We start from the raw sequence: 121,042 nt of genomic DNA, 5'->3' as shown, positions 1-121,042 counted from the left end.
GTGTAGAGAATCATCTTAAAGTTCCTCCCAAATTCGTTCTATCCATTTTAAGATAAATCCTTCAGACTCGTTTTTTCATGTAGGTGTATTTTAAGAGTTTCTCTGTTATATCTTACCTCAACATCAACTTTTAATTATTTTATGCAACTAGCATATTGAAAGGTTTCACAGAGCTAACTATCTTATTTTTTTATTCCATGTCTGTTATATATTACATCAAAATTAACTTTATGCAAAATAAGTAAAATAATAATAATAATTTGCCATCGATTTTTAATGCAAATAAGCATAGATCCAAATCACTATAGGCAAATCCAAAGGCTTTACAGAAATAACTAACTAAACAGTAATAAAATAAAATAACAAATGAGTAACAGTTAGTAATAGTAATAAATACATTAACAAATATAAATAGTAATATAAATAACAGATAGTGCTGGCTATTTTGGCAATTTATGTTTTTATTATTAATATTTTTTCCAATTCATATCATACTGAACTGTCCTTTCTTTTTGCATTGGATATTCACAAATAAAATTTGCTCCATGGGTGGATTGGAAAGTGAGAGCTGGTGTACTGAATTATCTAAAAAGGTATGTGTGCCATTGATAAGACTATAGCAGATTAGACTGTATCTAATAATCTACATGAGCCCAGAGAGTGTTTCAGCTTGGCAGTGAGCAGAATGACCATCATCAGATCCACATTCCTTTAGATAATGCTATTACGATTTAATCAAATAGTGAGCAAAGAACAAAACTTTGGTGTTTATAAAGACAATCAATCAGTGGAAGTTAATTGGTTTAATTTCTCTATAGGATAGAATGAACTCAGTTGGAAAGAAATGTGTTTAGATTTCCCTTCTAAAATGCTAAAAAGCAAAAATATGCTTATTTTTGAGCTTAGAATCTTGACGTCTAGCAGTACTATAAAACCTTTGACCTTGGGGAAGTCGTGGCCTAATGGTTAGAGAGTCGGACTCCCAATCGAAGGGTTGTGAGTTCGAGTCTCGGGCCCGCAGGAATTGTGGGTGGGGGGAGTGCATGTACAGTTCTCTCTCCACCTTCAATACCATGACTTAGGTGCCCTTGAGCAAGGCATCGAACCGCAGCATAAAATGGCTGCCCACTGCTCCGGGTGTGTGTTCACAGTGTGTGTGTGTGTTCACTGCTCTGTGTGTGTGCACTTTGGATGGGTTAAATGCAGAGCACGAATTCTGAGTATGGGTCACCATACTTGGCTGAATGTCACGTCACTTTCACTTGCAATCAGCAGTCAGCTCTGTACTAAACTTCTATCAATCAGTCGCCAAGTCTTACTACATCCAGGACAGAGGAAATGAGGCCTAGATTTATTCGAAATGAGTGTTAACACTTTGTCAAATACTCATTCCTACCCCCCATACTGCTGCATCAAGCTCAGGCATGTCCTGGATGTGCATTGTCTCACTGCTACCTTCAAACACATTCATCAGCAATTGTTCTCTTAGGAGACTTAGTCTATCCAGGATATAAGAAGCATGCACTCTCTCATCTTATCCCGAGGCTATGACTACATTCTCCTCAGACATATTCCAAGGATCCTCTGGAATTTTGCTGTGGTGCAAAATTGGCTTTTTTCCAGATATGAGTAATTTGTAAAAAAATTTTTTTAAAGTAACAAGAACGAGTTATAAGTGTGTAAGTATAAGTAGGCTATATAAGTGTGTGTGTGTACAGAATGTGTGGTTGTATTTACAATATTGAAACAATTATATGTGCAGTTTAGGTTAGTCAATTAGGGTTTAATTAAAAATAAACAAATTAACAAGTAAATACTTGGTAATATCATTGATGGTAACATCCACAGGCTCTCCAGTCATATAAATGTACTCTACTTCGGATTTAAAGCGCCCTCTATCGGTAATCATTAGCAAACGCCTCTGCCGTAAGCCAAAGAAACCCCATAAACATTAGATATGTGGCAGTCATTTAAATAATTTATAGGATTATTTTATTTAAATAATATATATTTAATATATCATAAATTAAATATTTTGCCAGCATTTTAATTTTACACACCACGCACTACAATTACATAAAACTAAATGTAAATCTAAAGGCTTAAACTTTGCTAATATTTTATTATGCATATTAATTTGTGGTTTCATTTGAAAAGGTTTAGTTGAGCCATGGATTTTTTGATTAATCCAAGATATTTGTTAGCCAAAATAATAATTTACGGTTGCTTAAATATCACTATATCAATGTATTGCTAATGTTCCAAAAATGAATGTACATGGATTAAAAAAAAAAAGAAAGAAGTCTTCCACAGTGTTCCAAAACTCTTGTGCATACACAGTTTTATAGACATACTTTTCCAGCTGCAAAAATGTCACTTTGTATTTTGTGGTCTCTGGAAAGACACTGGATTCTGAAAAACTGAAATAATGTAAATATTAAAGTACAATATTCATGCATTTATCAGTCAGCAATCCAATATTATTAAATACAAACATGTTATTGTTATATTTCACACATTTCTTTCTTAAAATGCATACTTCTAAACTGAGATGTTTGTTTTAGAGAACAAAATGTTGCTCAATCCGAATAGAACAAACTTGGCTGGATTTACACATTGCTGCACAATCACACATCTGGATTCCCACCAGTAACTTTGTGGTTTGATTGTCAGTGAACTCAATTCTTAGACGGCATGAGAGAGATCAAGATATCCCATATTTTAAATATTATAAAGAAATGATTCAAAATGATACAAAAGAAATTATTTTATTATAACACATCACTTAACATGTATTTGCCATCTATTAAAAACGATTAAACATCATTGGTCACAAATAGTTATTTTAAGATGACAGTATGGCAGCCATGGTTTCAACTTTTTCATTCTTTAAAAAAAAACAACAACAAAAAAAAAAACAACAACAACAAAAGACTGATTATTAACAAAAAGCAACAACAAAACTCAAAATATAATTTTATACCTTCCCAAAGATATCCTTGTTATCCTAGATATTTAGCTTTAATAACCACCCCTGTTTCCCCCCCAGCCACCTCTGAATCCCCTCCCTCCATATCCTCCTCCTCCACCTCCTCTGTATCCTCCACCCCCATTAGATCCCCTGTATCCACCCCCACCTCCACGATACCCTCCAGACCCTCTGAAGCCGCCTCCACCACCCTGGTATCCTCCACCAGACCAGGATCCACCACCACCTCTGTATCCACCTCCTCCACGGCCCCTGAACTCTCCACCCCCACCAAAGTCAGTACGTGCCATCTTGGGTGGACGAGGACCATCTCCAAAGCTGTTTAAAAAAAAAAAAAAAAAAAAAGATAAGAGGTTTTAAAACAATACAATTAACATCTCAATTCCAAAAGAGTTCATTAAGAAAGCTTTATTCTAAATAAACCAATTAACTGTATGGGTTCAGTGATCTCACCGTGGGTTGGAGGTCATAAGGTTGATGCCCGCTGATGAGGGTCTAGACACAAGCCGAATGACGTTCAGCAAACGCTCATTGGTGGGATCCAAATTTCTGATGTATTCTGGGTCTTTGGTCACCTCCACCACCAGGGCTTCCATCACTGCTCTCAGGGCCGCCACACCACCGGCTACATCATGGGGAATCTTTAACTTGATCCTGCGGAAGGAAGGAATATTCTTGAAAACTGCTCTTGTTGACTTCGTTGGCTTGCTCCCAGAATTCTTGAGTCAGGAATGCAAGAGTCCTGGAGCACTTATTTTTGTTGTTTGTGGTTCAACTTAATGAAACACATACCAGTCATCAAGCTCAACAACTTCTCCATTGGAGGTGATCTTCTTTGAGCCGAACAGAATAAGCTGAAGAGGACTGACAAGAGTCATTCCTTTGGCAGAAATGGCCCGAGTTCGGATCTATAATCACAAAAGACAAAATCACACTTGCATCTTTTTCTTTTTTTTTTTTTTTTTTTTTAAAGAAATTAATACTTTTATTCACCAAGGACGCATTCAAACTTATCAAAAGTCACATGAATAAATTACAAATAGAAATCAATGTTTTGTATTTTAATATTTTTAATATTTATATTTATATAACAATATAAAAGTCTTTACTGCCACTTTTGATAAATTGAATGGGTCAATGCTGAATGAAATGAATAAAAATCTCATAAACCCCAAACTTTGGAAGGGTAGTGTACGCATTTAAAATGTACAGTTTCTCTCTGTCTTGCACTATACAGCCCATTCAGATATTTTAATTGGACTATATACATTTGATTGGACTAGATTCTAATATATAAGATTGGATTCTAATATTAGAATAAGAACGTTCCGCCCCCTAATATATTAGCTGCAACTGATTAGCCAGTTGAAAATCATGGCTCATGGCTTGGGTGTAAATAAAGTCTGCATTAAGTATAAATGAAGCAGAAATGGAAAATAAATATATAAATAAAAAATAGTAGTTTAAAGCTAGACTTTTAAACCAACCTTTTCCCCAAAGACAAAAAAAGGAGATGGATACACCATATCGTGGTTGCTGAAAGGACAGTTGACTGAGGATTTGTGAATGAGAGCATTTCGCCCCTCTGTGGTCAGGACCTTCCTTTTCTCTTTGTGGTAACACACATTGGGATAAGAGCCAAACGTCAGCAGAGAGATCACCACATCCAAGTTATTGTCTGGTCCCACAGTGTTAAACACCTGATTCAGGAGGCACTCTACAAGAAAGGGAAAAGACAAAAATCCACTCTGAATCTCTCTAAATAACATCTGAGGCCTGAAATAAACCGTAGCACTACATGGAAGTGCATTAAGAAGCACGGCTTAACCTTCAGGGAAGCCGGCATTGACAAGAATATCTTTCAGCTGGACCTTGGCCTCCCAAGTCATCCTCAAAGTGGGCATGTTCAGCCTCTTGTGCTCACAAAACCGGATCTCTGCATCCTCACCTCCCATCCTGGCAAATGAGAAATGTATTTATATTGTGAATCCCTCAGTAAATCAGAATGTTAAAACAACAACAAAAAACATTAAAAAGTCTCTAAATTTAGCACAATGGCATCTGGACCCACCGGACTTCATCCCAGGCCTGGAAGACAGAGAGTAAGGCAACGTGATCTGAGAAACGTGAGCCCGCAAAGTTCCTATGAACAAAGCCGAGGCGTTTGCCCTCGTTGATGAAGGGCTCAGGGAAACAGGCTGCTGCTGAGATAGTGCACAAGGCATCTCCAACACTAAACAACAAACACAAATAAGGAAATACAACAGGTAATTTAGGGGGAAAACAGCTAATAAAAAACGTATAAAAAGGTAAGATTATGTAATACACATGTAAATACACACACACGCAAAAATATAAATATAAAAAAAATAAAAATATTCAGCAAGGACACATTAAATTGTTCAAGAATGACAGCAAAAACATCAATAATATTTAACATTATTAGTTTTAATAATTTAATAAACACAGTCTTGGTGATCATATAGACTACTGCCAAGTAAATAACAGTGTCAAGGTCCAGAAAAGTATGAAAAGCATTGTCAGAATAGTCCATCTGCCATCAGTGATTCAACCGTAACGTTATGAAGCGACGACTATATTTTTTTATGCGAATAAAACAAAAATAATGACTTTATTCAGTAATTTGTCTCCACTGTGTCACTCCACATCAGCGTAGCTCCAATTTGGCGAATCTGACAAATTGTTGAATAAAGTTGTTATTTTTGTTTTTTCCCCGTGTACAAAAAGTATTGTCGTCGCTTCATAACATTACAGTTGAATTGCTGATGGCAGATGGACTATTCTGACGATGCTTTTCATACTTTTCTGGACCTTGACACTGTTATTTACTTGGCAGTCTATGGCAGCGGTTCTCAATTCCAGTCCTCGCGACCCCCCTGCTCTGCACATTTTGTGTGTTTCTCTTATCGCTTCAGAAGTTTGTTCTATTCGAACGTAAGTGGCCTGCGAAGTGGACATCACAGGATATTCTGCCATGATTCCAGTTCAAAGCAAGCGTATATGTTCCATTTAAAGGTCATTAAAGTGTATGAGACGTGAATTTAAATTGTATTTATTTACAGATGCATAGGGAGCAATGAACACTGTGTAGGGATCATGTCGATGGGAACACAGTTCAGGTCTATGGGACAGTCACAAGCCTCCCGGTTTTCTTCCAAAATATCTCAAATTGTGTTCTGAAGACGAACAAAGCTTTTACGGGTTTGAAACAACATGGGGGTAAGTGATTGACAGAATTTTCATTTTGGGGTGGAGAACCTTTTAATCTTACCGACCCCAAACTTCTGAAACAGTAGTGTATAAGCATTCATAATTAATCTTTCCCATCAAAATTTTTTTGTTTTAAACTTAACACTAGTTTTTGGGGTTAAGTATGACCTGTATGTTCTTGACAGGTTTGTGAGATTCACCCATTTCATAAACAGCCAAGGTTAAGATAAATGAACTTACTTAAAGATGCATCCTATGATCATCATCTTTCCCAGACGTGGTTCGATGGGCAGTTTGGCCAGAATGCGTCCCAGTGGAGTCAGCTCATCATTACAGTCTAGAGCATCCAGCTCTGGGGAACAACAGAGGCTTGTTTGATTCGGTTCACTTCAACATTATAGTATTAAGATGTATAACACAGAAGTTGTACCTCTCAGTGTATGTTCAGCTTCAATAACGGCATCCAATGGAGGCGGCTCAATGGCTTTGGACAAGAAATTCCCGATGGCACCCAGTCTCAGCAGCTTAATGCTGAGGGCCACTTCATGCAGTGGCGTGCGGAAGATTTCAGGAGTCATATGGGTCTCCAGCCTGTGTAACAATCATTGCAATCATCAACATTTCAGAAAATGTGTGATTTTGAGAATTCGACTGAAGAATGGCATTTCATACTTTTCAAAGCGAGCTCTGCTACACAGGTAAAAGCAGAAGCCTGGTCTGACTCTGCCAGCTCGTCCCTTCCTCTGCTCAAGGTTGGTCTTGGAGGCCCACACTGTGGCATAGTTTGTCATGTTGTTGTGAGAAGTGAACAACTTCACTTTCTGCCTGCATGACAGATATTTGGTATTTTAAACCATTTGTGGACCAAATGGGGCATATAGAGAAGAGAGAAGATACTTTGTATGTTCTGCATTACATAAAAGATAATGTTGGTAGCCAAACAGCTTTGGTTACCATTGACTTCCACGGTATTTACAAAAAAACAGGAACATTTAATGATATTTTGTGTTCCACAAACAAAGTCATACAGGTTTGGAATGAAATGAGGGTGAATAAATGACAGAATTGTAATTTTTGGGTGAATCATGTCTTTAATTAAAGGAGGTGCTTACTTGCAGGAGTCGAGGACAAAGACCACATCGTTGATAGTAATGCTGGTCTCAGCGATATTGGTGGACAAAATGACCTGTGGTGTGTTCGCAAAATTTGTTTAAAACAAATGCTTTATTATATAAATTCCTAAACTGCAAAGTGAAACATCGCCATACCTTAGTCACACCCTCAGGAGTTGGCTCAAACACTCGTCTCTGTTCTTCCCTGGGGATCTGAGAGTGAAGGGGCAGGATTCGGTATTGATGACCACCTTTGAGGGACACAATATTGGAGGAATCACTATGAGATATATTAAGAGATCAGGGGATACAAGCCATCTGGAAAAAAGATTTTGCTTGTGTGTGAGCAGAATATCATTACAGACCGAAGTGTGGGTTCATCTCCAGGTATTTCTGCATGGAATAGATGAGGTTCCAGCCTGGCAGGAAGACTAGCACAGCCCCTGGTACTTCCAGCGTTTCAATGTACTTCAGCAAAGCCTCAATCAGCTCGAAAGGAGTTTCCTTCTCATTCAACTGAGACATGGCACGCTTGGTTTCAGCAGTATACTCAGATCCACAGATGACATTACAGTTCACCTGCAGAACACAGAAATACAAAAGTCAAGCATTTCCAGTGCTGTGCAGTAAAGTTTAGTTGTTCATCAACTATGTTTTCAAGGTATGAAAGGGTGTTTTATTTCTAGTTGATATAACGTTAAAAATTTGAATTTTTTGAAAGAAGTCTCTTAAGCTCACCAAGGCTAGTTTTATTTGATAAGAAAAGTAAAATTGTAATACTGAATTGTAATATGAATAGTAATTCTGAAATACTACTATAATTTGAAAGTTTTCTATTTTAATATTTATCCCTGTAGAGAGCTGAATTATCAGCAGCCATTACTTCAGTCTTCAGTGTGTCACATGATCCTTCAGAAATCATTCTGTTTTGGTGCTTAAGAAAGATTTCTTATTAACAGCTGTGCTGCTTAATATTTTTATGGAAACATGACGACAAACAAAAAACATACATCTTCCTCTCCACCATCTTCATCTTTATCCTTTTTCTTCCGGTCCATTGGTGGTGGTACGAACTGAGTCATCTGTATGCAGTCTTCTAGGAAATACTCTGGAGATATCAAAACATACAAACAATAAACTTTCAGGTTGTTGAAAACAATGCAACAGTGTTTTACAGTGTTTTTCATCCAGTATGTGAGATTATGTTAAGATTAATGAATTAAAACAATATTATAATACATTGCATTGGGAAAACATGCTTCTCACCTTGCACAGAATGTGCACGTCCATGCACCTCAATGACAGGACAGTTAAAAAAGTATTCCCTAAACATGCTGGTGTCAATGGTGGCAGACATGAGGATGATGCGCACATCAGGGTAAGCCTGGACCACATCTCTCAACACTACCAACAGGAAATCAGTCTGGACAGAAAAACATATTGTGGTGAGACAGTATAGTCTATACCTCTCTAACCAGTTTAAAGCTTATATGGTATGGTAACACTGGACTCACATTTAAGTCCCTCTCATGGATTTCATCCACAATCACATGACTTATGCCACGGATACCAGATTCCAGCTTCCTCAGCAACACCCCTGTGAAGAAGACGTTTTTAGTTCTATCATCCGACCCTGTGCAGTGTGCCACAGTCAAAGATGATAAAGTGAAACGCACCAACTGTGCAGAAGAGGATGCTGGCGTGAGGTCTGGGCAGGACAGACTCAAAGCGCACACTGTAGCCACAGCTTTTCCCCACCTCCTCTCCTCTCTCGAATGATACACGCTCAGATACTGACACAGCACTGATCCGTCTTGGCTAAGAGGATGAGCGGCAGCAAAAGCAAGTCACATTACTGGCTTTCTTATGGTGACCGAGCACACAAAATCAATACGCATTTCAACAGACTCACCTGCGTAACAACGATATTGCACTCAGATGCCCTGCCTGCCTGTACGAACTCATCCAAGATGTACTGAGGAACCTGAGTGGTCTTTCCACAGCCAGTGGCTCCACGAATAATGACCACTGGGTTTTTGTGAATGGTGGACATGATTTGCTCCTTGAAGTTCTTGACTGGTAGCTGACTTCGCTCCATGAGAATCTGTTAAAACACCATGCGCTTAGTTGATTTGACAAAACCAAATGCATTTAGTCCGTCAACAATTCTCACTCATGCAAAATGCTCACACTAAATGCTAAAAAACCGGCTTGCTGAATATTCAATAAAACGTAAAAAGTTTGAAGCATGCAAAGTTTTTGGTACTGACATACTAGGATTAGGATACATATTGCAAGGCTTGTCCTTGATTTGTATTTTTTTTTTTGAACACTTGACATGCCATTGTGTACAATAGCTGTCATTAATATTGTTGGTCCATTTTCCCAAAAGTGACGTGACGTGTGGTCAAGTATGGTGACCCATACTCTGAATTTGTGCTCTGCATTTAACCCATCCAAGTGCACACACACAGTAGAGAACACACACATCCGGAGCAGAAGAGAAAAACTGTAAAATAGTATTATTGTCTTTTTCTATGCTTTGTAATCTGAAATGCCCTCAGATATAATACAACTTCAATTTTTCAGGGCAGTTTTTATCTCACCGTCTGCAGATTTTTGTCCTGTTCAAGCTGATAGTTGAGCTCATGCTGCAGGTCTGTGCTGATCTGTTCTGGGGTACACTGCAAACCAAAGTACAATAGGTTTTCAGTGGTATGAAGTACATCACACCAGTTTTACTTGCTATCACTCAGTTAGAAGAGTTCATCGCAGAACAGCGGACTCACAAATGCCAGCGGTCCTTCGTCAATGTTGGAGCTGGTCCAGGGGTTCCAGTTGACCTGTGGTGGAGACCACGGCACCACTCCTGCTATGCTCTGCCTCTGTGAGGGCTCAAACTGAGCCATCTTTCCTTGCACCAGAGATACCGGACTGTTGGAGTCCTGAGGCTAAAACAGGATACACAACAAAGTTTTGGCACTTATTCTTACTTGGTAATGCAAAGTCAAGCAGTTTTTCTGTCCATCACTTACAGGAGAAGGGATCTGGATGCCAAGTTCCTGCACAATACTGCGTATTTGCTGCTGTACATCATCACTGAGATTCACTTCATATACATCCACCTGTCACAGTAACCAAATCAGGAAGTTAGAAAAAGTCGATAAGCACACAGGTCTCAGAAGATGGGGTGTAAAACTCACAATCTCTCCTTCTTTCTTCTTGGTCTGTCCTGTGTAGGCTTCTATGACCCCCAAATGGTAAAGCTGACGGACAATAGACAGCGCACAAGACTGGGCGGCCAGCTTCTTCGTAGAGCCATGCTCACGAGCAATAACCTCTGGAAAAGTAGGGAAGCTTTAGCATGGACACGACTTCTGATGTCAAACTATTTGCCCTTGACCTTACAGTTTATTATGTAGAAGGTTTTCTGATACTTACTCCTACCCAGCTGTCTTACTAAGATTGTCATCTCAGCAATAAAACTCCTACAACAGACCAAGATTTAAAATCAAGACGCCCCAACATGGCATTTAGCCCACAGGCGCCTTTACAAGATTTAAGCACAAATAAACTCCACAAACTGACCTCTTAACCGGACAGCACATGTGATCAACAGAGTGACATTTCAGCGCAGAGTCCGTACAGGACAACCCATCCCGAGCAGGTTTGTTTTTCTGCCAGACTTCTATACAGACTGGAGTTATTCCTTTCTAGGTACTGGAGGCCTTGACCCCTGATGGACGAGTGACACCAGAAATCACAGCCAGATATTATTTTACCTCTAAACCCAACCAATCACATACTTCACCATGTGACCTCTTAGTGTAGCCTAAGTCATGTCACATGTTTTCCCTCATTTAAGGTTGCGATTTCTGGCATCTCTGTTTTCCTCCTTCAAGATTACATACTACATGGATCAATCTCACAAAAAAAACATGTCCAGGTCACATTTCACCCCCAAATCATGTTAATAAATATTCATTAAAAAGATCTATCTATCTATCTATCTATCTATCTATCTATCTATCTATCTATCTATCTCTCTCTCTCTCTAAGTACATTGTTGTTATACTATTCAGTTTTCATTACTGTAATTCATTCTTTTAAATCTGGAGTGAAATATGACCTGGACATGTTCTTGACAATTTTCGTGAGATTCACCCATATGATATTGTTGATCTAGTAACATCCGATAGTCTTTTAGTTGTCTGAGATCTCTTTGAGGTTATATACACATCAAGGAGTTCTCTGTCATCATCTCAGTCCAGATGAAAAACAAACCCTTTGATACATTACATTTAGATGCAAAGCCTGCTTTTTGATGAGGCTTATAATTAAATTATAATCTACTATATTATATGAAGTTTATGAAGTAAATGTGAATGTTCTGACCTGTTGTGGTCAGGCCCCACCTGGCTGTACTTGTAGTCGGTTTGGTTCTTCTCCTTCTGAAAGAACTGGTTCAAACGAGCTTTTGCATTGTCCAGAGTCCAGTTCCCATGCAAGCCAGCATTTAGATCAACTTCCTCAGATTCTAAGGTCTTGGGAATGAGAAAAAATACCTTCAATTCTCATAAACTTTCTCTATAATGGTGGTCAAAAACAGGCAAAAAAAAAAAAAAAAAACTACCGCTTTTGCATCCTGTTCATCTCTCTTGGAATAATACTCCTGGATGTTGGCTCCTCGCTCCCATTGGGCGTTACCAAAACCAGAATAGCCCAAACCTGTGACTCCAGGGACAGGTGCAGAACTCTCAGAAGCTTCTGAGACACAGGAAGAATACAGCATTTAAATGTTTGTTTTAGTCAATGTTATAAATGGTTTAAATAAAACCACTGCATCAATACAAGTGGTTGGTTAGCTAACCAGACCCTGCTCTGCTAGATGTAATAACTACACCAATCAGATGCCAAAAGGTATCTTTCTCCACTGATTCTCAACATCTAAAACACTTGATATTACAATATAGCAGATGTTTTGTTAGCAACAGCAACCAATTACTAGATGAATCTATGTATAATATAAGATACCGCTATCTGATTCCTTCTTCACAGTCAGATGTGGAGGTAGTGGACAGTTGGATGGGAGATTTCCAAACCCACCACCTTCTTCATTCCCTCCATCAGGTACGCTGACCTGAAAAAAACAAAACAATAAATGTAAACTCAGACACTAGTCATAACACAGATGAGCAGTGGGAGTACTGGAAAACATAGATGTGATACTGACCCCTAGAGCAGGAACTTCGCCAGGACTCATTTCTTTCATCCGAACAAGATAATTCACAAAATCTCGGGCTGCATTGGACTGAGCATCCTTCTTGTTGGCAGAATTACCCATGCCAATGTAACTGTAACTTTCAACACGCACCTTAAAGAAACATGGTTCAAAACTACATGGTTTCCAACTACAACAATAAAACGCCAACAATGTACACAAACACACACATAAAAAAAAATATTTTTTAAGTATTTTTATATAAAATTTGAAAATGACTTTGAGAGGCCTCAGCCTTATTCTTACCTCACACAAGAATTTCTGTCTGTTTTTATTTCCAGCTGCTCGGATGTCATAGCTCGGCGTTAGCTTCTTTTTTCCACACCAAGCGTACAGGATGCTCTTAATGTCCGTCATTGTTGACGGCCTGCATGTAAACATGTGGATTCAATTTATAAAACGATTACCAATCGCCCACAGGAAAAATAATATGGTGAAATCTGCAATCTACCCATTTCTCACAAATAAACGTAACCATGCACTGACTGCAGAATTACGGAGAGAGAAAAAATTTAACTGTGACGTTACTACAAGAATAACTCGATAATGTGGTATTTAGAATTTTAAACTCTCAGCAGAAGAACAATCATACATTTAAAACACATAAATGAACATCTACAGAGTTTTTTTTTTGGCTAACGTTATATATTTGCAGGTAAGTCTGCTGCAGTGAATGGGCTAACATTAGCTAGCCGGTTTCTGCAGCCATATCCAGGCCGTATAATAACATTATTGGTGAACAAAACGATTAAATAAAACTTAAGATGATAGACTCTACGTTTGTATCATACCCGACAAAGGCCCTTTCGCAAAAATCCAAACAAGACGCTCACGATGTTCAGAAAAGCCCGTGCGTCACAGTAAAGCTTGCAGAGCAGTAAACACAGGAAGTGACGCAGCCGTGAAACCGTGCAAAATCGATAATTGCGATGCAGATTCACTAAATATTTAAACTAAATATAAATATTGATAACATATATAGATTTTGGGGTCAAAATTAGGATTAGCATTGATTGAATGTTAGTTCCTATTTATCTGGCCCAATGTTAATTTTCGGATATCAGTAGTATGGATATCTTATCCTTTAGTGTCTTGGAGATCTGACATCCGGACAGTGGCAATGACAAACTTTCATAGCCTTTTAATTAATACACATTTTAAAGTAAACAGTAAAATATTATTTTCGAGTCCATGCCCTTGAGTTCAGTTCATTTTAGTGCTAAATGGCATTCTACCCACTTTGGGGTACAATTATGAAAACTATCATTTCAAAAATTTATATATACAGTTCAAAAGTTTGGGGTTAGTAAGATTGCTTTTTGTAAGAAGTCTCTTATGCTCACCAAGGTTATGTATTTGATCAAAAATACAGTAATACAATACATTATTTCTATTTTAATGTATTTGAAAATGTAATTTATTCCGGAGATGGCAAAGCTACGTTTTCATATAATGCATCAGAAATTATTCTGTTATTGATTTGGTGCCTAAGAAACATTTAATATTTTCAGTATTGAAACAGTTGCTTAATATTTTTGTGGATTGTTCAGCATTCTTTTATAAACAGAAAATTCAAAAGAACAGCATTTATTTGTAATAAGTATTTTGAACCATTATAAATGTCTTTACTGTCACTTCTGACCAAAATGCATCTCTGCTGTATAAAACTATTAAAATAATGTAATATAAAACAATATAATAATGAATACAATATAATCTTTAATATAATTCTTTTGGTAATGTGCAATAACAGCAAAATAAATGGAATCAGAAATTATGAATCAGTTTCAGGTCACACACAGACAACCGGATCAATGAGGCCACAATCCAACTTTATTCAGTGCTCAGCTTTCAACTTTGAGACTGACCAGCAAATATATCGCTACGAGAACAGCAAACATTGAGTAGTTCTGTGCCACAAAAGGTTAAAGGCATTGATGCTCATATGGACAAAGTGAGAAGAAAGTGGAAAAACAATGACTTTCAATAAAAGCAGCTGACAAACAATAACAGGATCAGAAAGAGGGCAGTGAGACTGTAGATTGTTGGATTCACAATACTCTGGTCACATACATAAAACAGATAAAGGGCAAAAAAAAAGAAAAAAAGAAAAAGAAATAATGTTAAGTTAGGTGAGGTCGAGTGGCATTAAAATAACCTACATATCTGACAAAAAAATCAGATAAATTAATTCAGTTTGTTAATTCACTTCAGTATTTTAAATTATTAAACGCACTGCTTCAGTCATATTTTTTTATTAGTATTAATGAACATGCATTTCAATTTATTGAATATCATGTTCTAGATTTGTTGCAATTGAACTGTGGCTGGCTTAACTGTGTCCTTTTAGTCACCTAAAATCAGTCATGACCTTTTGCAAGATGATAACAAAATTATAATAATAATAATAAAAAAAAATATATAGAAAATTTGTGTTAGAAAACTGAGTGCATAAAATTGCCTTTCATCTATTTCTGCCTGTCAGATTCTGCAACTTAAGGACATTTACAACTACGGCCGATACCTATGTGCTTTTCTTCATATTTTCTTTTAAAACAATTTTATTTTAAGATATGTACATCTCCTTCATATATCTTAGGCAATAATTAAAAATCTTTTTGCAATCTTAAATCTGCATTTATGCGTAAATCAGTATTTTAAAAAAACACAAACTCGTTGACTCAGAACCGATGCTACGCATTACTCTCCCACGCAATTTCAAAACACTCCTCTGCAGTAACATTTCTGTACAGAACCAATATTAGGTAACATTTATACACATTAATAACCAGACATTCCTTGCAATCGCATGTATACAGTAGTCAGTACGTTTAGGTATGTAGTCTAGGTACTCTGTCCGTGTTGAACTCGACCAATCAGTGCTGGTGATCAGTCTTGGAGCACCAATCGGCACGGCTCATCAAGTCCATGAGCACCAATCAGCAGCTGCTGTTCTTGAACTCTCCGTTCTCAGTGATGGAGAGCTTGGTGGGGTTGGTGGGCGACAGGCCGTTGCGGAGGTTGTGCATGCTGTATCGCTCTTTCACCTGAGTGAGGGCACTCATCAGCCGAGAGTTAGCTGCATCTAGGGAGCTGATCCTCTTCTCCTGCAAGAGAGAGCAAGAAGCACATTAAAATCTAATTTAAGATATCTTAATTTTTTAACATAAATTAAAGGAATATTCAAGGTTAAATATTGCATATATACATATAATATTACTGCTCATCAATTTAGCAGCAGAAACAGAATGTGTGTGAATTACGTGATATTTGTGTGTGTGTGTGTATATATACACAAATATCATATAATAAAAAAGAAATGTTATGTGTAATACATGTGTGTATACAAAACGTGTGTATACAAAAATATATTATACGATTATATATATATATATATATATATATATATATATATATATATATATATATATATATATATATATATATATGAATGTTAATTTATTATTGTATTGTATACATATTAGTATTATTTCTTCGTATTATACATTTTTTATTATTAAAGCTAGGATTGCTTTTTCAGGTGAATTGACTTATTATGCATTATATTCTACCAAACTTTTATATATTCTATTTCTAGTATATATTCTATATATAAATTACTTGAAATTACATGAAACCATGAATATTCATTTAAAAAGATTCATTACAAATAAAATAATATAGTAAACAAATGATATTGCCCAAAACTAAATATTAGCCAAAAAAGGGGGAAAAAGGTAAATAATTAATTAAATAATAATAATAAGTATTTTTTTTATCATGTATATTTTTCAACAAAGTATAACCAAATGAACTATCTTCATTTCAAAATAAAGACAATTTTAAATATATAAAATAATAGTTAATGTGAATAGGGCCTATTAATAATTTGAGAGGTCAAGCAAGTGAACAATCACATGTGCTACAAGAATCTGTCTTCAAAAGCAGACACAAGCAAAAGAGCAAGTTTGTAAGGACAGCAAAAAATAGGACAACTCAAATTCTGTATAAGCAACAGATGCAGACAAAAACCACATAAGTAAAAGATAAACCATTGTTATACTATTAAATAATTATCTGCAGAGGGCAGGAGTAATTTGTGGAGTGCACACACCGACTACAGTGCTGGGAGTGTGGCAGCATGGGCAATCAAGAAGTGACTAGGCAAAAAAAAGGAGGGAAAATAAACAAAATTGCAGCCAAATCTAAAGCTCACAGATAGCAGGTACTAAATCTGCTACGAGAGATCCCTATTAACACACATTCCTTAATAGCATCACACTAAACATCAGGGAGATGCTTTGACAACTTTGAAATGTGGGTAAAAGCATGAGCGTTCAACAACCCCGAGGAGAATAAAAAAAAAAGGGGAAATGAGAAATGAAGGTAAAGGCTGGGAATGTTAAGTTTGAGTATGTATTCATATTCAAGTATCTAGTTTAAAGGTAAAGTGTGCAATTTCTACACCACTAATGTTGTTGTCATGAAGAGTTTCAAGTACTTTTCAGTTCCTGATTAAGAATTGAATGTAATATAAATTAAAACATTATTAATTAAAGGGAAAGTCTACCCAACAATGAAAATTCTGTCATCATTTACTCACCCTCGTGTCGTTTCAAAATTCAAAATTGTATGAGTTTCTTATTCTGTGGAACTTAAAAAAAGGTATTTTGAAGAATGCTGGTAACCACACAAGACAAAAACAATGGAAGTCAATGGGAATTGAAACATTTGGTTAACAATATTCTTCAAAATATCTTCTTTTGTTTTCCTCAGATAAAAGAAATGCATAAAAGGTTTGGAACAACATAAGAGTAAATAATTATGACAGTTTTAATTTTTGGGTGGACAGTCCTTTTAAATATCTAATAATTAATTAAACATGAATTACATAAATGACATTCAAATTTAATACAAAATGTCAATAATCAATAATATAATCAAAGCTATAATTTGTTCAAATTAAATATTTCTATTTCTATGCTTTTTTTTGTGGTTAGCTTACATTTTGCATCCTATATCACATTTGTTTTTTGTACTTATTACACATTTTTCTTTGTGTTACATTTTCGTTATCATCGTCTTTATGCATTAAATTTGGACAGAGCGTCTTTTAACATTGAAAAATTAAACACTTCACCTTTAACCCTTGTTTTATTATATCGTCTGCAGTGGAGAGAAACAAAATGGCTTAGAGGACTGAGTGTTGCAAAGGTTCAGGCCAGGCATGGGTGTTGGATCGGGGTGCGCTTACATAAGCCTAGCTGCTCTGCTTGTACTTGCCTGCTGGTATTACCTCAGTTCCATTAGCGACCTGGAATTCAGTAGGACACAGTAACAATGAGCCAGTCAGCAGCCTGTTTGCTTTAATACCATTTGAGGTTTAGCAGGGAGTTCAGAGCATACCACTGTGCAGCACAGACAGGCCAGCACCTCACAACCAGACAGTAGACTAAGATGATCTCCAAACTATCACTAAAGTTCTCTTGCATTTATCATGCGGATTAATATGGTAATCTGCAGTACCTGTGCGTCGATTATCTTCTGTTTGGCATCTATGACCGCCTGCATCTCTGCATGGTCTCTCTTCAGTTCTTCCTCCACGGCCATCAGCCTATGAGCCACAAATGACATAAAAACCTATTTTACAATTACAAATCATTTTGGCATTGCCGGTTTTTAATTTGGATACTTTTGTTTATATGTTGTATATAAGAACCAGACAAATTAAAGGTACAGATTTTAACACATCAGTACTTTAAGAAAAATTTGGTCATAGTCTGCCGGTTCATACACTCACCTGCAGATAATACTCTTCATCTGGCTGTCTTTCTCCTCCTGTTGTCTGCGCAGACGGTCTTCGCTGTCCTCCAATCGAGCCTTGTATTCCAAGAGCAGTTTCTGCATCTGCTGTTCCTGTGCCAGCAGCCGCCTCTCATATTCCTCCAGTCGCCGACTAGATGCCCGCAGACGCTCCTTCAGCTTCGCGATTTCCTGTTCGTACTTCCGAGAAGAAGAGCAGAGTCTCTTAAAACCTAACTCTAATGCATATTTGTAGCAATTTCTCCTTATTGCTTTTTGTACCTTCTCTACATGTTTGGCATCATCTTTGCTCAGTCCTTCCTCTTCCTCATCTTCATACTGGCCGTTATTCAGGACCCATGCTGCCGTCCGCTCCACTGGGGACATGGTGACTGACTCTACAGGGGACTGTACTTACAGACACATGCAAAGAAAGCATTATTTGTGTTCAAACATTTCTGGATAAAGCAAACTCTCTTTTCTCATCTCAGTCTTTACCTGTTTGGTGCCTCGTCCTCCTGGAACCGAACCGTCTCTGGAACACGCGGACTGCTGTCTGGATCTCTCGCCACTCTGCTGCATGGGTTCAGTGTTGACGCTGCTGCTGCTACGCAGGGAAGTGCTGTGAGGAAGCGACCTTGGGGTTCGGGACCCTGCGTTTCCTGCCACCAGCCCCACTCCTCGACACTGTTGCTCCACCTTCACGATATGCGCCGTACCTGCGGTGCTCTGCCTCGGTACCGCCACAACCTGGACTCCCGAGTGCTGGTCTGCAAGGGGAGGGTGCCAGCGTGCCGAGGGAGGAGGCGTCTCCTGGCCCTGGATGCTTTTGCGGGTGAGTTCTTCCTCCACGCTGCTGGTGGAGGGCATCCGTGCTCTGGGAGTAGCTCCCCGGCCAACCGACGCACTTGGACTGGCGCTCCGAGAGCTGCCTGTGCTTAGGTTCTCTGAGCTGGAGTCTGGCTGCAGGGACTGGGCAGAGTGCGTGGATTGGGTTGAGTGTGTGGATTGTGCGTGCAGGTTGCTGAGGTGGTAAACGGGATTTTGGAAAGACAGCGGTTGCAGGCTACGCTGCTGGCTGAGGGAGGGGTGTATAGGGCGCCGTACCTGTGGGGCACTCTGGGGCAAATTGTCCCTTAGCTGGGGAACTTTCAGATGGACGGGGGGCTGGTGGATGTGTGGAGGGGGGACAGGGCCGATGGAGGCCTGAGAGCCCACTCGGCCTAATCTAGGTGGGGCTTCATTGAGAGAGTTAGGACCTGGATGCCCCTGTGCCAAGTAAGAGTCCTGGAGGTCCATTAGAGATATACTGCGTCCATTCGGGAGTGGACTGTCTCGCTCCTCTTTTTCAGAGAAGCTCATGCTGTGAGTGGAGGACTGCTGACCCAATAAAGGATGCTTCCCTCGGACTAAGGCCTCCATGTGCTCCTGGACAGGAGATTTGATGCTCCTCATTTCACTGAAGAACAAAATACACAAGAATGAATATATGAGGATCATGCATTCATAATATTGCACATTTTATTTTAATGGTCCGATTTAATGGTCCAAGTCTCTGCGGTTTTGTAAAGTTACTTGTGCTAATGTAATGTTCATTCATACTTTGGTTTTACAATGCATTGTGGTCTTTCCTTGTCCGATACAAATTGGCCTTCTTAGAGAAATCTAAGTAGGCTTGCCAGCCATCTGTTCTAAAGCCTTTTAAAATTTGTGATGAAACGGAAGTGAGGACAGATCTTTTCCTCTGAACTGTAATATACATCCGAGTGAATGGCTTTAGATGATTTAGAATATAGCACAAGAGTCATAGACAGAGTAGAGAAATTTATGAAATCCAACAATGTCCTACCTGTCTGCTGGGTCTTCGAATATTCTCTGCAGTCCTGAGGACACACTTCCACTGATGTCATGAGCGGAGCTATGGTCCTGGAAGCGCCTGAGCTGCTGCTGGATGGGGGTGGGGCTGGACAGCGAGCGGGTGATATCGCCAAGTATACGTGGCAGGGGCCCCAGTTTGGCCACCGTCGCCTGCAGGAAGGAATTGTCACCCTGGGTTGGTGCGTTACCATGGTAACCACATTATGGACCACAGAGGGCAACCACATGGAGCCCGAGAGTATGAGGGTGCAGATGGCAGATTGGTGGGTTGGCAGGAGTTTTTTTTTTGTTGGTCGAGATAGTAGGCACCATAATGCATTGGTGGTAGAACAGCGTAACCATGGAGACACAGTGTGTCGGACAGGAAAGGGTGGAATGGATAGTGGCATGGGTAAACAGAGGACAAAACAAAAGGAAAAAAAGTCAAATTAGGGATAAATTAAAGAAAAAACAAACAAACACATGCTTCTACAAAAATGACAAAAGCCATTTCAAAAACAACAAACGGAAACAAACGAGGTAAAAATGGTCAAATGCAGGCCATGCATCAAACAACAACAGAAGGTTATGTCTGAGATAAGATAAAAGAAAGGTTGCGATGAATTAACTCATGGCAAGAAACAAAAATATTGTGCAGGGAGGTTTTAATTGCAGTCAAAACAAAACCATGCTCCAGACGCAACAGGTCAGCAAGAGTTAGGGGAAGGACGCGTGGGGATGCGTGTATGCACTGTGTCCAATGCCATTAAACACATTGTTCCAGTTTAAACAGGGGCATTAACCTTGAGGCTAACTTAACCTAGACAATGAGTTATGACATTAACACTGCAAACAAGTGCAAAGCTTTTTTTTTGGTCATACACAGCCTTTCAATATACTGCGATATCAGGTTGGTGATAACATTTAAAATCAGCTAGAACCTTATAACGTTTAGTAGGGATAAAGCATTACTGACACGAAGCACACAGCTCAACATAAGACATTTGCTGCAATACCTCTGAGGTATGAAACGTGCTTCCTGATTTTGAGACGTGGGCACTCTTAGTTTATAATTAAATAAGCACTTTGCACATTTTTTGTTGAGTACCATTCATGTTGCATTTGTTTATGTTGTGTAAGTCCTATTTATTTCTATGTCTAAAACTTTTTAATGAAAAAAATTACTGAGTGCAAGAGGTTTACATAACATCTCTGGTAGGCAGGTGCGTTTTTACCCCCCCACTGTCACGCCTCTTGAACAAACTTATGTTCAGCTGTTGTAAATCTCTGTAAAACCAGACTTAAGCCTACGGCAGATTTCATTGTAAGAGGTATTGTTGCAGTCTAATGGTTTGGAGGGATTTCAGTACCTTGTCCAGCTGAGACACCACCTCCCACAGTAGTGAGTGTAGCACCGACAGCTCACGGCCCAGGTCGATGTAGCCCTCAAAGCCCGGGGTGTTGGAGATGGTCTCAAGATTCGAGATCTCAATCAGAAATCGAGTCATACCAGCCCACTCGTGCTCCAGGAAGTCATTCATGAAGGCCATGTACTCCTCTTTGTTTCCGAATCTGATGTAACAGAGAACAAGAAATGCATAAGAAATTCAAAAGTACTGAAAGCATTTCACAATGACTGCATTTACACACACAAGAATATTATAATATTAACATATAACATTAAATGAGAATTATGTTAGTGTCATGTAAACAGTTAACCTGATTTCCATCATTTTGTCTCTAATTCCCTTATTCACAAAATCCTGAAACTATTTAATAATTAGAATTTCATGAAGTAAACATTGAGTACTGTATGAAGAGTGTTCCTGACATACTTGGCAAAGTTAGCGAGATTCTGGATGACTTTGGCAATGAGGGTAAGTGTTCGAGAGGTACGGTCGTCTGGGTATTCCTGCATGAGATTGAAGAGCGAAGGGGACATGATGGCTGGACACAAGAAACGCAGGAAGAGCGATGCGCTAATCAGACGCTGACTGATGTCCTGCTTCCCTCGAGCATGACACTGCTGCTTCCATGATGCAAACACCTCCTTCAGTTCCCGTGGAAACACACTGACAAGAGCACAGCAGCGGGTTAGGATGGAACTAATGTGATTGCAAACATAAGCATACGAACAAACTACAAATAAGAGCAATGTAGCTGTATTTGTAGTTACCAGTAGAAACATTGTGAACTGCATAAACGAACATATTCATTGTTGTTATTCAAGTTTCTTCTTAGCTACTATTGAATTTAATGCTTTACATAAATGATGTCAAGTTTTAGGAATTGAAAAAGTTACCAATAAGAGTTGATGATCTTGCAGAGGGCCAGCTCACAGCACATTTTCAGGTTACTCTGGTGCTCTGGAAGCTCAGTGTTGGAGCACTTCGATGGGTCTACTTCACAATTTTCATCCGACTCATAAAGGGCTTTAATAAACTCTCCTACAAAGCAAACACAAACATATAGGAAAGGGTCTTCTTGTTTCACAAGCTTTGATGAGCAAACTTTTCTCCTCCCTCTCTTAATACACCAAAACAAATGTTTCATTTACCTAGTGCATCATGTAGGTACTTCTGTCCCACTAATTTGAGGTATTCTTCAATGGCTTTGGTGGCTAGCGTGTTCTCCCTAAAGATCAGCACGTCATGATCAGCGCAGCGATCCACCTCAGACATCACCAGATCTGTTAGGAAGTCCTAAAAAAGGCAGGTTTTAGTCATAAACAAGTGATTTATGGTGTATTTAAGTAAATGAGAACTTAAGTGGCATCGTACCTTCGCTCGTCCCGTGCTCTGCAGTATGTGCACAAGAGCGCTGGCCATCTCCTCTTTGTTCTTCACGCTGATGACGGGCTCCAACACAGAGCACAACATGGTATAGTTATTGGTCACAAATTCGGCAAACTCCTTATACTGCTCCATGGGCAGGATGGAGACAGTCTGGAAGCGAGATTTGATGCGGATGGAGGGGCCTCCACCTTTGGATTTGCTGGGGGTGGGAGTGCTGACCGGATACCATTTCTCCACAAACTGCCTTCCCATCACTCCTTGCACTGGTATGTTCACCAGACCCACATAGTTGTTTTTGTCCTTCTTTTTTTTCTTGTCAGCATCACGGTAGATGTGTACGGTGATGCTCTTAATGGCCGGCACACCGGAGAACTCAAAGTGTTCCCCCCAGAACAGGCAGTCAGAGCGGGTTTTGCTGGTGGTGCGGGCGTACAGTACGTCATCCAGACACAGCTCACAGAAATACTTCTTTTTCGGTGGCAGATCTTTGGCTTCGATGATCCACAGACGGAGGATGTTTTCCGCCCGTCTGCAGTTGTCCTGGTGATTGAACCCACAGTAAGTATAAAACAAGCATGCATGCTTTTGTATTGATTAAACGAAACAACAACAAAAAAAGCATCTGGTGGTCACCTTATTAGGCTGCACAGTTCTCTTGAGGTTCTCCATCCATTTGTCCCGTTCAGCAGCAGAGGAGCAGCTGAAGCACTTACTTCCACCCAAGTATGCCACCTACATGAGGAGAGGGACTTCATTCATAAAGTAAATCATTCATTTAACCCATATGTTATGAAGAAGCGAACCCTTCCAAAATATTCTGTGGTTGTGCCGTGGTTTACTGATGGTGTCTTGTTATCCTTTGGTTTAGTTTGATTGCATTTACATTTATTCATTAATCAGATACTTTTAGCCAAAGTGACAAAGTAATAATGATTTGTACCTCAAAGCAGAAGTCTTGTCCTAGAATGCTGCTGTGTAAAGGTTTGATGTAGACGTCTTCCTCCATACTCAGATCAAGAGCTTCAACAGCACTGCCTGGACTCAGCAAAGACTCATGGGAACAGGACTCCTTCAATTTGGTCAGGCCTCGTGACCTACAACAGCACAGAGAAATAACAGAAACTTTCACTCAATTACTCAAGATTCAGCCAGATCATTTAATAATAATGAATCCGATTCAGATATTTCAGAACACTGTGTCCTTATCCACAGCAGATTTGATATGCAGATAAGATCCGTGACAAATAGTTTTAGCTCAGAGAGATTGATTATAATCTCCCATGAACTTTGAGAGGTCCTTTTAGTAAAATAAAAAGAAATTCCAGAGTACAGCCACAGGGAGGCAGTCAAACGTAAGAGAGTGAGTGTTTCAGACAAAAACAATCATTTCATTTTATATAAACACACCCAATAATCAATTTCTACTTCTTTACCGTAGTCAAAGCAATATTTATTATAAAATCTGACAAGAAACAAATTCCACAATCTCATTGCTTCCAGAAAGAGAGTTTATACCTACGAAAAACATCTAAAGATCCACTTGAAGGAGTCTCCCAAGAGCATAGCAGGATATTAACGCATTGCTGTAATGGAACGAAGACTCCTATCCAATAGTTTTCACTTCATTTTTTTTTTTTTTTTTTTTGCTGCAGGTGTAGAGGTACTTCACCGTAGCTCAGGTGAGGTTAAAAAGGATGCAGAAAGCTGATGTGACAAACAAGAGAGAGGGCTGGCCAATGCAAAGTCCCCATGAGAACGTTACCATGGGGACCGCTCTATGAGGAGCTGAGGAGCGAGGGATGAGTTGACTACACAAACATCTTTAACACTTCCACACACACACACACACACACACACACACACACACACACACACACACACACCTACAATGAGAATTCAGCCTTAAGATGAGACCAGAAGAGAAAATCCAGTCATATCATACACATACACTACCGGTCAAAAGCTTGGGATCAGAACCATTTTTAATGTTTTTTACAGGAGTTTCTTATGCTTATCAAGGCTGCATTTATTTGATCAAAAATAAAGGGAAAAAAATTAATATTGTGAAATATTATTATGATGTAAAATAACCTTTTTCTATTTTAATATACATTAAAATTTAATTTATTTCTGTGATGTAAAGCATAATTTTTCTGTATTTTTGATCAAATAAATGCAGCCTTGATAAGCATAAGAGACTTCTTTAAAAAACATTACAAGTCTTACTGATCCCAAATTTTTGACCGGTAGTGTACATACTACCGTTCTACCATGTTTTTTAAGGAAGTCTTTTATGCTCGACAAGGCTGCATTTATTTGATCAAAAATACTGCAAAAACTATGGATGCACAATATTAGATTTTTGACAATATCCTATATGCTGATATTTTTCAAATCATTTTGGCTAAACCGTTATACATTTTCTTTTGTTTTGAAACAACACAGAGTAACTCCTGTGCAGAAATTATTTTTTTACTTTTTAACTTTTTGTAATTTTTCACATTTTTAACAGATGGGAGTTTAAACCTTAACATTTTCTTTGTGGATTTAACATTAATAGATGGTCTAAAGCAAAAGAGCTGCAAAAATTCTAAAAATCTTTTAGAGCTCTAAAAGTTTTTATAATCCATTTGAAAAAAAAAGTTACATATTAATGAATAAATCTGTATATATTAAATAATTTAATTTACAAGTGTCATGTTTGTGATTTTTATTAATGTAAGCTATAGCTTCTGACTTTTAAATCAAAACAGACTCATGATTTTGACCATTACTGCTTTATTTATTTAGAAACACAAGTATCTTAATGTTATTTGTGTATTTTACTTTTCATTTTATTACAAGTAGGCCTACAGCACCCCTTAGATAAATAAAAATGCCTTACTGAACGGGCATTACCCGGGGCAGGATGTTGTTGCTGCTGCACACACTGGTGACTGTTGCTTCTATCACACATCAGACGCATCATTCTGTACATACATTCTCAAATTAAATGCAGCGATCCAATATAAGGTTGAACCAAATGACATTGCACATACAATCAGAGAGTTGGTCAAGTAACATGGACTATCCTTGCATAAGTGCCTAATAGAAAATATGCTGGCATCAGTTACTCTCATTATGAGAAAAACTTAGATAAAAAAACAGATTACCACAATGATCAGCCACTCATCTGGCTCACATCCCAACAGAACCCAAACACAGGACCCATCATTTATCACAAAACATACATTATCTGTCCACATTACCCTATATTTTACCTGAGATGTGATCTTCCAGTCAGAATTGAATATAATTCATTTATACAGCCCAGATATCGTGAAATGATACAAAAGACAACGTCTTCTCTGGTCGTATGAAAAAACAAACACAGCACAACCAATGAAGTGTGATTCATGAACACACAAATCCTATGAGTTAGCTCTTTTAATAAAACTGCTCAAACACAAAAGTTATTGAATCACAATTAATCTTTCACCAGATGAACTCGCTAAACCTGTCAGCAAATTTACTGAACCTTCTGAATCTTGCCTGTGGTTTGTGAGACCCTATGCAATTGCATATGACAATGTAAAGTTCAAGATACATCAATCCATCTCCTCTATCCTAAAGGTATCTCTTTCCGGCTCCATTTACAGGGGCGTGGTAGTTTTAATTTGAATGGTGATGCTGATGAAGGAAGGGTGGGTTGTGTTTTGGTGGTGGGTTCAATTTCTGGTTTTGTTTTGTTTGAGCTGAGTTGGACAGCTAAGCAGATCAGTGCACAGTCAGCCGGTATCCGGACACAGCTCTCCCCCATTATCCAAGAAATCTGATCAGTCCGCTGGGACTGCTGTGCCACATTCAAGCTCTTTACGGTCAAAGCTTCCAAGTCCACTATGAATACAGGACTAGTATTTTCATTCAGACCACATAGTGAGAGGTGATTCTGCTACAGCAAAGGTCGATTACTTCAAAGCCTCTAATGTGCTATTTACAGTTTCTTTTCAGCTATGAGTTCAAATGTTTTCCCATAGCCAGCTATTCAGCAAAGCCAAGAAAGCAGAAAACTGTAGCCTTATCTGAAGAGGGGTATAGTTAGCTTAAGCTAGCTCTTGGCATGATGATAATAAATGTGGGAACCTATTGAGTTTTTGTAGTTTGAAATGCAAATGAAATGTAAAACTCAGATCTGACATGAAAAACAAATTAGAATTTTCTGCAAAGTTCTATAGGCTATTTTTGTGGTACATACACAAGCAGATAATGCCAATATTGGATCAGTAACATCAATATTTTTTTTTAATACATTTATTAAATAAACAAGGATGCATTATATTTAGTAGTGACTGTAAATATATTTATAATGTTCCAAAAGATTTCCATTTCAATCTTTCTATTCATCAAAGAATCCTTAAAAAATGTATCAAAGATTACACAAAAATATTAATCAACGCTGACTGTTTTTACCATTGATATTAAGAACAGAAGTTTCTTGAGCTAATTAGCTTTAATAAATTATGCTAATTAAATAACTCTATAGTCTTTCTATCTTTTTTACAGTTCAAGAGCAGTGAGGGATTGGTTTTTTCTTTGTATAAAATATACTAAAACAGAAAACAGTTACTTTAAATAGTAATAATATTTTACAAAATAAATGTTTTTTTTAACAAAAAAATTTTTGCCTTGTTTTTATTTTTTTTAAAAATAAATGAAGAACTGGTGTGAATAGAGACAAATTGATTGGTATTGGATGGTATTGCATATACATTTTCAAATTATAATAACTTTATTTTTAGGGGAACTATCCCTTTAAACGCACCCAAAAACGTGCATGTAAGCGCATGCGTGAACGTAGTGACAGATGTCTGCTGAGAGTTCAGCTGTAATTCATCTCAATCAAACTGTCACATGCAGTTCCTCTGTCCTGGCCACACTGAAACAGACACACTATCACATGCCCCACAACACTCACACACTCCTTCCCAGAATTACTTTATGAGCAAGAGCTCCTCACAAACAGATGCACTCAATCCACAAGGAGCAGCATGAGAAATCAGTGTGATTAGAATCGCATCTCCTCCTCATCTGTAGTCTAACCGCAGCAGCTGTGGCCATTAGAGTATACAGAGAGAGCAGATACACCAGACACATCACAGCCAGAGCCCAAAGTCTCCATCATGTTCCAACTAACACAAACAAAAAGGGTGGAAATGCAACTTCTGGTTTGTCACCATAGGAAACCAGCCCTAATTCAGCCCTCGGGCCTGTGACACACTGACTGTATGGTAATAAAGCAAAAGTGACTTTCCCTAATGCTATTTACAGCCCTGCATATCCATTAATCCTCCTTACACACCCAACTGCAGCACTGCGAAGAAGTAAATCTAAGTAAATCTGGAAAATCAAATGACAGAAAACAAAGAGCCACTGTCCATGTGATACAAAATCATCTGGATGGACAGTGTTGGACCAAGGAGGTCAATAACACCTGAAGAAAACCATTTATCCAAAAGACAGATAAAAAAAAAAAAAAAAAAAAAAAAATTGTTGTTGTTTTTGTTTAGAACAAATAGGAACTGTTAACTGGTGATTAATGAACAAAACAGTTTTTGGGTCTAACAAACATTTTTTGGGGGGGAACAAACTAAAGAAAGGCAAAGCAAAGCATACCAAAAACAACTGAACTTCACTGGAACATGATCAATGGAGAATTTTTTTTTGGGGGGGGGGTCCATTTAAGAAAATATATATTCCATTTCATCAGAAAACATGGGAACTTTCTGATGGCAATTAAAGTAGAAAGATTTTCATCGGCACGTAGGAACGGTCCAACAACAGCTCACAAAATAAAATAAAATAAAATAAAATAAAATAAGACTTTTTTATGTTAGAAAATATGGTAAATTTTGATTGTGGGTTTTTTGTGTTGGATTTTTTGGGTCTAAATGGGTGTAGTTGGATTTTGCTAGGCAGCCAAAACATTTGTCACACAGCCAGTGCAGTCCACTAGATGGCAGTAAAAAAAAAAGTGCAGACAAAAGTTTTTTAAGATCATGCCAAACATAAATGAAGTCAAATGAATCCAAACTTTTGACTGGTAGCGTAAGTGCAGTTTAAATTGCAGCTTTAATGCAGTAGCTTCATTAGGGACGGTTCTGCCAGAGAGCTGTCAGACTGCCTGAAAGGTTTAAAATTTCTTTTAAAACAGATCTCATGTTATGCCAGGTCCCAGCACAGCATATTTTCCAACCAGCTGCTCTCTATAAGACAAGCGAGAATTTAAGCAAAATTTTTGGCCTTGTTATACTAGCACCCAAAAACTTTTTGTGAATAGCTGCTTATAATAAAAAGAAAAGTGAAAAAAAAAAAAGTATAACTATTACTTTACCTATAAAAGGTCAATCCATTCAAACATATCTATTCGATCACTGTAAAATTAAATAAAAATGGCTTTGAACTTATCATCTGAAAGATAAACGCATATCTATCTCTTAAATTGTGGGCAGAGACAAAAAAATGCTGAAGGAAATTCAGTGAGGTTCAGTCAAAGTTCATGAATGAATACATTCATGAGAAACAATCAAGCGTAAGTTGTACCTGTCGTTTTCTGTTGGTCGTAGCGACGGGAGTCTAAAACTTGTGTTGCGGTCCAGCTTTGTTTGACTCTTCGTCCTTTTGATGGATCCTTTCAGTCGCTTACTTAAAAAACCCTGTGAAGCAGAAGCACAGAAAAAGTCAGATGTGTCCCTTTAAGGAGCTCATGTTTTTCAGTCGGTGAATGACGGCTAAGTGTGTGGCTGTGCCTGGCATGACTCAACCTTGCTCATGAGTAAGTGTCTGTGCATACAGTTTTAAAGTCATGATCAAATATACATGGACCACTCGCTGAAAGACCCTGAGAACATGACAGAGAAAACGGCACCTACATGACAAAGCCGATGGCAACTTCGCAAAGACTTCATTGACCTTTCAAAAGCAGGTTTGAACATTAGACGACAGGCGGCTGAAGTAAAATCCAACAGACCGTTTCAGCAGACATATCAGTCTATCTTGGCAGTGAAAATGCACTCGCACAGAGTAATAAGGGGCGGCCAAGGCCAGCTGAATAGTTTAACGTCTGCTTGTAGCACAGTCAGTGCTTGCTCAGTGTCTTGAAGGAAAACAAAATATTAATAAGTAACCAAGTCAGAGAGTTCAAACAGCCACCTGTGGATATATATGCGAGTTATATTTGGTTCTGGGTCAGAATGAGCTGTTCTTATGAGGTGTGTTGGTTTCAGCAAAAAAGGAAGGAAGAAAAAAAAAATTCTCTGCATAAGCATATCCATTCATGTCCAGTGTGAGTGTGTTATTAACTCATTTCAGTTAGTAGGAGGAGCACAATAACTAACTAAATAAATGCATTTGTTAAGCCTCTGAAATCTGATTGATTGAAACTGTAGGAGAAACAGCCTAAATAAAGAAATAAAATGGTAACACTTTACAATAAAGTTCATTAGTTAACATTAGTTAAATATAAACTATATTGGTTATCATGCAATATTAGAGATTTTGGACATGAAAATAATTTCCAGTTTATCACATTTACCAGAATCTGTGACCAGCCTCACTGCTGTCTAACCTGCTTTATAGTGAATTTATTATTCTGAAGAAAAGAGGATGGAGGAAGAGAAAACCAGGAAGAAAAAAATATCTGTAGTAAACCACAGAGGGTTAGCTGAGTGGCTATACATTAAATTCCTATAGGCTATACTACAGACTGACAGGGTTCAATGCCATCTTCACATAATTCATATATCAATTATATGCTTCCTCAACAGAGCCCGTTAATCTGAATGCACCTGTCAGTCAATGCTTCCATATTCTTAATAGAAAATGACATCCAGCATCCAAGTCTTTTATCCGAGTGCACCAAATCAGTTCATTTGTCTAGGAATTTTGTGACAGAGAGACAAATATGCACGATTAATCACTTATAAAATGACACACAGAAATGCTGGAGATATAAATATCTGCCTCGTCCCACTTCCTGCCTGGTTAAAAATATCATCAAACTATTTCTAATGCATAGACCTTTCCAGGATGTGCCTTTGTTACTATAATGCTATCGGAGGGAGCGTTTGCTCATTGTTCATGCAATGCAGCTTGAAAACATTGCACAAAAAAAAACCTTAAAAATGAATGTGCAGACTTGCAAAGTATGAGTACACTGTATATATACATATATTATTGTGCTGAACCTCTGTCCTCACACATAGGAACTGGCCTTGAATAAGGAAGACCATTAGTGGCTGAAATTAAACGGAGGAGGATGACGCTTCACTAATCAGGGGCTCAACAGGGTGATTAAAGTGGGGCATGTATCCCAAGCAGGAATTCTGCTCTATTTCTACATCAGTGCAGTGTGACATGTAATAGACGATGATTGATAGTGGGGACTGACTAATGGCAGTGACACTAATATGAAAAAATACAAAAATTAGAGAAATTTACCGTTTCAAACCTATACGACTTCTGTGAAACATTTAAGAAAATGTCTCAGTGTTGTTTGTCTATAAAATATAAGAGGTATTTTGTACCTCACTGACTTTCACTGAATGGACAGAAACAGCTGTAACGTTCTTCAAAATATATTTTGTCTTCTGTAGAATGGCATATGGCATACGAGTAAAAACAAAATGACACTTTTAGTTTTTGGGTGGAATGTCCCTTTAAAGCGATTCTTTTCAATGAATGCTAATGTTGAAAACAGGTTGAAGCAAGATTTTAGGTTATATTTGTTTGTCCAAACTGCTGTCATTCATCATTCAAAAACTTTGCAAGCCATATGGGTTTGGAACAACATTAGGGTGAGTAAATGATGGCAATTTTCATTTTTGGGTGAACCATCCTTTTACATTTCTGACAGCAGTTCAGCTGTTTCCAAAACAGTGTTTTTCCAGGCACTTTTTTTTTCAGAATTTAGCAATGCAGTATAACAAAACTTTACACCGTTTTTAATAAAAGACTGAATTGTGAATGAAACTTTACAGCCGAGCAAGTTGAGACAAAAATCAAATGCTCTTCTAAACAGTCATGTACTGTAGCATTGGTGAGTCTGATTCATTCCTGTGATTCAGCTCATTCAGACAGTTTAATTAAATGAACTGAGAAATAATAACAATAACACATTTAAAAAAAAAAAAATTATGACTGGAAAATTTACACTGGTCGGAGGTAAAACAGCGAAGTACACTCAAATAGCCCACAAAAAGACATTTTGGGACCTAAACATGAAATAATGGCTGTAGGGCAAAAAGTGCTGCCATTGCAGACTGTGATAAGATGAGGCCAGTGAGATGTGATGATGAGTTGGTATAATGCTGATATGAGTGCTTTGCTAAATGAACTCACAGGCACTTTGAAGGGTGAGGAATTGGGGCCATCCATGGGAATGTTCTTCTCTGAGCTGCCCAGCCCCGATATGCTCCTCCGCCTGGGAGAGCGCTCCGCAGACGCTTCCGCTGTGAGAGAAGAGAGGAGAGCAGGGATTAGATCAGAGGAAGCATTCAGAGAGACTGGGGGGGAATGTCTTTAAATGTTTTAAATGCACACTAATGATCAGAGAACTACAGATATTTAAAACATTGAGTTGGAAAGCTGTAACCACTGTGGAAAACTTCCAGGAAGGAGTTTGATGTCATTGATGAATTACTGATACTGCAGACACAGGAGTCTTTCTAACTGGAATAAGATATGTGCCAAACATTATTAGTACTACTGTGGTTGTACTAATTTAGAAATGATGGCTGACACATTATCAATTATATAAGTCAGAATGCAACAGTGCAGTGGTGTATCTTCCACTGCATGGCTATTATGTGGTTCTATGCCTACATTAGTTGCAAATGATATTCTGTATGAATTGTTATAACGTTTCCATTTATATATTAAAGGAACACTCCACTATTTTTGAAAATAGGCTCATTTTCCAACTCCCCTAGAGTTAAACAGTTGAGTTTTACAATTTTTGAATCAATTCAGCCGATCTCTGGGTCTGGTGGTAGCACTTTAGCTTAGCTTAGCATAGATCATTGAATCAGATTAGACTGTTAGCATCTCGCTCAAAAATGACCAAAGAGTTTCGATATTTTCCCTATTTAAAATTTGACTCTTCTGTAGTTTAGTTACATTGTGTACTAAAACCGACAGAAAACGAAAAGTTGCGATTTTTTCTTGGCCGATATGGCTAGGAACTATACTCTCATTCTGGCGTAATAATCAAGGAACTTTGCTTCCGTACATGGGTGCAGCAGGCGCAATGATATTATGAGCATCCCTAATTAAGTCTTAAGTCTAATGTCTTCCTTTGCCTCCCACATTTTTTAAAAACTGTGCCCACACCCATGATTGATCCTCCTGACCAATCTTAAATGTAGTCTGGAGTCTAATAAAGTCACCTGCCCTCTGTAAATCTATCTCTCCCATAATGATGCCCAGCAGGTCACTAACAGAGAGCTCACGTCTGGCTAAAGTGACAGTCAGACAGGTTTAAAAGAGCGAATTAACCCAAAGCTTTCAGTAAGTCCTCTTAATAAAGCGCTCATCCATCCACTCGTGAACGCTCACTCTACCTGCCACCACCAGACTTTCAGATGGAAGCCCTGTGGCTCTCATATACAGCCGCTCTCAGAAGCTAAGTGGAATATTACTCATTTTCCTTTCATAGCCAAATTTATTTTTAATTTCCTCAGACCGATTTATTCTGCATTTGCAGGGAGCCCCGCAGCCAATGTATGTCAAGGATGGAGCAGGACGTAACCTACATCCGCACAGCCTCCCAGAGATCCACCCCTCGGGCCGTCCTCCTCACTGAAGTGTAGATCACCCCATAATGAGTTAATTCACCCTGAGAAATAAAAACCCAGTCCATCACTGAGCACGAACTGCCACAGAACTCCCGCCTCTCAGCATCTGCACTGAATCAAGAAACACTGTTGAAATTAACCCAGAGGTCTTTGCCCAAGACGCTGCTTCTGGTTTCAGCTTGCAGGCCTCAGTGGATCCATACAAAAGAGATTGTGCCTGGTCTGTTGGAGAGCTGCCCACCGCTGCTCAAGATCAAACCCTTCACTCACAATCAAAAGCTTAAGACATAGTTCACCCAAAAATTCCAAACCTGCATGACAGACTTGCTTCTGTACAATACAAAAGACGATATTTTAAAGAACTGTTTTTTTGTCAATGAGAAACATTGGGGTCCAAAACAACACCAAACACTTTTTAACTTTCATTCTATAGGGAATCTTTTTTTTCAATATATCTGTTTCACAAATAAGAGAAAGTTGTTCCAAGTTTGGAACACCATGAGGGTGAGTAAATGCTGCAAGAATTTTTATTTTTAGGTAAACTATTGATTTAGTATCTCATACACCCAGACCAGATCAGAACTCTGCTTTACAACAACAGCAACTTCACATTTTCTTGTTGTATCATCGAGCTCCTTGGATCAAACTCTTACATACATCACTCACACTCTCCGTGAAGTTGCTGCCGGCGCGAGGGCTCTGCAGTGCTGAACTTGACGAATCGCAGTAATCCCTATGACTAAGCACAGTGGTACTTATATTACAATCTTGATGCTAGCAACATGAGATCATGGGTTCAATTTCCAGGGAATGCATGTTGTGATAAAACATCCAGCTTGAATGCACTTTACATCACTTCGGATGAAAGCTAAATGCATAAATGTGAGTAAACCTAAACCAAGAGCAGCAAAACACCACCTCGTTTCGCCTCTGAACATGCACGGACAACTTATCAAACAGGAAATGGCCTGTAAAAGCATATTCAACTCAACTTCAATCATTATAGATTTTTTAATGACCATCCAAGTCTGAGAGCAAGATGATAACTTAATCTATTAAGTTAATCTAATAAAATGTAGCTGAGAAAAAGAAAGAGAGAGAGTGAAAGATACCTCTATCACAGCTGTTGCCCATCACCTGCTGAATAAATGGAGCTAGTCACCATTGGATTGGCTGAAGAGTGACCATTGCCCTCGTCCAATGAGCTTGAGCACTTTCCCGTTAATTGTCCATCACTCTGAGAGAGATTCCGCCGCACTGATAAACTGCAGCCTCTTCACTGTCCTGCCATGGCTCGCTGCCACAACGTACCGTCTTCCTCTCTCTCTGTACCAGCACTCCAGAGCTCTTCCTTAAAAAACTGAAACGTCCTCTGCTAAATCTCTCTCTCCCGTCTCAGTCCATCCTCTTCTCTCTATCCCTATCTCTGGGTAACAATCCTAATCCTCACTTTATCAGCCTCTTCCTTTTCTATTTTTTGGCAGGCCAGCGGAAGAGATTTTACCGCATTTACTCAATCAATCGCTGTAACCTCACTCCTCTGTTCCTCTCAGCAGAACTGCAAGCACTTCCCATCCCTCTCTCTCTCTCTTTCTCTCTTCGTTCGCTCGTTCCCCCCCTCCTCCTCAGCGCATCTGGCTCCGTCTGCCTGCTGCAGCCTTGCACATTAGAGAAAACGAAGAGGCGCTCTTTGCCTCGAGACTTTTGTTTTCGTACTTCATGTGGGACATGGCTCTGGAGGCTTGTGCTGTACGTGTGAATGCGTGTCATTTGTGAGAGGTGTGTTTTGGAGGTCGTTAAAGAATGGAGAAGTAAAAGAATAGAGAGGAAACACAAGTGTGTATCAGATTACACTGTAAGGTCAAAGCGTGTTAGAGCTGTTAGCTGGACGTGACCTACTGAAATAAGACAGAATTGCATGTGGACTGAACTGAAGGAGTAAGGTGCACGACTTTATGTGCTATATATAGCATGTCCTTCAAAATCCTTATTGAATCTAATAAAGCATTATTGGATGCTATCAGGAGACTGGGATCAGAAAATGACGCAAGCCAGACTCAAACTTAGACTGCCCACATTAGTCAACTCAAGGTGCTGGAGTATGTGTAATTGTTGCTAGGCAGAATCTAAATTAGACTGCCCACATTAGTCAACTCAAGGTGTTAAGTTAATTTTGCATAACTTGCAAAAAAAAAATAATAATAATAAAAAATAAAAAATAATAATAATAATAATAATAATAATAATAATAATAATAATTATATATATATATATATATATATATATATATATATATATATATATATATATATATATATATATATATATATAATTATTAATATTAATTTATAATAATAATAATAATAATAAAAATAAATAAAAAAGAAATATAAACAAATAGAAATAGGAAGCAAGCACTGATATATTGTAAAAAGTAAAAAATTATTGTTTTAAATGTGTCATACTGCAATAAATATCCTGGTGAAAAAATGACCTTGTAATGTTCTCTTCACTGTTTATTAAATAATAAACAGTAAAATTTGTAATGCTTTTGATCACCAAGGCCACATTTATTTGTACAAAAATACAATGTATTGCATCCTTGCTGAAAAAAGCTTCTTTAAAAAATTTTTTACTGACCTGACCTCACATTTTTGAGCACAAGTGTAAACAATTTTTTTTTACTGACCTTACATTTTTGAGCACAAGAGTAAACAAATCAATCAATCAGTTAAAAATAGTCTTTAACATGTAATAAAAAATATTCTGTTAACACAGTCAGTTTGACCAACCTATAAATACATTTTGTTTTAATATTTTTTTTTTTACTTGTGCCTGTAAGCAACCACCCATAACACCCTACTAAAATTTTGTTTTCAAAAAAAAAAAAAAAAAAAAAAAGTAAACAAATGTGAGAAATAATAATAATAATAGTAATAATAATAATAATAATAATAATAAAAACAAATTTAAAAACTCCCCTATTAATAAATGTTAGAACAAAAAACTGCACTGTTTACCAATGCAAATACAGACTACCTCAGAACACAAGATGTGTGAATCTTTGTACACCAAGTTAGCTCAAAAAAACAAACAAACTCATGAGACACGGGCAGTGTGGACAAACCAGCTATTCTCAGTGACTACACTTTGATTTAGTTCCCTTAAATCACAGCAATTACATCACACCTAGAATTATTCCTGTCTCTCCCTCTGAAGCTCTCAGCCCATCCATCTCTTCACTATATGCAGCCCAAGGTCAGACTGTCCCTGACTGTTGTCTGTCCCCTGGCGTCAGAGTCATCAGGTCTCCCTGTCAGCCCCTCTGTGAGGCCAGCACAGCTCTCACAGTCTCTCCTTCTCTCCTACCCTCCAGGGTGTGACTGCTCTGGAAAATCCACTTACTGCACTGATTTGGCCCAGCCCTTCCTCCGATCAATACGCACTGGAGAAAACAGAGGGGTTAAAATCAACACAGCAAGACCTGAAACAGGAACCCAGGCTGTAATTAAAAGTGATGTGGGTGTTCTGGTGTTGGTGGATAGGAGGGTGGGGGATGGGAGAGAAAGGGTGGTCCCTAGTTATCGCAACACCACTGCTTTTATTGCCTTCTGTTCTGAGATGAGCAATCAATCTGTGGTAAAATGCCATTCGGAAGGTGTAAATGAATCAATATTGTTTTGCCTAAAAAAAGTGAAAAATATTTTGACACAAAGTTTTATCTAGAGCCTGCAACATTAAGCCTAACTGCACTTACATTACCCATCATTCTCTGCACGGATGAGAAGACTGTTATTAAATATATTGATATGGATGCATTGTATGGGAGACGCAAATTACTGGGAAACACGGTTGTTCTAATTGACTGTAAGTGCCCTGCGAAGTGGACTTCACAGGATATTCCAACATGATTCCGAAAGGAGCATAGATATGTATTGCAATCTTTAACGGTCAATTTGACATCATTCACCATAATAATTAATGAATATTCAAAGATGCCACAATCCTGCACAGCCAATGCTTGTAAAAACCGTCGGGATTTAAAATCCTGAAGAAACATTTGTGTTTATAAATGTATTCACTCAATATTACAAGTTTTGAAACTTTGTTAATGTTTAATGCTATGTTAGCTTACACACTCCTCTTGTTGTATGATGTTAGTTAGGTGAGGTCTACACAACATCACGTTGAGCTATCTCAGCCACTGTACTCAAGGGTTTGCAGATCATCCGCTGTTATGGTGAATGACGTCAATATAGTGGACGGCTTACATATAGCGGCCCATGGAAACAGTCGCTAATGAGGCATCTACGTATACATATCTATGTAAGGGAGCATATGTGTTCCATTCAAAAGGCATTAAAGTGTGCGAGACGTGAATTTAAATTGTATTTATTTACAGAGGTAGCCTATATTATGTTATATTTCCCACTTCTCTAGTAAGTTTCGTCTGTGTGTGAAGACACTGCAGGCAGGGGCGCAGCACAAATCCATGAATGAATGTTCCGAAGTGAAGTAGTAGTACTTAAATGGATTTCCTGTGCTCAGGGAGTAGAGAGCAATGAACACTGTATAGGGACCCTGTCAAACGGAACACAGTTCATTCATGGAGCTCTCTACTAACGAGCTGGTGATTTAAATCTGGTGTGTTAAAGAGAGACATGCAAAATATGCAGAGCGGGGGTTGCCACTGTTTTATATTAAATATATCAATTCGAAGATAATTTGCAATAATACCTAGAAATTATACAGGAAACTTCAAGAGAGTGATACATTTAGAACCAATTCTTACTATTGTTACCAAGACTATAACAAGTCTTTCTTGCAATTACAACAAAACCTTATTTATCCAATGTAAAGTTGAAAAAGTGACAACCGACTGATAGAGAAAACCAAATGTTTAGGCTTAAGACATAAAAATGCATTTAAAGGATCAAAATACACAGGATATAATAGGGTGATTAATCGAAATAAAACTTAAATTGTGAAATGATGTCAAGATGTTATGTATGAGCCTACCAAGCTTTACTCGTCATTGTCCCAGCATGACCACTAGAATAAGACCTTACAGAAACCGACAACTTTATCAATATTACATGCCTGAAGAATATGGAATACATGAAAGCCTACTTGTCAGGCCTTTCCACACCATCACAGTTAAGATGATGATACCTGATATGAAATGTGCAGGCCGGGTATTAATTATTCATATTTAGTGGAATAGCAGGGGAAATAGTGAAGCTCTGCAAAGCTCCACGCTTCCGTCACATGCAATTGCAGCATTTCTCTGCATCATAACACTCAGAGACGGTAAGCTATGGGAAAATCCTGCATGAAAGCCAATGCAAAACACAGTGGGGTTTTAGTTTTTTGTTGGTAATTGAAAATGTTGTGGGAGAGGATTTACTCAGAAACACTTATCCATGGGCCTGTTATCCCAAAGATTTTTTCTTTTCAGTCAGATAACCAAGAGCATTTTATGAGGGGATATATTTATTTTTGTTGCTGGGTTTACCATACCTCTAACTTCTATTTGTGGTGCTAAACCACAATAACAGATTGATGGCGCTGAAGAGCACTTCCAGAAGCGTTCGACAGCTTCTGACTAAGACAGCAATTGCCCTATCTTGCCATTTTAGTTCAGGTTGGTGCACCTTCTTAACTACCACTGCTCTTGAGAATGTGTTATCTAATGAAACAAGTGCAAACAGAAGCACAATAGTGTATCTATTCTCTTCTCTCCCTGATGACAAGACTTCTGTCACTATTTACTTTTCCATCTACCTGTTTTTGTGTGATTCCAAATGTCTGGAATGTAGTGATGTCACAACACCAAGCTGTGAAACTGGAGACTCGCAAGATGCCTTTTCCTCTCTTACACTGAGCAGACAGGTGTGGCGCACTACATTAAGATCCTTGCAACTCACAGACCTTGCACTGTTTTAGTTTTATGATGTCTCAGAATCTAAAGGTCAAACTGGTTTGGTCAAAAACGCCGGAAACCCACAGACAGGTATTTCAAGTTTAACATTAGGTATCAAAAGCGTGCTGAGGTTCATAAGAGGGGGTCATACGGTGTACTTACACTACACACTTCCTTTCCACTTACACCTACATACACAACAGAGCAATTGTGATGACTGTCATGTTCAGATGATGCTATTCAAGGTGTCCAGAGTCACATAGCAAATTTCAGGCCTCAGTGACAGACTAAAAATCCTGTCAAATGGGGCAGGGCAATGAGCAACAAAGACTGAATGACTCCAAGCAGGAGTTTACATCCAAATAATCTTTAGCATGAAAAATCATTTCAATATGCTTTAGGACTCTGAAATCCCAAGGGAGTTTGAGTGATATTTATAATTGAAAACTCATGGCAATGGCACTCATGTTTTTTCTTTTTGTAATGCAAAACTATTGGAAGGTCTCTTCAAAAATTGAGAAACTGCAGGCATTTCTCAGAAAGCAAATTCTGTATGATCACAGCTTATTCTAAATCTTATTCATGTTCTCTGTACTCTAGCCATTCCAAACATATAAATAATAAAATATAATAAATACATTGTTTTAATTGCAGGATAGTTGCTTTTACACACACACACACACACACACACACACACACTAAAAATTTTTGCTATACAAGTCTAAAATGGTCTATCGTATTTTCTTTGTAAAGATGAAAAAAAAGGAACATTAGATTCCTTTGAGATCTGGTTCATGTTGTTGTGCTATGATTAATGCAATGGAAGCATCCCTCTTTCTTTTAATACATGAGCATAATAGGATAGATGACATTAAAAGGGCAAATTTAGATGAAATTAATCTAAATAAGTGGACGGCAGTGGGGGTGAGGGTTGGTGAAGGTTGGTGGGGGATGGGGGGCAGGCAAGCGGAAGAATCGATGCTTTCTTCTACTTAATGTTAAAGGCACGATGACAACGAGCCATTGTTAATCTAAATTAGGCTTTAATTAAACTTAACAAGGAAAATGTCCGATTTTAAAACCAAAGAGGAAAAAAGAGGAATGGGTAATCCTTCCGAATCCGGTTCCACGAAAGATTCTTTTAAAACTTAAAACTTTATTCATTTATCTTTATAAAACACTTGAAGTACATCATAAACAGTAACAATTCTTGGTTTAAAATACAACGCTATAAATAATTACACGCGTTTCAGTATGTCAGTAAAATTCATTTAACCTCTCCGAATGATTCAATTAGTGATTCATATTTTGGTTCACTAGAATGAACCGACTCTAACGAGTCATTTGCTCGGGAATCGGACTACTACGGGCTGTGCTTTAGGAGTCGGTTCTTTATAAGAGTGTGAATCACAGAGTCATTGTGGGGGGAATCGGACTACACTAGTCAGTCAAACTGTATGTTTCAAACACTGGATTCAGATTATTTTAATCCGGCGTTTAGTCTGAAACGGCGGGAAACACAAGTTTAGAAAACGTTCAGGTCATGAAATTAAAAATAACCGTTTATCGATTCAGAATCGTAAACAGACCAAAAAGCAGTTTAAACTTCATACAACTGTTGAATGCACACAACATCGTCATATGTCTGCATTAGTATTTGAAATAACAACACTATAACAGTAACGTTACTACTTAGTAGTAGACCAAGTCTCAATTACGTAACGTAATACAAACTCCCACAACTTACTGCCGTGTGGCTCCACAACCGTTAAAAAATAAATCGATTCGAAAAACATACCTATAAATTCCATTGTTGATACCGACCCCGCAATCAGTCACATCCCTCGCGACAACAAACCGAAACAATTTCAGAGAGCAGATGATTTGAGCCGAGCCGGTGTTTAGAGAGTGAAGTCTTTCACACCCCCTTCACGCAGTCGATACAGGAATGCAGTAAAGCCTGAGCCCGATCCAGTCAGTCTCAGTCAAACCCATTCCGCTGTTCTCTCTGTTAGTCTCCTACTGAAGAGAGCACAGTGACTGTCCTCTCCGAGGATCCTTTAATCTACAGACGACTGCAAACTGTCTATCCTCAAACATTACCAGGAAGCGCTTTGACAAGCTAAATCCCTGGTTTTCACACAAAATTAAAGTTTAGTCATTTACTGGCAATTATATTGTTCCACCGAAGAAAAAGCCAAATTACATTTGTTTTTTATTTTGGTGTGAAAAGAAAATAATAATAATAATAATAGTAAAATAAAAATATGAATTTTTTGTTTAGTTGAAAGTTGGTAAATATAGCACTGATCCTTATAATATACAGAACAGAAATATAAAAAAAATATGGCTGCAGTATTATATTTCACTCATTGTGTAACACTAAGAAAGACATTTCACCTGTTACATGCGTGAGAAAGAACAGGAAACCCTCACTGCTGAAGAACAATATAGTGGAATGAATAGGGGAAGTGAGGCAACTGGATGTACAACTCAGCTTATTTTTCTGAGCAAAAGCATTGTGTTGAATGCCATTTCTTACTGTAGTTTTATTTAAAATAACTTAATCAAAAGAATAGAATGTCATGAGAAAGCAGTGAAATACTGTAACATCTTCTGAATGATGCAATGCAGCAAAAGAATTTTAAACAAACTTAGGATTTAAGCTTTCAGTGTAAATGAAATTTGGATGCAGTGTGAAAATGCTATCGATTAGCATTTAACTATCTTCTGGTTTAAATCAATGAAATAATGCTTATTTTTCTACTTAATATGGGTTGAAGCTACATATAACTGCAGCTCACATTGTGAAATGTATCATAGCAACAAGTCTAGCAAGGAAATATTTGCAATTTCAATCTCCCAGCATGCCAAAGTCACACAATGTGGTCACTGCCAACTGCCAACACTTCTGACTGTTTTAGATCAAATGTTGCAATCTTCAGGTATTTGATCTGTGGTTCCTCCCCCCAATTCTTAAGATATTTAGTGATAGGAATATTGCAACATTGCATAAAATGTGTAAAATACGAGGCAATCTGCAGAATCAAATTGTGCAAAAATGCATACTTAACAGTCAACAATTTTTAATGTTATGCACACAACTTAGCCGATTCAGTAAATCATAGCCAGATTAAAGTTTATAGAGTGCAAGATGGTTGCTCTGAGATGAATGGACTAAAGTTTCTGTCTTCTAGCTCACTGAAAAAGCTTTTATAGAGGTCAAAGCAACTGCACGTCAGGCGTATAACTACATATTTGGAGTTACTTTACAGGGGAGTCTGTGAGGTGCGGGAATGTTACAGGATCCTGATACTTTAGAGAATGACAGAGGAAAGCTCCGAGATGAACATATCAGAATTTCATCCTTCTAACTTGCTAGGAAAGCTTCAAGACAGTTAAATCATACTGTATATTCCTGTATAGACGTGAAATTTTGTAACCCTAAAAGCGCAGCACTGAAATTTTGCAAGTTTTCACTTCTCTAAAATTCAACCCAAAACAACAAATGCATAAATGTCATGATTAAGTGGCTTTCTAAAAACATATTTAAGGAGAAAAATCCAAAATGCAACATCAGATGATGGTCTCAAGATGACAATCACAATTCAGTATACAATTAAGACCAATTGCAGTGCATCATGCAAATATTGCAATGATTTTAATCTAAAATTCTGAAACTTAAAATATTTGTTTACACTGCACCATTCAAATGGCCAAAGCAAACAAGTAGAATTTTGTGCATTTATAATGCACTGAGAAAATTGTAGGAAAGAGCTGATAATAATACTCCTATAATTGCCATCCAGATAGATCTGATACATATAGCCTCAAACTTTGTTCCTTCTTCCAATGAGCAAAAAAACAATATTCTGCTATCGACACACTAGTAGCAGTTTTTCTTGCCCTAAATACGCCAAGAATTTCTTTTGATCTGGCTTGCCCACTACGTAAAATAAGAATTTCTCAGCACAGCATGCCCCATGACACTGCTCACTGAACTATTCTCATCCTTTTTATTTGTTCCAATAAAACTAAACTATGTTGCAAAAAGACTTCAGGGGAAAAACACAGACTTGGGGACCAATATTAGTAGATTCTGTAAAGCTGAGTCATCTTCCTCGCCTCAACATGTATAAATAGCAAAATCAATTGGACATATTTTTAAGTGCAACAAAAGAATGAGATGCATTTCCTCTACCAAATAGATCTCCATTATTCTATTTTAGTCAGAATTAAATGCTTCATTACTACTAACAAAGAGTTTAAAGTGAACGTTTGGATGCTATTTTCAAATATTGCATTGTATAGGGATAGCTACCCTAAAAATGAAAATTGCTATCATTTACTCAAACTCATTAAGTTTCAAATGTGTATGACTTACGTTTTCTGTGAAACACAAAGGACTGAAACAGCTGAAACAGTCATAAAAAATATCTTCTTTTGTGTTTAGCAGAAGAAAGTAGGGGTTTGGAATGACATGTGGGTAAGTAAATATGACAGTTTTTTTATTGTTGAACTCACTTTCCTTTTAAACCAGATTTTCTCCTTGTTACAATACTACAAATGTGGAAGCAACATCCACAATTCAAACTTAGTTAATAGTACATAAATAGCTCTGTTTGCTATGTGAGAGAAGTCAGAACCTCACTGTCTTGACAACCGTAAGAAAAACAGAGCTGGAGCTTCAATAAAATATATCTCTCCTCATGGCAACAAAAGAAAAAATATATATGATTCACTGATAAAAACCATACAAACTGAAAACCACATTATGATCTCACTATATTTTCGTAGCTGTGAATCTAACAGCCTCTAGAGACTCAACCTGTTCTGAATGGCCATAGAAATCCAGGACTCTCCCTCACCACCCTCATTGTCAAACAGAGCGAACATTAACATATAAATAACCCTCTTCTCTCGCTCTCTGAATCCATGGCAGTGCAGCTTAGGAGGGTCTGGAGAATGAATGACTCTCTTAGTCACAGAGATTTGTGCATTTCTCTGACCGCTGCCTTTAGCAACCGGCCCACTGGGTCAGTGTCCGCACCCCCGCACATACTGGTACTGAATGCGAGACCAGTCAGAGGGCAGCTTCAGTTATTGCCCCCCTAGGCCTGGAAGGGAAGGAAACACTGTCCAAAGAGAGAGAGAGAGAGAAAACTAACACAGTAACACCAGTGAGTTTTGTTCTACAAAATGACATTCCTTTCATACTCCTTCTGGCACAAGCTTGCCCGGCCCACAGAGGTTGCGTGATCAAATGTACCCAAGTTACTCAAACATAATGAATCATTATGAGAAAAAGGTGCAGATATGGAGAGGTGAATCAGAATATTAACCTGCTTTCAGAACAACTTGAACTTTGAAAATTTTGGATAGGGAGCATCCATCCGAGTCAGTCTGGATTTAAGGAATAATTTACCCAAAAATGAACATTTTGTCATCGTCTACTTATCTTCTTGACAACTTGTTTGACTTTTTTTCTGTTGAACACAAATAAGACATTTTGAAAAAAGTCTTGTTTTTTTTGTTATTTTTTGTTTATATAATCAAAAGTCAGTAGGGTCCAGTAGGGTCCAATGCTGTTTTGGACCCCACTGACTTTCATTATATGAACAAAAGCAGATGAAACATTCTTCTTTTATCTTATTTTGCATTTCACCGAATTCAGTCAGTCATACAAGTTTGTAACAACACACTTATTGACTAATGCAATGGTATCGCATATCTCATATTGAAATAATGAGGGCAGTGTGTATATATGCGCGTAATAAGTATGCATTTGATACTGTTGTACAACTGATCTTTGTTTTGTGAAATATTCTGCAGTTTTTAGCATGCATATTTTCGCCCCCAATCTGGTGTTTCTCTTAGCCCAGTCTGCAGTGTTGTGGTTAAATCCACTGCTTTGTTATCCTGGTCCTCCGTGCTTGTGGCAGTGGATTCAGAAGTTATGGCTCTGATGTTACAAAAGCACCTACTGACATGATTTTGTTCATGATTCACCTCATGCTCTTCCTGTTAGCATACAAATCCGTATGCTATAACCTGCAGTGTGAGCGTGCCTGCTTAACAACATCTTAAAGCTACAGTAAATGCAAAAAGAGTGCCATTTGATCCCACTCGTATAAGCATCATCTTTGAAACCATATAGACAGAGCAAAAAAAGCTTCTGCTAAAAGGTCCTGCTACTCTCTGAATCAGCATTTCCACACCTTTTGAACAATGACATTTCAGACTGTTTGTGATTACTGGATAAAGAGGATCAAAATCATTTTAAAGAGACTGCAAAAGAGAAGTTTCTAGAGGATAAAAAAAATGTCTGAGGTTGAGCACAACTAGAAATAAATATATTCAAAATAAATATTTAACATATTATGAAACAAACTTTAGTTGATAAAAATGACATTTAACAGTATTAATACATTTTTGATAGCTTCAACTGATTATTTTGATCTTATGCCCGATGACTGATACATGGCCGATATTAAAATTTTACATTATTTTTGCATCAAACCTATAAAAATGTAAACTTTATTTTAAATGCTACAGTAAATTTTGGCATTACAATATTAATAAAAAAAAAAAAAAAGGTGAAAGAATCTCTACTGCCTATAAATTACTTTTAACTATTTAACAAATTATTAATGTAATTAAATGTTTTTATTGTTAAATTAAAAATAAATTCTGACTATTATGTAATGTAGAAATAGATAGAAATGAGAAAGACAAACAAAAGAAGAAACAAACATCACTAATATTACTTGATAAACCTATCAAAATTCTCTAATATATTCAAGTTTCCTCTTGAATATTCCTGTGGTTATTTTGCCTGACAGGGAGCAGAAATAATAGTTTTGCTATCATAACAGAAGCACCACATAAATCTTACCTAACATGGAGGTTCCCTCTGGTGGATACTCTGGGAACTGTCCTTCAGAGGGCACACTGATTGTCCTTCTCAGGCTGCGAGCCTTTGATGAGGATGCTGTGGGGCTTTCATGGACTTCAGATGGCATCTGGGGAACAAGTCAAAGGTCAGTGGGTGGAGGTCACATTGCTATTAATTAACTAACCGTTTAAATGTATCTGAAAGCAATCTGTCAATCAGAAATAATTTCAATACATTAATAGAATTGATTATTCCCTTTCATATCCTCAAGATGAAATTGGTTGGCCTGCACAATGAGAGTAATGAACTCATTAAAGAAGAGAACAAGTCATTGAAATATGCAAAATGAGGCAAAATTTGAATTCTGTCATTATTTACTCACACTCAAGTTGTTCCAAACCTACATGTATTTATTTCTTCTGCTTTACACGAAAGAAGCTATTTTGATACTATGGAAGTCAATGTGGACCATCAACTGATTTTACAAACATTCTTTAAAATATCTTCTATGTTCCACAGAAGAAAGAAACTCATACAGGTTTGGAACAAATTGAGGGTGAGTAAATGACGACAGAATTTAAATTTTTGAGTTGAGTATCCCTTTAAGGAGTTATCCCTTTAAATTTGCTTTTGGATTTTATAACAGGCTTCATAATTGTTACCCAAATGTCTGAAAAACTAATCCCATCCAAACAGTGCTCAGGTCAGTAAATTACATCAGCAAACAACGTATTTAACCCTCACAAGGGGAAATGTATAACAAAGCATAAACATCATCTGCATGTCTTCATTTAACTGTCCTTCGCTCCTCATTCTGAGAGAGAGGAAGAGAGAAGAATGAGGGGATAAAGCAGAGGGAAGGAGCGCTCTTACCTCTTCCTCCTTGTTAAGCAGGATGAGCTGGCTATCGGTCAGGATACAGTACTTCCTCTCCCAAACGCAGGGCTCTGTGAACGGCGACTGGCCGCAGGAGAAGTGGTGGCTGGGTGGCCCCTTCACATCTGTGCACAGGGGACAGAAAAAACACCTCAGAATGGGTTGCCATAGAAAAGGACCACCACCACAAAAACAGGCTCTCTTCATGTCAGCAATGATTCTCTTCAGACTTAAACTTCACGACTGAGCAGCGCTTTTAACGAAACTCCCAAAATATGCGACTACATATTCCCTCACATCTTGCAGAAATAGTCAAGGGTCCTCAGAGAGGCACAGACTCTCTTCTCTTCATTTAATCAGCTCACCTCACAAAAATAGACTCTGGACAATGATGCTGCTCACAAGAAAATGAGTCACACTGGACTCATTGAACGCTGCTGTGAGCAAATTCTGCAGCACTAGCTGCATCAAATGGATTTATAAAAATAACAAGTCTAGATTAGTGTCTTTAATATGTTGCTGTTCTCGATTGTTATGTCTCAAATGTATCTCATTGGCAGAAAGCTGCCTTCAATATCTGGATAACACACACATGCTGCACATCCCATTTACAGATGTGTCAGGTAACAGGAGGAAAAAAGTATAAAGAGAATTTGATGAAAAGAAAATCCAAAAGAACAGCATTTTTTTTTTTTTATTATATTATATTTTTTTATTAATTTTTTTCATTTTATCGTTAATGTCACTTTTGATAAATTTCATTTACCCTTGCTGAATTAAGCTATTAATTTATTTTCTTTCCTTTTTTTTTTAATTACCGACCACAGACTTTCACTATATGACTTATGTTGTGAAAAAGTGGACTTCGGCGAGTGGATCGGAAGGGCTGAAAAAGAAAAAGGGACTGGTGATGTCATCTGCAAGGAAAGTCGTTTCAGGGGCGGAGCAATTTTTTACATCGTGATTAAAAGATTACAAAGACTGTCTTTCTTCCAAATAACATGCCAAGTCATGCACAATAAGACCAGGAAAGTGCATTAATGTTAGCTTTGATATCACCTTTGAAGAGCTGTACCTGAACTGTATGGTGTTCTGCACACTGCTGCCTGTAGAGGGTAGTGTTATACTAGTTAATAGTGTTACTCGTGTGCTCAAGCAATCTACCTCTTTTACAGGATTCAGTCTCAGTTGTGGGGGAAAATGACACAAGGAAGCTCATAATTCTTTGCATTTCTCTCAAAGCAAACAAACAAACCCTGTTAGGGGAAACATCTGCTTTTTGAGAGCAAGAACTGAGTGATGAGATGCATTCTGGGTCACCTTCAGAGCGACACTGAGTGCATTTTGGGAACAGTCACATCACATACCAACGAGTACAAGCACTTGTCAGAGAACATTACTGGCAAAAAAGCCTGCTGGTCCTCATTGTCTATTAATTGATCATTTAGACCTTCGCTAAGCTCCATCAATCAGTTCTAGCTGACAGTTTTGCTGTATGGTTGACCAGAACGAGACACAGAAAGAACATGTCAGAACTCAAGGTCAGAGGTCAGCCTGCCCTGATGTCACTCTGGATCAATATTGGCCGCACTTCTGTTTTTCCCAGGCTGCATGACTAAATGAACACCAGACAGACGCAGAAGTAAGTGACGCAATGTGTCTCAAGAGTACGGTTGTGACTGCTGCATCCCTGCTCAGTTTATTGAATGCAGTCATCTTGCCCATGACTATTTTCCACATAAGCTATCAGCCTACAGCAATGCTATGACGAAAATGCACAAGGGAGAAAGAAAAAACATTAGCGCTTTAATCAACGTGAGATCCGGAGATAGAACAGACAGAGAACCGATTCAAAAACAGAGCGAACTGACCAAAATAGAGACTTTTTAAAAAAAAAAAAAAAAAATACGGAAGTTGGTGTGAATAGAGCTTTGTGAAATGGATAAAGAAATAGTCATTATTTTCATAGCTTTGATGATATTTGACATTAATCTATGTATTATTATTATTATTATTTTTAAATCAGAGTAACCATTTCAGTCATATAGAGCAAGTTGTTATAGTAAATCTAAAATGTTTATTGTAAAAAGGTAAAAAAAAAAAAAAAAAGGTTAAAAATACAGCAATTTTTTACTTACACTATGATTCAAAATTTGTATTCCTTTTTATTATTTTATTCAGCAAGGATGCAAGTTTGAGCAAAAGTGTCAGTAAAGACAGTTATTAAAAAAGACTTATATTTCAGATAAATGCTGAAATTTCTATTCTACTCTATCCTGAAAAGGTGTATCATGGTTTCCACAATAATATGAAATTATTTTCAACATTGATAAGAAATGTTTGAGCACTAAATCAGCATTTTAAAATGATTTCTGAAGGATCATGTGACTGGAAAAATAATGCTGAAAATTCAGCTTTGCCATCACAGAAATAAATTATATTTTGAAATGTATTAAAATAGAAAACTGTTTAAATTAGTAATATTATTTCACAATATTACTGTTTTACTGTATTTTCAAATAAATACAGTTTTGGTATGCATAAGAGTCTTCTTAAAAAAAATTACCAACTTCAAACTTCTGAACACTAGTGCATTTTTACAATAACATGCTAATATATGAAAATTGATTAAATAAATGTTTCTTTTATTTTTAATGATGAATCAAATTTACCTTATTTAAATGTTGTTTTTGCTATTAAATCTTAAATCAGAAATGCTATTAAGATCCAGTTGGCTCTCTATACACTTGCTTGCAGCTTACGATCTTTTATTTGCCATGGAAAAAGTCAAATGAACATGAATGACATGAGGTTGATTAAATGATGACAGAAATATTAATTTTGGGTGAATTATCCCTTTAATGGCCCATGAGCCATTCACAGTGTTGCTTAATGTTATATCACCTGAGATTGATCATCTTGAATATATTGTGATAACTGGACAAATCTCCCAGCCCTAAGTGTGAACGAAAGAGGTTAGGAGAGATTGAGCTTAACATTGACAACGACTATTTACTGCTCTGCAAACAAGCATACAACTGTGTAAACAGACATGCTTTAATGGGTGTTTGGATAAGTGCTGGAAGGCAGACGAGTGAGAATGGTGGCGGTCCACTCAAGGCGGCAGCGGAAAGATGGAGGTGAAATGTGTGGGAGTGGAGGGAGCCGGTCCAATCTAAAGCCTGTCTGTTTGAGACGACAGCTCACGCTCAGCGGCACAGTGGCAGCATATAACATATGGATGGGTGAGATAAAGTGACTTCTCCAGGGATCTCATATCCCATTAAGAAATGTGTGAAGCTGTTGGGAAAACAGTTGACAACTCCATCTGATGGAACACAATATCTTCCATAATTATATATACGCATATTGAGACTCTCCAGGCACGAGACTAACTGTGTTCAATAACACTAAATTTCAAATTCCAAATGTGTAAATTGTGTGCCACTAGCATCTGAATTTAAAAATAGTTGTCTATTTTAACCTCTGTGTATCGGTATTATTTAAACCTCATCAACCAGCATCGTCTACCGACTGTCAGCCCAGCAACAAAGAAGATTTATTTCAGGAATTTTAATTGCATCCCGTACAGATTCACTGCCTCTGATTTCGGGTGAGGACGAGGGCTTCACCTGCGCCTCTTCATACCAGCTATGTGCAAATCACGGCTTCTCTCTTGGGAGAGTAAAAGGCCAGTGAACATTGAGGATCAGAGATCTCTGAAAACCAGCAGATGGAACAGCCTCTCAAAGGCCTTTATTCTCACCATTGGAAAGAACTCAATAGTGTTTTCAGAGCTGAGAATTCTCATTTACATCTCACTGAACTAGTCTTGATTGCACATGGAAGGCTATACGTTGCAGGTTCATTTATTTGACTTATTTTGCACATGCAGAATTATGCAGAATTGTGACAACTATTTAAAAGCTGTAGAACACCTAGGTTAAACTAATTCTATGGGTAAAATGCAACATACAGGGTTGCCAACTGTTTTAAAGCAATGCATTTCTATAATTTTTCCAGTCGTTCATGATAGCAAGTATTTTTACAGTAAATTAATACAGATTTTAAAGAAATATATTTATTTGTATACAAAAAGATGCAAAAGAGACTTCGATTGCAACTCAGTGAGGATTCAGCTTCCAGAGGCTCCATGTACAGCATAAACAAAATAGATTTCTATTACTTTTTGTAGGAATTTTCAAGGCATGGGTATTTATTTTGTTAGAAAATCCACTAATATTTGCAGGTTTTCCATGATTATGGGAACCCTGAATGTAGGTTCCATAAACAGCATCCTGGGCACATTGCCAATTACTACAGAAAATCATCTGACAAAACAATTTAATCTTAGTTAAAAGGGGTCTAAACCAGCAGTTTTCAACCAGGGGGACGGGGACTTAAGGAGGCCTCGAGATGACATTAATTATTTGAAATAAGACATTAAGCATTAAACAAGCATTAAAATAAGTTAACCAACTAAAAATCAAGCAATTTCATGTTTTAATTCACCCCCTCACTTTCTTTTTTTGATGAACCAGGGTTAAAGTTATAAAAAAGTTATGTAAATTAATGAAATTGTCCATGTGCCTTTATATATTTTATAATATATATATTTTTATATGTTAAATTTGCCAAATCATTCTTTTAGATTAAGAATGCTTCTTTATGTGGATGAACGTGGATGGGCAAAGTAAACTAGAGAGTCCCTAGTTCACAGAGAAGGCAAAACATTTAACACTTCCTCAGGAACCTAATTAATTTGATCTTAAACTAAATAAAGCAGCGGTATAATAAGCCCTCTACCTGAGGTGTTCGGTCAAGGTAACATTTAGTTAAGTGTGAATGTGTCATCTGAAATCTAGCGTGAAAATCACATCTGTCCTGACAAAGTCCTTCAAAAAGTCCTGTTACATAACCTCTGCAAAAACTCATTTTAACAAGAATGTTGTCCTCAACTGAACTCATCTTTCACTGCAAATATCCTCTAGATCAAAGTGAAGCATCAGTAATGACAGAGTACACGCAGAGGATGTTACCCAACATGCTCTGTGAGGGGGACTGCAGCTCTGAAGTGTGAAAACAGATACTAATCAAACCCTGCACTGACAGAAGGGTCAGTTAAAATGTCAAGAGACAAATGGATGAATAAAAAAACCCACAAAAAGGCAGCATATGTCTCTCTAAATAAATTTATTGCCATAGTATTTCATAAGAAAAATGTACCAGAGAGAACAACCACTCATTTCTCTGGAAGGGAAATGCAACCACAGAACCAAAGGCTTAATCAGGTAACCTCTGTGGGGAAACACAAATGATAGATAAATAATGTTATTTTAAAGCCATTTATAGAAGTAGAATAGAAGTCGTTATATTATTTATATACATATTAATTTGTATTATTATTATAGTTTTGATTTGTTTGTGTAGGGACACTATAAAATATAATCTTAGCTGAAAGGCAAAATATGTGTTGTATAGCCGTGGCCAAAAGTTTTGAGAATGACACAAATATTAATTTTCACAAAGTCTGCTGCTACAGTGTTTTTCGATCTTTTTGTCAGATGTTACTATGGTATACTGAAGTATAATTACAAAAGTGTCAAAGGCTTTTATTGACAATTACAGTAAGTTTATGCAAAGGCTTTTTCAAGACCTTTGCAATTGGCCCTGGCATGCTGTCAATCAACTTCTGGGTCACATCCTGACTGATAGCAGCTCATTCTTGCATAATCAATGCTTGGAGTTTCAGAATTTGTGGGGTTTTGTTTTTCCACCCGCCCCTTGAGGATTGACCACAAGTTCTCAATGGGATTAAGGTCTGGGGAGTTTCCTGGCCATGGACCCAAAAATTCGAGAAATTTCCCAGAGCCACTTAGTTATCACTTAGTTATGGTGCTCCAGCATGCTGGAAAAGGCATTGCTCATCACCAAACTGTTCTCGGATGGTTGGGAGAAGTTGCTCTCGGAGGATGTTTTCGGACTATTCTTTATTCATGGCTGTGTTCTTAGGCAAAATTGTGAGTCAGCCCACTCCCTTGGCTGAGAAGCAACCCCACACTAAATGGTCTCAGGATGCTTAACTGTTGGCACAACACAGGACTGATGGAAGCGCTCACCCTTTCTTCTCCAGACAAGATTTATTCCGGATGCCCCAAACAATCAGAAAGAGGATTCATCAGAGAAAATGACTTTACCCCAGTGCTCAGCAGTCCAATCCCTGTACCTTTTGGAGAATATCAGTCTGTCCCTGATGTTTCTCCTGGAGAGAAGTGGGTTCTTTGCTGTCCTTCTTGACACCAGTCCATCCTCCAATTTAAAGTCTTGGCCTCACTGTGCGTGCAGATACACTCACACCTGCCTGCTGCCATTCCTGAGCAAGCTCTGTACTGGTGGTGCCCCAGTCCCGCAGCTGAATCAACTTTAGGAGACGGTCCTGGCGCTTGCTGGACTTTCTTGGGTGCCCTGAAGCCTTCTTCAAAGCAATTGAACCTCTGCGCTTGAAGTTCTTGAAGAACTGATAAATGATTTATTTAGGTGCAATCTTACTAGCAGCATTATCCTTGCCTGTGAATCCCTTTTTGTGCAAAGCAATGATAACTGCACGTGTTTCCTTGCAGGTAACCATAGTTACAGGAAGAACTTTGATTTCAAGCACCACCCTCCTTTTAAAGCTTTCTGTCTGTTATTCTAACTCAATCATAATGACAGAGTGATCTCTAGCCTTGTCCTCATCAACACTCTCACCTGTGTTAATGAGAGAATTACTGACATGATGTCAGCTGGTCCTTTGTGGCAGAGCTGTACTACAGCGGAAATGTTTTTGGGATATTTATTAATTTTCATGGCGAAGAGGGACTTTGCAATTAATCTGATCACTATATGCAAATTGCCATCATAAAAACTCAGGCAGCAGACTTTGTGAAAATTAATATTTGTGTCATTCTCATAACTTTTGGCCACGGCTGTATAAGAAAAAACATAAAACATCTAATCTGCACCTCATATATATATATATATATATGTGTGTGTGTGTGTGTGTGTGTGTGTGTGTGTGTGTGTGTGTGTGTGTGTGTGTGTGTGTGTGCATGTATGTGTTATTTTTTTTTTTATATGTGTGTGTGCGTTTTTGTGTGTGTTTTTTTTTTTTTTTTTAATAATTTTTTTAATGTAAAACAAACAACCAAGTTGTTTAGCTGTAATTAGTCAACCATTGTGACCCATTCCTATGAGTACAGTGAAAAAACATAAAAAAAATAAATAATAATAAATTAACTGTGAACATCATACCCTGATAATTGATAATTTTTCTGATAATTCTGAAGACACACATTAAGCTGTGAGGGCAATTCTTTTAACAGCAGTGAGCCGTCGTGTGTAGAGAGACACCTGGACTCCAGAAAGGGTGTAATAAGACTGTGGATGTCCTAGACATGGTCCTACGTGCTCCCATATGTTTGTTTGTGAAACAATTACTGCAGGGTGGCTGCCAGCTGATCCCAAGAGCTGACAGTTTGTGACCCCGTAATGGAGCTGGAGCCCACAAATAGCGCTTACCCAAGAGGTCAGCAAAGGTTGAGACAGACTAGCAGGAAGTGAGTGTGCATGTGTTAGATTAAAGCTCCATGTGTGATACAGGATGATGATGTGATATCATCATGTTTGTAAGACATCTGAAGCAATATTTAAGCAATAAAGCACGTGTCGACTCTTTATGTGAGAACGAAAAGACAAAACAGATGAGTCAAGTCAGTGTTACGTGTGCATGTGTGTTGCAAAAGTAACTTGGCACACAGATATGTTACAAGCAGATCAAACATCTGTGAGGAGCATGTGCATGACACTGACCGGTACAGGCCTAAAGTACATCTCTATGATCACAGACAGCCACTGAGGCCCAGACCGGCCTTGCATGTGTCTGATGAAGGGGTAATCCTAACCCCTGCAGCCCTGCCTGGAATGCCCTCAGCTGAAGGAGAGGTCATACCACCTGTCAGGGATGAGGTTTCAGACGAGGGAATGCCTGGGACCGCTAATCACTGCCAAGACGGAGAAAACTCAACTGCCTCCTGCTTTTCAAGGACCACTTTGTCAAGAAACTAAACTCCACAACCAAACAAACACTCCTTGCAATTTCTTTCGGCAAAAAAGAATGACTGCGGCAAAACCCATGACTTTCATTCTTTGGTGGAACAATAAAGGTACATTTCTGAAGAACTGTTCAATGCCATATGAATAAATGCAAATGGGAATGTGTGCCATTAAAGGGTTAGTTCACCCAAAAATTTAAATTATCCCTGAACGGCTTCCATGTATGACAGTCAGTGGAAGTGAGAAAAAAAGTTTTTATTACGTTTGAAATATTGATATTTATCTTACAAAAACACATGGATTCGCTACAGGAGGCCTTTACTCACCCCCGGAGCCGTGTGAGGGACGTTTTATTACAGATGCGTGCACTTTATTTCATGTCTTTTGGGCTGTTGACAACCAACAACCACTTACCCCCATTGAAAGGCTTGGAGGGGCCAAGACAATTTTTAATATAATTCCGATTGGATTCATCTGAGAGAAGAAAGCCACATGCACCTAGGATGCTTTGAGGGGGAGTAAAACAGGCTAATTTTCATTTTTGGGTGAACTAACCCTTCAAGCTCCAAAATGCCAAAAAAGGCACAATAAAACTGGCCCATACTACTTGCTTACCTACACTTACTGCTATATCCCAAGTCATCTGAAGTCAAACATTAGGTTAGAATGATATATAGACCAAATTTTAGGTAATTTTTTATTGAAAATTTTGCTCTACACTGTAGCTCTTTAATTAAATATGGGACACTGAGATGGATTGAAAAAGGTTAATTTTAGAGAACTATTCATTTAAATGTTGCAGTTTGTGTTTTTTATTTATGATTGATAATAGATGTTAATTAAACACTAGGACTAAATTAAGCTAAATAGGTAGTGTCAGTTACATTATATATACACACACACCCCATTGTTTTAGGTCACAAACATGGTTCATACTGTTGAGTAATTCCAACCCCCTACATTGCAAGTAAATCACTCGCATATGCGACTAAATCTTCACTCTGGGCAACTAAATAATGATGTCTCATATAAGCCAATGGCTAATAAATTCTCAGATTTTACTCACCAGTGTGTGAGTTGGAGGCTAAGTATAAGTATAGCACATATATTTTCACTCGCCAAACACACTGACTGAACGCTTCAGAGTTTCACTCTTCCATTAAGAGATCTGTGCTGTTTTTCAGTTCATCTGAATGGATGTGCAACGCACCTGTATTTGACGTACTGTAAACTCTAGTGTGAAGGTACATGACTCGCTGTTGCTTTGTCACACACACACATGCAGAGAGAGAGAGAGAGAGAGAGAGAGAGAGAGAGAGAGAGAGAGAGAGAATTGATGCGCCACATGTAAAATTGACACTATTTGTTGTATGATATTTTTTGTTGTATTGTTCCTTTGGAATTCTTCAGCTTTTAAGAACTGCCGGGTTTTCCGGTAGTGGGTGGAGCTAATGCTCAAACGGCAATCTCATTGGCTGACACTCACCTATTATTGTCCCTGTTTTGATTTCAGCAAATCAGTTTGAGCGAATGCACACAGCCTGATTAATATTCATGAATCCAGCAGCTCATTAATCATTTGTAATCCTTAAATTTGTTCCCATATTTTTTAACAGAAACACTGAATGACCAAAAAAGCACCACCACCAGTCCAGTTAAAATGTTCAGTTAAAATGAATAAAATGCATTCAAACATGGTTATCAAATTTATTTCTAATTAAAGTGCTATTATTAAATAATACTTGATTATTATAATGTTTGACTGACTGATGTTAAGAGTGTACTTTCAGATATTTAAAAAACTGTGCCATTTTACATACATATATATATATATATCAATCTGGTGAGTAAACTAAAAAATTTACTAGCCAATGGTGATTCAATTGCCAAGGTGTCCGTAGAGGGTTGGATTCACAAAACACATTACAAGCCACTTTGATTGTTTGAACACAAATGGGACAACATTACTTCTCTTATATTTTCTCGTGACAAACCGCACTATAAAAATGGTTCATAGTGGTTCATATATGAGGAAAGCAGAAGTGCAATGAAGTGCTGAAACAGGGAAGCATCAGTTGCAGCAGAACTAAAATACGGATGTTGATGGTCTAGCGTCTTTTTACATGGCACCATATTCTGCTCTAACTATATACTAAATAAAATAAAATAAAAAAATAAATAACAGAATAATAAATATTGACGCACTGTTTATTTACATAAAACTCTGAATATGCAGACTGCTGTTCAAAAGAGTTTTTTTTTCTACTGCATTTGATCAAACAAATGCAGCCTTGAGCATAAGAGGCTTCTTTCAAAAATATTTAACAAAAAATATCTTCCTGACCCCAAACTTTTTAACACTATAGTGTTTCTTAAACTATGCAATGTAATACAAAAACTAATTAAAAGTCTAATTAGACTTATTTAAAGTCTCAGTTGTTTTTGGTAAAGAAAAAGTTGTTGGTGAAAAATAAAGGAGAAGATAATAAATTATGTGCGAAAAATCAAAAACTACTAACGGTGATTCACTGTGTGAGTGAGTTGTTTGGTTGATTCAAATGGAAAACCCTTAGTTTGAGGCTGATTCATTAAAAAGAACCACAGAGTCATTTGTTCACCAACTGCCCTACACTGGTCCCAGTATGTTTAATGTCTCTTTTTATTGCCTTTCACTCAGCATTGATTTTTTTTTTCTATCAAAGACATACCGCAAGCTCAGAAAAAACAATTTCTTATTCTAATGCTGCTCATTAGAAAATCGATTGTCCTTGTTTTGTTTAAAGGAACTGGTTCTGTATAAGAGGGGTATTGATTCCAACACTACATTCAAAGCACTTTATAAGTATTAGATTACATCACTATTAAGCAGATACTTAAACATGCAGTCTATTGCACAGTTTATATTCATGAATTGGCTGATTATACAGGGATCTTTCACCTAAATGAGTCTTTTCGTTACGTTGGACTTTCATTAGTTTCATATATGTCCTAATGCCAAATTCCCACAGTGCCTGCCAGGTGTGCGCACACCCTGACACACAAACAGATTGCAAAGGAGAACAGAAGATGCTTTGTGTCACTCAGCCACGGAGGCTGCGGAGCATCACCCTCCTGCCCCCTCATGGGCCAACCTAGACAGTGCCCAACCACCTGGTCTCCACAACAACCCTTAAACACAAACAGCCCGTCCAATAACAATGGCTGAGCACAGAGGAAGGGGCGTGGCCATAGCAGGTTGTCAATTCATGTGGAAGAACATTAGAGTCAGCACAGGGAAAGAGAGAGGGGGGGGAGAGAGAATGGGGTGGTGTGGTGTGGTAAAGAGGCGGGTATTATAATGACGGCTCCTCTCGTGTTACATAAATAGCCCATATGAAACCGTGAGAGAGCAAATGTTTTACCACTGTTACCACAGACTAACGACACCAACGAAAAAGAAATAACATGTTCAGTTTCTGACTAGCACTACTCCTCATCCTATACATTATACAGCAGTGAGTGGTATGACAAAAATCTTGTGCACACACACACACACACACAAATATACACAAATAAAAATTTAATATAAAAATACACATAACTAATGAAAAAAAAACCCAACCTATTCCTAATTTTTTGATGTAAAATTGGACGTAGCCATTTGTAACATATACACATATATATATATATATATATACACATATACACACACACACATATATATATATATATATATATATATATATATATATATATATATATATATATATAACAATGGATATTTTTTGTTAAATCCAGTGAATCATTTACTTCAATAAACTTAATAAATAGACTTATATAAATAGAAATCAAAAATATAAACCTAGAACTCTGACTGGATGAGCCACATATGAAGTCAGTGTAAAACAGACAATATACACAATTCAACTGTGCATTCACAAGGCATATGTCCAAAAACAAATGCCATTACATTGGAACTGTATGTGTCCAAAGCAGCAATTCCATGATACTTTTTTGTGAGTTAAAAGCAGGGCAAAGTGCAGGTCTCAAATTCTTGCAGATCATAATAAGAGATTCAGCATAAACCCGCTACAGATGCATCCATAGCCATCTCACTCTGGGATGGCAATTCATAAGCCCTTCAAATTAGCAGCTTTAATTGGTGTCTGGGGAGTTTGAGGGAGTTGGGTCCACAGAGAGAGGAAATGACTGCAATTAACAGATTGGGGTATGATTGCAGCTCTGTGAGGATGCGTTTGTGGAGCTTCCAGCTGGAGGAACAAAGTGGGGATGCTTAGGGGAAGTTGTGACTTTTTTTTGACACAGTTGGTTAAGCAGGATGTGATGTGCTGGGACGGGTTTAATCAGTAATCTAACAGGGGCTGGTCTGGCCTGGGATGAACAGCTGTTGACTGCAGGGCGAGGTGGGGCAGTGCTGTCCTTTGACCCGTGATGACCTCAGAACATACAAGGCCAGACACACCACCACAGAGAAATATAAACACTTTGGGACTTAGACACTGCTCAGTGTCTGCCTTTACAAGCAGGGATGCATGACCTATTGGCAGAGCTGGGTAGTGTCTGTTTACATGTAATCTGGATTACGTAATCAGATTCCAAAAATCATGTACTTGTAATTAGAATAAATTACATTTTAAAATACTCGTAATCAGACAGTTACTTTTTTATTGATTAGTACATGACAACATAATATTCACATAATAGGAATATTGTATTCAAAATTCACTGATTCTCCCCAATTCCTCTTTTAAATGTTCCTTTCTAAAATAGCCTACCGCTTATATACACAGTCAGAAAGTGTTCCAGTTTTGTGGACCTTTACACAAATACTGGTCACTAGTCAGGTGGCCACACAGCATCTGACCACTGGATTTACAAAAATCATTTTAGGTTTAAGAAGTGTTCTTCAGATTTTGAGGAATTTAGCATTATATCCATGCTTTGCTTACCTATGAATCCTCTGCAGTGAATAGGTGCCATCATAATAAGAGTTGAAACGGCTGATAAAATCATCACAATAATCCACAACAATCAGTACAGTACAATAATCACAATAGTAATTTCTCAGCTGTTTGGACTCTTGTCCAATGCTAAATTTATCCAAATTTGTTCATTTACATCTTGGCTGGCCTGAGCGTGAATACATTTTCAGCAAATTTTCATTTTTGGGTGAAATATTCCATTAATGTCAATGTTTAAACATTTGAATACGGTACATTTCAATAATGTGATAGAAAAATTTACTTAACACTGACCACTCACCTTAAATTTACTATATATACATTTACCAAAAATGTAAGCATTCATATGATTAGAAATCTAGGCCATACTAGAGTCAAACTCACCTAAAAACAGCTGCTGTTAAATGGATTCACCTTCTCTTTAAATGAGCATTAATTATGTTTAGAAATATAAAAGGTGCCCTTTTGGGTCATTTCCCTAAAGCAAAATTGCACAAAATGCTAGTGAACAGAAGAATTGACTTGGATTTGTGCCATCGCAGTGACAGGAGAGTGCTTTGAGTCATTCATAATTCACAACATCAGCATCACAAGCCTTTTACCGTTGTGCCACTCTAGCCAACCAGCTCTGAGACGACACACCATTGTCCCTTTACCCTTTAATCTGCATGCTCAAACATCTTCCTCCTAAAATCACAAACGCTGGATTTATTCAGTCAGTTGTGACTCCCTGTAGAAGCTTAAACCCCACACTGCTCAGAAAAACATGCCCTCTGCCCAGCTGAGCCCCTCTAAACACATGCGTACTGTCAAGAGGAGAGTTACAGGCACTGGTAGGACACTAGACCCAATAAACTGAATGTAATAAAATTTTGACTTCATTTGTATTTGATCACTTGCATGATTGTGTAATTCAGTCAATGTTTAATTTGACATTTATCAGGACTGACTCTGCAAAAAAACAAAACAAACAAACAAAAAAAAACAGTGGTGAGGAAAATCAATTTCACTTCTTTAAATTTCTGTGCAATTAGCACATTTGCCACAGCTATGTGATTTTTTACTCGTCAAACATTATTTGTCGCATGAGGAGGTCATGCATTTCTCACAGTCTGACACCTGACCATGTTAAATAATTTGCAATGCTGGTATTCCTTTCCTCCATTGTTACAGATGGGACCGTGCAATACGCAGGGCACTGAGCGCATGCTCTTTTGTTCAAGTCACAAGTACTACAATCCTCCCCTGAGAGACTGACTTACATATTTAAATAGGCTGACGTCAGCATGCCTGAAACATTTGCATGTCTTTCCTTATATCCCCCACTCTGCATAAACTCACCTCCTGTCTATGTGCTTCAAACCTAAATCCACATGGTTTTAACAACATTTAATTTGACATAAGTAAATACATATGCATTAAAAATGCTTAACAACAATCATCATCATCAAGGCAATTATTATTAGTATTATCCTGGCATTGTTCAGGAGACTCAGTGAAAAAAATAAAATAATAATTTTATATATATAGACAGTCTCTGTCTATATTCAAGCCAGTTGATTCGTCATTGGCAGCATTTCCATCCTAATGGATTAAGTGTCTATACAGTTCCTGCTCACTCTTGCTGTTAAGGAGGAATGGCAAAGGTTTGTGTGCCAACTCTTGAGGGAATATCTGCACGACAGAAAGCTATCTCAGGCATGACACTGGGACTGCAAATTCAGGAGTGCCCCATTTTCAGCCGCAGGTCTAAGACTAGCTGCTCTCCCCACCCACTGTGTTTCTGTCAGGCTGGGGCATTCCTGGAGCAACCAGCCCATGACGAGATGACCTAAATGAGGAAACTGTGCTTACTAATGTGTCAGAAAAATCTAAATAGTACTTTTTACATTCTGATTTAACACGGAAATTGGCTGTATTATAGGTACAGTTCAGCCTCTCTCTCCTTTCAAAAATCAATTCCACAGGGTGCTTTCTCATGACTTCTGCAGACCACCTTTGCCCCAAGCTTTTCAAAGGGTAATAAGGCTAAAAGGTGGCGAGCCCACGGTCTTTGTACCCTGGCAGTTACATGTATTAGCATACAAAAAGAGGTGAGTGAGCTGCCTCCTACATTTCTAAAGGAATGGAGGAAAAAGTTGGACTTTTTGGAGGGGGGTCAAACTCCTGCTGTCACCCCGAGGTTTGTTGACACAAACTCTAAGCCAACCCAGGGATCTGCATTCACACTTCGAAACTTGCTTGAATAGTGTTGAACCCAGAGGATTCGAAAGCAATAATTACTTTATTAGAGCAAGTGTGAAGCTGCAAGCTCAAAGGAAACACTTTTGCTCAGTTTACTGCTCTGTCAGATTTAGGCACATGCCTTTCCATGCTAGCAAATTAGCATTTTTGCAAATGGTGAAGGAAGTGTTCAGCGATAAGTTGGAAAACGGAAAAGGGGAAGTGAATCTAAAAGAGGAAAAGGTGATTACTCAGATAGTGAGACGCAGTGTTCAGTGAATTTCCATTTTACCTGCAAATGCTAATGGAGTCAATGGAGAGGTTGGCAATAACAATGCTTGCAATTTGATCATTTTCAAAGTGCACTCACTATTTTTTCTCCTCATTAAAAAATGTTGTACACAGAAAATTTGAATAAAATACGCTGTGTAAAATGTGTTTAGAAATATGTTTTTTTCATGTAACGGTTCTTCTCAGTTAAAAATTTCTAAAGAACAATTGATCCTAATGTAGATGTGGAAAGCTTGAAGATGTATTCCCACCATATTTACTGCTCGTGCTTCAATTTTGCATTTTCTGGTACACAATGAGATTAGATTCAAACCACTTTCTTATAAGAAACATCTACACTGGGAAAACACAAAAAAAGCTAAATAACTTTCATATCACTTTTAGGAATCAAAATCCACAGGATGAAAGATAAATAGTCATGTTACTCAAAAAGTAAGTGTAATATCACATTCACTGATGTATACGTGACTCATTATGACTGGCTTATAAACCCATGAACGCCTCATTGTGTTGTATTATTATAGTACATGGGATGGCAGCTACATATCTGACAAAGTCAGTGCTTAACCTACCCAACGACTGAACCAAATTTTAAACAAATCAGTAGGGAGGCGGCACATAAAGGGATAAACAAAAATTTAAATTCTATCATCATTTACTCACCCTAAGGCACCTTTACACAGCTGAATTAAAGCTGCTCTGTGCCTGCTCAAAATTCAGTGTAAAGAAGCAATGCTACATCAAAGCCAGACTAAATAATGCCTGCTCAGACCCACCTCAGCAACTAGGAATCAAAGTATACAGCTGTAACTGCATTTAAGACAATCTCTGAGCAGCATTAAATTATCTGTCTAAAGAAGCACTTTTCAGAAAAAACTTCTGTGCCACCTTTGCAGTGCTAGCCCTACTTCTCATGTCATTCCAAACCTCTATGACTTTCTTTCTTCTGTGGAACAAAAAAGGAGATGTTTTGAGAAATGTCTCAGTGTTTTTTTATTGCCCATACAAAATGGTAGACAAAACGGTTTTGTTGCAATCATTCTTCAAAATATCATGTTTTGCGTTCCGCATAAGAAAGTCAGTCATACAGTTTGGAACAATATAAGGGTAAGTAAACAATGACAGAATTTACATTTTTGTGAACCATCCACTTCAGATAGCCTAAACCATCAAATGAGAGCACTTATGCGGTGCATAATATCAAAACCTAATATCAAAAGAAATACTCAAGTTTTCAAACATAATCTAGACTAAATGGTAGAGCGGATGCCTCCCTGATGTGATGTGCTTTCAAACATTAATCAAGCTTCCTACCGTGTTCTGAAAGTTCTCCAACAGCCGGCTCAGGAGAGGTATTTAAAATTTGGCTAATTCGTCTTGACATGGACAGCAGAATCCCTGAAAACGTTTGAGAGCTCAGTCCCCGTCTAAGCGGTGGAGTCTCAGTACGTATTTCGCTCCCCAGTTCAGATGTAGATCTTAAAAAAGGGTTTGAGCTGCGAGATAACCAGTCCCTCTGAAGATTAGCATGCTCCAGGAGAACACCGCGGCTGGTGACCCTCTGAGGGTCCGGGAGACTGTGGACCCTGGAGATAGGAGGATTGGACGGATGCGTACTGCTGCTGCTTCTGGACCATGTCAAGCTCTGTGTGCGCATGTTCCATCCAGCCAGGTTCCTTCTGTCATGTGTGTCCAATGGCTCCTCGGGGACTGAAACTGAACGGTCCTTTAGCCAAGGCCTGCTGAGGAGACGCCAGTGACGAACGCTCTCCCTGCCAGACGAACAGCGTGATGGATTCCTGTTTGACCCTATTTGCTCCTCCAGTGTGGCCTTTCGTTGTAAACTCATGGTTGATGAGGATAAAAAAGCTAAAAAAAGCTTAAAAATATCAAGAAGCATGAAGCCAAAAATCAATTTCAGTCAGTTTCAAATGCTAACAATTGCATCATAGTCTCATCTCGATGAGCTAGGCTGGATCTAACGGAGTTATCCGAACATAATCCTCTAAATTTGATGCCTGACATAGCGGATAACACCGTCCCGGAGATCTCCGTGAAGAAACATGCTGAGCAAATGTCTCTCAGTGAGAGAGCAAGACATCCACTGGTGAGCCACCACTTCCTGGATTCTAGGTTGCTGCTAGGCTTTCTGGGAGGAAATAAGTGTCAGATATATGTGTGCGTAGAAACACTTTACCTCACTAACCAATCAGCGCATGTGCTGCCCATTTAGTGGCCCCACTCTGTGGTTAGCACAACACCGACCATTTCATGTAAGTAAAATCAGAAGAGAGAAAAAAGCCCTCCTACGGCTTCTGTAGAGCTCCAACTATAAATCCATGTTAGTGATGAAAATAACCATTTTAAAAATAATAGTAAATGTAACTTGCAAAGAAAACAGAAATGCCTTTACTGAATAAGACAGAAACTGAAGAGTAACTTCTAGGGATTTCCCTGCAAACTGTTATGCAATAGAGGGAAAAAAACTTATCTGAAAAACAGAACAAATATGGAAGTTTCATATTTTGGATAACAAAACAGTTAGTTCTGATTGGTATGATATTAGAAGTGATATTTAGTATACCAGCATAGAGATTTTTATAATTTCTCTCATTGTTTCAGCTACATTCTACCGAGGTGGGCCGCCACACCAAAAATCATCCCCGCCACGGCTGCAGTTTCTCACTGACATCACAGTGACGCCACTCGCATAATACACAGGAATTAGTGGAGGAGACGGAGCAGGGCTTGAATTTTGGCATGGGATTGCGTACACTTCTACTCATTCCCACAGGTTCCGCACTTATAACGCGATGACAAATGACGGAGTGTATCATTTGTAAGTGCTTTTAAGTCTTGCCAATTTAAACATTCAAGCAACTTTAAGCTATTCAAGTGCAAAAAGATGTGAAATTGAACCCAAATAAAGTACTCGTGTGCTGTTTTCAGTGCGGCTACACCAAAAACGCACACACATAAAGCCGCCTCTGAAACAGTGCGCAAAGACAGAATTAAGTTGTTTTGCGCCTTGTGTGCAAATGGCCAAATACATACAAAATTATGTCAAAATACCTGTCTCTGCGAGTATTCCCATAAACACAGCTGGTATATAGGGTATTAAGTGAATGTAATCCATTGAGAAGCAAAACACACATGTAACAGGATATCAGATCCGTGCACAAGGTCCTAAAGAGAGAGCAGCCTAAATAAACCTGCTGTTGTCTGTGTCATTACGGTTTATTTATACAGTGAAGACTATCCAGTGTTATTTTACAGTTGAATGGATTATTCAGTTTCTTTAGTAATTCTGTACTGAAATATGCCTATTACTGTTAGACCTACCTGAAAAACTTAAAGTACTGTTAATTTCATTTGTAACTTGTTGTTTGTGATATTGCTTGTCTTTTATTTAATTGTTCTCATTGTCTTTTTTAGGTAAATAAATTTAACTCTGAGTTTGAGTGCACGTGTTTCATTTGAGGAGGGGGAGGTTTAAGCACCAGGAGGAAGGGGACGTGGTCCATGGGAAACAGTCCTGCCATCACAGCACAACACTCTTGTCTATGTTCATGATGAATCACAGCCGTGATATCAGTACAACAGCAATTTGATGGAATGAAGATCAAAAGTATTGTACAAAAGGAGACATGGTTACAATGGATGTAAGTTTGATCTTGATTACAAGAAGAGTTTGATAATAATATCCTTTTTTAACATTTGTGGTCAATAGCATGCCGGTGCCACATCAGTATACCCACATCTGTGCAAAAGCCCAATGAACTCAAGAGCAACCAATGAACCAATGAGAAAGTTAAAGAAAAAAATTCCTTCCGAGTCTGATCCTTTCAATGCTGATAACCAAAATAGTTTTCAGTGCAACAAGGGTTCTAAAGCGAATCAGAAACATTAACAGGTTTTCATTCCCATACTGTACATTTAAATAAGCAAGCCACTAAACAGTTTTTCCTTGTGTGAGGTTTAAAAGAAACACACAGTGGGTCAGCAGGACTCCCTGTCAAACGCCAGATTTTGGGATTGGGCAGTACATTTCCAGAGCAACAGATTTAGTACAGAAGGTCAAAGTTGTGAATATTAAAGTCGACAATCTCTGCTGAGATTTACCCAGTGCATTATTGACACTTCTGCAGATTATGAATAAACCATGACATACAGATTTACAAATAGATCTAGGCATACAGATTTATGAAAAGCACAGAGACAAAGAAAATTAAGCATGTTTTCTATATCACAGACAAATATATTGGTATAACATGATATTTGGTATAAGATTCTTATTGTGTTATTACTGAAGAAGTAGTAGTAAAGAATCAGTTGATGTATCCAAACTTTAAACTATAGTTTAAAGTTTGGATACATCAACTGATTCTTTACTACTACTTCTTCAGTAATAACACAATAAGAATAATAGTAAAGTCATCAAAAATATGGATGAGATGGATGAGAATTGCATAGGAACTATTGAATAATAACTATTAATTAATTAAACAAGACAAATCTATTTATTAAAGCGATCTTCAACCAACTCAAATAACAATGTGCAAACCACAAAGCGTGGATACAAAATGATTATTACGTGGATACAAAAAATTATGGCCACCTTTAAGTTTAGGCTTAAAAGTTTTAAAGATAATAATAACTGAATTCAGTCAAGGTAATGCAGGTGATTATTATCTATTATATTTGCCACTCTCACCTCAAAGATCACTATCGGCCACTGAAAAACTCCATCTATCCAAATTCCCTGCAAACTGTACCACATATAAAAGAAAAGTATTTTTAACATGGTGCAAATGCCGCATGAGAAAATATCAGGTGGAGAACAGACGTGTAACTTGACAACATCTGTGTGCCATTGAACTTCACATCATTCATCTGGTTGATGCAGGTCATCCATAAAAGTCTTTTTTTTTACAAGGCAAAGCATTAAACGCAGTTAAGCGAAAGAGCGCTGAGATAAAGTAGCGTTCACACTACATCCGACATCCATGAGCTTTTATTATTATGCTGTTTTGAAAATGGTGAAGCAATTTCCTGCCTTTTGACGCTCTGTGAGAGTCCAGTATGGACAGCAGCAATTAGCACCCTGTTACAGCCATCAAACAAGCTCTGTGCCTGGAGGCAGCGCATGAAAGCAATCATTAAACACCAGTCTCCCTCTCCACCACTACAAGTGTGAGATTCAGATAAACTCCATTATCAATGCCACAATCTGATCTGAAAAAGAGCAAAGGTCATGTTTCCTTTCAGTGTTTGCGTAATTAATCTACAAAGCAAATAAGGTTCGACATTCAGGCCATTATGACTTCTTAAAAGAAGTGCTAATGCACTGATAACATTTGTTGAGATTGCTCAAAGCTTGTTGTACTCTCGTCTCTCTCTTTAAAATCTGTGATCAGCCATCACCTAAAACAAAAAAAAATCCTATCAACCTCTGCAGCAAAGGAGGACACATTGTCTATACTTCTGACCACAGGAAGTAAAGACACAAGGCCCCCTTCTACACCTACCTCCACTTTGTTGGAGTGATTTTTTTTAGCTCTACTATTTAGTGCAGGAGGAAACCAGGAGGGACAGGGCATGCATGCAGACCTCTCTCCTAAAAATAGCATAAGGCCCTACAAATCTGTCAGAAGAGTATCGCGAGAGGGCAGAGGGGGCAAAAGGCCAATTAAAAAAATAACAACATGCACATCCACAGCACATGAAAGTTACACCAGCAATTAGAATAAACTGTTACATTTGAAGGTTACTGATGGTATTGATAACAAAAATCATGAATCATATTATGAAAGCCTGAAGTCATGAAAACAAGAGCTTGATCTAAGAGGTAATCTAGCTACTACTACTACTACTACTAATGAATTTATAAAATGTATAAAACATTTATTCACTTGGAAGTTTAAAATAAGAATTAGAAATGAATACAAATTTTGCATGAAAAAGCATTGTAAAATAATAATGATATTCATGATGCTTCTAACTGTTGCATAATTATATTGTGAATATCTGATGGAACGTCCAGCCCGAGTTCCTGACAACATCCCATTAGTACAGAAAACACACAGATGAATTCTTCCATGCATTTTTTTTCTCTCAGCAAGGACAGACCCCCAGAAACACAGGAGTGTGTATTTTTAACCCACACATAGGTTAGTGCTCTTGCTTTGGCTCTTAAGTAGGGGAAATCCTGCCTCCCCCAGTCATCACTCCAATGTGGACGCTGACAAAAACTTTCCATCTCCTCCATACAGCAGGCCCACAGGGGGTGAGGCATCAGCAACAGCCTGAACATAACGTTGCTTTCAAACAATGTTAAAAGTGGGGAATTGAAGAATTATTTGCTTCGACCTGGAACCCCAAACACTTGAAGCAAGTCATAAAAAACGACCCTCATGTGATTACAGAGCATGAGGACATGTAAAAGGGTTAGTTTACCCAAAAATGAAACCTGTCATAAATTACTCTCCCTTGTGTATTTCCAAACTTGTTTGAATTTCTTCTGTGAGGTGTTTTGAAACATGTCTTAGTGTTTTTGTCCATACAATGAAAGTTAATGGACCCCAATCTCTTTAAAATATTTTTTTTTTTTTGGCATTCATACAAGCTTGGAACAACATGAGGCTGAGCAAATAGGATGCTGCAGGAATAACATACTTTTGTTAGCCAAAATCCGGAAACGAGTTAGCATTTTTTCACTTTTGTTTCCATCGTCCTGAAGCCTATGGGTTATTTATTTTATTTTTTTAGAATGGGTTTTTGATTAAATAAGGTCTTTGGTTAAAACAAGATATATTTTTCCATTTTATTCTATGACAAAATAAAAATCCCTTGTGATTTTTAAAGCTTTTACTTGTCTTGAAAAAGGGCAATTACTAACAAATGGATAAATGGGACTACAGAATTTGTCAGGGACATTAATCAAGAATAGCCCTTCACATTTGAGAACTAAGAGGACAAGTGATGCAGTTCTTTTGGAGCAGAACTGCTGTCCTATTCTTTGTGCCTCAAAGGACTCTTCAAGATGGGAAAAGGATATAAGGAACAAGAGCCCTGCCTCACTGTTCGTGTCCAGTCCAGTGGAGCCACTTTCTAAAGCCGTTCACTGCAAAGCCCTGATAAGACCGTAACAGACTGCGTGGAAACACAAGACTAAAGGTCTTGTGCAAAATAGATGAGATGGCCCACAAAACTTGGAAAGACATTTCACGGTGATGCACATGCACAAACAAGACTGACAATGCATTTACAAAATGTACACAAATAGATAATGTTGATAGCAAACTGAACGACAAACAAACATGCCCTGTACACATACCTCCAATGTCTTAATGATGCAGACGTCTATTTATGCAAAGGCGTCACATCAATGGGGCTTATCTCAGACTAAGTGATAGGCATCTGAAATCTTTTATGAAGTAGAGCTTTTTCAATTGTGGTACTGTAGCTGTACATTAGCTTGGTAAAACAGTGGAATTGCTCAGGAAATCTGTCCTGTCTTGCGTGCACTCGAGACGGTGACGTGTGAGTGCCACTGACAGATTCTTCACTCCTATTGGTTGTCGCTCGCAAAATTCGCTGCTTGTATGCATAAAGTTGAAGAATTCTCAAATTTTGTCGCTTGACTCGCATCGCCTGATACGCCCACATTCCGTCACCAACGGTCACTGTCACTCTTGTCGCCGGAAGTCACCAGCTCTTCATTGAAAATGCATAGGATTATGTCGCTCTGTAGCTGGCAGTGTGAACGGGGCTGTAGGGTCTGCAAAACTGCAAAGTGCATGAAAACACTAAGGGAAGTCTGATTTTCTTTGGCCTTTCGTGCTCTGCTCTCTTTTGGCAGTTTGCACAGCATTGCTAAGCAGTGAAGTGTGATCTGTGGCTCTTACCAGTCATTTGCAGAGCAAACAGCCCACAACACAAACCTCTACATCAACAAGACATTCCATAACAACTGTCAGGCTGAAACACGCAATTTCAAGATTCAAATGCAAGACCTGACCGTCATTTCTGACAGAATTTGCTGGCACCACAGTAGAGATAATGTCTGTAATGGCTCACTATTAAAGTGAAGGAACAGTGCTTTTCAACTGCTTTTGCTTTCCGACCCAGATTTAACACTGAATCAAACTGGCAACCTAAACAAAAGGACCGAAATTGTTCCAAAATTGAACCTAAAAAAACCTCCTCAACCACCAAAATAATTCATATTAACTATGAACTGAACAGCCGAAAAATATGCAAAATGAGCATAACATGGGCTGAATAAAAAAAAGGCTTACACAAGAAGTAGCAGCCTATAGTGCAACTTCTTTCAAAAACAGAAACCCCAAACATTTGAATGGTAACACACACGCACACACACACACACATAGTGACACACACACACTCATACAAAAACACGCACACACACACACACACACACACACACACACACACGCACACACACACACACACACATTATATATATATATATATAAATAAATATAAATTACACATTATATATATAATGCAGAAAATAAAGCCTATTTTTAAGACCATCAATTTTTATTATTAACACTTTTCAATTATGTAGCCTAGCCTACTATATGAAAAAAAGTATTTTATTAACTAGGTCTGTGTGATATTGAAGAAAAATGTTAATCCGATATTCAATATAGAAAATAACATAACCTGTATATACATACATACATACATATATATATATATATATATATATATATATATATATATATATATATATATATATATATATATATATATATATATATATATATATATATATATATATATATGTATATATATATATATATATATAAATAAATGTATAAATATTTTTCACATTCTTTTGTGGAAAAGAAAGCATTGCATAAAAAGCAATGTCACACATCTGAAAATGTCATTTTAACATCAACGTAAACAAAAATCATTATAATAATAAAGCCCACTATTTAAAAACTCTTTGCTCAACTTGGTAATATATAGTTATATCAACCTAAATCTTAAAATCAAGAACATCCAAGTAAACTAAAATACCTGAAACTAGGGGTGGATGCTTACTTATTTTTGTTATTTTAATTTATTTCTTATTAAAAATTAGAACTATAAACAATAGGACAAATACAATAAATTAATTTATAAATTTATCAATGATACAAATGAAATAAACAGTGCTTTAATTTTCAGGTAGGCCTACATTAGATACATTTAACAGTAGCATTCAAGTAAGAAACAATATAGTAGTGCTGATTCGAATACAATTTTTTGAGCTTCGAAGCTTCGATAGTAATCAACACCGAATATTCGAAGCTTTGGAGGGAGGGGTTGAACATATTCTTCTCTCTAATAAAGGCAGGAATCTCTGTGTGTCTGTCTTTTTGCTTTTTTTATTGTGTCGAGAAGTGTTCATCCAATCGACTTCACGTGTGGCGGGTGTGTTGCTGAATGAATAAACTTTTAATAACTAAAGAACAGCGCGAGCTGGAAGCAGCTCTCTTTGCTTAACCATTCCATTCCGTGCCGATCCGGGCCAGTCAGCACGGTTACTTTTTTTTTTTTTTCTGTGGTGAATACGTTTTAATTTTGCTCTGTGGCGCTCAATACAAATGCGTCAGTCCTTGCCTTGGTAACGCAAGTGTAATTTAAACAGCGATATGGATGATGATCTGATATTTCTGTTTTTGGGACTCCTTTTTACATCTGATATTTACTTTGTTCAATAACAGAAAAAAGACAACTCTCTACGTGAAAAATAAAATAAACAGAAGGCGACGACGGGTATAATATCAATAAGCGCAAAGTCCACAGACCAAACTGTCTCAAGACATTTTTTTTCTTTTTTTTTTTTATATTGAATGTAGCATAGCTGTTTACTTGGCTGTTTGGAGAAACTGGTAGCCAGGCAACAGAGTGGCGGAGTCACGCACATGCACTCTAACAGCATGGCTGTCTAACCGTGCCTAGAATTCCAGGCCGAGAATGGTTTGTAACCATGCATCGCCATACCAGGCTCAAGCGGATATACAACTGTAACCATACCTGACAGTCCTTAGAACCGTTCGACCCGATAGTAAAAAAAAAAAACATACAATCAAGCGCGAATGAAGACCGTTTTGTGGGGGATGGCAGGTGCTCAAAAATAAACAAACAAACAAAAAAAAGATTATTCGAATCTCAAAATTGAAAATCGAATGCCAACCCACCGAACGAATATTCGAATAATCAAATATTCTGGTCCGGATCTACAATATAGAAACTGAATAATCAAATTTAAAACTAAACCACTGCATAATCTACATTCTCCACATGAATTTAATATACTCTGATCCATTATAGAGCTAAAGGTTATAAAGTCAAGAGCAGTGAGAGATTTTCTCTTTTTCTTTTGTTTGACAGACAGCTGTTTACTGCATTAGGAAGCTGGTATCCTATTGCTCCAAATCTGATTTCCTTCCTAACTGTTCACGTTCTCTTACTGTAATGTGAAAAATGATATTTGTACATTTTGTACATTTTTCACTAATGCATTGCAGTAGTAGGATTTTTTTTTACAGCAATGATAATCTAGGAAATATTCAACAAAGGTCAAAAGGATTGCTTGGTATAATGCCACTGCTGTCATCAAGCCCTCTACAAAACAGCAGCTACACCTACAAACCGTCCATCTTCCAGAGGAAGACATGCAAGAGAGCAGACACGGACACACGCACCGCTGGTGTCAACCAATCAAACGCTAGCTCTGCTAAAGGGATGGGCCTTGTTATGTATAATGATGTCATTCAGTCCCTCATGCTTTCCTCAAACAAGCCAGCTAAAGTGAAGCATTGTGTATGACAGACATTGCGTTATATGTGCTTAGTGGACTGAGCAAACCATTCACTGAACTCCGAGTACACCGGAGCGCAACAATACCTGCTCCAAATTTATTGCAACAAAGATGTTGAAATTGCTTCAGGTTCAATGTTTACACACACCAAGCCTTCCTAAATAAATGCAGTTGTCTTAAGTGTACCAACAAAGCCAAACGGTAAAAGCTTTAGAACAAACTAACGTTAAGGTGTTGTTGTGTGCGAAAACTAAACGCTGAGGACTCTGGTTCCTGTGAGAGCATATCAAATAACCTTGGCGTCACATGAGTCTCTGCCAGTAACATGAGATTGTGGAAGTCCGACTGCAGCATGGCTTTTATTATCCTTTTTATTCAGGCATTTTTGCTCAAAGTGGTCATGGTGAATCAGAGCAGACAGGTGGAAAATTACCATCCAGGCTTTTACGACGAGGAAGCAGCAACCAAATATGAGCAGTCATCAATTATAGCAGTGCTGAATGTTAAAAAAAACCCTGAAGGATCTTTGATCAGACCATCTCGTCCTTCTCATGTTTCTCCATCCCTTATTGTTTCCCTTTGGATTTCTTGCTCATTTTCTTCCTTGTATCTGCCAACCATGCGCATCTTTATCAATGGCAGGTGTACCATACAAGCCAGAGAAGATATACTTCTCTCTTGACAGCTTGGCTCAGATGATTCCAGATGAGCGGATGCTTTATTGATGCATTTTGCATTCGACCTGCTCACATGTAATGAATCACATCCATCAAGGGCTGTGATAAAACACACGAGTTACATTAACTCGGGGCAAGGGAGCATTTAATTAATAGAATATGCTGCTCAGAGGATACAGCCCGACCTTGAGCAACTTCTAATGAATTATCACCGAATGCACAGCTACACTGGATAAATACAAATTGAGGAATGTTATAATTGGATTGGGCTACTTATGGGCACAGATGAGCCTCATTCCAACCATAGAAATTCAAAGGCACCAAATCCTCAGTGCATTTCTTATGCAGAGACATGAGTTGGTTAACAAGAGGATGTTGTTTAACCTTAGGGGTGTTAACACAATCAAACCAATTAAGCCAATCAATTCTGACAATCCATGAGTCCTGGGTCGGGGGGGGGGTTGGGGGTAACACTAATCGATAGCCCAGAGTGACAGGAATTCTTTCATGAGATCTCTTGCACGTGGAATTAATGTTCAGCTGGGAGAACACAAGCTGAACTTTTAAACTAAATTCAGGGATTTTGTATCATTCAAGGGGTTCATTTTGTGATAATGACCACCTTACTGTACATTATCCTGCTTAATTCATGACTACTTACCAAATAAATAAAAAATGAACATGAAATATTGAAATATTGAATATCTGAAATGACCTTATTTTGTGAGAAGAGACCACAGAGTGATGCACAAGATATGAAACTACCACAGCTAGCAGTCGTTACAGAAACATTTTTGACCACAGAATGCTGTGATTGACACATAAGTATCAAGTATTCCAGAAAGTCATGTAGTAATACAAAAATACATGAAATTATGTTGTTCTTCACCACCATGTTCTATTGCAAGAGAAGGAGCAAAAAAATGTATCCAAGAATGAGGAAAACAGGAAAGGGGGCTTCCTGTGTTTTCAGGTAACGCCTGGAATCCCAGGACATTGTCTTCCAGCCACTCAGTCTCCATGAGTGAAAGGAAAGGGTGGAGAACTGACAGATACCTGCCTTCGTCTCCTGGAAAACACCAGACCGCCGGACTCTACTGCTCAAAACATGCACAAACTAAAGCATCAATCCTAAAAAAGTATTCATTCAATCATACATTTATTCAGATGACCTGCCCAGAACTAATATCTAAGGAGACAAAGGCACCTTTGAGTCAGCCTTGTGAAAGGAAGCAAAGCAGGCAGCCTGGTGCATCAGAGTCGAGCATGTGAAACTCTTGTGACTACAGTGAACTCAATTCAGGACTCTCCAATTAAGGGGCTTTTCAGACTGAACGTTCAGCACCACAGGCAACTCACCAACACACTGGTGTGGAGTACCTGGGCACTGCATCAAGCTTGATGACGAACTTGACTAGGCAGCATGTGTTCCACTCAATTCATCACTCTTTGTGACAGAAATCACTGAAAAACTGTCATCATCCCAGTTGGTTCCTAGAAGAAGTACTATAAGATAAGCTCCTCATTTTCCCTGTTTCCAGCAAACCTTTAATAAGCTTAGAAACGAGAGTCTATGTAAATGACAAATTGAGCATCCACAATCCACATTAAACAGGGTCTAATCCTTTTCTATAAGGTGCTTAATATACTGAAAATCAGGGTTTAATGGAAAGCCAAGTCAAGGACAGATTTAGTCATTTAAACCTAATTAAATCTGACTTTGCAATTGAATTTTAGACAGAACCTTGGATGCAGAAACTCAGACAACAAAATTAGACATAGCTGCTGCTCTACTGATCCATAGACACACAGCATATGGGAAATCATGTTGTTAGGGATGGGCATTTTTCAAAAATATACTATTTGAATATTTGGGCTCATAAAAAAAAAAAGACCATGCCAATTACAGTACAGAACGTGCATTCACGCGAGTCGGTGTTTAAATTGTTTTACATGATAATGTTGAGAAAAACAATAATATCCACATGCTCGGGTGAAAGTTGGCACCTTAGTCTGATAACAATAAGAACGCACGCCGACACAGACGTTCCAGGGACACAAAGATAATGATATGCAAAGTTTTTTTACATTGCTTTGTACATTCTGTTCCTAAACCACTCTCCCTCGAGGAAACTTAAATGACGCACATGTCTCAAGATCATTTCTGCTCACTCGGAGAATGCAGTGATGGACAGCGGACTTTCCTCAGTGGTGTCTGGATTTCATGTGATTTTCTCATTGTGGTGGTGAAATTATAACTCAGCTTCACTGATTTATTCGTTCAAAAGTAATTCCTTTTGTAAGATCATTTTGATCAAAGTAATTCCAAACTTCACGAGGCAGACAACGACATTCTGTGATCAATTATAATCAACGCCACCCAGTACATTTAGTTATAACTGACTTTCAGTTTGCGTGCATAGGATTCCCTGCATTTACGGCCAGCAAAGCAACACATGGTTAAATTTGATAAGTGTTTTTATTTTTCAAATATCGAATAATCGAATATTCATCCCTTGGCCAACATAAGAGAACTGTTTAATTTATCGAAAAGTATCAAAATTTATTCAGCAAGGATGCATTAAATTCATCAAAAGTGACAGTAGTCATTTATAATGTTACAAAAGTCTTCCAGTTCAAATTAATGCTATTCTTCTGAACTTTCTATTCATCAAAGAATCCTAAAAAAATAAAAATGTATCACAGTTAAGCACAATAAGCACATTTTTTGGACATTCTAAAAGATCATGTGACATCATGTGATTTTAAAATATATATAAATAGAAAACAGTTATATTAAATTGAAAAAAAAAAATTCACATTATTACTGTTACTGTATTTTCAATCAAATAAGAATTAAAAGCAGTGCATCCCGAACATGAACATACAGATCAGCAGCACATGGAAACTGATGTCAGCCTAACTTGCTAAAACTTAGCAGCTCTGCTCTCTGATTGAATGTCCACACGGAAATATTTTGTAATCGCTGAAAAGAACAGCCGTGGCCAAAACAAGTCCATGAATAGACAAGTTGGCATGGAAAACATTACTCTTAACAGATACATAAGGGAAGTGAGTGGGAGAGAAGCCGGCCAGCATCCTTATTGAGCTATTTCAGCTCTGGAATGCCACGATGAATGCACTGGAATTTTGGAATCCAGTCCACTGAGGTCATTTTCGGAACGGTCTGCTTACATCATAGTCCCGGCCCTGTCTGCTGACAGCTACAACGAACGAACGAACGGCTCACGTTGGGTGGAGGGGAGGTGGCGCAGCGGGGAGCACATCCTGAGCCGTCCACCGCTAACACAATCTCACCATTCACTCCCACCCCTCCCCAGCCTCTCCCAGCTTCCTCTACAAGATTAAACACATCTAAGCAGCAACTTCACAAACATTCAACAGCATTCACTTTCATCCACCATGGCAGAACCGTTCCATACCTTTCAATTTCAATATGAGGGGCATGATGTAAGAAGCTTTGTGGATGTAGGCGAACTTTTTGAACCAGCAGGCCCAAACAGATGCCAAATCTGACAGGGCTACCTACACACCCGCCAACCCTGAGCTTTGTGTAAACGACTGGAGGAAGTGCATTTATATTTCCAAAATCTCTCTTAGATAACTCCAGGCAACAACAAACCCAAAGTGCAGAGAATAGGCTGCCTAATGCAATACAAACCCCCATTTAAAGCACACAAACAGCATTTACATAGAACACAAATAGCCCTTGAATAAGCCTGTGGGAGGAACATCAGCTATAACAGAACAGTTATGTTATTAGTTTCCCCAGACATATATAAACAGAAAAGATTTCCTAGTAATAACAAGTCACTGAATGAACACCACCAAAACTAAAGAAATTTTAAATCCATGTTTCATTACCACTCTGTCTGAGGAAGTGATGTTTGACATGAGCATGTAGCAACCGTGGTCATTAAATTAAGGATATGACATCCATGCTGTGGCCAGTTTTAATGTGAGAGGTCTGACTGCTCTCTGACTGTCAGTAATGACTCAATTCTGTCCCACTGTGAGTTTGCGCTTACACCAGTGGGAACGAGTTAAAGACAAATACCAAAGAATTGAAAATTATGTCATAGGGTGTTAGACAGCACATGAACAGAGAAAATGTGAATTCTTCACACATTACAACACGTCATCTGGATTTGAACATTTTCCCAGTGCAGGCCTGGAAAATAAGATTAAACTGCCCTGGATTTCAAAACAAAAGGGATAGTTCACCCAAAATGAGAACTGCATCATAGTTTACCCATCCTCATATAATTCCGAAACTGAATGACTTTATTTGTTCCGTTGAACACAAATGGAGTTATTCGGAAGACAGTGATGGTCGCTGATTCCCAAATGCTATAAATGTTTCATAAAGGTTGTCAGCATGACTATATTTCAAGCCTTGTGAAATCATAAAACAGCTTGACTATTCATTGATTGTTCATTACTCATTGTATCCAGTGAGTTCACTCATTGAATCAGTCCGATTCAACATCTAAACTTGTTTTGTGAACTTGATTACCATTTCAAGATTGTCTCAAAAGAATGATGAAGAGAGCTATGAGCATGTCAAGATTATGCATCATATGATTTCAGAAAAGTTGGACTGACTTGTCCACAAGTCATATGGAGCAATTTTCTTATACATTTACATTGTTTTTTTTTTGTTGTTGTCCTTTTTGAAGCTTGAAACTTTAAAGAAAGAAAACAGTATGGGTTTGGAATGAAATAAGGGTGAGAGTAAATTATGACACTTATTATTTTTAGTGGAACTTAACCTTTAATTTGTTGGTTGATCTATATTATAATTTTATATTATAATTTTAACTTGATTTTAGTTGGTTCAGCTCAGAATTAGTGGGAATGGAAAATGAGAGTCTGTGACAGTGGGTGGACAGACCTGGAAGTCCTGTCTCTCATGTGAAGTCCCTAGTTTCGACTTACATCCTTAAATAAGAAGACAACAGGCTGCCATGACAACAGCCCCTGGCAACATGTCTATAGGGTGCACACAGCCTTAAAGAAGCCTTATTTAACAACAAATCTGGAAACACAATCAGTAACCATGGCTTACTACTAAGTCTTGTAATTCAGAATTAAAATTGTGCATGTGCATTTACAAACCCCTATTAAAACTCCAATTTAAACCATGACAAGAACACATTTTCATGTTTATCAACAATACAATACCTTTGTCTATTCCCTATTGCACCCGTCTCCTATTACAACTACTCTAGGAGATATAATCATCCACAACCAGATCAACATACAAACCTGTTACGTGTAACCAGGATTTTCCACACAGCCCTTCCCTTAACCACAAATCGTAATACACACATTGGAATCTATCATATATTCATGCCATTGTTTCTTTACAAATTACACTACAGTTAAAACAATCACACTAAAGGCACACAATGTATTGTACCATCACACACAAACTATATAATATATAAGGATATAAGATTTAACCTAGTGTCTTTTCAAGTTGAAAACTGATAGTTTAAGTCACAAACAGGAAGGAAAAAGGACCAACATGTTTCTATTAGAGCTATGGTACTATGGCAAGCCATATTAATATTCAGTCTATACAAATAACTATAGCAACTATTTTAATGTTACTCATACTTTGATTACTGGTAAATAAGCCAACAATGACTGGTATCTGTTCAGCAAGTAACTATTCCATAGATCTGTGGTTCATATATCAACTATTAAACTCCAGGTAGTATATGTTGCTAATTGTTACTCAAAAATTTAAATATATATTAGTCATGATTTGAATAGCTACAAGAAACTAAAGAATAAGAACTAACATAGTTTCTAGATAAATTGGAAAAGGGAATTAGCAACGATTAGTATAAATTTGAGTTGTGTTGAAAAATACTATTATATAATTTTCCAGTGCTAGTGACTAACTTAAATACTAGTCACTACTGAAATAAGTACTAGCACATTATGAACACTTAACTTAGTGAAAACACTTTTGTTAAGACCCTTTTTACTGGGGCACTAGAAACAGTGAATGACCTCTGTGCCCCACCAAAAATATAAAAATTATAAATCTATATATTAACTTGAGAATATTTTTTCCTTATAATATATAAGTATGTTGTTTTCTACCAGCACTTTAGAATCAGAACTAGCAATGCCACTAGCAATGAATCACAAATTTATCACTGTTTTGATCTAATCTTGTAAAATATTTATTTTATAATAAAACAAATGGAGTGCTGACTGATGTGGATATTTACCTACAATCCACTCTAAGAAACAAAACATGCAGATGTCTTCTATGGTTTGTCACAGATTAAGCACCTTATTGAGTGTGCAGTCTGACTGTGCTGCTGGTAAAGACAATTTATATACATATATCCATAACAGGATTTTAATAAAAATGAGTACCAAAATGTTGGCTCTTAATGCAGGGCCTGTGTCCCAGTACTGAAAGGTTAGAAATTACCCCAAATAAGAAACAGGCTAAAGGTTAAAACGGCTTGCCATAAACAGCCCTGTCTGACAATGCTTCGGTAAACATACGAATCTGAATTCCCTTCGGTATTAAATGGTGATATTAAATAAAACCCCAAATCATTTGGTTATTTAATGTATTTGAGCTCAGAATTATATTAACATCACCTCTCTGTGATCTATATCACCGAGGTGTTAAGGTGAACACATCTGAAGCCAGCGCGGCCACTGACTATCACTTACCGTAGACCCGCACCCATCCCTGCTGCTGGCAAAACGAGTCCATCAAAATCCCATCGACCACTGGGTCTAAAGAATTCATGCCTCCCTGAATCGAGCCCACGTCGCCAGCGGTTACTGAATCCGTCTCCATGCTCGATACACCTCCACGGTAACGTCCAGGTAAAGACTCCAGTCCGGTGGATTTCAACGCGCGTGGCAGGAGAACCTCAATCACAATGTTTCCGTTCGTTTCTGTTGGTTTAGTATCCAACCACACAGCTAAAAATAGTTCAAATAAACCCGAATAAACTAGCGACAGTAGTACGGCAATGTTCAAACTAAACGTTTGGAGTTTCCCATGTTTTTCTTTGTTTCACAGTTGGGATATAAATTAAGTACGCGCGATTCTAGTCTATGTTTACATTACAGAACATTGTAGCCACGTAGTCGGCAAAAATACAATAAAATAAGGAAATACGGATTTAAAAAAAAAAAGATTTGATAGTGTATTTAAACACTTATAAAGCCCTAAAACATACGAAAGTGCAAAGTTTCAGATCACCCTTTTCTTAAGACAGAATCAGCAGCCAAAAGTTAAAACAGAAGCAACAAGCAGCAGTTCTTCAAGTTATATTCAGATGGACTGCTGTTTCTTGTGTCTGTCCATGAGTCAGGTCGTGGAAACAGATTGAATGAATCCAGGCGTCGGTTTTCCCGGATCGACGGCAGGAGTTTACTGCATTGTCCCTGCGGCAAAAATCATCAAAATAACAGCACGTATCAGTTTACTGTTCTGTCGTCCACTTTAAGTGTGAGTCGTTGTTTGGGACTCCCTCCGTTCCTCCCGGTCCTGTGGTGAGGACAGACAGCCCTTTTCACACTTCCAAATCCAGACCGCTTTTCCAGCTCAATCACATTGCCAGGCTGTGCGCTGGGATTCAGGGGAAACTAGAAGATGACCGAGTGACTCGATCAACACGCATTTATGTTTTAAACCGCTTCAGACAGCTTTTACTACTTTTTACACATCTATTAAAATTCAGTAACATTTTTTTAGAAATATAATTTATTTGTTGAATTTGAAATTAGGACGAATTGAGACTTTGACAGCATCGATCGATATTGTAAGACAGATGTGAACTGATTATCGAGTCTTTGAGACATCTGCTGGTTAACCTCGTGCAATAATGTCATAAAAATGTATTTAAATCGGTTTGACATCAATAGGCGTTGCATTTAGTTCTTGAATAACACGTTTTGTATACATAAGACCGGCTGAAAAATACATGTAATATTCAATTTTAGAGAAATTTAGAAATGATTTGGCTAACCATGAAAGGCGGCCTCTGTCTCCATCTAGTGCGCAATAAGAGCATCACAAGAACATCAGCCAACAGCTCTGCTTTTAGCGTAAAATAATAATAATAATAATTTGTCACATAATTTTTATTCTTGTTTATATGAACTTGAGTCATAAAAAAATGTGCAATACATGTTCTAAATTAAACAGTCATTAAACATTAAACAGTTTTCTTTTATTTTTTCGAAATACAATTGTGTTGCAATTCTGTCAGGAATCATACAATATTTATTTTAGGGTCTAATTTTTAATCTTTGAAAAGACTTAATGCAGAACATGTATTGAATAAATGTAACCATTTCCCCCCCTAAATATTTATTGACATTTGAATGACATAATGCCTCTGTGCAATGAACTTCTAAGGCTTTTTTGTCTTTGTTGGGGCTTCAGCTGTGAAAAAATAAGAAACAAAAAACTTCATTTAGGTAATAAAAAATAAAACACAAATATATCAAACATTCTTTGGCAGAAATGTGCTAGGTTAAAGGGATAGTTCACCCAAAAATGTACTCACCCTCAAGCCATCCTAGGTGTATATGACTTCTTTCAGACAAATACAGTCGGAGTTAGGTCATATTTTTTTTTTAAAAATGTCCTGGCTAGAGCTAGAGATTACGGTTTATAAAGTTTTAAATACAGATATTTTTCACACACAGACACATCAATTCACTTCAGAAGGCCTTTATTAACCCACTGAAGCTGTGTGAGCACTTTTTATGATGGATGGACGCACTTCATTTTGCTTAAAAATCCCGACCCCACATTCACTGCCATTATAAAGCTTGGAAGAGCCAGGACATTTTCAATATAACTCCGACTGTATTCTTATTTTTGGGTGAACTATCCCTTTAAATGAAAAAAATTGTTTGATATTGAATGACTTAAAATACCAAGATGTTAGCTTATATGCAAATTGAAAAAACAAAAACGAAACAAAAAACAGACACAGCAGTTCTCACATTGTGTGTTAAGCTTGATCAGAACAGGTGCCAGTATGTCTTCGAGGTGCTTCTTCTGTTCAATGAAGTCTTGAATTGTTGCATTTTTGGTGTTGTGTATCCAGTCAGATTTTGCCGAACAGGTGTTTATACACACGGTCTAGCAACACACAAACAATGGTTAGGAAACGTGTACTTTTGTGTTTGCTAAAACTGAAACTATTTCACTAAGGATATTATGAATAATTCATTACCTTGTCCTCTTTATTGAGCTTCCCTTGAACTTTCTCTGGATCAGCTATAATGTTTCTCATATCTTCTATTAATGCTTGCAAACTTTGTTTGGCCTCTGTTAGGAGAAAAAAAACCATCAACCTTAATCATAACAAGATCTGACTCTAGCATTATGTGCTGAAATGTATCTCTTTCCTACCAGCCCATGCTAGATACTCTGCACAGTCCAGTTTGTCATAACGCCGGGCCACATCAACAGCCTTCTCTCCCCGGAAACTGATCGCTTGAAAATCAGCATTGAGCTCAACCAAAGTTTTCAAAGTGTCCAGCTGACCCCACATAGCAGAATAATGCAATGGTGAGTAGCCTACAGCACCAATGAACCATCGACCATTATTAATCATCAGACTGTTTTAAAGTGCAACAGCTTGTAAATTCTGTTACTGTACGTTCATTAGGCCTAACTCCGGTCCTTTAACAGTGATCTACCCTTAGCTGATGTGCAGGTCTTGGTCAGACTGGTTTTAGAAGGGTTTTCGACACTTTTCAAGCTTAGAAATATCTTAATGAAATTTGAAAAATAGAAAATATAACATTTTCCAATATTTGTATTTTATATAGAAACTAATGGTGCATAATAAAAAGTTTTCAAGAAACAATATTACTGAAACAAAATCTAGCACACTTATTTTTATTTAATATGTTAGGCTTATTGTCTTCCGTTTGATTTGCCCACCAATGATAACAAGTGTGACCCAGCTCAGACCAGCAAACCGCTTCAGGCTTTAGTTTTAGCAGTAATTTAGTGTGTTGTTATGCTAAATAACTACACATCTGCAACAACTTTTACTGTGGGTGTTAAAGTGGACAAGCTGTATGTATTTTTTAATTACAAGTCATTTTGCTCGCTAATTACCACGCGCTGTGAGTTCATTGACGTCAGCGCCGTTCCGCACGAGCTCGCGCACTATTCCGCTCCGTCCGAGTGTACACGCAACAAACAGCGCATTTCTTCCAACCTCATCTTTTTCCCACAAAATATTCTCTGATTGCTGAGTATCGTTGGCGCTCTCCAAAAGGCTTTCCAAAAGACTCTTAAGTCCCTCTACATCATCATCTAAAGCACATAAAAGTACAGTTTTCTCCTCAGTTGACCGCATTATGACTTGCTGGAGAGTGATGTTGTGTTTCGCTGTCTCTATGGCAACCGGGCAGTCATTTCGGTCATTACTGTCACTGGCCACAAGATGACGCTGTTGTTTATTTTATGAAATAAGAAGAACTGAGGCTCTGCGCTGAGCAGTCATAGAAAGTAGATTATCGAACGACCAAAATAAATACTTAGCATTAACCTTCATTTATAGCTGTGGAAATAAATAAGTGTGAAAATAAATAAATGTAATTATCAAATTAGAAACCAAAAACTATTTTATTATTCAACTGCAATCTTAGACAAGAATATTTATGTATGTAGAACTAGCAAACTAATATTGGATCATTACCCATAAAGATATCATTTTAAAAATATGAAATGTTTTTCAATGAGAGGATGAGGGGGAAAACTTAGGAACTAGGGACATTTCTTGTGGTAAATGTATGTGATATATTTCATTTAAAAAGGGAAAAGTCATTTGATGTCCCTAAAGGTCATTTCTCTCATGATGATAAGGAATGGAAAGTCAAATGACAGGGAAACTTGTGAGTAGCTACAAATTCACTTTTGTCATCACAAAATGTCATTGTACATTCCAAAAAAAAACTTCCTCAATCAAGTGTTACAATATCATGACGAGTTTTAATATTAGCCTCACCTGAAAATAGAAAAATTGCAATTCTGGGTCACCCCAACCCAATATTTGCCTCCATCTTTAGCGTCATTAGACGAAACGGCAGGGAGTTATTTGATAGAATTCACTCTATTATACAAAGGAAGCATCATTCACTTTTGGATATTTGTGGCCTCATGTCATGCCACACTGACAGTCGCATTGCTCAAGGCATGAAACGATCACATTACAGAGAGAGTGTGTGCAATGATGGTGTGTAAAGAATGTGGAATGAATGGATTTGTGTCAGAGTTTCTGACTCATGTCATTACTCTGCTTTCAAGTGTTCACTTCAGACATGCCCATAACTCCTGATCTGTCACTGGAGTCTATTTGTAGTATGTGTGTGTTCACTGAATGACATGACTATCCTGTGTTTCTATTTTAAGCCAAAGGAGGAAACTTTTTATGATCTGGGTCTGTAATTATAGGAAAATTTGGAGCAGGCAAACTAAGGAAGGGGAATGGCAGTATCAAACACGGAGAGATGTCAGCGATGCCTTTTTTATTATTATTATTTAATACTACATTATTTCATTTGATATTTTAAGTTGATTGCCTATGACTGATTTTAGTTTTTAACCGTTATTAGAACCAACAAATACTAGTTCAGTAGAACACTTTCACCACCATTTCACACTCTAAGTCCTGAGTTGTGGTGAGACCAGTATGCATCTCGCTCTGTTTTTACCATTTAGAGCGGGCTTTTAGCATCTGTCCTCAGAGCCATTGCAGTCATGCTTCAGTTCTCTCAAACGCCAAAACAACATCTGTGCTTGTCCAAGGAGTGCTAATGTGCCTGGGGTTGTCAGAAGCCTCAGGGATTTCACTGATAGGTGCCATAATATAGCAAACACTTGTAGCTAAAATACATTAGGTCTTTGCATTATGTACGCTGCAGCTGCTTACATCAGCCATCTTTTTTCCAGGACTGCTTTTATAAGTGAAAAATACTAGTTTACATCGACCAGCCTGGTCCCAAGGCTAATCATAGTGGATTGAGAATCAACATGGTCTTGTATTGCTGTGTAAGTCCATTACATCACCTTATAAGAGTCACTGAGCTCTGTTTCTACCAATCTGCCCAAGAATGTCATTTAGGTTAAAGCTGTTAACATCAACTGAACGAAAGACCTTTGATCAGGGCTGAAAAACTTTCATTTTGCTTCGTCCTAAATAAAGAGCTGAACTTCTGCCCTGTTAATCTACAATAATCTCTTTCTGACAGCATATTCCTTGTACATCCATGTCTATTTTCTGTTTCTGCCTTGAAATTAGTAATCGGACTCGGCTTGGCCTGAATTCTCTAAACTGCACTTACATGTGAATCACGGCGCACTAAAAATAACCCTGTTAGAGGACTGGACTCAGGAAATGAGTAAAAGGCTTTCGGGTCCTGAGAATCCAGTGATGTCTGCCGCTTTACACTGACCCCTCTGCGCTGGATTACAGCCTGACGTCTAGGTGACGTCTTCCACTGCAAGAGATCCAAAGAAAAACAGATGTTTCCTTAAGCTGTAAGGCCGATAATGTAAGAGTTTCAGTCTTTATGTTTGTTTCTGCTGACTCATGATATTGGATTTCCTCTCATCCTGAAACTTCAGCCACACCTGTTAAAGGAATACAGGTTTAACCACTTTGTATGTTGAATATTCACATTCTTTAAAGCATTTGATCGTTTTAGGCCACGATGCAACCAGTTTGACATTTACACTTTACATAACTTGCTTTTTGGATTGTTGTGATGTTTGGAATGACATTAACATGTCAGAGTGCATTGTAGTACTCAGTGTGTTGTTCAGGAGTGAGTATTAGGTGTGATTTAAACATACTAAATTTAATCAAGTCTAACAAGGGCATTTTTGGTGACATCGTGTTGGATAGATGGGTTAGTGGATGATACAATAGATGGACAGTGGATATACAATACAGTTCAAAATGTTGGGATCGGTAAGATTTATTTATTTGTTTCCAGCAGCCATTACTCCAGTCTTCAGTGTCACATGATCCTTCAGAAATCATCAGTGTTGGAAACAATGTGCTGCTTGTTATTATTATTTATTTATTTATTTTTGTGGAAACCATGATACTTTTTTTCAGTATTCTTGAAGGATGCATTTAATGTCATTTTTTAACAGTGTAATGCAACCTTGAGTAACCCCTTCAGTCCTAACCGCCCTGCTCTGAGCAGGACTCAAACCTGGGTTGCTGGCGGGCACACTAACAAGGACGCTAAAGACCTCTAGCGTCAGTCGCTAGTGCACCTCTTAAGATCAGGAGACTGAGGTTTACCTGCACAGGACTTACCAGCTGGCCTCCGTTACACTTGCAGTGCAAAAGTATTATAAAGTAAAAAACTTTTGAACTGTAGTTTACCCATTAATTACACTGTGTAATCAATTTCTAAGCAAAAAATCACAATTTCTAAAAGTAGGATTTGTACATTAAAAATAGAGTCTTTTAGTGTATCACATGCGATTTTGATTGAGTCATTCCCCGTTGATGCTTTTCAAGAGGGTAGGAAATTCTCTGGGTATGTACCTTTGTTTCTTTTGATCATCATTCTGGTTTTGGTGATGCGATGACTTTGGTTACAGTTGTTCACAGTCTGCCTTGGCTGATGTTTTTCTAAATGATTTGCATTGTCTTAATCACTATAATGTGTATTCCTGTAACCAAACAGCAGGCGTTCAAGAGTCTACACTGAAAATCTAGGTTTTATTTAAATTGGCGATAAACAAAGGATTTCTGGATTTTAAAAGTTTTTGGAACAAGAAAACGTATGGCATATAGAGAAATATTTAGAAACTCTGTACTATTTTTAATTTATGTTCTTTGTACAAAAGGTCAGTTTTCCTTGAGACTAAGAAATACTTTTAATATTTAACATGAAGTGTCTATGAGTGTTACACAAAGTAAAACCATCACATAAAATCAATCTAGAACTAGTAGTTGTGGAAGTAGTTGAAAATTGTGAAAAGAGTTATCACCAGTTATGACTTCTGTCTGCAGCCCTCACAAGTTCAAACCATGTGACCTGCTCGATGGAAAAGAAAGTGGTTGGAAAAGCAGTTCAGCTATTTTAGTCCTGAATGATGATGATCTCACTTTGCAGTGTGTGTGTTACCCACAAAAGTCAACAGGAAGCTGACATATTAGAAAAAGGCCATGCTGCATAGAAACAATCCAATGCAAGGAAACAACAGTATACAAAGAGTTCTGATTGCAAAGAGGCTGTAAACAAATATTGTTTGTCACAAACACAGGTGTCTATGTTGAGATACGTTTCCACAGGATGCATCTATAAATGGGTTGTGTGTTCATCTAGCATGTTTGACATACATTAACACTTTTTTCCATTGAATCTGAGGTACACCTGCAGTCTCATTATGAATAGTATGCTTTTGCAGATGATCTAAGTTTCTTATTCAGAAACATACAGTTGCTAAAAGTGATATTTATGTTTGTTAGTTTTTTTTGTAGCCAGTGATGACATACAGTAAGATTTATTTTTACACAGGCTCATGTTCAAGGTGGTGTTTATGACACTAACAAGCACAACTACCATTATAATGTTAACACACAACACAAACAGATTTTGGTAATACAGAAACAGTTTTTCTTGCTTTATGTTCCCATTGTCTGTCATCAGTGCTGCATTCCAGCTGCAGTGAGCACAGATTCATCACCTTGATGTCTGTTTGGGTGAGGTCCAGTGCCCCACATCTCAAAAATATTGCTTCACTGAGCACCACCAGAAGGGGAGAGAGAACATTATGGAGCCAGGAGACCTCTGCAATCTGCCATCTTTTTGTTCTGGCACATTCTGGCACAAGTCTATTCTTGCTCTTTTCATAGAATTTTATTTTATTTTAAAAGTATGTTTTATTCTGTCTCGTTTTTGTTTTTCTTGGTCATGTTTTGTTTTGTTTAGTTATAAATGGTTACATTATGAATCTCAAATGCATTTACTTGATAGACATGCATGACGTGTTTTTAACATATATATTTCTATGCATCATTTCTTTAACATATTTATTCCGCACATGAAAAATGAAAAAAGGAACACCTGTAAAATGTCGTTTTTTTTGTCATGAACAGCCTAAAATATTAATTTAAAAAATATTATTTTTAAAAAAGAAAAAAAAGAAAACAAATAAAAAACGTAAAAAAAATAATTCTCTACTCTTTGCCTCCACTTAACCAAACAACAAATTTTAAAAAAAGTTGCATAAATATTTAAGGTAAAATAATCTTTCTAATCCAGTGATGTATTTTAACTGGCGCAGAATAACATCCAACCAAATTCCTCAGTTCTGTTTTGTGCAACTTGTTTCTTGTTGTTTAGCAGATGCTTTTTAACCGAATTGACACATATGCTGATTGCAGGGACTGTCCCTCTGGAGCAGGAACAGTGATGGGAGGAGGGTACCTTTACCATTCTTATAGCTTGAATTCTTATCTGGATTTGAATCTATAACCTTTACATTGACAGCATAATAAGACTGTCTGACTTATCAGACTGCATCAACATTTCAATCAGGAAACACGTCAAAAAATGAATTTTAGCATTGACCTTGAACAGTGTTTTGTCCTTTAAGGTCATGCATAACCCCTTTTACATCAGCTTTTGATGACGATCCAATGAGTGAATGTAGGAACGGCTTTGGGTATTTGCACAAAAGCAGAACTTAGAACAATTGAGTGCCATTGATTGCCATCAGCAGTGTTAGTTCTGCATGATTATCTGTTCTATTGTGTACGGCTAAGTTCCGCTGCACTTGACGTGCATTGTAATAATACCCTGCAAAGAAAAGTAACCAACAAACTTGCCTTTGTCACCAAGTTTTAACACTTCTGCAGAATTTCTACAGGTCTACAGAATGAAACGTATGTAATCACAACACTGTGCCAGTAATTTCTGGTGCAGTTTGCATATTGCACCTCTTCTTACCCTTGTGCATGCTGGTTATGAAACGGTGAGGTCTGCTCATATTGTGGAAAATGGTGAGTATTTATTTAGAACTAGAGAATGTGTGAGCAGCCTGTTATGTGTGAGCTGGTGCCTGTGCAAGAGGGTTTTTGTGGTTTTGCTTATCTGTTTCCTTTTGTTTTATTTTCACTCTATGCATCTGCATCTTTCTTTCACTTTAGAGTGAAAGTCATCCTGGGTCAGGTGGAAAACACTTTTTGGCCAAGAGATGATTCAAAGAACTTCCTGTCAAGGATAATATAATTTCTAATATATATAAATGGAGAAATAAAAAAGTAAGGCATTCATAAAGTAGGTTTTGACTTTATCTTTTCACACTTAATACACATAATGTGGTCATTCAGAAACCAATCAAACTTTACCAGATATCGATCTGGGTAATCATCAGCAATCTGTAACTGTCTAGTTGGACTTCCTTTAAACATAACAGCTGGCACTTCCTGTTTGTGTATGTATATGCTGATGGCTACTCCCACACAGAATCTAAGTCTGCAAAACTTCACAGGTTTCTGTCAAATTGGGCCTTCTGTGAGTTCTAAATTGATCAAATCGCATCCCTTTTGTGTTTGTTTATTAAATATTTTCCTAATTTGATCATCTTTTCAGATACTAACACTAAGTATAGTGCTCTGATTTTCAAATAACATATTTTATTATGTCCATTAAATCCACTATAAAGAATTTTTCATCAACATTTATGCAAAAATAATTTAAAAAAAGGCAGTAAATTCTGTCTGGGCCTAGCAATGACACGAGACAATGCCGTTACATGATTTTTGCCTAAAATAAAATAAAATAAAATAAAATAAAATAAAATAATAAAATAAAATAATAAAATAAAATAAAATAAAATAAAATAAAATAAAATAAAATAAAATAAAATAAAATAGAACAGAACAGAATAGAATAGAATAGAATAGAATAGAATTAAATTACTTTAAAATACATGTTCTCTGTTGCTTAGTGTAGAGCTCTAAATGTAAGTAATTATATTAATGAAAATCTACTGTTGGAGCTGTAGTGCAGTGGAGAGTTCCTGCCTGATATATGTTGTGCTTGTCCTATATTCTCTCTTTTTGGAGTTTTTCTACAGTATCTCAGTTTGGTAGATGGTTCTTAATGGGTTAAAATGTGTTTATAGGGTTAAGTGTTTTACAAAATTTTTTCCTTCACTAAAATTCTTTATTTTATGCAAATGTTGTGGCATAATCACTTTAATGGATAATCTTGTTGATATGTAGACATTAATTCATTGTAATTAATAAAATGTATTACTAACCAAACCGAGTGTTCTAGGCTGAAACCTCAAAATATGTCAGCTGTGGTCTGCTTGTTGTGTTGACTTGCTTTACACAGAGGTACCTGCCCCAGTACTCAGAAAAAAATAGACGATTACATAAATGTGGCATAAATCTCTTGAGAAATGTCACAGTTATGTTTACATAAACAAAACAGCAACTTGATGCAGTTAGGTCAGAATTGTTTTCAGTTTTTTTGCACATTCTCACCTTTCTTGTGCATGTTTTCAATGGCAGTAGCAAAAACAAGAAGATATTTCAGACACCACAAGAGGAGTGTCATGTGTGGTTTTAAGGTCAAGAGAAATCAACACATTTTGATGTACGTCATTGTGGTGCAGTAAGTTGTTATTCTTTGTCAAGTCTGATATTGTCAAAAATTCAAATGAAGAAGGTCTGTAGACTGAAATATTTTGTTATGGTTACAGAGGAATCAACCTAACAAACATATATGAATTGCCCAACAAAATTTAAAAGTAACTTATGAATGACATTTGCCTGGGTTTAGTTGTGCTCAGCAACCAGAAGTAAAAATAAACTGGAACTTAGCTCCAGATAAATATTTGAGTGAAATAATAGCAGATGGCAACATTGCGCTGTAACCATAACAAAGTTGCAAAAGCACACAAGAACATTGTCCTAATCAGAACAATCAGTGTCATAGATCATCACTGTCACTGCTGTCTGTGCAGTTATGCATCATGCAATATCAGAACACTTTTGGCAAGATGGAATGATAAGTCACAAAAGAGTTTAAAGGAATAGTTCACATAACTCAATGACTCAAAAGAACATGCCAAAAAGAGCTAGAACTTCAGATTTTTCAGTGCATAGTGACTTAAAGGAATGTATTTTACCCAAAAATGATTTTTAAGAAATTTAGCATTACGTCACTTGCTCACTGATGGATCCTCTTCAGAATGAGAGTCCAAACAGCTGATAATAATTTACGACACAACTCTATCAATTGATGTTAAAAAGTGAAAAGTGTCTGTAATAAACAAATCCAGTGTCAGAGTCCTCTATCCATAAATGATGGACTGGAGTCATGTTGTGAATTACTGTGATGTTTTTTAATAACTGTTTGGACTCTCGTTCTGAATGCACCCATTCACTGCAGAGGATCCATTGGTGAGCAAGTGAAAAAAAATCCAAATTTCTAAAAAAGTCATACAGGTTTTGGGTGGACTGTCCCTTTAACTGGAGCCTATTTGATGTGCAAATTATGAGTGCATGCTTGAATGTTTTTTAATTTCATCCAGAACTTGCTGAACTATGTTTTCTCTGTTTGTGTAAGGTGAATCAAGACTCTAATAGTAGCGATGAAATGGACCTGATGAAAGTAAATGTGTACAGTATCTTTTTAAAAACATATTTTATCTGTTCACATGTTTGTTGTCTTATCAGTGCCAGTGGAGTCCCGAAACCTTGTAAACGCTCAAAGCCAAATAACTTTTACCACACCTTGTCAAAGTCTGCGTCTCACAGACATAAACGAGTGCCGATTATTACTCACACAATACAGTGCAGTAAAGTGCACATGGATACAGCAAACAGACACTCCTTTCAGGTACAGTAAAGATAAAGCTGCTATTTATACTGTATGCGTATGTATTTACGCTTGTGTGCACACTGCATGTGTGAACAAGACATGAACTCGATGGTAGTCAGATCTCCTTTGTTTCCAAGGCAACAGCAAGCACCATACCACCCACACAAGCCAGACAATGTTCCCAGAACGGGGTTTCCTCTCACACCTTGCCTTTGTAGAGCCCGAGCTGATTCTGCCTGTGACAGCAGCCGCTTGTGCGTCATGGCAAGCGTTCTCCTGGCATTTCACAAACGCCCACAACTCCCTGAGCTCTTTCCCTCCCCTTCCCTTCTCATCTCACGGCTATATGAACGAGAGACTTCTCCACGCCTTAAAGAGTCTCTTCCGGCTATCAACCAGATTGATCGCAAACAGCCTTGGGCAGAGTAACATGTATCTTTCTACTGTGTGATCTCAGAAATGACTAATTGCTTACGAATTTGTGAGACTGCCATTGTTTATAGTATGTTAACGACACTCAAATTTTCATTCGTATTAATGTCTACTGATAAGTGAATGAATGACTCTTATGCCACTGATGCATCAGGTAGATATGACATCTCCTTGTGCTGTGTGTGCTGCCTCTCAGAGAAAAATTGCCGTATTTTGTTACCTCCAGTCAAAGTTCACACAAAGCTTCCTTAGACCACAGTTAGTATTAGGGATTTATGGAGCTCAGAGAGATTCTTCACAATTGAGTCTTTGTGTAGTATGCCTCTAAATAATTGAGTTAAACCCCCTTCTATTTTCAGTGTTGTTTAGTGCACAAATCAGTTTATGTAATGTAAGTTTAGAAATAGGTCTGGGATGAGGAAATTGGAATAATAATCTAATGCATGATCTGGATCTTTTAACTAATGCCTTGGCCGTATTTCAAGGTTCAATTTTCACTTCAGAATTGGCCTGAAAATCCTTCTTTTGTGTGTGTGAAAAGCTGTCTGTCTAGGCATTCATTAAGCTATCCATATGTCCGTCTGCCATCCAGTATATACATATTATATATAATGGTTGCGAAAATCTCTGTCTGTCTGTTGATCGATCTATCGTTCAATCAGTCTGTCTGTCTGTACATTTGTGTGTAAATATCTGTCTGTTTGTCTGTCTATTTATCCATTCATAAATCCATACATATATCTGTCTGCCGTCTAACATATAAATAGATATATTATGGTTTTATAATACCAGATACCATCCATCTGTATGTCTGTCTGTCATCCATCTAATATATATACATTATGCAGTGTATATACATGTTATACACAGTATAAAATGCATGTGAAAATATCTATCTATCTATCTATCTATCTATCTATCTATCTATCTATCTATCTATCTATCTATCTATCTATCTATCTGTCTGTCTGTCTGTCTGTCTGTCTGTCTGTCTGTCTATTGTATTATAAAAAATACTATATACTACATGTTATATAACACTATATAACAAACAAGTGCACTAACAAAGACAATGGCATTCTTCTCTTTCACCCTAATGAAATAAAGAGACATCCCTCCCCCTTGCACTTACGGGAGGTCAGTGACAGATGGGGGCAACTCTGAACTGGCTTCACAGACAGCTGCCAGGGTTTGGAGGTGAAATGTTAAAGGTCAGCTCTTTTAGACTTCAGATCTCTACATTGCATACACTGATGGCCTGACAGTCAGACTTGCTGCAGACCCACTGTCAAAGTAGATTAAAACTGTCCCAAAGAGAGTTTTACTTTGCTTTAGATCTGACATGGGGGTGTTGCTTCAGCTGTTGTCCTCATAAATCATGTTGCATGTGGGATTCAGGTATGAGTATGAATGGAGCACATATAAGTGTGTTTTTTTGAGGTGGGTGAAGGGGATGTTGTGCTAACTGACTAGGCTTTTCCAAGAGATACTCTATCAAGTTTTTCCTCTTTGATGCAGCATTAGAACATGTGTGTACACAATGTGAGCACAGTCTGTCACTGCTGCTCTGCCAGTAAAAGATATCCTTCCTGTGGATGTGAGGGGGTGTTTCCAGAATGCATCTACACAAAATATTTAAGTATGAGCTAAAAGTGAAAACATCAGTGACAGAATCTGACATGGCCACAGACATGGAAACGCACTTTTGATTTATCAGTTTGACGCCTTCTTCACAGTGTATCATAAACTTGCTAAGGAACACCCAGTGGCATTTCTAATAAATCAGTGACTAAAGATACAGAAGCACCGTTCATTTTGCTGCTTCAAATCAACCACTGTGTAAAAAACAACCAAAAAAAAAAAGCCTCCACTGAAATCATTTGGGCCAAACATAAAAAAATAGCCCAGGTCAAACCACAACTTCTTGCAGGCTAAAACTCAATTCTTTGGTCTGCTGACATAATCATTTTAAACTAGGTTGTGGCCGATCATTTTACAGGTGTGGGAGGGAAATGGAAGACAGAGAAAGAGAAAAAGATATATTGAGGTGCTTTAGTGGAAATTATGCACTACAGAGATTGGCAACCTTTTTGACATGAGGTGCCTTGTTTATGAATGTTAATTAATTTTCTAAAAGAAATAATAAAGTAAACATTTAATTTTTTTTAACATTATTTATTAAAATATAAATGTAATAAATGATGTATATTTATTATAATTTTGACATTGTTTTTTATCAATGTCAAAATTGAGAAGACACACACATATGTATACATACAGACATACATACATATATAGGTCTATAGTATACATATTTACATAAAATATAAATGTAATAAATTATGCACATTCATAATTTATAGCAATATGCTTCAAATATTAAAGTTTTTTTTTAACAGGATAAATTCTTACATATCATCAAGACACACACACACACACACACACACACACACACACACACACACACACACACACACACACACACACACACACACACACACACACACACACATATCTGTGTGTTTGTGTGTGTGTGTGTGTAGCACGTATAGTTTTAAAATATATAGTATACAAATTTGACATTTTCTGTGATTTTTATAATTCTTTTTGGAACCAAATAGCTTTACATAACATTGCATAAAGTCTATTTCATTTTAATTGTATTAATTTTAAATAACAGCTGCATTTTGAGCACTGGATAAATAAACTTTGATTTGACCTTTAAGTTTCTTTTGTGTTGAAAGGGCATCTTTCTTATCTTGTTTTTATTTTTTTTTTTTTTTAAGTGGTGTCTTGATAAACTCTAGTCATTATTTGACATTATGAGAAAAGTTTTAGGTGCATATTACATGCACCAGGTTAAGCTTCTAATGAAAGGGCAAAGGATTTGTTACTGGTCGGGCCTGTATCAGGTGTTCACTGCAGTGCTTTTAGAAATGTGCTGATCCCTCTGGCTATATTACAAACGCTTGCATGAACACATAAGAACAGAAAGACACCATGAAATAGCATTCCTTTAAGGAGTAACCAAGGCAATGCAGTGACAGGTGTACAGACACATACACACTCCATTTCATTAAGTGAAAAGCTAAAAGGGTTGTTTGGGGCCTCTGGTCTGTGTTATATGCCCAGAGTGACAGACGTGCAGACTCCCCTATTGTGTACGCAATACCGTTGGGCCTCTTTCTCTCTACCGCCAGAGGCTGCAGCGGTGGGGGCTGCTACCAGGGTCACGTGTCCCACTTTCACAGGAGCAGATGGGGGATGAACCCCTCTTGCTGTTCTGAACCTCCGGACAGAGGGTGTCTACCCCACCTGTCAAGACCACACAAAAGCCAGACTGCTACGTCACAAAGCCCAATATGAGTCTGCAGACTGCTGGACCCAAATCCGCTTTTCATGCAGCTCCTAGCATGTAAACACAGAACATACTGATATTTTAAACGGGTCTTGTAGGGGGTCACATGAATACTAACAACACACATCGTTCATTGATTCTTCTCGTTCTCTTTCTATCTTTTCCAAAATGAAGAAATATTTGGAAAACACAAATGCTGGGATCATTTCAATCCCAATATAAATGTAAAACAACAATGAACAAATGATGTGGTATGTGGTATATTAACATATTTCATGCCATTGTTTTTTTTTAATAAAATACCACATTTTCATGATGTGTATCTTTAATTTTTGTTGTATGAACACAGAGCCAGAAGCTAAAATAATTTAAGTGCTGATCATCACAAGCCTTTGGAACAATAAAACACAATGTCACAAATTAACAACTGATTCATGTTTTTGTGAATCACCGTTCCTAAGAGTCTTTTATGCTGGAATCAGACTTCTCTGTTCACCCTGTATGTTTTCGATTCACTAAAAAGACGCAGCTTGTAAGTCATTGCTTGGGAATTATATATCTCTTGCCACGCTGTCTGTTTTTGATTTACTAAAAAGTACTGATGCATAAAAGTCAAATAGCTCATGAATCATATCTCTGGTAGCAGTAGCACTGTGTTTTTGATTAACTAAAAAGAAACGGCTCATATGAATCTTTTTTTTTTTTTTTCACTCAAAAGATCCAACTGACAATCTCAAAGTGTTCCAATAATTTCCATAGAAATGTGAGGACGTTCAAATGAATCAAACGTAATGAAAATATTTCTGTCTGAATGTTTTTAAAAAAAAAAAAGTAAAAAAATAGAAAAACAAATAGCTTCTTATGCTGCATTTCCACCCCTGTTTTCTATCTGAAGTGGCCTATCAGTTATTAAGTTTATATGTTTTGACAGTTTGAAAGAACATGAAAATGTACTTAAAGCTGGATTGTTGCCTGTGGAAATCCTCGCAGCTTGGATTTGTACTCATAAGTGAGCTAAGCTGCTAAAAGGCTGTATGACTTGTGTCATCAACAACCCTTACTTTTAAACATTGATTTTGTTGTCCAATTAAAATGATATGTGCTCTAGAGCTAAAGCAAGCAGTTTATTTCTAAGTATGTTTATTATGTACATTTTGAAAATGACTCTATAATCAGTACATAACAAGCACTTACTTAACAATTACATTGACTGTAGGTGAATGCAAGGGTGAATGCATGTATTGCGTAATCGGGCATTTGTCTGATTATGAATGGAGCTCACGTCTACAGTGAGATGACATCATTGTGCTGTCTCACAGCACTGTCTGAGTGAGTTTGCCCCTCTCCATCTGTGTGTGGGCTGCAGCATATTCATGGAGCTCCTTTAGGAACATCAGAGTGTCTGCCAGTCATAGTCTGAGCCCTGCAATTATATGTGCTCTCTCTCTCTCTCTCTCTCTCTCTCTCTCTCTCTCTCTCTCTCTCTGCTTCTCGAATTTTCCATGCGCACTCTCCCTCTCTTCAGATCCTCTCCTTGTGAAGCAATGCTAATTGCTCTGATGAGGGTGCTCCTTGTTGATTCCTATGATTGATTTCTGCACCTGCTCCTGGATGTTTTAAGGGTTATTTTAGCATAGTTCCTCATTCACCAAATGAAAAGAGGAATTCAGCAAGGACCTGCAACAATCACACTCTGTCCTCAATGCATATTTGATGTTAAAGGGATAGTTCACCCACAAAGACAAATTCTGTCAGTGTTTATTCACGCTCATGTTGTTCCAAACCTGTATGACTTTTTCTTACTTTCTTAGCCAATATAATGCAAGCACTGTTGGACTCCAAAATGACAAAAGCAAATGCAAAAGCTTTGTGTGAGACGAACTGAATTTTGATTCGTTATTCACTAAAGGTCTTGACATCTGCTCTAGCTAGTCTAGTAATGTCTGATTAGTGAACAAATCAGTCTTTTGAATCAGATCAGTGCAATAAACCAGTTGATTCAGTTCACAAGCCGAAGATTTGTTTGTGAATCAGACTGATTTAGTTCTCAAATGGCTTCAGAGTTTTTATTTTTATTATAGATTACTTTGAGTCTTTTATATTACTTTTGTCATTCTTTTATGGTGCTTTGGCATCCTTTTTGAAGAAGGCAAAACTGCCCATTATAGTGATTCGCTCAGAAATCTCTGGTCAGGATGTGTGTTTTTGATTCACTACAAAACAAACAAACAACAACAACAACAAAAACTCATGAATCAAACATCTCTGGTTGCTCTGTAAGTTTTTGATTCAATAAAAAGAACCATCTGGCATTCTCTCATTCGGTTCAATCAATGAATCAATAAAAACATCAGTCCCTAGTCATTGCAATGCACTGAAGAGAGATACCAGCACAAAAAAATTCTTCACAGAAAAAATTATATATATATATATTAAACTATTATAAATAAATTTATATTAATATTTGTTCCTTTTTTTCTGATTTCATTTTAATTTTAAAGTTTTAGTAATGTTGTTGTGTGTTTTCTCATTTTAATTTTTTTATATATATATTTCTATATAGTTTTTAAATATTTCAGTTTTAATCAAGTTAAACTTACTGAAAATGAGAAATCTTCTATTGGCAACTAGCTGAAATAAAATACACTTAAGGTAGTTTTTTTATATTTAATTTTGGTTAATGTTTATTTTATATCAAGTAACAATAATCGTTTTTCATTGTTCTAGTTTTAGTTAACTAATAACCCTTTGTAACAACATGAGAAAGTTCATTTTTGAGTCCGCTATCGATTAAGAGTTGTATGTGTCAGTGTAATCTGGTTTTGAGGTGAAAATCCTTTCTGAAAGATTACATCACTCAAACAAAGTTTTGAAACACACTCTAAAATTCACACTTTCAGTGGCCTCAAACAAATAGCAGTTCACTGCTGTCAACCATTAAATTTGTAATGGCATGTGTGCTGATGCAGATGCACTGTATTACATTGGCCTCATTTACAGCGCCAGCAAAAGAAATTGCAATCGGTCTCAGACTTCAGTGCTACAGCTGTACGCTCCAGCAGCATATCAAAGCAATCAATTACCCTTGCACGGAAACACTCAAGGACTCTGCATCAAATTCTGCGTAAGCACTCTGAATAGTCCAGCTTTGAACTGTTGTTCAAACCTTGCTGTTTTCACATGCATTATATGGGTGAATGGATAGAAAAATACAGCTCAGAGGAATCCATTGAAACTGAATGAATGAAATTTAAGCTGTGTTTGAGAGAGGATGGAGGCAAATGAGTGGGCAGGCAATAGGAAGTCCACTGAAGGATGTGATGTGTAACCTAATTCCTTACTGTACAGATTGCCACACAGCAAACTGAGAAATGACTCCAAGCATTGATCTTCTGTCGGGTACATTGATGTAACGCTGGCTTAAGGAGATGAGTGCTTTTCTGCTTTGTAGCTCCAGTTTATTAGGAAGATCTGATGTGTAATTAATTTGCCAATATATTCGGTGTGGATTTCGATAAACTGGAAATGATTTTCCAATATTACAAATCAGAAAAAAGGAAAAAAAAATACAAATTCCACATTATGCAAAACTACCTTGCAAAGGACTCTAACACACACAAACACACTAATGTACCTAATATGCAAAGTAGGCAGTTACGTAACAGTCAGTGGTTTTGTCAGTTTATAGCAATGAATAACTTTATAGTGCCCAAAGGCTGATCATAGTTCAGAAACAAACAATATGCAGGTATTTGCTTTTCCCTGAGAAAATATTCCATGATTGTGAAAGAAACAAATCTCTAGGCATTCCCAAAACCTCAAGGGTAGTAAATTAGCGTCTGTGTCTGATAATGGATGCTTGTAATGGTAAACATATCTGACATATAATTGGCTGAGACTTAAGTGTATATTATGATACACTGTCAGACAAAACCAAAAACCAAAAATGATAGTTATATGATGTATAATGATAGATCTGTGTAAGCATTCCTAATAGGCATCAAGAAAAACTACAGTCCTTTATTCATGTGCGCAATTTTTAAATAAACTTTTACATTTGAAGGGTTATTGTATTTTTTACTTAGTGTTTTTTTTTCTTATAATTTCATTGTCTTTTAATTTAGTTTTTGTCTTCACTCTGTCATTTTAGTTATATAATTTTCTAGTTTTATTGATTAATTGATTGATTTTAGTTCAGTTTTGCCCTTTTTAGGGTCATCAGAGTTAATGTGCTAAATAGTTTAATTTAAAATATGCATGTTATGTAGAATAACATGAAAGATTTTATGCATCAAAAACTGAAACAAAAATCGTTTGCGTGCCTTTTTTATTTTAGTTTAGTTATTGTGAATTATAAACATGTATTTTAGTTTAGTTTCTTTTTCACCCTTTTAAGTTAGTTGTTATTTTTAATTTCATATTTAGTTTACATGCTATGCTGTATGTACTAAGCCGCATTAATATATTCCATCAGACATAGCGTGAATTCCTGTCATCAGTTCCAGCAAAAGGTGTGAAATGAAAAACTCAGCAAAATCTCAAGGGTATTTTATGTATCCTCATTTTTTTAATTGGCCACCATATAAAATAAGCTCTGTGACGGTACATTGCCAGTGGACCCATCCTTCACCTGTAAATCTTTTATTGCTGTCATCTTGTTTTACAGAAAATGCTATTGATTTTCCCAGATCACCAGGACAGGAAGCCACAGACTCATTGTAAAGTTGATCTCCTGAATTATAAATGTGTGTACATGTGTGCTGGTGTATTACCACACATTTTCTTGCCATGATATCTGTGTATATCTCTTTCCTGGATAAATACTCTTTCAGTAGGCAGAAACAAGGCAATCAAATAGCTAATGATTTATTCAAGCTTTGTTTTTTATTCCCCTGATTATTTTCTGCTCACTTACATAATTATGTGGCTTTCTCTCACTTAGCTCTACTCTGGAGAGGTGCATGTTGCTGGCAGGCATGATTCATCATTTGGGCTGCATTGCTTGACTCACTTAATTTAACGGAGCTCGGGCTACATGCCTTCCTGCCTCAGTGCTTATGAGACCCATGTGAACTTTCTTCTTCATCAGTTGTTCTGACCTAATCAGATGCTTTCCTCTGATTAAAAGCTCACTTTGGTGAGTTTGGTTTATGGGAAATGGAGTTGTCGAATTTTAGATCTGCTACTAAAAGTTAATGCTTTATCGTATCTCAACTGATGTTCATGGTAGATGTTATGGTTCATAACCAATCCAGAGGAACATTTTATTGCTCATTAGTTGGTTTTTATTGCTCAGGAGTTCTCAGTTATGCTCTAATTTGTAGGCATTAACTGTCTCCAGTGTTTCTTCTTAGGAATAAAAACAGAAATTAGGAAATTGTTGACATAAGCTGTAAAATTGATGTAGATAGCATTTATCAAGCTTTGGTAACTTGGCCATACTGAGCACCGCTTGAGACCTCTTTGAAATTTCTTCTTAAATGGTAGGAGATGCATTCAAAAATGCAAAAATTTTGTCTATACAACGGAAGTCAATGGTTTGGTTACCAACATTCTTCAGTCTTAAAAATAAATGTTCTTTATGGCTTTGATGGTTCCATGAAGAACATTTAACATCCATGGAACCTCTACATTGCACAAAAGGTTCTTTAGATTATTAAAATGCTTTTCACACTAAGGAAACAATGCTTTTTAAAGAACTGTTCACTGAAAGGTTCTTTGGGGAACCCATAATGGTTCTTCCAAGGCATCACTGTGAAAATCTCTTTTTGGAACCTTTACTTTTAAGAGTTTTTAACATTTTTTTCTTTTATGTTCCACAGAAGAAAGTAAGTCATAAAGGTTTTAGGCTGAACTATCCATTTAAACAAAAGCCTTCTATGCATTTAATCTCATTGCTGTTTAAGAAAAACAATTGAGAGACTGTATTTACGAGACCTTGTTTGTGATTTGGGAATAGTCTTTGTAATCATGTCATCCAATAGAAAATATGGGCATTGCATATAGCACCAATAATAAAAACGATTAACAGACATGAGATCAGATCCAAGATAATAAAACTGCCATCAAGAAGGCCATGAGGGACTACATGTCACATGCGTGGTTTTGCGTGGTGATGCTGGGAGGCTCATCATAGACATGCATTAGTTTCTGGCTCAGACTTCAGTGAGCTCAACCTGTGTTTACTATGTGTGGCTGAAGGAAATCATCACATGTGGATGTCCATAATGTCCCTGGCCATTCATATCCAAGGCTGTCATTATTTTTCTCCCAAATCAATACCAATGCATCACTTCTCAACTCTCTCTGACTTTCTCATAAAACACTTCTCACTGTATATTTGTAACTCTCTGAATCACTTGTTCAGTGCATGTGAAGTCTATGACAATGTACTATTGCGCTATTATGCGATCTTCAACCATGAGGTTCAAGTGAACATCTGCTACTGAGGAATGAATCCAACAACTACCTTAAATTCTAAATGACCACTCTTAGCATTTATACTCAAGGGCCAAAGTTTAGAATATCCACATCTTGAGCTCAGGAACACTTTTCTTTGCTTGGATGGGTAGTTGGGAGGGCCGGAGCTGTTTCAACAATCCATGTGGAATCTATATTAAAACCAGTCAAGATTATAAAGTCTTCCCTCCTGCTGACGGCCTTTATGAGCCTCTATAAGAGGGATGCAGTGTTTAGAAAGGTGTCAGCTGTCTGTGTGAGAAGCTTGCGTGGTGCGGTATTTCACTCGAAGGGTGCTATTAACTGTGCAGCATCTCACACGTCCGTGCTGTAAAGCTAGAAGAGACTGGGCTTAGGAAAACACTCTCAGACACCCATGGTGTCAGCCCTCTCACCCCACTGTTTACATTCCTCTCTCACACAGCATGGGAAATCACCCTGTGTGTCTGACACCAAAACAGCATTACCCTCTGCTCAAAGAGACCAGTGATTTAGAACATAATTGCACTGTATTTTCTTTCAGCTACATTATCCGAGAGTCTCTTGATTTTCTCTTTTGTTCTCCTGTTTTGGGTCTACTGGTGGCATTGTGATATATATGTATATATATATTTATTTTATTTTATTAACTTTTATTGGTGTAACTTAATGAGTTTAGGTTGTTCAATAATAAATAAAAAAATAAAAAAAATGCAGCCCTGGTGAGCATAATATTCAAAAACATAAAAAAATCTGACAGCCAAACTTTTGAATGGTAGTGTAAATATTAAATAATATAACTATAAACTTTAATCTAATAAAATCTTTAATGTGTATAAAGAATTAGAGCAGTATATTACTGAATCTATTCATTAATCACACCAAAGAGAGTTACATACCACATGACTCATAGTTGTGCTTTTGCTTTGCTGCTAAGATCTTACTTCCGGCTCATAAACATATATGGAAAGAAAGCGGGGTGGGGGAGGGGGGTGTGACCCACCATGGTGACTGAGTATAAATATGGATCTGCCTGTGGATGACTCATCATATCCTTGTTGTGAGGTTTCCCATGGCAACAGGCACAGTTCCATACAGGGGACCCATCTAACTGCGTAGATGGATTGATCATATGTAATGTCTAATTACATAAAGACTTTTTAGTACATTTTCACACCCTGTTAACATTGCTTGAATGATAAGAACGGTAAACAATCCCTAAACAGATCTTAGAACAAATAAAAGTAGTTATCAGAGCATGTCAAACCATCAGTCTATGATAAAGCAGTGTTTAATGGTTACATAAAGGCTTTTTTTTGTCAGTAGAAAGCACTGTTTAGTGTGCACACTAATTATACTGTCTCTTTTTGGCTGAAAGATCACAAAGCCTCTCAGATGTGAATAACAGAGAGTGCTGATGCACCTGGTGCCTGGACATTCCAGCACACTGGCTTTTCCCCTGGATGGAATCAAATGTGGTCTGGAAAGTAAGTAGCAACATGAACATCACCCCAGGAAACAGATGTGAGGGGGAGAGAAAGAAAAGAGGAGGGCTGGGGCAGCTGGCTGAGGAGATAATGTGTGACTGGAAATACAATGAGAACATCTCACTCTCTTTCTTGCACATGCTCTTTCTTTCTATCTTTCTCACTGGGAAGCCCCTCTGCTAGCTTTGGCAGACTGTACCCTGATTAATCACTGCTGTAATGTTCTAAGATTAATAGAGAGAGCAGCTCTGTGGTGCTTTGGGAAGTAAACACAAAGTAAACACTTGGTGTACATGGTGGGGGGCAAATGCTCCATTTTTCAAGTGCTGATTGCTGCACCTGCACATGCCAGATCAGCAGGACGACCGATCTTGGCGAGTGAATGTGTCCAAATTCTATTGTGTACTGAATTTGATGAAGGCCATCTTGACTTTAATACATTCCTAATCCTACACTGAAAAATGGCTAGCAAATTTTACAAACAATTACAAATAAAAGGCAAGGGACACACTGAATTAAACGTGCAATTTTGAAGTAGAAAACTGAAATAGTACTTCGTTGTAAAACATACTCCAATAATCTTCCTAGTCATTTGACCTGTGTGTTTTTTGACCTTTGATACTATTGACCACGAAAAGGTGGTCTCATGGGATAGCAAAGCATCCACTTGGTGCACACTTCAGAATCTCAACAGATGCAGCAGTTCATCTTTGTATTGTTTGTCTGGAGACTCAGTATTCGGACATGCATACATACTGGAAGTACTGTGCGTACTCAGATACAGGGCTTGTTTCTTAGACCTCCAAAATTGCATATTTTAAATTAGAGGTGTCTGATTCTGCTCCTGGAGGCCCATTGGTCTGTAGAGTTTAGCTTCAGCCAGCTTCAATACACTTGTTAGGAAGTTTCAAGTGAGTTTGAAGATCTTGATTAGCTAGTTCAGGTGTGTTTAATTAAGGCTGGAGCTAAACTCTACCAACCAGTGGTCATTTAGGAACAGGTTTGGACACCCCTGTTTTAGATGTTTCGATTAATAACACGTTCTTCATGACCTGTATTCAGTATGTCAAATAAGGAAGATCCAAAATGCCTGAGGCATGAATTATTACATGTCATGTGTCTCATTCAGTGTACTGAATCTGTATTTTTAACAGATAAGATTGTTTTTTATCAGAGTGCAAACCTAAGAAGGAACTGTGTCCTCTCAACATAAATGCAGCTTGTTTTAGACAGCAGCATTTTCAGCTGGGGTTGGCTGGCTCGGAGATACTCTCTTGAGGGAGTTTGGACTCATTTGAGTCCTTCCCATCAGCAGAGCACTCATGAAATCCCTGAATGAATAAAATCTCAGCTCTGCTCACATATCACAGCACATACCCTGCATCTAATGTACCAGGCGAGAAGGCACACCGGTCTGTGTAGATTTGAGAAAGACAGTTATTTATATTTCTAAAGGTGCAGTGTGTCTTTTACTGGCTTGAACAATAAGTCATGATGCTAAACGAAGAGAGAGTCCAGACGTATCAGTCAAAATATATCTGAGTAATAACATGGATAAGTTGAATTCTTGCTGTATCTTTCCTCCCATAAAACATTCCCTCTCAAGGCAAGCCGCCAATTTTTATGTTTTTACAACAGACAGACATCAGGGAGTTTTGCTTGTCACTCCCATAAAAACTAATTTTATCTGTTGGCCAGCTTAAAGAGCTCTTGTATTTCAAAGATAATCCCCTGAAGTAATATCTCTCACCGCACATCGCCTGAGAACTTTGGAAATAACCTAAAAACACAATAAGATCTTCCTTGTTGTTCAGTCAGCCTTTAGTGGTAGGACACAGTTCCCAACCTCAGAGCCTCTTCACGGTGTGGTAAACTTCTCAAAAAGGTCACGCGCATGAACATCAGCACTCCAGACGTATCACCTGCCTCCTACTGTAATGAACCAACACCACTAGAGTTACTGTAGGCATAGACAGTCTCACATTCACACACAGACATTAACTCAACCTATTGGGTCTAGACAGCAAATGAACAAAACTTCAGGCCTTAAAATGAGGCTTTCTTACAAGATACTTCATTTTGGCCAAATTCAAAAGCAGCATCACATCATCACATAGTATACTTTATTAATTAGACAGTCCTAGAATGCATTGTGACATGTTGAAATAATTCATCCTAAATGGCAGAGAAGTAAAGAGAAATAATGACTATAATATACTCCTATTGTTTTTATAAAGAGAAGTATTGATATTTAAAGCATAATTGTTATTATTGTTGTGTTTAGTATTATTATTTACATAATTTGTTATACTATCTATAAACATCTAACATTTTTATTTATTAAATTCACACTTTTTCACACTTTTGTCGTACTTGCTAGAATCTTAATTATTGATTCTTAATGAATGTTAATGTTATCAAACAAAAAGGTGCTGAATCGGTATAAAATATAAAATATATTGTATTCACTAAACCATTTTGCTGAAATACCTCAGTGTAAAAAAAAAAAAAAAAAAAAAAAAAAAAAAACTATTTTACCTAGTATTTGATATGTGTTTTTGAGTTTTTTTCAGTGCTGTGTTGTTGGCTTTGCATAATGCTACCACCTGACTCTATAAAAAGTCAGATATATTATAAGATCAGGAGACACACCACACAAACAAATGTCACGTCAGGGTGTAGTAACATACCTCGGCAACTGTGGTGACAGAGCAGTCAGAAGATGGACATTTCCACTCTGTGGACTGATGGGTTATTTCAGTATTAGTTTACTGTGGGCATATATTTGTGATATAAATAACAACTAGGGTTAGATTTGTGATTCTTATCAGCTTGATAAAAATTACTCAGGGCTTTACTTACGCACGCAAACAAACCCACACAAACATTTATACCCTTGCATAATTTGGGAGTGGAATTAATGAGGGGGATATATTCACATGAAAAACCCATGAAACATGTATTTAGTACACTGTGTTCAATTTAGTTTGGGTTTTGACAGCGTTCTGTAACACAAAAGCAGTAGTGTTTTTAAATTTGGTATCGCTAACCATGACAGAGAATACCCCAGCATTATCATGCTTTATTCATAAGCAGTCTGGGACAGCAGAAAGTACAATAAATTTCCCAGCAGATTTCTTGTTCTCTTTTGTTGTTGTTGTTGTTTTTAACTCCCTCTTTCTCTGCTCTAGAAAAACGAGCAGCAGATAGTTGAGAGATGTCTGGTTTATGACTGTGAAGAACAGGGGAGTTTTTGAAGAGACAGGCACTAATAGATGAACGGCAAGAGAAGTGTATTGCATTCCACACTTCTGAGATGCTTCTCATTTATTTCTTTATTTACCTAACAATAAAGTATTAAGCCAGGTAAATGAATATACTATATATATATATATATATATATATATATATATATATATATATATATATATATATATATATATATATATAACTTAAACTTGTAAACTAAAACTAATGTATATATACAGTGGGTACGGAAAGTATTCAGAATTTTTTTTCCTCATTAATGTACACACAGCACCCCATATTGACAGAAAAAAACACAGAATTGTTGACATTTTTGCAGATGACATTTTTTGCCAGATTTATTAAAAAAGAAAAACTGAAATATCACATGGTCCTAAGTATTCAGACCCTTTGCTGTGACACTCATATATTTAACTCAGGTGCTGTCCATTTCTTCTGGTCATCCTTGAGATGGTTCTACACCTTCATTTGAGTCCAGCTGTGTTTGATTATACTGATTGGACTTGATTAGGAAAGCCACACACCTGTCTATATAAGACCTTACAGCTCACAGTGCATGTCAGAGCAAATGAGAATCATGAGGTCAAAGGAACTGCCTGAAGAGCTGAGACGGAGACAGAGACAGAATTGTGACAAGGCACAGATCTGGCCAAGGTTACAAAAAAAATTCTGCTGCACTTAAGGTTCCTAAAAGCACAGTGGCCTTCATAATCCTTAAATGGAAGACATTTGGGACGACCAGAACCCTTCCTAGAGCTGGCCGTCCGGCCAAACTGAGCTATCGGGGGAGAAGAGCCTTGGTGAGAGAAGTAAAGAAGAACCCAAAGATCACTGTGGCTGAGCTCCAGAGATGCAGTCGGGAGATGGGAGAAAGTTGTAGAAAGTCAACCATCACTGCAGCCCTCCACCAATCAGAGCTTTATGACAGAGTGGCCCACGGAAGACACATGAAACACACGAAAGCCCGCAGGGAGTTTGCTAAAAAACAGAGAAATAAAATTCTCTGGTCTGATGAGACCAAGATAGAACTTTTTGGCCTTAATTATAAGCGGTATGTGTGGAGAAAACCAGGCACTGCTCATCACCTGTCCAATACAGCTCCAACAGTGAAGCAAGGTGGTGGCAGCATCATGCTGTGGGGGTGTTTTTCAGCTGCAGGGACCGGACGACTGGTTGCAATCGAGGGAAAGATGAATGCGGCCAAGTACAGGGATATCCTGGATGAAAAACCTTCTCCAGAGTGCTCGGGACCTCAGACTGGGCCGAAGGTTCACCTTCCAACAAGACAATGACCCTAAGCACACAGCTAAAATAACGAAGGAGTGGCTTCACAACAACTCCGTGACTGTTCTTGAATGGCCCTGCCAGAGCCCTGACTTAAACCCAATTGAGCATCTCTGGAGAGACCTGAAAATGGCTGTCCACCAACGTTTACCATCCAACCTGACAGAACTGGAGAGGATCCCCAAATCCAGGTGTGAAAAACTTGTTGCATCTTTCCCAAAAAGACTCATGGCTGTATTAGATCAAAAGGGTGCTTCTAAATACTGAGCAAAGGGTCTGAATACTTAGGACCATGTGATATTTCAGTTTTTCTTTTTTAATAAATGTGCAAAAATGTCAACAATTCTGTTTTTCTGTCAATATGGGGTTCTGTGTGTACATTAATGAGGAAAAGAAAATGAACTTAAATTATTTTAGCAAATGGCTACAATATAACAAAGAGTGAAAAATTTAAGTGGGTCTGAATACTTTCCGTACCCATTGTATATATACATATATATATATATATATATACACACACACACACACACACACACATATTATATATTTATATATATATATAGATATATATTATATATATATATATATATATCTTTAGGTTTACTGTAGTCTTCACTTTCTTAACATTCACATTCTTCTTCATCAACTTTTTCTCTATTATTATTATTATTATTATTATTATTGTTAGGAAAAGCCCCTTTTGGGTTTTCCTCTGACTGAATAAAACACTTGTTCAACGCCCACAGTTTCACCTCCCTCTATGTCTTTCTGTTTCAGCTCCAGTGTGAAGCGCGTGATACTCTCGTCTCCCTCGATTACATTGTCGTCAGTGCTGCACACCTTCAAAACTGTAACCTCCCACTGTTCTGAATGTCACCTCTGAAAAACCCTGTCAACGGATCAAGCATAAACACCCACATATTTCTGTGAAAGTAAGTTCAGAACTGAACAACTCAGCATTGACTGACAGTGTATAGCTAATAACAGTAACGTGTCTCATTTTGAACTGAGCCAACGGCCTTCAGCATGAGAATGAGAAGCTGAGATGATTTTGAGAGGAAACACATCAAAGTCTATCTTGAAAAGGTTGAATTTCTTCTGAATTTTGAGTTCAAATTGATATCTTAGACTTGAATAAGATATTTCATTATTAAACCGGTTATTATTTGTTTGTGAGATGCCAAAGAGGACAGAAGGTTGAGTCTGGTCTGTTAGGATAAGATATACTGTATTTATATGTATGCATCATATATATGGCTTCTCTGAATTGATTTTAATGTTTTTTTTTTTTCATGCTAGTTTTACAGAAAAAAAACTACTTATTAGTTTTACTTATTTAACTGTTTTTGTCCTATTTTTTTTTCTTCTGATTAGAAAAATGTTTGTTATTATTTACAAAAATGCAATATGATTATTCCGGCTTTGGGTCACCTAAAAAGATATCATGCTTTTAACTGATAAAATATGTATGCCAAACAAAAACTTTCTACTTTAACTTTAAGTGAAAATACAAAGTTGTGTCTAACAGAAGTAAATCTCTTTGTCTAAACATGTAGGAGATACATAAATCCACTGATGTTTTTATACTTTGACTTCAAGCCTTTGGCTTTAGTGCTGCTGTGAGGTGCATCTGGGATCCAGGCTGCCATAATAATCAGGAGGGAATGTTGTGGGAATTCCCCCTATCTGCTACTTTGGAATGTCTTATTGGTCTGGCATAATATTTGGGCCTGTAAAAAGAGAATGTTCAAAGAAAGAGAGAACGAGAATATAAAAGTTTTAAGTCAAAGGACAGATGTTGTACTTTAGTTGGAAATGTTTGAATAGTACATGGACAAGGCAAAAATGGTCATTTAAAAAAAACCCTACATGCTAATTCCAATTATTTCCATTTGCGTCACAATGATACATTTCCAGTCCAGATGGTGAATGAGCAGGGAGAGCGGGTCATACTGACAATAAGTTATTAATAATTCACAGTTTAAACAAAGATAAGCCATCCATGTGTCATGTTACATGCGATTATTAATGGGTGGACTGTGTCGGCTATCTGCATATTAGAAATCAGTTTTCCCTCTGTACAGCAACTGAGATGAATGTCAAGGAGTCAAGTAAAAATAATTAAATAAACAGAAGGGGTCATACAATATAGATCAGCATAAAATATCTTTACATAAATATGTTTGAGATGTTTTAGTTGGTTGAATTTTTTTATATGTTTATAGTCATTTTATTATTTTTTCCACATCTAAATATATTATATTGTCCAAGTACGTTTCGCATTTACCAGAAAAAAAGATTGCCCCTTGAGGTACATTTTAAAATACATTTTGGGATTTGACGGTGTAAATGGAATATATTTTCTATTTGAAATATACAGTACTTTAGCTTAAGCCGTGCTTTTTACAATAAATATTTAGCTTATTTGACAAAGTTTACAGTTTACAAAGTCAGATGTAAACTTGGGGAGCAACAAACAAGTAATAAGAGATGTCCACATTCTTGGCTGCTGTACAGACATCTTGCCTGCAATATTGATCCTATTAGTTAATGTTTTTGTCAAATAAGCCTGCTGCTGACACATCAGATCTTGTCGAAGTCGAAGCAGAGATTTGCAGTGATCGTATTGACATTTTAGGGGGATCGTATTGACACAAAACTGAGAAAACAGTGTTAAAAGTCAAACAACCGTCTGACTTACCACAGTGTGACTTTCATCACATGTGCAATAAAGAATAACCAGACTGAAAAGGAAGTTGCCATTCCACCCCTAACCAGTTTCGCATGAATTAGTTCATTCACACTTTGTTGTAAATGTTTCTGGTTTAATGGCAGACCCCTTTCACAAACTAATACACCCTCATTATTTTTTGTTGAGGCAAACTATGGGGCTTTCCCTGAAAAGTGTTCTACACACAAAGCTCTGCTTATTTGGCCCTGCCTTGGGCCTGTGGTGGTGTCTAGAGAAAGTCCACAACAGTCTTCCATCACCCACCCATACAATCCCTGCTTTTGTCAGGAAACATGGAACAAGCCAGCGGACAAGGCCTTGTTTGGTCTTCAGAGTGTTGCCATGTGGTGGGATAGAGAAAGTTACAAATTAAAACCAGTCGCTAAACATCAGTAAACGATCTTTCAGTAAGACCACTTTGTGTTGATTACCATGGGGTTTTCCTTAAAGACCCCATAAAATCCCAGTAGTCATCTATACTAGTGGTCCAGGCCTCAGGAAAGGGGGAGTCTTACAATTATTTCAATTAGTTATATTAACATAATCTTTTAGTTTAATTAGTTACATTAACAAATTTTTTAGTGTATTTTTGTAACAATAGAAGTACTAGAAGTACACATTCAAAAATCGTCTTGGACAAAATGAAGCCTTGGAGTCAAAAAGATTGAGAACCACTGATCTATATGCTCAGAAAATGTGACAAAATTAATCTTAATGAGATGCTGGCACTCTTTATCTTATAGGAAAACAGACCAAAACTATTGATGACTCATCCTGCACTACACAGATTTGGTCCAATCAAATTCTCCCTAGTAAGAGAATGACCCGCCCCCTTACACAACCTGCAACAATAAGAAGCCAATCATAGTTAAAAGGATAGTTAATGCAAAAACGAACATTCTGTCATAATTTATTCACCCTCATGTTGTTTCAAACCTATATGACTTCAATATAGTCAAAATAACACTGGACCCCACTGACTTCATTGTATGGACAAAAATAGAAGCACAAAAGTCATACAGATTTGGAACAACAGACAACAGAGGACAGAATTTTCATTTTTTGGGTGACCTGGCCCTCTAATAGTTTTGACGTAACCAAAGTCTGACAATAAGGGATGAGCACTTCATTCATGTGTTTGTATAAGTTTATTTACACTAGAGCATATACAAGTGAAATGACCCGGCCAACAGTGTCACAGTTTGTGTTACTCAGCAGTGACTCTCAGCCCAGCCCACCAGCTGAACCTAGCCAAGGAGGGGGCAGGGTGCTGTGAGTTTGTAAGGAAATTGAGGAAGCTGTCAAGAAGCGAAACTTCAGTCAGACTCCATTTTGTTGTGGTTCCTGAATGTGATTCACTGGTTCTAAGACTGCCTCTGGAAATACTGGCAAGTGGGTGACAGCGCGAATTGCTCAGTCAGAGTGAGAAACGCACCCCAGCTTTTTACCGTTTTACTGTTTACTCACGCAGGCTTACTCAAAACATCAAACCACTGCAATGTCAGGTTATGAGAGCTGTGGGATATTTATGAGACAAAGTCATATGTTTAGGTTAAAAAGCAGGCGTTTCATTTCTTTTCTTTCACCATGGTTTACAAGTTAGCAAAGAGTTTGATTAACAATTAGACTACATTTGGATTTTTTTTTTTTTTTTTTACATTTAATTTTTTTTGAAGAATGTCTCTTATGCTCACCAGGGTTGCATTTTTTAATCAAAAATACAGTAAAAACTGTAATATTGTGAAATATTATTACAATTTAAAATAACTTTTTGATTTTAATATATTTTATTAATTTATTTTTATTCTTGTGATGGCATAGCTGATATTTCAGCATTATTACTCCAGTCTTCAGTGTCACATGATCATTCTAAAATGCTGCGTTGGTGCTCAAAAAACATTTTTCATTAATATCAATGTGGAAAATAGCACTTTTCTGGATTCTTTGAAGAATAGAAAGTTCACAAGAGCATTTATTTGAAATAAATTTCTTTTTAATAACGTAAAAGTCTTTACTGTCACTGTTGATCAATGTAATGCATCTTGCTGAATAAAAGTATTGGTTTCTTAACCATGTCTCTTCTTCGTGTCATCTGCGTGCCACACTTAGCACACCCTGTGTATGTTCTGTGTATGAAACATTGTACATTTTAAGTTCTTTTCAGTGAATGGTTTACAATTCAGAAAGAATAATTTGTTCTAGTTCGTTCTGACTTTTGTGTCCTGACAAGAAAAAGTACTCGCTGATCCAGTGCTCCTCTAAATGATTCAGTTGGGTGACATCATTAGACATGAAGTGCGTAGTATTTAAATTGTGTAACACTAGAGCCCTCCGGCCCGCTAAGTACAGATAAAAAAGTTAGCCTTGGTGCTGAATTTCGTATTGTTGTATCAGTGTGTGCTACTAACTCTGTGTGCATCAAAATCACATGTTGAAATAGATCAAGTTGACCCTTTACATCAGTCTCTGTAGTGCTTTCTAGGGTTATGAACAAACCCCTAATCCTAAATATTAATCTTCAATGCAGCATCTCCTCCAGTGGATATGACACATCAAACGGTCAAAAATCTCATTTAATTGATGTGAAGAGACGTGGAGGCAGTGTTTTTTTTTTTTTTTTAATAGAAATATTCATACATACTATTTTAGTATTTATATATATATATAAAAAAAGTTTATTTTAATATTTTCAGTTTTTGTTTTTATTTTAATAATTGTGTCTTTTTTTGTCAGCTTCTTTAAATTATTTTTAAAATGTATATATATATTTCGGTTTTCCTTCAACTTGAATCTATTTTATTTCAGTTAGTTGGCAAAGTAACTTATTACATTTTTCATCTAATATTTACATTTTATTTTATTTCAAGTTTTTTTCAATAAACAAAAAATACTTTTAATAGTTTTAGATTGGCACTCCTACCTAACAACCACCCACAACAACTGCATGGCAACACCTAACCACCTAAAACACTATTATCAATCCCTGCCAAGCATTTTGCGGCAAACATTACCTTTTCTTTTTCAGAAAAGTAAAAGTTTCATTTCTGTACTGCAACTATCTTCTAGTCGATTTATGGAAAAATGAGAGTTCTTTGTCTATATGAAAACACAATTTATGGTTTTCCCCTCTCAAAGGTCTTTCCTTTTCAACTGCCTCCACTGTTTGTATTTTTGGCTTGACAGCACTTTTTAAACTCCTCTAGTTTATTGATACATCTGAAGACATGTCCAGACATGCTGGAACTTGTTGACCTTTGTGCGTCTGTCATTTATTTCCAACTTCCTCACAAATATCCTTGTGTTTCGCATGACTAAAAACAATACGGATAAGAGAAGAGTTTGAGGTGGAAACGTTATCATGATTATGAACAACAACATTTTCCATTAGACGTTAAGTATTTGTCAGTGAAATTCTTTGAGATAACTCTCACATGGATTATTGAGTAGTTCTTGGTCAAACAGCCCCCTGACATTGCTAAAATTGGTTTAGTGAGTCAGAGATTTTGCACAGAGGTGCGTTTCATGAACTGCTTGTGTTTGGAAGTGACTTCAGCCCTCCTTTTCCTCTTGATTGCAGTGGAAACAGATGGCTCTGCCTGATACCACCCACTGCAACCAGAGATCAACACCTTTTCTCTCTCAAATACAAGAGATCAGCGTGATACACGAAGGCCCTTTGCAATGAAGCTCTACAGCACTGTTGGAAATACATAAATGACCATATAGCAAAACATTTGCTAAACAAAAAATGAATATGTTACTGGTCAAATAAATTTGATTAACCATGACTGCACTGGACATCAGCCATAATTGTTGATAAGCAATCAGGCTGCTGTGGAAGGTTAAAATAAAAGGCTTTCCATGACTACAAGTAAGTTCGTGGCAGATATCCAGGTTGTTCAATTCTCTGTGTGAATGATTGCCTGGCTTGCGGGGCATTGTTTAGTGTATTTGCCCATGTAGCCCATTTTGATAATAATTTACTGGGCTGCTCTTTACTTAGAGATGCACTCGCAACAGTGAGTGTGGACCACTTACTGACAACATTAGTTGATAAGAGAGACCCTCACTGGAATACAACAGTATTCAGATTTAATTGAGCATCTAAACAGGTAAGGAAATTTGGGGTAGCCCATTGTCATGGCGATACCAAGTACTACATAGTAAACAAATATTTGGGTGATTTTTAAAGATGGTTTTGGAAGTCATGTTAACACTCATGGCTTGTTGCGATTGACTTTACTGCTTTTGTGTTTTGGGTTTCAGAGATCCCAATGATGTAAGGGTAAAAATAATATTTTAAAATACTATTTTCCTTTTAAATTTTTATGTGTTATTCTAACCTATTCAAAACATATTTGACAGCTATTTTTAAAGTTTAAATCTATCTATCTATCTATCTATCTATCTATCTATCTATCTATCTATCTATCTATCTATCTATCTATCTATCTATCTATCTATCTATCTATCTAGTATATATAGTTGAAATTTTATTTTTAATTCATTATGAAAAAATGTTGAAAATTTAGGAAGTACCAACCTAATAATTAAATATACTTTTAAATATATTTATATATTTAAGTTTAAACAATAGGAGTTTAAACTGTGAATGTGCTTCTTAGAGAAACTTGGGAAGATTTTTGAAGCATATGTAAATCTTTTGACTCAAGGGTCATTTTAGCTTGTTCATTCTTGCTGCTAATGGTGTGGAGGCTGACGGTAAGGATGTGCTCATTAAATGATTTTATCTGAGTGAGGATCCACAACCGCTTGCTGTTCTTTTCTAGTGACTCAGTTGTGAAAGAGTCATTCTTACTCTCTATCCTACCCATACCTGTACTTTTACCTGTTTCATGCACTCTCATCACTTGCTGTTTCTATTCTACATGTATGTAGACCGGTAAACTATGGTGAAAGTTTTGGCACGAAGATTTATATCTCTCAAGAGTGTTGTGGAGGCAAAGACTGAGTAGAGGCAGAAGAGTGGTTAACTGAACTTGAGGTGTGGAATACTGTTGACTAAATCTGAGTAATTTAACAGCAACTCACTGCACAGACAGGTGGGAACTTCCCTGACGGTGTTAAGTTTCGTACAATGAAAATAACCTTATTTTCTTAAAGAAGCTCTTCGGGTTGGCTTCCAAGAAGTAGATTAAACCAGGTGCCCAGGTTAAAATCAGTTTTTAAAGGTTTTCAATTGTTATCATCAACTGCAACTTAATCTAGGTCTGGACTTAAGCTGTGTCTCGAAAACCATTCTTGATGAGTCTGGCCCAATAAACCATTCAAACTGAAATTCATATCCTCTTGATAATAAAATTTTATAAGAATCAAAACCTCAGCAGAACAGATTAATAAAAATGTATTTATCGATTAACAATTAACATCTTACAGGTCTTTTTTCAGTCTTCCTGACCTTGTGATGTTATGCCTTCACATATATTTTTAAAGAGGCTTTTCCAGTTTTGAGTCAGATGGTGACTGCTACTATTAACAGCTTCTGTTTAAATAGTTTGATTTTGTTTAGATTGAGTGGAGAAGTCAACCACCCATTTCAAAAGTCTTGGAAAAAGTTGTCTGCTCTGAAATGTCATCTTACCTAAGCATTTTGGTGTTTTTTTTTTTTATCTTTTTCAGTCTGGTTTCAGGGAATGACACAGTACTGAATCTGTGTTGGTGAAGGTTACCAATGACATTTTACTCACTCTTGACTCTGGTTCTTGCTGTATTGTGATCCTGCTTGATTTAAGTTTCAATAATGTAACTGGGTTTTAGGGGTCTGTGCTGGACTGGTTTGCCTCCTACCTGAAGGAGATAACCTTTTCTGTTAATGTAGGGGAATGCTTCTCATCTTATGCATACATTTCTTATGGTGTTCCACAGGGTTCCATTTTGGGTCCTCTTCTTTTGCATTATATATACTTCCACTAGGTCCAGCTTTATCTTCCTGTTATAGATAACAGTTGTTCTGTGTCCAGTTTGTTTGATTGTCTGCATGACAAAAAAATAAAAAATTCCTAGATGTACATTAATTTTTTACAGCTAAACAATGACAAAACTTAAATAATTATCTTTGGCCCATCGGTTCTGACCTATGAAACTGTCAATCACCTTGGTCCGCTCTCTTCTAATGTACATGACTGTGTCAAAAACCTTGGCATTACATTTGATCCCATTTTCATTGTGTTTTGATAAAAAGATTAGCGCCGTCATGAAAAGCAATTTCTTTCAGTTAAGATCCATTGCTAGACTCAAGATGATGCTTTCTAAGAAGGACCTCGAAACCATCATTAATGCGTTCATAAAATCAAAGTTGGACTATGGTTATTCACTCTAACTGGGTTTGTCTAAATCAGCGTCATCTCGCTTGCAGATGGTACAAAATGTGGCAGCCAGATTACTGACCGGCACTAAAAAAACATGAGCACATTACACCTGTGCTCGCCTCTTTTCACTGTTAAGTTTTTTTTTTAACAGTTTTTAACTTTCACCTCAGTACATTTGTAAACTTCTCACTCCATATGCTGCTTCCCCTTTGATGATCGAGTCAATTTCTACTCTCAGTTCCACATTCTCATTTTAAAGCTAAAGGTGATCAGGGTTTTTTCAGTGGCTGCCCCTTGTCTTCCCCTCTATATTCAATCTGCTTCTTCTCTTTCTGTGTTCAGATCCTTTTTGAAGACCTATTGTTATTCTTTGTATTTTCATTCTTCCTGAGGGTGTTACTTTTTATTTGTCCAAAACAACCTAACAAACAAACTCTTTTTTTCTGCAAGTAGATCAGTTCCAAACAGGTAGTTTAATGGCATTTGGGCCCACTGGCCCAACAACTTCAGATAATTGATTTTGAGGTTAATTTACATTCAAATTCAGGACTTTAGCTTGACAGTTTATATAATAATATAAGCTTTATTCTGTGTTATAGCCTTAAATTCATAGATCCACTCTGTTTAGGATTAGTCGTGTTTTTGGAAGCACATCTGTTCAATCATAAACTAACACTATAGTTTTTCTTATACTGGATTTGTCATGTCTTTTTATGGCCTACTGATGTAGTGAACACCTTTAGAAATTATTTTGTGGGACAAAGAGCTGAATTCACAGGACCGGGACAAAATTATAATATTGGACCCCAGCCCCCATATACTCAGAAGCCTTGATTTAGTAGGTTCCCTCTAGTCCCAAGGCCTGGGACAATGTTGCTGGTTGTTTCCCCCTGATGGTTAGACACCCTTTATAAGAAGGAGTAACACCGAGTACCACACTGCATAACCATGGATTTATGAGGTCCAAATTCTTGTGCAGTGGCCTATAACTAATAAATCTCAATTACCTTTTAAATTAGACCCATATAAATGTTTTTTTTTGGGTCAAGGAAACTATTTAATTCAGAAACCTGTGTCATTGAGGAAACAATAGTAAAATTTCATCTTGTGTTACTGGGAAAGGCCATTTGTCTCATACCCGATTGTGACTGTATGAATTTAACCACTAAACTCACATGACCTCTTTTACAGAGTTGACCATCCTGTAAGTTCACATATTTTTCAACAACTACAATGTGGGTAATTCCCAGGAAATGACATCATTTGTGCCTGACTAACTTACTACAGATATAATGAATATAATATTGAACTTTTGACTTATTACTGTAGTGTGAAAAAAATCTTAATTTAGTGTTTTTCATTGAAGAATTAGTCATTAAGTTAATCCTCATTCATCACTGTTAAACTGTGATGGGTAATATGGAATTCTTTCTAATGTAGCTTTTACTAAAATTAAAATGCTTTTACAAAAAAGAATATTAAAAAATATATTACAAAATATTGTGTAATATATTATTGAAAATATTTTTATAAAAAATTATAAATCATAAATATGAATAAAACAATAAATAAAAAAATACTGAATAATTAAATATTTTAATTCACCCAAAAAAATTAAATTTGCTGAAAATCAGCCTATCCAAATGTAGTTTAGTTTGTTTCTTTTTTGAATCTGATTTAGAGAAATTTGGTATTACATCACTTGCTTACCAATGGATCCTCTGCCGTGAATGGGTGCCATCAGAATGAGGGTTCAAACACGCTGAAGAGAAACATCACAATAATATACCAATTAGTTCAACAATTAATCAGATGAAGAAGAAAAAAAAGAAAAAGAAATCTACTGTACATTTTAGATGGCCTGAGGATTAGAGGGTTTTATTTTTTGGGTGAAGTATTCCTTGAAAATTCTCTTTATTGCTATAAATAGGGTGACATTTATTGACTATATATAACTGTATATATACATTGTGAAATGTACAGTGAAGAAATAATTAAAATCACTTTTTGAACAATATTATATTAATCAATACAATGTGATGTGTGTCCTCACAGATTTCTTCATCATGGCCAGTCAGCCTCTGCCACTCTCAGGAGACTTTAGCTCAGTTCAATCGCTCCATGGCCCCAG

General features: G+C 37.2%; 3 protein-coding genes and 1 pseudogene across 12 annotated transcripts; 1 reads left to right on the top strand and 3 right to left on the bottom strand.

The window, feature by feature from the left end:
• Positions 1–2,752: 2,752 nt before the first annotated feature.
• Positions 2,753–13,543, bottom strand: LOC109059012 (ATP-dependent RNA helicase A-like). 4 transcript variants are annotated; one of them, XM_042776127.1, is made up of 28 exons: positions 13,405–13,543; positions 12,860–12,980; positions 12,566–12,743; positions 12,367–12,472; positions 11,966–12,099; positions 11,728–11,876; positions 10,774–10,820; positions 10,536–10,672; positions 10,368–10,457; positions 10,122–10,283; positions 9,939–10,016; positions 9,245–9,436; positions 9,009–9,150; positions 8,847–8,929; positions 8,599–8,755; positions 8,343–8,440; positions 7,698–7,911; positions 7,489–7,583; positions 7,333–7,406; positions 6,893–7,045; positions 6,651–6,811; positions 6,461–6,572; positions 5,061–5,222; positions 4,818–4,945; positions 4,477–4,706; positions 3,782–3,897; positions 3,443–3,643; positions 2,753–3,307 (listed from the first exon to the last, which is right to left on the bottom strand). In XM_042776127.1, exons 2-28 carry the CDS (start codon positions 12,907–12,909, stop codon positions 3,022–3,024), a joined length of 3,735 nt encoding a protein of 1,244 aa, XP_042632061.1. In that variant the 5' UTR covers positions 12,910–12,980; positions 13,405–13,543; the 3' UTR covers positions 2,753–3,021. The 4 variants fall into 4 exon arrangements, with proteins under 4 accessions (XP_042632061.1, XP_042632056.1, XP_042632067.1 ...); XM_042776122.1 differs by having other exon boundaries at positions 12,566–12,706; XM_042776139.1 differs by lacking the exons at positions 2,753–3,307; positions 3,443–3,643; positions 3,782–3,897 and having other exon boundaries at positions 4,598–4,706; positions 4,861–4,945; positions 12,566–12,706.
• Positions 13,544–14,424: 881 nt separating this feature from the next.
• Positions 14,425–82,309, bottom strand: LOC109059013 (ras GTPase-activating protein nGAP-like). Of its 7 annotated transcripts, none has more exons than XM_042776088.1 (18): positions 81,406–82,309; positions 47,588–47,715; positions 46,715–46,841; positions 32,443–32,552; positions 29,647–29,759; positions 24,008–24,161; positions 23,701–23,799; positions 23,053–23,607; positions 22,830–22,974; positions 22,575–22,719; positions 22,108–22,344; positions 21,643–21,844; positions 20,265–20,464; positions 18,914–19,874; positions 18,698–18,829; positions 18,414–18,616; positions 18,140–18,227; positions 14,425–15,720 (listed from the first exon to the last, which is right to left on the bottom strand). In XM_042776088.1, exons 1-18 carry the CDS (start codon positions 81,533–81,535, stop codon positions 15,553–15,555), a joined length of 3,897 nt encoding a protein of 1,298 aa, XP_042632022.1. In that variant the 5' UTR covers positions 81,536–82,309; the 3' UTR covers positions 14,425–15,552. The 7 variants fall into 7 exon arrangements, with proteins under 7 accessions (XP_042632022.1, XP_042632011.1, XP_042632002.1 ...); XM_042776077.1 differs by lacking the exon at positions 81,406–82,309 and adding an exon at positions 64,471–65,672 and having other exon boundaries at positions 20,265–20,443; XM_042776068.1 differs by lacking the exon at positions 81,406–82,309 and adding an exon at positions 64,471–65,664.
• A 611-nt stretch (positions 82,310–82,920) lies between these two features.
• Positions 82,921–85,127, bottom strand: ankrd45 (ankyrin repeat domain 45). The gene is made up of 5 exons (XM_042767431.1): positions 84,833–85,127; positions 84,116–84,283; positions 83,937–84,031; positions 83,704–83,842; positions 82,921–83,134 (listed from the first exon to the last, which is right to left on the bottom strand). The coding sequence occupies exons 1-5, from the start codon at positions 85,074–85,076 to the stop codon at positions 83,103–83,105; spliced, it is 678 nt and encodes a 225-aa protein (XP_042623365.1). The 5' UTR covers positions 85,077–85,127; the 3' UTR covers positions 82,921–83,102.
• Positions 85,128–120,950: 35,823 nt separating this feature from the next.
• Positions 120,951–121,042, top strand: part of LOC109086041 — a 767-nt pseudogene continuing 675 nt past the window's right edge.

This window comes from Cyprinus carpio, chromosome A2 (genome assembly GCF_018340385.1).
Source record: "Cyprinus carpio isolate SPL01 chromosome A2, ASM1834038v1, whole genome shotgun sequence".
In the NCBI taxonomy this organism is placed as follows: Eukaryota; Metazoa; Chordata; class Actinopteri; order Cypriniformes; family Cyprinidae; genus Cyprinus; species Cyprinus carpio.
The sequence above is the reverse complement of the archived record's forward strand: the minus strand, read 5'-3'. Positions and strand labels throughout refer to the sequence as shown.

Excerpts from the sequence above, each read along its gene's own strand:
- ankrd45 (XM_042767431.1), bottom strand. The coding sequence starts at position 85,076 with ATGCGGTCAACTGAGGAGAAAACTGTACTTTTATGTGCTTTAGATGAT. Across the intron at positions 84,284-84,832 it reads CAATGAACTCACAGCGCGTG|GCTACTCACCATTGCATTAT; the intron begins GTAATTAGCGAG and ends TTGGTGCTGTAG. Across the intron at positions 84,032-84,115 it reads AGAGTATCTAGCATGGGCTG|AGGCCAAACAAAGTTTGCAA; the intron begins GTAGGAAAGAGA and ends TTCTCCTAACAG.
- LOC109059012 (XM_042776122.1), bottom strand. The coding sequence starts at position 12,970 with ATGACGGACATTAAGAGCATCCTGTACGCTTGGTGTGGAAAAAAGAAG. Across the intron at positions 10,821-11,727 it reads GTGGGGCCTGACCACAACAG|GAGTTTTATTGCTGAGATGA; the intron begins GTCAGAACATTC and ends GGTCTGTTGTAG. Across the intron at positions 6,812-6,892 it reads AGCAGAGCTCGCTTTGAAAA|GCTGGAGACCCATATGACTC; the intron begins GTATGAAATGCC and ends ATTGTTACACAG.
- LOC109059013 (XM_042776068.1), bottom strand. The coding sequence starts at position 65,056 with ATGCTTCTTGATATTTTTAAGCTTTTTTTAGCTTTTTTATCCTCATCA. Across the intron at positions 46,842-47,587 it reads TGCTTAACAAGGAGGAAGAG|ATGCCATCTGAAGTCCATGA; the intron begins GTAAGAGCGCTC and ends CTTGTTCCCCAG. Across the intron at positions 22,345-22,574 it reads AAGATCATCAACTCTTATTG|TGTGTTTCCACGGGAACTGA; the intron begins GTAACTTTTTCA and ends TGCTCTTGTCAG.